This window comes from Salminus brasiliensis, chromosome 12 (genome assembly GCF_030463535.1).
Source record: "Salminus brasiliensis chromosome 12, fSalBra1.hap2, whole genome shotgun sequence".
Classification (NCBI taxonomy): Eukaryota; Metazoa; Chordata; class Actinopteri; order Characiformes; family Bryconidae; genus Salminus; species Salminus brasiliensis.
In genome coordinates, this window is record NC_132889.1 from 11,180,679 (window position 1) to 11,324,857 (window position 144,179).

Genomic DNA, 144,179 nt, shown 5'->3' on the forward strand with positions numbered 1-144,179 from the left:
CAAGCACTACAGGTGGCTCGAGGCAAACAAGCAAAGATGACTGACAAAAAAGCAAACGTCACCAAACTGTACACAACCAGGCTTTATTTGCTTATTCTACTGAAACAGTGACGTAGAACATTATATAGTGTATATTCGTGAGAAGTCTTCTGTTCAGGACAATGGTGACTAATTGGCGGTTTAGTTTGAGAGAATGAGCACTGATTGTCATGGCCTGCCTCTCTGCATAATGGTTAAATAAACAGTGTGCATCTGTACATCAGTTAGACAGGGTCATACTTTTTTTGTCCACTGGAACACAGCATCATAACTATTTGTTTACATATACAGTGTCTAGGAACATAAAGTAGCTTTATCATTGTAGTGAACAATAATGAATCTTCTAAAAGTCTAAAACATCACTTTTTGGGCACGGTTTGCTGACAGTTGTGCAATCTCTATGCTTAACTAGTGACAGGTAGTAGACATCACCTGTTAATAATTACAACTAAAATAGTGTCTAAACAATAATAAAAATGGATGTTTGGCTACAGTTACGTATACTTTTTGCCAGGCCGTAGGTCATATTTTTTTTCCAGAAAAAAAATTTCAACTGGTAGAGCAAGCCAATCATTTACAAATGAAGGTGATTATTTTATGGGCTATTTCTTTTCCCACACAGCTGAGTAGGCCATCCAGCAGTAGACTCACTGACTCCTCATTGTTGAAACATGTATGCACAAGAGTATCAAAGAAGGTCATGCAATATAAGTGGTGCCATTTTGGTGAACAACAGAATCAACAATACAGTTTTGTTTGCAGTTCTGCAAAAAAAAAAAAAAAGAACAAATATTTACATACTGAATACAGGAAGAAGAAATAGAGTTTCACTAAACACATAATCATAGACAAGTAGTTATGAAGATAGATCACATTCAAGGATTGGGTCTGAACGCAATACGTTGACTCTATTAATGATAGGGTTGGCTACATTACCTTAACAAAAGTGTTTTGTTGGCTAATGCAGCCATAATCAAATCATTGCAAATCATAAACAAAATCTGCTCATTCCCTGCTTCTGAGTGTGGTTCTGTGCTAACTGGGTACTCAAGTGACCACCATTGCACTAATTCAGGATTTAATCAGCATGTAGGAAGAAAAATATCAGTAGATTAGAACAATTGCACATTTAGCTAATAAAATGCAAGTCAGTTTATTTTTAAAATTTTAAAATGCAGGTCAATTTACTCAAATTGAGAGTTTGTGTTTAGCTAACTCAAAATGTTCAATTAAAATCTTAAAACTGAAGTCTTAAGAGTTATTCCAACCTAATGCATTTACATTTTTAGGACATTTAAACATGACATTACATTTTGACCTAAAATTGTATCCTTTTTTCAAAATCCTTAATGTAGAACAATGGATTACCTAAAAAATTAAGTTATGGTAACTTATCTAGGTTAACAGTGCATTCATTTACTAAGTCTACCCATCACACAAGGGGCCGCAACAAAAGGAGTGGAATGGCTAGCACATGCTTGCACATACCGAACAGCTGAATGCACTTGGAAAACAACACAAACATAGCATGAGCTAACAGACGACTAATATTTTACTGAATAGTGAAGGGACTAGGATGACCATCCTGTCTACCTTCAGAGACTGAGGTCAATTGTGCTCTTTTGGACTTCCAGCTACAGACAGTCTGTGGCATCAGTGGGGAGGTATAGACAGTTGTATCACACTTGAACAACATCTGACCTCAAAGAACCTCACTGCCACACAAGTGACAGGGCCCTGTGAGCCCTAACTCTAAGGCCCAACACCTCAATTTCTCATCCTCAAATAACATAAGTTGCACACTGTTTCATAGCTGCTTATAGTAGCAAGATCATTTCACCCTTTTTAATAGCTAAAATCTTACTAAATAGTTTTAGTTTTTAATTTTAAAAGTGAAACTACAAAAAGCCTAGGGTTCAAGGCTTTAAGATATTTTTGATATTTAAGATATTAAATGTAAGGAGGAGAAAACATTGCAGAAATAAACTCAGGCTAACATTCTGGTACATAGGCTGTCAACAACAAAAAAAAAATAACCTGGAGCCTAACAGAAATCTTAGAAATCTTGCATGAATATGACGTGTATTAAATCCTGTCAGTTTCAGACAAATATTTCAAGCTCTGCCGAAAAAGGCTCTAATGTTGGTTAGCTAATTAGTTAGCTTTATTTGGACAACATAAAACATAAATATATATACACAATATCCTATGTGTTCACTGTGTTATGTGCTATTAGTTCAATGTGCATCAGTCAAGCAATTTCAGTAGCTTTGTTTCACATGAGCTAAAAGATGCTCCAAGGAAGAAAATGATGTAAGATAGCAGATTCTCAGGAGAGGCTGGGTGTTACCAATGGTGGAGCTAACCTGCTTATCCACTTTGAATTGAATTGCAATGCTAATTTTCAGTGCTGGGTGCTTAAAGCACACATGTGCACCATTGTTTTGTTCACCATCCATTAGCATAGTGAAGTGGGGCTTCAAGTGCATAGTCGTGGCTGAGGGAACGCATGCAATCAGAGAGTGGTGCGACGGTGCTGGAGAGTGGCCTTGTGGAATGGTGTAGGCAGCACGCCAGAAACAAAAGGTGGGCTTGTTAACCCATAATAACAGCAATATAAGCTGCTTTCAACTGAAATGAGACTGCTGTGGCGTGCAGTAGCAAGCTATATTCAGCAAACATATACATGTGTATCCTAACTTAGTCTTTATTGTTGAGTTGGATTTTGCCCTGTGGAAATGCTGCCACGTGTTTATTCTTACAAAATGTGCCAAGTTCCATTTGACTGCACAGCATCCGCTTTGAGAAGAGAACACGATTTTAACTGGCTTTGTAAAAAAAAAAATTGCTGTTCCGGTCCTCCTCTGCTAATGGTTAGCTGGCACAGGAAGTGAGCGTGTAGCGTATGTTCCATGCTGACAGGGCACCGTGTAATGTTTAAGCCACAAGTGACTGCGCAGTTACTCAGTTACATAACCAAAAAATGTTTTCATTCAGGTTTACCAGTACCAGATACAGGAGCTGACAGCAGGAACATTTTGAGGTGGATTGTCAAATCATTTTGAGATAAAGAGAATGCTTGTGAGGCAGGGTTCTAAAAGAGCCATGTCACTGCAGAAAGGTGCTATTAGGGTTCTTTTGAGTAATACTGAACAGGGATTATTAGCCTCATCCGCAAAGGTCTGAACAGTTGATCAGTAGATCTTGTGCGCCTGCATGGTTGGAGGGGAAAACATGCAGCCACATCAGCCTTTGGTGTCCCCTGCCTTAGAAAAAGCATGTTGGTTCCTTAAAGAACCTAAAGAAAACAGATTTGATTTTATGCAGTTCAAATAAGAAACACACTGAAATATTCTTTTAAAGAACAAACCAGATTGTTTAGGGAACAAAACCATTTATCTAAGGTTCTGTTCCTTTTTACTAATGTCAGATGTCAGAATAATAGCAGGCATAACCACAGAATGTACAGTACTGCTAACAGTCTTGTATTCTTTATTGTCCAAAAAGTAAACCATGTAGTGTGTAAAGGATGCATTTTGACCTGTGGTTTAATGATGAATGAGTTTTGAGTTCTTGTCCTAGAAGGTCAATGAACTGCAGTATTTAGTGATCGCCATGCTCTAATAAGCTCAAATCAACCCTGATTTCCATTACATCAACTACAATACTATAACCACTTTTATATCTGCTAATAAATTTGTCATACAAAAACAAATTAGTTCATAAAAAAAAGCAAATCATCAGAATCAGGCAATCTTAAAATCAGGCAAAATCAGGCAAACTCAAAGTTTAAGTGCAGCCTTAGTGCAGTCTTTGATATGACAGACCACACTATTCTCTTAGAAACATTAGAGAGCTTCTCACTTGTTCACAAAATTTAGAAAGACTCAGCAGGGGAAAAAAAACTTTTCTTAAAAAGCCCCCCAACTCTGGAATAACCTTCCAGAAAAAGTTAGGGACTCAGTTTCAATCTTCAAATCTAGGCTGAAACACCAGCATCGAATCAGACAATAGGGTGGTTCAGCTTGGAAAAAAGAAAAGCACATGTCTGCAAATGTAAGACAGTATCAGAGAACATCCTGGCAATTGAAACTTTCTTTATTTGGCAATTGCTTACTCTTATTGTATGTAATACTGGATGGTTAGACAAAAGACTAACCTGCCTAAGAGCAGCAAGAGGGTGATTCTATTATGCACTCAGTTATCAGGCTAAACAAACATGACCGAGCAAATTGGCCAGAGGAACAGTGACATAGAAAACACAGTTAAATACATGGTAAACAATAACACAGGCCAATTACTGTTAAAACAACAGCTTTTAGATCATTACAGAGCTATGCAAAGGGTCACTCAAAGATACATTGTTGTTTAATTACAATTTAATAAGGTCCAGTAAGAGAACATTTCCTCAAGCCAGTATCCAAAACATCATAATTGCTTGTATTATGATCATCATAACTTGCATTATGATTCAATGCCATAGTCTGAATATTAGCCTAGTAGTTATATCAACATTTCTTGTAGTCGATAATTGAATGTCAAATCAAATTAAATTAAACTACAAACAGTGCTTGCAAATTTATCTATGCTGATGGGCGTGGTGGTCTTGAAATAAGGTGTGTTCAGGTACGTTTCTGGCATATTGCTATCTTGGTAACTAAAACAACCTAGGCAGACATCAACAATCAGACATTGTGCTCAGCGTGCATAAACCCCCAGCATTGAAATAGCAAATAACAATCTGCCAAAGTCAGAAAGCAAACACACCCATGATTAATTAAGAGACTTACATGCCTTTTGTGCATTACGTTGTTACAAGAGCAAAAACAATAAAATCAAAATTTTCTTTTTTACATTTTTAAATTTAAATCAAGCTGCATGGTGCACAGTTGACGGCTTGCCTAAGATCACTAAAATAGGGCACATACTGGTTTAGAACTGCTTACTGGAAGAACAAAACATGTACAAGTCTAGAATAAACAAGTTGAGCTTCGTTTTTTGAGATCCACTTTTCTCTTTTTAGAGCATGGCATTTGAATTAAACAGTGAAATAAATTAAATAGTGAAGCACTTTTATAAGTCTCGTCTGCTAAATGCCTTAAATGTAAATGTAAATGTAACTTTCCTCAGACTTGCTTTCTTGTCTGACCGCTTGTCTGTCAATTGTGTCACTTACTTGAGTTGCAGCACTCATCATGATGAACAAATCCGATTGGCTAAGTCACATGTGATATGTATAACTCATGCGATTGAACTTTCCTGGGACGCTTAACCTGTACTGTAGGCTAAAAAGATTAGAAAAGTTACAATTCACATGAAATACCTTTAAATACTTTATCGTTTACAGGTCCAAGTCTGGTACTGTGGCCTGCCTATTAGACGCTATAGGAGGTTCATGGACACGAATGAGAAAAGCATGAGATGTCCTTCTGCATCGATAGACTGCTGAAAGATTTCTGAGATATAAAAGAAAGCTGTAATAGGAAGATCATACACCTTTGTATGGATGTTATTTAGTCTAAATTAATTTAGCAATATTATTTGACCAAAATGAGTTAACCCATCACAGTGGGGTTTTTTTTCTTAGGAGCTGAATTTTAGAAACAAGGGCAATTGCTTAGGTCTCACTCTGATTTCAAACTGTGTGCAGGAGAACTGAATAGGTTCTAACTGAATAACACCTATGACTTTATGTCATTACAACAGTATAAAATTACAAAATGAGGGACAAACAGAAAAGCGAAGGTACTACAAAAGGAAACAGATGGGGATAATAACCATATAGTTATGAGTAGAGAGACACGCTAGCCACGTTAGCATGACAGTATAGGTATAGATAGGAAAAGGACATAGTAAAGGGGTTACTTAGGGTAGTGTACTGTTTTCAAATCTGAGATAGGAGTAAGATGTACTTCACAGAGAATGGGTGCAATGTGAGCCATGTTTTCAATAAACTGTATTTTAGGGTGGATGTATCAGAAAAAGGTTGTAGTAGTCAGTTGCAGTAGTGGAACTGATTAAGGAATGATGTAGCATTTCAGCATCTGTATTCCATTAACATTGGTATCAGAGATGTAACCAAATTATAATACATTAATTTAAAATTAAAAACGTATATATCCTAAACAGATACAAATAGGATATGCACTATTTTCACTACCACAGGTCCTGCATGGCTGGTTTGCTCCAGTAGCCTGACATCAAAACAGCCGTGCTGAGCAAAAGAAGCCCATTTCTGCTGGGGATTTACAATAAAAAAAACATTTTAAATATATATATATACTTGCATGTTCAATGTGCATTGTTATCATTGCTTTTCATTGTTCATGACCTTCATTGTAGGTCATGCATTTTCTTCACAACAGCAGAGCTGCAACTCTGACAGACACATCATATTTTCATGCACCAACCACACAGAGAGCCTTGTAGGCCATCTCTTGCATCTGTCTTTATTAACTAAAAAAATTGGAAAAAAAATTCTATTATTATCTAAAAATATTAATTCAGTGAGAATTAACATTGAGGACCACTAAAAATCAGAGTAAAAAATAACATAGCCAGTGATGCTACAGACATTGAATCAATAACGATAAATTCCTAACTATCAATGTCAATAACCCAAGACATGTTTCATTGTAGGGAGAGGTGGATTTGCTGTTGTGTCGTCACACCTTAGCTGTGACTCACCAGTATACAAACCTGCCTGTATACGTCAGAGATCAAATTAATCCAACAGCAGATGGTACCCAGCAGGCACAGAAAGGGCAAAGGCCGCCTATAATAAGGCTGCAGAAAGCTGTTTTTTTTAAAACCCTGAAATTCACACCTTGCACTTACGTTTTCTCACACTGACTCACTCTCATCACACCCATTGCTTTTGCACCAGTACAGGCGAAAGCATGTTCTTTAAGTAAATGGTAATGTTTTATTGCCTTTTGCTGGGTTTGTGGTAAAGAAGTTCATACTCAAGATCGGTTTCTTTTGAGTCATTTCTTTGATTTGTTATCTGACCATTATTAGAAGTCAAATTTCCATTCAACAACATCTGTCTTTAAATTCTATTTATAATTTATACATAATTGTAAGAATTCACATTTCTGCACAGTGAAAGACATTTCTTGAAACTTCTATCACTGTATTATACATTTTTTCATTGAAGGCAATTGAGTGTTCAAGGAAAGCCAAAGTGTGCCGGAATGAGCTCATTGATATGAACAGCTGGAGTGCAATCTGGAATCAAATCAATCTAAATCTGTCTGAGACAGTTTAGTGATTAGTTCTAGCGTCTCTTTTTATTGAATGTCTCAAATTTTGATGGATTCAGCTTTACAACTCCACTTGTCTTTAGATTCGGAGAAAGGACACAGGAAGACGGTATTCTGAGAAAAGGAAATATGCAAATGCAAATAAGAATACTTACAAGAATACAGATAATAAGAAGGAGACTTTTTTGTAATGTCATGCCTCCTCCTTTTATTTGCTGGGGCCTGTGCCATTAAGGGTCAAATCTAAGGTGAAGGGTGAACTTGCTATCCTATTTTCCTCTCATTTCTAGGCACTATTCTCAGGGGATACATTTAGATTTTGGAGGTAGGAGAACCCTGTGGGTACCAACAATGGAGGACACAAAGTTTTATGTTATTATTATTTCATGTAATAAGAGGTGTTCTCAGCATTGGTATCATTGAATTGTGGTTCAAACTAGCTGATAATGCAAACAAAGCCATTGTTTGAGGTGAACTTGTGCATTGTAAAAAATAAACAAGAACACTAAGTCAGTGTGATATTAACGCCTCTAAAAACTAAATTCCAGGAAGCTATTACAAGACATAGTCACAAATATTGCAGCTTGATGCCTGAGACATTGTAGACGTTGTTGAAGTTTTTAGGGGGGGATTTTTTTAAATACATTTGTGGTGGCCGGGTACTAACGGAGGGTTATTTGTTTGAATTTGTACCAATATTTTATTATTACCAGCATTACATATAAAACTGTAAAATTACATAGTATTTTTGTAAGTATTTGTGTTCTATGTGCCTATTACCAGTGCATTTCAGAATTTTTTACTAAAACTTTTACATCAAACCACTTCAAATGTTTTTTTACATCTCAACCATTGAATTCTGCAAAAATTTAGAACATTTGTGGACACTATTTATTTCAATTTACAATAAAGCATTTTGTAATTTTGAAACATTGAATTTTGAAACATTTAGATTTGCAGTGTTGCCCACGCCTAGCACGCCTGTGTGTTTGGGCTTGCAGTCAGACAGCTGCCTTAATAAACCCATCTGCTCTCGTTCTAAAACCTTGCACCCAAGTTTTAGTGCAACCAGAGGGGCTAGGAGGGTGTCTAGACTGATGATGTTGAGACTATAGCAGTATGGTCTATTGGCCAATTTAGTATCTAGAGTATTAGACCTTTAACAAGTGATTTTGCCATATGCCTTGGTGTTTTTCTAATGCTACTGAAGAAAAGGTGGATGATAATGTTCAGTGGAAAATAAAAAGGCAGGGACACAATATTTTCAACAGTTCAAGTCAGTGACATCACTTTGGCCAGGTGGTTGAGCAATCTTAATGGTTCCTTTCCAGTAAACTACTAGGAATTAATTATCCAAGGAGCAGGAGATGATATCATGACACAATAGCATGAGAGTTTGTATTTAAGATCACATAATGTTCTTTAGAGTGGACTAACCATAATCTTTTCCAGTATCACGCAATATTTCTGATTGCTTTCCGCTTCTAATCACCTTTATGTTAATAGAATACGGCAGCAATTTTTAACCTAATTACCTGCTGTATCTGTATTGTATCATCGGCTATCACGGATAATACATTTGTATCATATTGTATCAACAATATATTTATATTTAAGAACAGAAAAATCCACTTATAGAGATACAGAGAGCCACTATATGTAGTGGCTGCATGCACAGTCCCTGTGACCTCTATAACAATACAGTTTTATAGACCCAGCTAGATCTGTCTGGTTCATACTTGTTATGAATGATATTACGCTGCTTGTTGCAAGATGCAAGGGTGTTACGTATGATAAGAGCTTAGCAAGCCTTTGAACAGTGTGTGCATTCAGCTATGTTCCTGGAAAAGAAGAGAGTGATAACTTACGGCTCTCACCAGGAGTTTGACTGTAATTGAGCGGGTCTGATGCTGCTCCTCTGACGTCTAAGCCTGATCTGAACACAGTGTGTCTAACAGTATCTGGAGTTTGAACAGGTGTGGGTGCCCAGGATCACATGATCTTAGAATAGATGAGACAGAGGGAGAGAGATGTGTGTGTACAGGAAAGGAATCGCACCATTGTTTGTCTAATATTCTGTCTCTTGCAGGAATCTGTTTCGTGGAACGGAATTGACCATGCCTTTTACTAGGAACAAAAACAAAGCCCAAAACATTATGTGCACATGTTAAAAATGTTAGCTGTACATCTTGCTTATCCATTGATCTGTGTGTCAAACACACTTCCTGGTAGCATCTAGTAAAATGCTATACTATATTTTATATATTCAAACTCTCTATTCTTAACAAGCACTTATACACTTTTAATGAACTTTGAATTGCATCACATTAGTGATACAAAAACACAAACTGAAAATGGCAATGTTGGGACAGGACCTTAGCCAGTCAACTGTAGTAGTACCTTTTGTGACCAAAATGTAAGACTCTTTATTGCTTTCTGGTGGAGTTGAGCCACCTCTTTGGTTTTCTAAAGAGAATGTACCACCTAATAAAGAAGCTAATATGCATATTGGATTTTTTTTAAATAAAGCTATTTTATTATATTGGGTCTATATACAACTGAATTTTGTAGGTTTTAAAGTTTTGTTTCAAATGAGGGTCATTATATTGGTGTTGGAGCTTAAGAACTCAATTTAAAATATTATTTTTATGCTAACTTTTTTTATTTGTTTAAATGCAGTTTCTGAGCCCTGACCTCTTGTACCAGTTGTGATTACAGAAAACATCACTTTCATCCTCATTCATAATGTTACCTTTTTAATACATGCATCCACAATGGCCCCACATTCAAGGCATTAAATGCACTGATGACCTGGAACATGTTCTGCAGACACATTTGGAAATTTGTTACACAAGAGCCAACATTTTGTCCTCTCATTCTGGACAGCCATTATACGTCAGCATGCATTTAAAAAAATCCACATGCATCCACTTCAGCTGGTGACCTCAGGCATGAACCACTGTAGCGGTTTTGACAGAATCACATGGGAATAAAGGAAGTCACTCTAGCTTAGAGTTCACATGCAAGGACCACACCAAAGTTCTAAATAAGCATATATTTGTACTGCTGCAGAGAGACTTAATGGGTGTATTTAAAAGAACACATAACTACAATCGACTTCTCCATTCTTCACCAACAAATATTTATAGCAGCTGTTTTAAAAACACACAGCACATTTAACATTTCAGTGGATGAGCTACTACAGAAGACACTTTGTGTTTAACTTTTGTCAGCCATGAACAGAAAGCTGAGGCTTCAGTGGGCACAGGGCCACCAAAACTGGTACAGTACACAGTGTGACTAAAAGACAACTTCAGAATTTGTACTAAATACCATGTGCATGTGCACAAATTAGAAACCGGATTCCAAAAAAGTTGGGACACTAAACAAATTGTGAATAAAAACTGAATGCAATGATGTGGAGATGGCAAATGTCAATATTTTATTCGTAATAGAACATAGATGACAGATCAAAAGTTTAATCTGAGTAAATGTAACATTTTAAAGGAGAAATATGGAATCCGGTTTGTACTGACGCAACCCAGACACACAGAAATTAAACGATCAGAACAAACAATTTTATTACCTGAAAGTACATCTGAGCCTAAACTTAACCTAGCTCTTACTTTAATCCTAAACCTACCCTCAACCATAATCTGACCTTATCATTACCCTAACCCATAACCTAGAAAAGCACAAAGTGTGACTTTTTTCTCAATCCTTCTTCAAGTATATGACAGGCTGGATTGTGTGAATCACAATTAATTTAAATGTTACATGTTTCTTGGAGAACACTTTAACCTATATACTTTATGTATGATTTTGTTGGCCTGGTATGATGAGTCTTTGCAGAAGCACACAAATAGGGTCAGAAATTGCCACCAGCATAAACAAACAAACAACAAACAATCAACAAACCTGCTTTGTGTCAGTCACTGAATATGAAGTCAACAGAACGAGAGATTCAGAGAATGAAGGTGAAATAGCTACAGAAATTGCTTAATGCAGTCATGCCAACATGGACTGAAGTCTTAAGTGGATGTTTTTAACATCTTGTGGATCCATGCCACAATGAATTTAGGCTGCTTTGCTGTCCTACAGCCATACTGGCCCTATGTAGATAAGATGACTTTTATAATAGCAAAATTGGTCCCAACCACTGAACCACAACCAATCCCAACACATTATTGGTTGATTCCATTGTCAGTTCCTAATTATGTTGGTGGGTAATCTGATGTGTAAGGAATTCAGACCAGCTCTTAAAGGAAAGATAACATGAGAAACAAAATCCTGATTAGGAAAATATTTCTTAGGTCTTTAAAAATGCAACCCTTTGGAATGTAATCAGTGTGTTCATGACATTTAAAGTAGCTGCATCTGTACAAATCAACCATCCCTTAACATCCCATTCCCCTTATAACTCCACCCATGTAGTGCCAGGAGAAAATAAATGCTCATACAGTATAGAGACAAGAAATCAACACATTAACAAATGTATTAAATAAATGTAATAAAAATGTATTGCTTATGTAGTCCTGGATTTAAGGTAGACAAAAATATCTATGTTGACTCTATTCATTAAAAATGACTATAAAGAAGCTTGCTTCCTAAAAAAGATTTGGCATTCTGCAAAGGTCAATTGATTATGTGTACCTGGGTTTGTTCTATAAAACTTATTTAACCCAATAGTAGTTGCTACAAAAGATGATTTGTGGGTAGACCATAGATTGGTTTGGACACATAAGAAAACAATTGTATATATTGTATATAGTTTTTTAATCAAAAACTTGCACCTAATTAGCAAAAATGTTTTTTCAGTACCATCCAGTGAAATAATCTTTGCAGAACCAAGTGAACCTTTTTTGTCATCATTATTTTCAAGAAGGTACATATAAAAAGTAAAGATTCAGTTATTGCTTGGGAAAGCTGTTGGATTGATGACAATGAGTTGGTGACAATCATTTTCCTGTTTGAATATTTTGTGAATAAATTGACTCTAATGGACTAAGTACCTCCTGCCTCAGTAAAACAAATGACAGCAGTGGTCTAAAATTTAAACAATTACTGTCAACTTCCGGCAATTCCCCTAGAGAATACAAAGCCATGAAATATGATGAATTAGGAAACAAAGCTGCTGGGATTCAGAGATTAGATTTTTGATGTATTGTCTTTTTTACTTTACCATCCCTTACATCCCTTAAGAAGGTAAGACTTTTGAATTGGCAAACTGTTTTAGAATTGTACCTAACCCTAACATTAACCCTAAATGGTCCTTTAGGGTCAAGGGGCAAAAAACAATATTTGGTACAGAACGTATTACATTATTATAAGCATTATGACAAAGTTCTGAAAACTTTAAAAGGGTTTCTCAAACCTTATTTGAATCTTTAGATAAGCAAAGTGCATTGCATTGCTGATAAAATGATTCCTTTAATTTTAAGGCTTGTTCTGTCTCATATTGATTGTTTAAGTTATCTGTATTAGTAGAATACAGACGTTCCCCATCAATTACTTTGAAGTACAATTTTGGTCATACCAAGAGCTGCATTCCAGCTGCAGTTAAATCTAAACACACTCCCAGGGACCCTGGGAATAGTGGCGTGTGAGGGTATGGGTGACCTTGCTCTGTATCTCTGTTAAGCCCCCACGCAACAGTCCCTGAGTGGATTCCCTTTCTCTGCCTAGAGACCCTGGTGACGCACATAAAGGTCTGGACTTATAATTTATTTCGTCATATTTGGCATCTTCAACAGTGTACTTTTTTATAAATATGTCTAAACAACAACAAACATTCATGTGATCTCAGTGTAATGTGTCTGTGATAATACATATAGGTTTAACATTTTAGTGAACTGCAAGTTTTATTGATAATTATGCATATTTTAAACAAACTGGTATCTCTCCAACAGTATCAGACAGAGTGTGAAAAACCCATTCAGTTAGATTGATTTAACCACAGAGTGAAGTCTCTTAAACGTCCTATAGTTGATGTTCTTTTCTCCAATGGTGTATTATCTGCATTGTCTCCACTGTTGCTGAGTTTTGAGATTCTGAATTTCATAGGTGCCAAAATGTTTGCACAGGCAATAGCATCCTATATATATATATAGGTGTGTGTGTGTGTATGGAGAGAGAGAGAGAGAGAGAGAGAGAGAGAGAGAGAGAGAGAGAGAGAGGATGCTAAAGGCTCAGTAGGTAATACTGGTTTAAATCTTACTGGTTTGCAGCTTTGTGTCTGTAAATGTTTATGTGATCCATGTGAAAATGAAAATCATCCCTTCTACACAGAGCCCCCACCGGTTTGTTGCTTTGAGCAGTATGTGCCACCTTAGGGTCACTTTACTTAAACATAGGCTGATAAAAACATGGCCTTGAAACATGCACACTCTCAGCTCTCTTAAGGTCATGCATCATTAATACACACACACACACAGACGCACACGGTTGCGGACTGGCATCATGGCAGCACAAAGTGTGAGTCAGACATGTTTACAGACGGACTGTCCTGTAATGAAAGTGCTTGTGCAGGGGATAGGTAGGGCTTCTACACTTGCTGTGCACTGTTGTCTTACGTGGCTGGGAGCAGTCTGTATCTGCCCCACTTTCTATGACTCACTTTTACTTTCATCTCTCCACCTCACTCAGTGGATAGAATGGAGGGAACTGAAGATGCTGATTGGTTCAGGGGTTCCTCAGTTAACACTTTAACACTTTCTTTGCATTTCTTAATCCCAACATTTTTCACAGGACACCACCATAATAGTTGTCTTTCCTGCATTCCACAACAGTTGCAGCTTTAAAGCAGTATTATGTGAGAATTTGTGTTTTTTACTCAGGGGCTCACCCTTCAGTTGGGAAGAGTTATTTGAGCTTTGATACACCCCTCAAGAAGGACACACTTACATGCATTTCTGGACTTCTGAGAGATACAGAAACAGCACTAAAAGTTAACGAATATGACTGTTTGATATTACACAGAATTACACAATTCTCACCAGCATTATCCTGCCCGCTTCTCCAAAGTTAGTCGCATGACAAGCCTGGAATAGTAACGTTATAAATGCCACTATTTTAAGGTAAAAAAAAGATGTTAAGAAAAATGTTAAGACACTTGCCACTCTGTGGATTTGTGCTGAGTATGCATCTCTTGTGTGCAATCCCACTAAAAATTGCACTTTTGTGCGTTACTCTTGTGGCAGCTATGGTATAAAGGATTAATAATTGTGGCAAGTGCAGATTTCAATGAGATCCAGATTGACAAACAGAAAAACTTATCACAGGAATTGAATGTTTAAGGACTGACATTGGATTTCAATGGCTTTGATAAAATAATTACTATGTACTTTAGGAGAAAAGGATTCATGTTGTTTACAAGCATTGGTGCAAGTTACAGTAGATAAAGGATGTAGACCATTAATTCTAAGAAGATTTTAGAAAAATCTAATGATTCTACAATACACATTGTTTCTATCTAATTGTTTGTCTAATATCTAATGTCTTTGCACTGATGTGTTTGCAAAACTAAACAGACATTCTGTTTACTATTTTTTACATTCTCCTGATTATGAGGCATTGTCATGAAGATAGTCAAATCAAGTCAAGTCAGATTTATTTGTATAGCGCTTTTTACAACTGTTATCATCACAAAGCAGCTTTACATAATTAGTAATTAATAAAAGACAGAGACAAAGAAGAAAGAAGAAACAACGTAAGACATGATAGCACTGTATATTAAAGCAATAAGCCAGCAGAGGTTATGCATACCAGGATTTTCCATGGATGTTTTGTTTGGCATGGGATGAAGTGCAATAATAATTGCAATAAAACAATTCTTTCGCCAAGCAATATGGTTTGCTAACAGGAGGATATGGTTGCCTAGAAACACAACAGTCGAAGATGGTTTCATGAACAGCGCAATGATTTTTAATAACTTGGTGCATTAATATAGATGTCTGTTGCTGTGTGTGGTCATATATGCGCATATATCAAGTATATGACTTTGAACTTGACTGAGCTGGTCAGATTAATAGATACCATGCTATTAAAACAAACAAACACAATTAGAAATCATATATGTAAATGTCTGAAGGCTTACTTGTGGTCACTATGATGAAATTTTAAACCAAAGGCAGGAGCGAGCTTGGCATGATATTTAGCATTACATTGAAAACCTGTATATCTTGTTTTTTCTGCATTTCCATTTGCTAACTATAACATGTCAGGAAAGGTAGAATTTGGTTTTAGTGCTATAGTGCCTTTAGTGATTGTGGCTACGTTTCCATCCAAACATTTTTTAAGAGAGATGTCGGCATTATGGCTTCAAAATGTTTGACATAAATAATATTCAAGGAATGTTGACAAAACTTTTTTGTTTAGCTTTGAAGAAGAAATGGTTTGTCAGTACCAGAAATAGTGCAAAATCCTACACTTTTCCCAGGAAAAATAACTTTCACAAATGAGTGCACCATTAAAGATGATGTGAAATTAATCATATTGTTATTATACCAATAAAGCAAAACAATCTAAAACATGAAATGGCATAATTTCATGAAGCATTTTTGCACAAAATAAAACAATCGATTGCACATCAAAAGACATATACTGTTTTTTTTATATACCCTTATTTTATTGCTTGTAATTTGCATACAGTGTGAATGGAAATTTAGTCAATATAGATAATTGCTGTCAAGTTCTCTCAAACTGCACACTGATTACCCAAAATCAAAGGAAGCTTCAAAATATATGTGCCAAAATATGATACAGTGATTATGATCTGGTAAATTACACTAGGCCTCATTCACCAATATCTACCAAAGAATTTTCTAAAATTTGTTTTTGAGAAAAAATCCTAACAAAAATTCTATCATCGCTTGGACAGCCAGGTTTGTGTGTGCTGTATTGGAACAGACACAAAATGTGGAGGCTCTACCTCCTAACTTTCAAGACTTCTTCTGCTTATGCCTTGATATTAGACACACACACACACACAGTCTTTCAGACTGAGCTGTTTTGATGACACATGGTATATGCTACCAACAGCATATTAGGCAGATGATCATGATGTTTTAGCTCATTGATGTCTTTGGAAACTGTTATGAGTTAGGGCTGTTCTTGTGTGTAACAGATCATTGTGCGTATCAGATATTTTTTTAAGGTGGTGTGTAGGAGCCAAATTAAATTTAGGCCATGAACCATAGGCTATTACAGATTGAATCAGGAGTGACTACCCCTCTATTAAGTTGCTCACTGACTTTCACTTGGTCACATTGTCGTGTTACAGATGGTTCCACTGCAGAGAGCGAGAGGCGCACAGAGAGCAAACAATAGTCACTGGCTGCTCAGATAAATCAAAGCTGTCATGTTGACAGAGAAGAAGGGCTGTTTGCTCTCCCAGAGCCTCTGTGTGTGTGTGTGAGATTGAGTGTATGTGCACCAAATGTCCCCCTAAAAAATGAAATAAATAAATAAATAAATAAAACACTTCTGTTTTTTTTTTTTTTTGTAGAAAAGTGCAAAGATATTTGTGGTTCCCTAAAAGCCTTTCAGTAGATGATTGAACAGTAGATGATTCATAAATGAACATTTATGAAATTTAAAGAACCCCCACATAATGAAAAAAAAAATTATTTCTTTTTTATTTTGGGTCTGCACAATGACAGACATGTGTGTGAAAAAATAACCACTGTATGTGGGGGATGGGTGTATTTATGAGTCTGCACAGACCCATCTGCTTGGGTACTGATGTGGAAAAAACGTGGAGTCGTGAGTCGCACTCCATAATTCCTCCGTTAGGACTGCTTACTGGAGATTTACTCACCAATGTAGGAAAACTCATCAGTCTTCTAAGTGTTGGATTTTAGATTTCAGAGAAGAATTAGAAGAATAGGTCCAACCAGGATGACACACTATTAATAATTAACTAAAAATAAAGACAAATGTTCTACAAATTGAGAGCACAAAGCAAAAACACAGAATGTACTGAAAAACATTAACTGGTGCACAATGGAATCAGCACCTAGACCTACAGCATCTCTGAAGTTTGGTTACATTACATTGGTTACATGCATCATACTTGAGCGTTCAGATAAGCAGAAGTGACTCACCTAATGTCCTCCAGTATCTCTGGAACAATTAAAGCTTTTCCTTTGAAAACACAGTGACATAATGTGTGTTTGGATTCAGGCTACGGACATCAAGTGCAAAAGTGCTGCAGGCTTTATGGATAGAACGTTATTGTTTTATCTGTCATAGCACAACTTTTAGAATTTAGAAAAAGGAATATTTTCTTGAGACGAGATTTCTTTCTTTCTTCTGTCAACCTGCCTGTCTACAGTAGTTTTTAAAACACAAAAATTACGTACACATGGTGTTTACATAAGGATTGAATCTGAATTTAAATGATTACTTTCATTTAATTAGGAAAATTACAAATTGTTTGTGCTTCTGAATTTTCCATCATTAGTGTTATTATATTAAGATATTCCAAGGTCCTATACCTACTTTATTATTGGAAACCCTCTGCTCTGAGTGGGTAGCTATTCTTTGCAGTTCAGGTAAAGTAAAGCTATACATAGCTCCCAATTTCCGTGTAAACACACTACTACTAACTAAGGCATGAGTGGGTGGAGTTGTGACTGCTGTCTCATAAAACAGGTACAGGTGTGTGTGTGTGTGTGTGTGTGTGTGTGTGTGTGTGTGTGTGTGTGTGTGTGTGTTTCTTCTTTACTTTTGAAGGTCACAATTATAATCAGAACACAGGCATTAATGATTTTCCTCTTCACTCCCACATTGCCTTTCTTGGAAAAAAACAGGACTGTACGTACTGACTGTACTTATATAACCACAGTGTTTATGATGTTTAATATATATGCACTTTTTGCTGGACCCTAGACTCTGCACCTCTACACTTTGCACATTTGCACAAATACCTGTGTGTTTATTTTACATATTGAGAATTGACATGTGGAATACTTCTGTGCTTATGTACATTTTGCAATGATATACTTTTCCATTGCAGGTTTTCACTTACAGTCATATGCAATGATCTGACGTGCTTTCTTGTTTTTCTAGTTGAAAAAAGTGACCAAAATCTGCTACAGGAAACAAGCTTAAATATGCCTTTAAAACAATTTAAAGTAGCATTCTCTGAAAATGTCACAGGACTTTACCTAAATATGACTTGAGTTATGCAGTTGTCGCGAGCACTGTCCTGCCTGTTTTAAGTTACATAGTGCAGTTAGAAGCGTGCAGAGCCTTAAGGCCCAATAAATGAGCTGCTGTTCTCCATATTACAAGTTAGTGAAGCATCAACATCAAAAATCCTCAAAAGTTTTTCTACCTATGTGAAGACCCCTTTAACCAGGGATAGAAGATTTAAGCATCCAAATGGTTCTTTACACTGTCATGGTTTGGTATATAATTGTCTATAATTGTCTTTAGTAAACAAGCCTTAAAGAATCCTTTTTAAGTGTATGTATTTAGTTACACCCATTGTTATACACATACTCATATAATGTATCTATATTTATTTGTATTACTAGTCAATTTACATTACAATGTATGTATCCAATGTATATATACAGGTTCTAATGCATGCGACTGTACTTGGCTAGTGAACTGATTTTGATTCTGATGATTATCCTGCAGAGTAAAACAAAAGGTCCGTAAAACAGCATTGCTAAGCAGTACTATGGACTTTCAGTCTTTCAGAGTCTCAGAACACTATTGGCACAGTTTGAAAGGACATCTCCTTCTGCACTTCATAGAAGGGTTCTATATGATGCAAAAAGGGGTCTTTTGACCAAACAGTAGTGAGGCCCTGTGATTGGAACTGTAAGGCATTAAAAAAGTATACAATACACATCTGGTAAAAGAGAGGAACTATTTGATCAGGCAAACAACCATAAAAGCATTGTTATTGAATTGTTGTGTCGCTTTATACACAGAGGAGCCAAAACACTGAAGTAAGTAATGTTGATTCTCTTGAAACAGTGTTAAGTGAGTGTATAGTCAATTCTCGTATTCAAGTGCTGTTTTGCTTGATGTATTAATCTTATTGATTATATGTAAGTTACTGTAAATAATCCTGCCCTATTGCATAATACTCTTAAAAAATACTTTAAGTTTTCTTTAGGGCAAATGCATTAATTCTATATAGAACCATTAAAACTGAAATAACTATTTGAATGCTTAAATTGTTATTGAATACAAATTTGAGTCAACAAACCTTTTAAAAGTGAGAAGAAAATGTATTTTATAATGGGTTCCTGTGGGTCCAATATAACCCAACCCCTCAAAGAACCCTTAATTAAGTTTAAATAGTGTATCACCAAATTGTACAGTTCTTTTCTGTGATAGAAAACTTGGTTTGTTACAGAACCTTTAAAACATGGTTTTATAAAATACCAAAAATACCTTTCATATCTTTCAGTGCTATATAGAACACTTTTTACCTCTTTAGTTAAGGTAATGGTTCTATATAGAGGAACTACAACTCAAACACTTTGTGGATAGTTCTTTGTGGTTAGTTCTATTTTATTCTATATAGCACGACAAAGGGCTTCCACTACCATAATGATCTAAAGGACCTTTTTACTAGCATATATAATTGTTTTGTGAAAAAATTACTCAAGACGTTCCCAAAAAACTAAATTTTTACTAACAGAAATATGCTAGTGGGGAGGAATCTAAAGAAATGCAGCTTGTTAGTGTTTTTACAAATTCCAACATGCAACAAAGGTAACAAAAATACACCAAAGGTGTAATGAACAAGCATCTGTCTCCCTCTAGTGCAAGAATACACAATTACATCCATGGAGGAATAATTTCCCCTGCTCCTACACAACTGTGATCTTAAAGTATGTTCTGATTACTAAAATGGCTCGCTGCAAAGTGGACATTTTAAGCGAAATTCAAAACTATAGGGAATGAAAATATTCAATCCAAAAGGAATGTTTTACATCATTGCTGGTCAAAGCAAAACACATATCTCCATTTTTGTCCATTTTTAGTTTTGGACAAAAATAGAGATGTAATTATCCATTTTTATGATCTAAAGGACCTTTTTATTAGCATATATAATTGTTTTGTGAAAAAATTACTCAAGACGTTCCCAAAAAACTAAATTTTTACTAACAGAAATATGCTAGTGGAGAGGAATCTAAAGAAATGCAGCTTGTTAGTGTTTTTACAAATTCCAACATGCAACAAAGGTAACAAAAATACACCAAAGGTGTAATGAACAAGCATCTGTCTCCCTCTAGTGCAAGAATACACAATTACATCCATGGAGGAATAATTTCCCCTGCTCTTACACAACTGTGATCTTAAAGTATGTTCTAATTACTATAATGGCTCGCTGCAAAGTGGACATTTTAAGTGAAATTCAAAAACTACAGGGAATGAAAATATTCAATCCAAAAGGAATGTTTTACATCATTGCTGGCCAATGCAAAACACATATCTCCATTTTTGTCCATTTTAGTCCATGTTTGAACCCTGTAGATGCTCTATACATTATGCAAATTAATCTGGATGAATAGCACAATATAAATGTTCTAAATTACCTGGAATAAACTCTTATTTTCCTTCCATTTCCATTTAAAGTTAAGAACATTTTTGCCTTCCCCTGTAAAGTCATCCTTTTGGAGTTACATGTTTTTCATTGGACAGCAACAATATTAATATCTATATCCCCTCACTGTGAACTTGGGATACTTGATATTGAGTAGAGCTGACCTTTGCACTCAAAATAACCTCAGTTCTTTGTTGCAAAATTTCCACAAGATGTTGGGAAGAATCCTGTGAGATCCAGGGACTGGGAAGGCCACTAAAGAACATGTTGTCATGTAAACCAGTTTGAAACTTTGTTTGAAAGTTTTGCTTTGTTGCATTGTGCACTGTTAACAGTATAAGATCCTTGAGGACATTTTGAAGGTTATTCAGTTTGAAACTGTGGAGGAACCTCTTAAGGTGATTCGAGGAACTTTCAAGGAACCTTTTTCTTCTAAAAACCTTTTCTTGGGGTCCTCATAGCACCTTAAGAGGTTCCTCCACAGTTCCAAACTGAAGAACATCCAAACATTCCTCAAGTGGGCAGTGGTGGCTCAGCGGTTAGAGCTCCGGGCTGTCGATAACAGGGTTGTGGGTTCGATTCCCGGGCTCGGCAAGCTGCCACCGTTGGGCCCTTGAGCAAGGCCCTTTACCCTCTTTGCTCCCCGGGCGCGGGAGTTGGCTGCCCACCGCTCTGGGTGTGTGTGTGTGTGTGTACTCACTGCCCCTAACACGTGTGTGTGTGAGTGTGTGTTCACTACCAGATGGGTTAAATGCGGAGGACACATTTCGCTGTACAGTGACAAATACGTGCACCTTTACCTTTGAAGAATCTTATATATTTAACAGTGTGGTAAATTGTGGCAGTAGTATTCATGCAATGACTGGCCTTAATGTGAACAAAGTGTAGGAAACTTTCCCACTATGACTCCACCTCCACCTGGACAGCTAACAAGGTTTGGGTCCATAGATTTATACTGTTGACAGCAAATTCTGATCCTACTATCTGTGTGCCTCAGCAGAAATTGAAATTCATCAGGTCTTAATTTTTCCAGTCCTTAACTGCCCGGTTTTGGTCAGCCTGTGCCCACTGCAGCCTCAGCTTTCTGTTCTCGGCTGACAAAAGCGGAACCCAAAGTGTCTTCAGCTGTTGTAGCAACATGTTTTAGGATGCTTTTCTGCTCACCAAAGTTGTTCAAAGTGGTTCTCTGATTTATAGTATTCTTTCTGTCATCTGGACGTTCTCTGTTGACCTCTCTCATCAACAAGGTCTCTCATCACTGGATGTTTTTCTCTATTAGAGCAGTAAACCTGAGTAAACATTAGACCTGAGTAAACATAATAGACTGCGGTGCATAAAAATCCTAGGAGATCAGATTCTAGGTTCCTAAAAAGAGTCAAACCAGTTCTGACACCAACAATCATGTCACAGTCAGTATTACTCAGCAGTCAGTATTACCATTTTTTTCTATATTCTGATGGTGATTATTAACTGAAGCTACTGGCTCCCATCTGCATGCTTTTATTTATGTCACATGGTTGGCTTACTAGATAATTGCATGAATAAGTAGGCAAACAGTACAGTAAATATACAGTAAATGTGCAGTGGTGTCCTGTATATTTGACTGTCTATTTAAGGCAGACCAGACAAGTGTGGTTTGAACATGGAGACATTTTGGTGTTTAGACAAAGATAATTATATAAAGGTTAAAATGTTGGGATGTTGTTGTTATTGGTGAGTAGCTAGCACTTCTTATGAAGAATGTTTTAGAATGACCACCAACATAACTACAACTGACAGTGCAATCAACCAATCCCATTTTGATGTAAAGTGTCTGGGCTAGGTTTAATCTTTAAACAAGAGTTGCCTTCATGTGTGTTCTGAAGATGTGTTGTCCTTGTATTACACTTACAGCTCTTTTTTATTACAGAGCAGTACTATAGAATTTGCATTTAGTGACTTGGGTTATTTAGCTCATCTGTGACAGTACAGACCCCTCATGAATTATTGCTGTCTGTTGAAACCATACTCAAAAACCAACTCGTTCTAAGTATGCAATGTGTACATTTCAGTATACTCAACTTTGACACTTTTATCTATACTATATACAATCCAAAATTATTTAATGTTCAGAAATCATAATGTCATGCACACAGTCAAGGCAAGGGCCAAAAGCAACAAAACAACCCTAAAACATATTTGAACCATAGGGCCTGTGTTATTTTTTCTGACCTCATTTCATGTTGTACTTTGCCAACTCTTGTTGGCAACGTTTATGTGTCTACTTTATGTGATAACAAGCAATTAAACTTGAATCCAACTTCTAAATACCTTGAATAAAAAAATCAAAAGTAGTTCAAAGTATTTATTTGAGTTGAATAAACCCATTTCAGTTGATTTTTACTACATGAAGTAAATTGTTTTAGGTATGAACGGAATAACTACTTTTTACAGTGTAATTGGCTTTCCAGGTACATCCTGGTTTCTATATGTGTCTGTGTCAACAATGCGGTCCTCACAGACTGTTGATACTTGTCCACCACTTTGGTTCTTACATCCTGAGAAAATTATTTGCTCTTTCTTTTCTTAATGCTCAGTGTGGACAACAATTATCAGACACAACAATTGAGTGAACTTTTCTCCATTTAAACTGATTGAATGAGTGATTTGCCAGCACCTGTTGCCACAGATACAAATTTAACAATTGTAATCCAATTGTTTCTTGCAATTTTTATAAGGTCCCAATAACTCTGTCCAGTCCATTTCTAGAATGTGGAATTATATGAGATTTTTTTCTGCTTTTATGTTGTCCCAATGCAAACATGTGAATGCCAAAGCATTTGTAACGGCAAGAAATGATAATGTATTGACATGATTAAAAAACACACATTTCAGTTTTGGTATTTGCATACTGTTTTGTAGAAATTAGAATGATTACTCAGGTGTGTTACTTTGCTTTATTAGTGCAGGCATAAAATAACTAGGCTTGCGTCTAAGCTTTCAAACACTTTTGGAGTCTATATTTGCCACTGTTCAACATGAGGACAAGAGCTATGCCAAAGAAAGTCTAAGAAGCTGCTATGGGACTGCATGACTGTACAATTGCCTGTGATATGGGGAAAGATAATGCCTGCCCAATTCTGGGGGAAATTCTTTGGAGATGAAACCAAAATTAACTTGAGTATGGAGGTGGAAAGGAAGGGTTAATGATCGGAAGCAGTACCTCATCATCTGTCAAACATTGTGGATGCACTGTTATTGCAAGGGCATGAATGGCTGCCTAGAACTGGGTCACTGGTGTTTATTGATGACATGGCTGCTGATAGAAGTGGCAGGATGACTTCTGTGTGTATAGAGCTATGTGTTCTGCTCAGATTCAGCCAAATTGACAAAGTAATGTGATATGTGATTCAAAAGTGATATGATAGTATTTTTACAGAACAGATGGATAATGATGCAAAACATACTATGAAAGCAATCCAAGAGCATCTCAAATCAAACATAATACTCCTGATACTCCTTCCTTAATGTCCAATGTGCAGTTTATCCTATTTCACCTTTTTTTAAACAAGGAAGTGGCTAAAGATTATGGACATGGTTTAAAGATTATGAACAGAAAAGCAATATTAAAAGTGGAAGTGTTCTGGTGAAAATGTCTTTTTCCATTTAAAAGCAAGTTTGCTCATTTCAAGCAATAATGAAGATCATTTTTGCTTATTTCAAGAAATACTGCTGATCATTTTGCTTACTTTAATAAATAAAATAAAACTGCTCAAAATCATCCAACAATGGACAGTTTAACTGGATAAAATCAAAACTAAACTAAAACTAAAACTGTTTAAAAATAGGTTACATCAACTAGTAATATTTTACACCAAATTTAAAAAGAGACAAGAAATAGTATATTAATATTTGAAATTAATATTTGAATTAATATTTTATATATTTTAAAATGTAGTTGTGTCTGCTCCAAAATAACTCCAATGTCTTATTTCTCCAGATCTGATTAAAATATTTATTGCAGTACACCCACATTTGAATGTAGTGTTCTACCTAATGTTATCCGATCCAAATTTTGGGATCGATTGAGCAGACACAATTAGATGTGATGGTTCTCAATATTTACAGCACTCAGTGTTCCATTTCTCCTATTTAAATACACAAATGTCTTGTTAATTAGATTAAACAAACTGAAAACTGAGAACCAGTAGTATTATCAATTAAAGCTAAACCAATGACAAAGCTTAAAAATCAATCAAAGGAAATCCAATTCAATGCAATCTAATGCTTTTATCTGCCATGAAAACAGCTAAATAAAAAAACTGTGACGCAAATCATTTATTTAAAAAAGTATTTGGGGAAAAAAACGTCACACTGAACACTCAACACTAAGACGCTTCTTGGAAACTGGGCCCTGTGCCTTTTTCTTTTTTTTTTTTTTGTGAATCTGTGATTTTACGGACTTAAGAAAAGCTCATCTGATTGGCGACAGTGGACCGGTAAGACTACCCACTTGCTCGAAAAAGGCACTTCTCTCGACCAATCGTGTTTGTACTGTAACTCGCATGGGCGTGGCATCAAAGGGAAATAGTATAGTCACTGACCAACGGGTTGTAAAGATCATCTATGTCAACCAATCAGACGCCGCAGTGGGCGGGCGCAGTAGAGCTCATGGTGTACTCTTCAAATCCGTATTGCTGTTGCCGACCATAAAAAAAAATCTGTTGAGTGTAAGTGGAAGTACTGGAACTAGCAAATGTTAAGGCTAACGCGATAGAGAGGCAGACAGAAACGGGAGTGTATGTACAGTAGCTAATGGAATAAAAAAGTAAAGAAAACGAGGAGCACTTTTAGTAAGCATATGCCCGATTTTCGACATGGACCTTTGAGTAGTTGTTCCGTTTACATTCGGAAACCACTCTGGACTGCTAGCTTGCTAGTTTTGGCTAGTAACGTGCATTCTAATCGGACACGTTTCCTCACTCAAACCTCAAACAAAACCTGCATGTCGTTCTGTCATGTGTCCGGCCGGGTGCTCCCATGTGAACGGTTTTAAAGTGGACAATTGGAAGCAAAACCTACGAGTCATATATCAATGCTTTGTGTGGAGCGGCACTGCTGAAACCAGGAGACGTAAGGTAAAAAAGAACCAGAAACAAAGCGCAAAATGTGACATGGTGAATCTAGCTGAGTGACTGAATCTTTAAGTGAAACGGAATAATGTTAACAGACCTTAACATAACCTTAAGTGTGTTGCATACGACGCCCCGCACACAGTGGGAAGCACATCAGCCACACACACCATGTAATGTAGTCTGTCATCTAGGTAGCTAGTGCTAGCTAACTTGTGCTCAGGTCGTATCTACGGTTAACTGTAGTTAGAGCCCTCCAAAAACAGCATCTGCATCTTTAGACAACAGCGGGGCACTGAAGTGCAGGGGTGTGTGTCGGGAGGGATGCTTGTCTTGCATATTGCATAGCCAGCAGCTAGCATGCTAGCCTTTGCTGTGGTCCAGTCAGTGCGTGGAGAAGGCGATGCGATACGACATGTGCCGAAGGTGTGGTGGTCAAAAATACGTTGGAGATAAATCGCTAGCTCGCCTAAGGTGGTCTCGTTTTACACATCTACCGTCGGTTTTCTGTCAGAGAGTCGTTAATGGTCGAAGTTTGGTCCGGCTAACTGGGCGTGTGTGGGGTAGACTGGAACAACACCCACTGCGTGGATGGGAGCTGGCTATAGCTAGCATGCTGCCTACAGATCCCTGTTGCTCTACACGAGTTGACTAGCTAGACTAGCTAGCAATGCGTTTGCAGAGGCATTCGTCCCTTCCAAGAAATGTAGGCTTAAACGTGTGTTGACTACTCATGTAACTCGCCATGTGTCTTTGCTAGGCTCGTTTATGCCCTCACAGGTCCTTTGCGGCATGGCTTACAACTGGACACAGCCTACCAGTCTCCGAGGCTTATCGTTACTTTTCTGTGAAGGAGATGGAAATGCTGCTTTGCTGTTAAACCGTGTTCTCTGTGTTCTCCACCCCCTCCTATTCTCCCATTTACTATGAATGAAGAGCGAAGCTCCACACGCTTTACTTTGTTCCACCATCTGGGCTCGGGCCACCCCCCCAATCACCACCACCTCAGCAGTATGACACAATCGGTGGTTAGCTGACTCTGCCCCCTCCCTCCCTTCCTTGCATTTCCTACCACTTCTTTAGAGCTCCCGAATGCTCCCTTGACATCTGTTGGGCACAGTTTGAGTGCTCGTTTAAATGTTTTAGGCGACGTTAGCCTTGCTGTGCGTCACCACACTATTTTGGACTCTACTCGGTCATTGTAGGTCAGCTGGCCATCCCTTGGAATCCTGGTCCATCGTAATAGGTGCTAGAAGGTAATGCAGCAACCAGGACCTGGTGATCTGAATATGTTTGTGATCAGAACCAATGTTCTCTTGGAGAGAATGAATGAGAGATGCTTTCTTTATGTCACATGGATTTAGACCCACAGTCCAGTAGATGTTTGGCAACATGGAACACGTGGGCAGACCAGGTCACAATTGGCACACAGGTGAAGAGAAATGATGTCTGCTTCCTCATTATCCTGCTGATAACAGTTGTAGACATTGACTCATAAGTTTCATCTGAACTTGCAAGCCTCACAGAAAGCAGAGCTTGTGCCCCCTCATCCTGTGCCCTGTAATAATGCGTCTTACCTTATGTCTTGCATATAATTGACAGCTCACACATTTCACAAACACTCCTTTGCACCCTTGCTGTTTAACCTATCTCTGTATTTAAATGGAGGTGCTCACCCTTAAACAGAACAGCCACCCTCTTCCTATAGGTTTCTTTGCAGGGGTTACAGTGTGAGCTGAATTATTTGGACTGCTCCTGTGGTGAAGATCAGACCATGAGTGTTTTGGCAGCGGATAGCTAAATTAGGCAGTGAGCTCCTCTCTGGCTGCTTGTATTGTGTTGCTTGTTACTGGAATTAAGGTCTGCTGTCACATGGCACTTGTGTTCCCAGGCCCTTGTTCTGCAAGCCACACTGCCCCTCTGTCTCGGCCATGCTCCGCCAAATGCGTGTTCGCAACTCCCACGTCGCTGCTGTGCGAAGTAGCCAAGGCAGCGAGGGTCGAGATGATGCGTCAGCCATAGACATGAGCTCAGCACGCAGGATTCTTTCTCACCAAGGTCAATGCTGAAAGGCTGCGTTCCGAAATGAATTGGACTTTTTTTGCCGTAGCATACCTTAGCAGCTTGGCTTATTTGTTGAGTCTGTAGCTGTTAAGGTGAATTGAATTGATCTTCATCGGGATAATCCACATGTCCTATAGGGGTGGCTAAGTCACTGTTCAGTGTCCACCCTCACAAGCTGATACAGCTCATAAACTAATTGCATTTGTTCTTAAATAGAAGAGTTTTCTTTAATAAGCCAATGAGTGTGTAAATATACTAAAGAGTACAAGGTTTCCTGGAATATGAAGAATATATAGTCTTCATTTTTGTGGGGCAGTGGTGGCTCAGCGGTTAGAGCTCTGGGCTATTGATGACAGGGTTGTGGGATCAAAACCTGGGCTCGAGGAGCTGGAGTTGGCTGCCCACCACTCTGGGTGTGTGTGCTCACTGCCCCTAGTTTACGTGTGTGTGTCTGTGTGTGTGTATGTGTGTATGTGTGTGAGTGAGAGTGAGAGAGGGAGAGAGAGACAAAGTCGTTATGATACTGCCTTTTAATTGTGATGTTTCTACGGCATAATTTGCACAAGACTGTACTCTGTCGAGTATGATGCCTCCGGCCAATGATCTGGTAATTGGCAAAATACTGGAGCTAATGATATGTTCATATTTTTGTGTGGTATCGATAGAAGAGCTTGGACACCAGCATCTCTGGGTGGTGTTTGTTTTTCTTTTTCAGGCTCATTTGGCAAGCCTGCCAGAGATGTAGATGATGGCTCTAATGGTGTATGACTGGCATTCACATTTTTAACTCTATTGCAGGTGTCTGTGTTGTCTCAGAGCTGTGATCCGGGTGAAGTTTGTTAAACAGATGTCGGACACCTGTTGGAGACGATGGTTGATTTGCTTCTGATTTAGAGCAGTTTCCCCAAATGGGAAATGGATTAAAGGGGCAGGATGAGCAGTGGCACTGATGCTCTCTGCACAGGTGTATGCCTTGGCTAGCATACTGAAAAGGGACTTGTGTCCAGGAGGAACATACACTATATTGCCAAAAGTATTCACTCACCCATCCACATCATTGAATTCAGGTTTTCCAATCAATTCCATGGCCACATGAGTATAAAACCAAGCACTTAGTCATGCAGACTGCTTCTACAAACATTTGTGAAAGAATGGGTCGCTTTTAGGAGCTCAGTGAATTCCAGCGTGGTACCTGGATAGGTTGCCACATGTGTTACAAGTCCAGTTGTGAAATTTCCTCGCTACTAAATATTCCACAGTCAACTGTCAGTGGTATTATAACGTGGAAGCGGAAGCGATTGGGAACCACAGCAACTTCAGTCATAGGCATTGTAACATGACAGAGTGGGCTCAACAGATACTGAGGTGCATTGTGCGCAGAGGTCGCCAACTTTCTTAAGAGTCAATCATTACAAACCTTCAGATTAGTTTAAGAACTGTACGTAGAGAGCTACATGGAATGGGTTTCCATGGCCGGGCAGCTGAATCCAAGCGTTGGATGCAGTGGTGTTAAGCACGTCACCACTCGACTCTAGAGCAGTGGAGATATGTTTTCTGGAGTGATGTATCAGGCTTCTCCGTTTGGCAGTCTGATGGACGAGTCTGGGTTAGGCGGTTGCCAGAAGAACGGTACTTGTCTGACTGCATTGTGCCAAGTGTTTGGCCCCTTAGTTCCAGTGAAAGGAAATCTTAAAGCTTCACCACACCAAAAGATTTTGGCCCATTTCATGCTCACAACTTTGCAGGAACAGTTTGGGGACGGCCCCTTCCTGTTCCAACATGACTGCACACCAGTGCACAAAGCAAGGTCCAGAAAGACATGGATGAGCAGGTTTGGTGTAGAAACACCTGACTGGGCTGCACAGAGTCCTGACCTTAAACCAATAGGACACCTTTGAATGAATTAGAGTGGACACTGCGAGCCAGACCTTCTTGTCCAACAAATGTGCTTCTGGAGGAATGGTCAAAAATTCCCAAAAATTCCCATAAACACACTTCTAAACCTTGTGGAAAACCTTTCCAGAAGAGTTGAAGATGTTATAGCTGCAAAGGGTGTCCCTCAAGTTCAAATACATGCAATGACAGGCGAATACTTTTGGCAATATAGTGTAGGTTTACATCTTTCAGCTGTCATGACGGCAGAGGAATCGCCTGTTCCAACATCGAGGTGCCGGAGATATCTGACAGGTGGAGGTGTAATATTTTTTTAGGCTTGATATGATTTTCAAATTTGAGCTTAAGTTTAATTTATTTTTTTTAAAATACTTTGTGTTCAAATGTGTAAAGATCTGTATATACTACACAGATTAGGCTCTTTGTGTCGGTCCAATAAACCTCAATACTTCCACATCATTTCCCTAGTCATTTGAGCATGGGGGTTTGCAGAACATGGCAGAAAACACACAGAAAAACCCAGGTGTCTAGTTTTGATTACTGAAATGAATATGAGACCATCAGAAGAGACGGCTTTTCACACCTTGAATTAACATGCGTTTCCGTACAGTATTTGAATGTGCTGTGGCTGGATTCTGTTTTTTTTATTGAAATGTATTCCCAGTGTGTCCAGATGAGATCAGATTTTACTCTCCCGCATAAAAAAAAACAAAACAAAACAAATTTGTGTGTATGTAATTTATTTTTTTCCCTCCTGTAACTTGTTGTAGACATTCTTTATCACATGCTACTACTGTTTTACAGGTTATTAAACCTTAGAAGAGAAACATTTCAGTGAGGTACTAAACTGTTTGCATTGGAGAATTTCACCTAGGCCTGTGTTTTAACATATACTATTTAAGTCAGTCCGTGTTTTCACCTGTCAGTGTCTCAAAAGAGTGAGCTAGAAACAAGGCTGAACAGCGAACAATATGGGTTAATCAGGGCAGTTTCTTTCTACATACATAAATAGTGTTAATTAGTGTGAAATGTTGTTCCTTCTTGACTTTTCCTCTTTCATGTTTAACATATTTGTCTGTTTGACCTAAGCATCATTCTTTCATGTGCACGTCCTGAGGAATAAATCATTCCTTGAGTATTTAAACTCGAGTTCAAGTTGTTTTTAGTGAAACAATGGCTGAGTTTAGGTTTTGTGAAGCTGTATTTAGGTCAGTGCCTGTTTTAAAGCCCTGTTTGAAAGGTATTGAATTTACGTGGGGGTCCTGGGGTAATTCTCTCTTTCACAGGGGCTCCTCTGTAATTTTTGCCATGACGGGGTTTTTCTCCCCTCTACTTAGAAAATTACAGGCTGAAATGCCTGTTGTTTTGTACTTAACTCAGTGGTGGTCTCATAGTTTTAGTTCTGTCAGGATTCACGTCTGTGTTTTCCTTGCATTGGAAAAGAATTATTTTGACCGCCGCTATGCGGCATGTTTATTAGTCTCTGAGAGCATGCATCTGAGATTCTATAGTAGATACTAAACAATGTGCAGATACTGAAAAGAAAATCATTGTTGTTACTTGTTAGCAATAGACTTTTTGCAGATGTGTCCAGTAACAAATGAATACAATTCAACTAGGGCTCCGTTACATTCATGCCCCACCTCCTTCATCATGTCCACTCTTCCTTGATTTGCACATTTAGGTAGGCACATCCTTACCGTGAAGGGGGCTTACCATGATGAGGTCTATTCCAAGATGAATCCTCCAAAAGTTAGTGTGCACCACTGAGACTTGCCGCAATTTCACACTTCATGAAAACGCGGCATGTTTAGCAGAATGGAAGAAACAGTTAGATTTAGATATTTATTTTCAGTTATGCTTTCAAGAAAATCACAGAGTGTTCTGAATTTAAAACACAAACAGCAAATATTTTTTCCTCAACACAACTTATTTATAAGGATGTCCTGATTCAATCCAGGCATATTTCAGTAGATCATAATTAGCTATCCTTTGTGTTTACTACTTTATCAGAGTGCCCTCTGACATACATAGGCAGAAGCACAACTGCAGTCCATTTGTACTGGATGCATGGTCCTGTATCTGTTCATAATTTATAGTCCTGAATGTTTGGGAAGGCTAGATGTGACTGGAATATTCATGAAGGTCATGGTTATTTATGTAGTGTGCTTCCTCATTTTTATTTATTATGGCTTAGTTTTACACAATATTTGATAAGAGCTAATGGAGAAGATAAGACTGAGTTGCAGTTGGAATCTTGTGTAAAGCCACAGCTTTTCTGATCAGAGGAACAGGATAAAGTGTTGAAGGATGGGTGCATTTTAGAGCTGTGCTCAGGAATGTTCTGAGAAGATGGTGGGTAAAATGTCATGAAAAAACTATTGATGAGTCATTATCATTATTATTAAATGCCTTTCTTTGATTAACCGAGCCTAAATGGGGGGTCTAGCTTTTTCTGTAAATGTTGCGGAATTTGTAAGAAAGATTATGCATTAGAGAATAGTTTTTGTTCTATTTTTTTAGTACTGTTATAATGTTTTAGATACCTTTGGTACCTCATTGTTTTGTTTTGATTTCTGATTAAGCTTTTTGGGGTTTACAATATTTTAAAATGAATCATGATATCAAGCTAAGGGGCACTGCTTGCTTTTCTTCATTCAGATACATTAGCATTGTTTTGCTTTAATTTCTTTAATTATATACCTTACTGTATGTAATAACATATCATCACCATGAGCCTTTTGACTCTATGCCTGCTTATCTATTCCATGCCTGCCCCCTTTACCCTCTTCCACCAACTCGTCTGGCAGACGGGGTTGGCCCAACAGCTTCCAGCATCCAAAACTAAGTGACTGTTTTGGCTCTGGTTCACCTCCTCCACGTCTCTTGGCCCATGCCCAAGTTGGAGACTTAGCCCACCCAGACATGCCTTGACTCCCAGGGTCGAACGCATCTGTCAGCACGGCGGTGGCCGGGTGCTTCAGACCAGACAAAGACCACAGGGCCCCCAGTCTGGCCTGCTGCTCCTGCCCCTCCGTCTTATGCAGAAAGACGAGCTGGCCTTTGTCTGACAGCCAAGCATGCCCAACACAATCAGTGGGCCTGCTTGGAAAGCACACACAGCTGCCGCCGCTATCCAAGCTAACGTGCATCGGATGTAGGCTAGCATTAAACTCCTAGTTGTTTCCTGTGGAGACTGGGAGCAAGGAAATAGCATATCCTGATGGATTCTATAATGTTAGCCTATGTTGCTGTGGTACAGTTTGGTTTGTTCTGACTATTTGAGGCAGGCATGAACTCAAATTGCGGTCTGAACTCTTGAGTTATGGCCTTGCTTTGGGAGGTGAACTACATTAAATATGAATGGTCGAGGCTGACGGGACAAGCTTTTGCTTTTTTAGGTCACAGGTTTTAAGTTCTTTTCTTGGATACAGATACATTCCTTTGTAGCTGACCTTGCTTTGGAGTGGTGCTTGTTGGCTGTAGTGCAACATTGTTTGTCTCCATGGTCACGTTCTAGTTGTAACATGATGCAGAGCACATGCTGGGGGTGCAAAATGATAACAGAATGTATCTATTTTAGTAGATTTTTAGTAGATAGAAGTCATTGGACAGGTTTGTTTGTTGTTCGTGTCAGTCTCATACTTGACCAATTTTCATGTTCTGGAAAGGTAGAAAGTTTGGACCTTAACCTTCTAATATTTGCAGTAACTCCCTCATAAAATCTGATGTTAAACTGTTAGCACTAATTATAAAAAAAGTGACTCCACACGACAAGGAAGCAATGTCAGACACTGATCCAGTTGAGCAACTCTATTAGCTTATATAATCATTAATTTTTATTTTTATTGTGCACCTTAATGAGGGAAGTATTTTAGATATGCTTGATAAAAGTGCATCAAGACCTGAAACCGACCCATATGGCTGACGATGAGTCATTTGTTCTGTCATTTTTATTTTACCCTTAGGTTTTATTTGTCGTCTTTCCTCTCCTCTTCACTGCTCTGTGACTCAGGGTAAGTCCTACATAAGTGATTGATGGTGACTGTTCGTGACATGCTATAGAGAAATCTTAGCAGGTAGGCCTGCTTCTTACAGAATATTATGGCCATGCATCTTAAAAAATGAAAACGTTTTTTCAAAAAACAACTTTTTGAAACAGGTGTACTGGAACAGGGTGCGCCTACAATGCATGTATCCGCATTAGTTTGAGTGTATCTTCTGAGACACACACCTTGCCACATTTTTTTTTTTCAATCCACACTGTAACATATATACAATGGTTTTACCCAATGGTCCTCAGTCTTTAGGTCCAGTTCTGTCTTGTGACTTGTTAGGCTTGGCCTGGTTTTTGTTAAAAGAACCATAGCCTTGGGTTTCCTGTCTGCGGTTGTGGTCAACTGGGTTTTTTTCCCTCTCAGTTTTTATTGGATAAGTCTGACCGGGCCTGTTCCTGGATCTGGTTTGTGCAAGAGTGTGTAGTGTTGTGTGTCTGTTTCAGAGCTCTGCGTGTATTCCTCTGTGTTGTGGAGAGGAGGCCAGAGAGGTCCTCCGGCCCATACGTTTCTGCCGCAGAGTTTGCCCCGCCCAGCTGGTTACAGCCGCTTTTCTTTATACATGTACTTATCGATTACTCACGTTGGCTCTCTGCATTTTGAGGCATCTTTGCTTTAGCATGGTCTTTTCTGTTGTCTCGCACTGATTTTTCTGTTCTTGTTTTTCTGCCATGCACCCAACTGCATAGGCGTAGACTTTCATCCTGACACAAGCAGAGCATGTTTGTGCAGCTTGCAGTGCCTCTAAACGAAGGGGTGGGAGGAGCACAGGGTGCACAGAACCGTCAACACTCATCAGTGCGTCCTTAATCTTGTCACAAACACGCGTGCGCTTTAATTTAAAAGCATTCATCTTAGCCATGTTTGATAGCAGGTTCTATGAGCTGTAGTGGGGTCTGTTTTGCTTGTGACTTTAAGATGCAGAACACACACGATGTGGTTGTTGATTATTCTAATCCCCACATGTCAAATGGTGCATATGTTAAGCTAGCCATGCATTAAAAACTATAATAAATTGGCAAGTCTACATGCACCCCTCTGGGCTTGCAGATTCAATGGATGATGCTGGTGGTGACCAACGCTTTATCCACCATCACAGTGTTTCTGTGTATGTGTGAGTGAGCGCTAGGCCAGCATGCTCACTCAAGCGCTAGTGTGAGTCACCGCTCGCAAACACTACTCTTGTCCTCTGTCCTTCACTGCGAGCATGCTCGCGGCCACATGCCTGTCGCCGTGGATACGCTCCCGCGTGCCCTCCCTGTGCAGCCTCTGCGGACACGTTGGACATAACAGTGCAGAAAATCCTACACTGAAACTTCTTTCAAAGAGACCCCCTCCGACAATGCAGTGGTGCCCTTGTGTAAATACATTGGCACAGTTGACACCAGACAAGTCAATCATCTCTCAGAAGCTCAGTTTCACAAGTTCTCCAGCTTCTTAAAGTCATAAGGAATTGTTATTTGGCCACATATTGCCCACCTGACTAGGACTGTATATTATGATATGTCAAAATACATTGGTTATGATACATTGCGATATATTGTAATGCTGGAAGCAAGGCTATGTGTTGTAATTTAAATACAAAAAAATTTTGGAACCCTGTCATGGTATAGTGTGAAACACACAATCATACACACAAAATCTGAGTAAAAGGAAGGTTTACTCTTAATGCAATTGCAACATTAAAATTTTAAGTGCAACACTGCCTCTGCCAGTGTTGTACTGGTTCTACCCGTACCTCCAAGGTTTAAACACAACACAAAATAATCTGGCTAATCTGTTTGAGTGCTAGAAAGAAAAGAACAGTATATAATAATTATAATTATGTGGGTCTATAAGCGTACTCACTGTTATTACTCATGCAAAAATACAGCATCATAAAAATGAATATTATAAAAATAACATGTAGTAATAAAGGGTTCCAATGCAGTTACATTGCGGTAAAACACAGGATGTAAACTGGATCAAGCTTAAAATAGCAGATACCCAATCCATTATTCCATGCCTGGATCAGCTCTGATCCCAATCCACTGGATTGGAATGGAGATCTCTACTAATAGCTAAAGAGCTATTAGTAAAGATCTCCATTCCAATCCAGTGGATTGGATTGGAATGGAGATCTCTACTAATGGAGATCTCTACTAATAGCTAAAGAGCTGTTAGTAGAGATCTCCATTCCAATCCAGTGGATTGGGATCAGAGCTGATCCAGGCATGGATAATGGATTGGGTATCTGCTATTTTAAGCTTGATCCAGTTCACATCCTGTGTTTTACCGCAATGTAACTGTGTTCTAACACTGTAACTGCTGGAATTCTCCAGGTGCCATAAATGGACACTACTCACAGCATGCAGCCTGAGGAGAGCTCTCAGAAGATAACAAAGTAGTTTAGCTGTCTGCAGAGTGGAATTAACTTGCAGTAGAAACTTGTAATACATGCTGTTTTACTGCAGCAGCAGTGCAAACCTGGTTCTGGGGTTTTTAAATGGTGCTAAACGGTTTAAATGGTGCTTGTTTTGATTTAAAGTCGCATATGTTCACAAGAAGACCTTCGTAGATGAGACTAGTCCATTCTCTGGTTTATAACCACAATCTGAAAGTATGTGGTGTTTTATTCTGGGTGAATCTTATATTGTGGGTGCTTTAAATTAGGCTTAGTAATACATATGTTAAAATGTTGATGGTATCTTAAAATCAAGACGTTAGTTCAAAATTACGACGTGGCTGAGGTGTCAAATTTGTTTTGTGTCTATCTGGTACATGTCTTAAAAAGCTAATTCCCCCATATTTTGCGTTGGTAGTAAAGCAGTAAGTCAACAGCAGCAGCACTGGGCTGTCTGATACTCAGTAGAGCTCTACCTGAGCTAGTTAAGCCAAGGCTAGCTGAGTGAGTGGGCCACAGATCCAAAAAAAAAAACAAAAAACAGCTTTCTGTCTCTCGATCATTAGTCACCAGTTGCTTGAGTCATTATCGTCTAGACGTTTGCTAGTGGGCTTCTGTCAGCCAGACTTTAGTTTGTTCTGTGGTGAGCAGACTGTTATCCTGCTAACTAAGCTAATTCTAACCAGCTTCTCTCTCCTAATGCAGAGCAGTTTAACATTGTAACACACATGCAATTATTAAAGAGGTAGGGGCAGTGCAGGAAGTTTACTTGTGTCTGTTTAAAATGAAGAGAAAATGCACACTGATGTATTATTCTTTGCTAAACAAGTGTTGGTTACCTTCCTGCTTAAGCACTGCCACAAGAGACAGAATAGCATCAAAGTTGACTTCTTGTTTTAATATTTGGTTCCACTTTTAAATGGTAGAGGGGCAAGAATGTTGTAAATGAACTGCTTAAGGTATATATTTACAGTAGAACACAGTTTACAGAAGTTCTGTGCATGAGAAACCATCTTTAGTCAGCAAAGTTAAGCATCAGAGAAGGGAAAGCAGAGCACCAGAAACTGAAAGTGAAAACAAGTACAGCACTCTTCTTTCCTGCTAACGTCATGTGTCCTTGCTCTATGACTGATGGCTTGTAATTCAAACTGTATGAAAACTTAAAAACGTCAGTGTAGTCAGCTAAGTGCTTGTTAAGCAGATGTTATGTGAGCAGTAGAAGACCCAACTCACAGAAGTCTTTGTTGTTTATAATATTGTATTTATGCATTTATATTTATATATGTGTATGTATGTATGTATGTATATGGGTGTATGTGTGTATGTGTGTATGTATGTATATATATATATATATATATATATATATATATATATATATATATATATATAAAAATATAGTGCCCTCCATAATTATTGGCACCCCTGGTTAAAATGTGTTCTTTAGCTTCTAATAAATTGAGTTTTTTTTTTTTTAAATAATATAGGACCACGATGGAAAAAAGAGTAAAATCCAACCTTTAACTCAAGTGAATTTTAAGGGTAAAAAAAAATCCCTGACTAAAATAATTATTCTTCATAAAATCACCTGTTCCACAATTATTGGCACCCCTAACATTTCTTAGGAAATAAATGGAGTTAAAGTATTTCTGTCAATTCTACAGTAGTTTACGAAGTTGATCAGAGTATGTAGGAACATTTAATTAGTAATTCACAACTTCCTGTTTCCCTGGGGTATAAATATGACGTGACACAGAGGCCATTTCTCTTCAACATGGGAAAGACAAAGGAACATACCATTCAAGTAAGGCAGATGTGTGTTGACCTCCACAAGTCAGGCAATGGCTACAAAAAAATAGCCACTCACCTACACCTGTCCATATCTACTGTCAGAGGAATTATTAAGAAGTTTAAAACAACTGGAACAGTGAACAAGCCTGGACGAGGATGCAAGTTTATTTTGCCACCACGCACAGTGAGGAGGATGATGAGAGAAATAAAAAGGTCTCCAAAGCTCACTGTTACAGAATTGCAACAAATGGTAGCTTCTTGGGGTCAACAAAGTCTCCAAAACAACCATCAGGCGCTATCTGCATGCCAACAAGCTGTTTGGGAGGCATGCACGGAAAAAACCTTTTCTCACTCACAATCATAAACGCAAACGTTTGGAATTTGCTAAGCAGTACTGGAACTTCAACTGGGACCGTGTGCTTTGGTCAGATGAAACTAAGAACAAGCTTTTTGGCAACAAATGCTCTAAGTGGGTCTGGCGTGACACAAGAGCTGAGTATGCAGAAAAGCACCTCATGCCCACTGTGAAATATGGTCAATATCAGTGATGCTGTGGGCCTGTTTCTCTTCCAAAGGCCCTGGGAACCTTGTTAGGGTGCATGGCATCATGAATGCTTTGAAATACCAGGACATTTTAAAACAAAATCTGGTGGCTTCTGCCCAAAAGCTGAAGATGGGTCGTCACTGGGTCTTTCAGCAAGATAATGACCCAAAACATATGGCCAAATCTACACAGAAATGGTTCACCACAGGAGGAGAGGACCCAGGTCGCTGGATGATTTAGAGAGATTGTGCAAAGAGGAATGGTCAAAGATCTCTCTATCTGTATTCTCCCATCTTGTGAAACATTATAAGAGAAGATTAGGTGCTGTTTTGTTGGCAAAAGGGGGTTGTACAAAATATTAACATCAGGGGTGCCAATAATTGTGGCACACATGATGTGATGTTAAACAATTATTTCTTAATGTGGGATTTTTTTCAATCGTGGTCCTATATTATTTAGAAAAAAACTCAATTTATTAGAAGCTAAAGAACACATCTTAACCAGGGATGCCAATAATTATGGAGGGCACTGTATATATATATATATATATATATATATATATATATATATATATATATATATATATATATATATAATCTATATATAATATATGTATAAATATAAATATAATCTACCATTTAATTAATATTTTTTTCAATACACCCAACTGACCCCTTCATTTTTCCAAACCACTCCATAGTCAAAACTAATATTAGATCAGTATTAGGGGTGTAAGAAAGTAATACTTGAGTATTGCGAGATGTTTTGCAGTACTGTGTTGTTTCTAGGGCTGAACAAACATTGAATAATGTATCAATTTTTGAAACTAATTGATTATTCAGATTATGTATCGCTCAGCTAAAAAATAGAATGTATGTAGCTATGAGCTTTTTTTTGTTGTTGTTGTTTAAAAAAGAAACAAATCTGTTAAAACCAACCATGTGCACATCATAAGCAGCAATAGAAGATACTACAACTAGAATATTTGTTTTAGTATTTTTTTTTGGACAGTTTGTCCGGAGCTCATGGCGTAACCAGCAAACTGAGTAGCTCTTTATTGTAGTTTGCTTTTTTGTTTGATTATTGCTTGACTTTATCCACAAACAGACTCCAGGTTTGGCGTCCTCCTTATTTATAACGTCTCGGAGTTGAATTGGTTGAAGATGTCTTTTGTTAACACTCCGCCCGTGTCTATGTGAGACTCAATTATCGATTCGTTGTGTTGCTCGATTTATGTGTTATTCACCTTGTCACATGCGCTTATGTGCCGCTTCGTCTATGCTGGAAAAAAATAAATAAATAAGAGCGAGTTGAATGAAGAGAGCCAGAGCGGTGGCGTAATCTTCAAAATAAATAAAATAAAATTAGTATCTTGTCGCCAACTAATCCACTACTAAAGTAGTACCAACTAATTTGAGCATTGATTTTAGTCAACTAAATCTATTAGTCGTTTGTGTTGTTTTTAAACCCTGACTGCTGGATAGCAGTGTTGCGCTCTGTCCTCAGATCCCACTGTGTAAACTTTTATTTTGCTCATATTTTATGCATATGGTTTTCATTGTACTGTGACAAATCTGTTCAGTCAGTACATCCCTTTGCTTACAGTATCACAATATATTGGAATATATTGAATTGTAACCCCTGTTTCGTGATGCATGTTTTTGCCAGTACACAGCCCTAATTGGTTATGGTATCTGTGTCTGCATCAAGACAAAGTTATTGCTCAGTATTTTTCACAGTACATCATGCATTTATATACTTTAACCATTATTTTGCATTAACACACCAACTTAATTTAGCAATAGCAAGTAAATAAGAAAATGGTCTTGTTTTTCATTTATTAAAATCCTATTTTTGCTACTGAATTGATTTTTGACTCAGAGAAAAGATTTTTGATAGCAGAGAAAGACTGAAGCCAGTGAGAGTTGTTTCAGTGGATTATGGCGGTCATAGGTGGATGCTTGGGCTTGCAGCTGCGGCACAAGCAGGGTCTTTCGGTGTTTTGGACTGCAGGTTTGGTGCATTGCAGGAGAGGCTGCATGGCACTTGAGGCGAACTGATGGAGAGAAGCTGACTGCAGCTTAAGCTCAGAGTTCTTGCCTATGTACTGAAAGCTTGTCACCATGTAGGTCTTCTGAGACCTCAGCCTTGCTTTCTGTTCTCCTCCAGAGGAATAGCTTTTTTTCTGTTCTGTATGCTGCGTATCATGCCTTTTGCTGCATCTTCTGCTTGTTGTCTCAGGGTAACTACTAGGATGCTGCCGCTGTGTGTATGAATCACACTCTCATTCGCACACTTACCTTATCACACACAGCAGAGGCACCCCTGTGCGAATGAGGAGGACAGACAGGTGATGTGTACGTGTCTGGCCCTGCCTGTGTGTTAACTGGTCAAGGGACAAGCAAGCCTCAGTGGCCTGAATGAAAACAGAGCTTAGTATCTGAGCCTGTGAATGTGTACTTTACTGCAACCTCATCACTATTCTTCTCAGGGCCGCTTTGCCCTGTTAAACACGCACACTTACACTCTTGGGCGCATAGCAGAGTCCATGCCAGTCTCCCTAACACAGCATTTAGAGTCAATTTCATTTCATGTTGAAAATGACCTTGATTGCACTGGTTTACTTTTGTTTTGTTTGATTTATTCATTTATTCATTCATTTTTACTTATTTTATATGATCATCTGGGTGTTTATTATTGACTATTAAAGACTGCAGATCTTTTTATTTTCTAAATATGTGTTCATCGATATGAGAATTCTGAGCTTTTGATTGATATTTTTCATGGAAATACAGTGAGGGGAAAAAAGTATTTAGTCAGTCACCAATTGTGCAAGTTCTCCCACTTAAAAAGATGAGTGGCCTGTAATTGACATCACAGGTAGGCCTCAACTATGAGAGACAAAATGAGAAAAAAAAAATCAGAAAATCACATTGTCTGATTTTTAAAGAATTTATTTGCAAATAATGGTGGAAAATAAGTATTTGGTCAATAACAAAAGTTCATCTCAATACTTTGTTATATATCCTTTGTTGGCAATGACAGAGGTCAAACGTTTTCTGTAAGTCTTCACAAGGTTGGCACACACCGTTGCTGGTATGTTGGCCCATTCCTCCATGCAGATCTCTTCTAGAGTGATGTTTTGGGGCTGTCGGCGGGCAACACAGACTTTCAACTCCCTCCAAAGGTTTTCTATGGGGTTGAGATCTGGAGACTGGCTAGGCCACTCCAGGACCTTGAAATGCTTCTTACGAAGCCACTCCTTTGTTGCCCTGGCAATGTGCTTTGGATCATTGTGATGCTGAAAGACCCAGCCACGTTTCATCTTCAATGCCCTTGCTGATGGAAGGTTTGCACTCAAAATCTCACAATACATGGCCCCATTCATTCTTTCATGTACACGGACCAGTCGTCCTAGTCCCTTTGCAGAGAAACAGCCCCAAAGCATGATGTTGCCACCCCCATGCTTCACAGTTAGTATGGTGTTATTTGGATGCAACTCAGCGTTCACTCTTCCAAACACAACGAGTTGTGTTTGTACCAAACAGTTCTACTTTGGTTTCATCTGACCATAAGACATTCTCCCAATACTCTTTCGGAACATCCAAATGCTCTCTAGCAAACTTCAGATGCGCCCGGATATGTGCTGGCTTAAGCAGGGGAACACGTCTGGCAGTGCAAGAGTCCTTGGCGCCGTAGTGTGTTACTGACGATAGCCTTTGTAACGTTGGTCCCAGCTTTCTGCAGGTCATTCACTAGGTCCCCAGTGTGGTTCTGGGATTTTTGCTCACCGTTTTTGTGATCATTTTGACCCCATGGGCTGAGCTCTTGCGTGGAGCCCCTGATTGAGGGAGATTAGCAGTGGTCTTATAGGTCTCCCATTTTCTGATTATTGCTCCCACAGTAGATTTCTTCACACCAAGCTGCTTGCCTATTGCACATTCAGTCTTCCCAGCCTGGTGCAGGTCTACAATTTTGTTTCTGGTGTCCTTTGACAGCTCTTTGGTCTTCACCATAGTGGAGTTTGGAGTGTGACTGTTTGAGGTTGTGGGCAGGTGTCTTTTATACTGTTAACGAGTTCAAACAGGTGCCATTAATACAGGTAATGAGTGGAGGACGGAGAAGCCTCTTAAAGAAGAAGTTACAGGTCTGTGACAGCCAGAAATCTTGCTTGTTTGTAGGTGACCAAATACTTATTTTTCACCATTATTTGCAAATAAATTCTTTAAAAATCAGACAATGTGATTTTCAGAATTTTGTTTCTCATTTTGTCCCCACTGTATCTGCCCATACTGATATGTAAACAGAGAAACATCACTGCAGTCAAATGAATAAAATTCCGATATGGCAGCACAATAGACTACTCGACTGAATCGACTGAAATCTAAGAATGTTGTGGCATTTTTTTTTTTTTTTTTTTTTTTTTTTTTTTTCTGCCATACGATTGTTCCGCAATGGACAATAAAATGAGCAGTTCTTGAAAACTTCTTGAAAATGTGTCATCAAAACCTATGTGGATACATAATTTTGACACACCTTTCAGTTCTTTTTGGAATCAACCACATTTAAAACATTTGTCGAACTGCAAACACAAGCTGCGAGAGTCTGTAAATTCGGGTGCAGAACTGCCATTAAAGAGTTGCTCAGAATCTCACCAAAATTCTGAGCGTGCGGCTCTGTAACCATGCATTTCCATCTAGTGGTTTACAGAGGAACCACAGTGCCCTGCGACCACGGGACCTTAAACAGAGCTGCTGTAATGCTTTGTTAGAAATCCGGCATACAGGAGACAGATTTAGGAGTCAGGAGACTGGATCTTTAGCGTTGGAGTTTATTCACGTGCAGACAGAAAATCATACACGAGCACAGCTTAGTTGATCACGGCCAGTCTAGTCTAGTCCGACCATGTCTAGTCTGAACCGATTCCAGTCTGAACCGATTCCAGTCTGAACCGATTCCAGTCTGAACCAAATCCAGTCTGGTTAGGAATGTTTTGAGAGAACCTTATATACATATATATGGGAACTGTGGGAGGGGAAAGAATGATGAAGAGGAATTTAAGGAGGGGGATGAAGGTGAGGGCACTTGGGGTATCAACATTAGGGGGGGTGATGGTTATCACACAACAGCTGGTTATCGGTATGACCATTTGATTGTTGTCACTATTTGGAGGGTTATTTGAATTACCATATACAAAGAAAGAGAGTGACCACTTCAGGCCGACAGACGAAGGGTAACCGTTTGAAAACCACATGAAAGTAATGTTAGAAAGAGCCATATTTTCTCTCAGCTTAAAGCAGCATTATGTGAGAATTGTTTTTTCTTGCTCCTGGGCTCCCCTACAGTCAGAAAGTGCAGTTGACTGCAGTAAAGACAGGATGTGCTTGAATTCTTCCTCCCCTTGTGGCACTCTGAATTTGGCTAAATTTTACATGCTAATAGATAATGAACCGTGAAAGAAGCATGTGGCCCGACAATAGAGATGCTATTCCCTCTATTACAGAAGCTCATATTGTAAGGTTAATACTACAGAATGTTGCTTTAACTTATATGGATCATTTGAATATAGATCATTTGATCTGATCAGCTCTTAGGACCAGCTACCAATATATAGCAAATTGGTTCTTCCATTCCATACAATTACCTACTGAGGAGATCCATGATATTCTCAGGAAAGTGTTTTGAAACATTTTCATGATTATTATTAATATTGTAATCTCTAGTTTATAGTCTGAACTAATATAGTTTGTGTTTTTTGTGCTGGTCATCAATTCACATCAGTCCTTGTGTGTGAATGTGTAGCAATAATAATGAAATTAATAGTATTTTACACTTCATGATATCATAACTTTATTGTTGAGACAATGGGATTTTATATATTCAAGCCCTAAGTACATATACACTAACACTACAAAATTAGGGACTGTTTCAGGGGCTCCATCCTGTACTGCCACAGGAAGGCCTACTTCCTCTGCTAAATGATCCGTTCTGCTTCTTCTTCCTTGGTTCCATTCTTTGCTTCCTGCCGGGCCGACTTCTCAGTTTTTGACGCCGCTTTCCAAAGTGATGGGGCACTTTGCCCTTCTTTCCCATTACTCTCACACGCTTACCTTCTCCTCATCAGAGCATTGTTGAGAATACTGCAGTGAGGGAATGTGCACTGTTTCTTAAGCTCCTTTTGGCTCTCTTTCACTCCGGCTCTCTGTCTCTCTGTCTTCTTCCTCCCCCTCGTATTAGCCAGTGATTCATGGTGAGGAAAGCAGATCCTGACAAGCTTGGTCAGAGTCTTTCTCTCTCTCTCCATCTCACTCGTGTACTCACTCTCGCTTGCTCTCATGTGGTTTTTTTTTTATTTATTTATTTTTTTTTAAACTCAGTAAATGCTCAGATGGGGTGTAGAATATATGTACAATGTAATTGGCTCTTTCTCTCACTCTCATGTAATCAAAATTTGAATGTTGAACACATTTGAATCATTATACTCCTCTGTGGATCGCTGTTTTGCGTCTGAGAATTGCATCAAGGTTTTGTCTACATTGATGCACATTCAGATTCCCATGTACCTCCTACACCTTAGCCTGCTTGCTAGCATTTTGATCAAAATGGATTGGTTGAAATAAACCAAATTGTTGCTGAGAATTGCTTGAGAATTTGTCAGTAATCTGATTCTCTACTCAAATAAGTAATATTTGAATGGAAGGCTACTGTGTGCACCAACAATAACCACTAGGAGTAGGGCAATTGTGTCCTTTATTGTCCATTATTGTGTCCTGGTTTATGTGGCATTACATATCTTTCTCTAGTGCTCTCTCACGGTCTTGCTCTTTTTTTTTTTTTTTGGACAGAATAGCAACAGATACTTTGGAGAGTAACTGAATAATTGCCCTTTTAATCGCAAAATCTCTGTTGGTACACACAATAGCCATTCATTCAAATGCTATCCATTCATCCACTCTCTAATGCTATGTATAGTAGGCAAATGTGTAGGTGGAAATGGAAATGGCTCATCATTCTCTGTTGGTTCATTTTTTATGTCCATACCCTGGTCATTCTTTCTTCTCTATACTGTTAAGTAATGATGATGACTCCTGCAAGACATTGTCTCTGTAGGCCTAGAAGTCCTCTCTGAGCTCTCTCCATAGCAGTGTAAACCCTTTCTCTCTCGCTCTCTAATTGATGTCTTTGTTTGTCCTTCTTTTGGTTCCTTTCAGTAGGCAACAATTGGTTGTTTTACACAGTCTACCAGCAAGCAGGCAAGCAATAACTCTCTAATATCTCTCTCTCTTTCTCTCTTTCTCTCTCTCTCTCTCTCTCTCTCTCTCTCTCTCTCTCTCTCTCTCTCTCTCTCAGGCCAAGTCGTGCATCTGTCATATGTGTGGTGCTCACCTGAACAGGCTCCACTCTTGCCTCTACTGCGTCTTCTTTGGATGCTTCTCCAAGAAACACATTCATGAACATGCCAAAAACAAACGACACAACCTAGGTAAGAGGTACACATGCACACAGCAGTGTAGTCAAAGGGCATGTGTGTAAATTTATCATGACTATTTGGGAGCGGTACTATAATTCAGTTTATTTAGTCCCAACATGAGCTTCATCAGCATTGCTGCATCACAAGAATTTCATTCTTTTCCCAGGAGAGATGCCTGGAGTGCTTTGGCAAATTGCCAGATAAAAATAGGATTATGTTTTCTTAATTTCATGCTTTTTCAATGTTTACAAACTTTTTAAAAACCACTTGACTTTCCTTGGTAGTTCTAAATGTTCTAGCAAAAAAAAGTCACAAGACAGATTTTCATAAAAAGACCAGTAGCTGAAACATGCATCTCTGATTTGGCCTCTTTCTGTTTTCCTATTGTACCTTGCTTTTATCCCCTCAGCTCATGTGGAGACACATGCACACAGAGGCTGTGATTATCTTCACTGCAATAATCAGCATTGTGGGGCAACACACTGATCATGGGCACACGCTCTTGCCATTTCAGCTGCTGTGGGTGTGTGTAAATAGCTGGCTCCCAGACACTCAAAGACACAAACAGTCCCCTCAGCCCCCTGCTGGAGTCCTTTGCTAGTGCTAGATGCTAGTCCTTTGGGAAATGACCAAAAGTACTGTAGAGGTCTTGAACCACCAACCATCTTTTTACATCTGGCCACTCCACCAAACTGAGCAATCAGGAGTGATGGGTCTTCCACCAGTAAATGATTTAACATGGCATTATGTTAATAAAACACTCAGTATATCCATGATTAAAGTAAAATAAATTATACTGGACAAATATAATCTGCAGTCCTAATATGTAAAAGGAATATGAGGGCTAATACTTGCAAACTATGTTAAGTCATATTGCTGAATGGAATCTTCAGATTTCCGCTAATCACCCTAGACTTTGTCTAAGATGTTCATTCCGTTATATGTGCCATGATTGTGAAGAACATACGCATCACACAGCTAACTGCTTCCTCCTCCACCCTTTCTCTACTTTTGCATCAGGAGCCTGGGGGGCTATAAATAGGTTGTCAAGGCAACTGTACATAGGTAGCAGAGCTGAATAGAGCCAGCAAGGTTTGGGGGGGGGGGGTGAGGGGCGACCAGGTGGCCATAGCGACAGACCAGTATTTTAAAATGCTGCTTTACTGCAAATCCTTTATGCTCATTATCTTCAACAAGAGGAAGAGAACACAGGGAGATAGAAACAGGTGGATGAGAGCAATCAATAGGATTTAGAACTCCTATCAGGTGCAGAGTGGAAGTAAAGTGGAGGCAGAGTAAGAAAATGCTGTGATTGAGCATTCAAAATCTGATCTTTTGCTTGTTTTATAAGGTGTGTACATATGTACATAACCTACATTTTCTTGTTAGTTTTGCTTCTTTTTTATATGACTGTTAAACCTGTATCATCTGTGTGTTAAAATGATCTCTGTTCTGATCGCTGTCCTGTATTTTGCGTCACTCAAAAAGAAGAATGGGCTAAAACACCCTTTATACCTGAAACTAAACATAGTCATAATAGATTCTTATTTATTATTATTATTATTATTTTTATTTATTTTTTTTCTTTATTATTTTTTTTATCAGACTTTTTAAATTTGGGGTGAATACCAGGTAGGCATGTGCTGATATATCGGTCACTGGGCATTCTGGGATATTTAACACCATGCTTTGAAATATTGTCACTGCATTTTAGTCAAACAACCTCTAGTTTATTTATTTATTTATTTTAAGAATCACAGCAACTCCCACTACACTGTGGCATTCCATTCTCACTTTACAGTATCTCTCAGAGCTGTGGATGTAATCATAGCAAGAGCTGCTGCTACATCATGGCAGCATGGGCAAGTGTTTCCAGACATTTTAACCCCATGAAAGAACATGAAGACTTCACCTGGCTTGTAAGAGCAAGTGCATTTGCGTCAGCAGAGTTACATAGTACAATTTCTGGTGTGCTGAACCTGGAGTAGTAACGACATAAATGCTATTCTTCCTATTCTAGGTCAGTGGAGAAACAAAAGGATTTTAAAACTGTTAGGAAGCTTCATGTACCACTGGTTTTGAGAACCACTGGTTTAGTACTTTTGATTGCTTAACCATAAGACTACATGCACTGAACCGAGACATCTATAATGTGACTGTTCGGTACAAATACACACATTGTTACGTCCCTATCATACGCCCACTCCCAGTGCATAAGATTGTGTTGTACAGAAACCCATATCAGCCCATCTTTTTTGAATGCTATTTTGAGTGCATGTGTTTATTTTTCTGCCAACAGGCAACAGCATTTTAATGGTCTCATCTTTGTTCTGCAGCTATCGATTTGTTATATGGTGGTATTTATTGCTTTGCCTGTCAAGACTACATATACGACAAAGACTTGGAACAGATTGCTAAAGAAGAACAGAGGAAAGCCTGGAAACTGCAAGGTGCGTGTTTTGGGGAACCCTTTTGTACACCTCTCAGAGTCTACAAGGATTTCTGGATGTCCGTCTCCTTAACGAGTGCGATGTGTGTTGTTTCTTATTTCTAGGTGTGGGAGAAAAGTTTTCAACATGGGAGCCCACCAAGCGGGAGCTGGAGTTGCTACGGCACAATCCAAAACGGAGAAAAATCACTACCAACTGCACTATAGGTAGCTGTGAGCCCTCCTTTTTCTTAATGAACAGCTGTACTCTTCCTTGCAGTTATCTAATCAGCCTATCGCAAGGCCACTGTACAATGCATAAAATCAAGCAGAAATGGGCCAACAACTTACAGATAATGTTACCATCCACCATCTTGATGTGGATTACTGTGAGCATGATCTGATTGTTGACCTGAACGGTTGACCTGGTAGTTTGAGTATTTCTATAAGTGCTGATCTGGAATTGTCATGCACTACTGTCTTTTAAGGCTACAGTAACACATTGTGATGAGCAGAGAAGCATTTTAGAATGCACATCCATCCTTGAGGCAGATGGGCTTCAACAGTCCGTGTTGGTTTCCAATTCTGTCAGCCAAGTACAGAAAGCTGAGGCTGCAGTGGGGACATGTTTGCCAAACTGGGCAGTTGAAGTTGGGAAAATAGATTGGTCTAATGATTATTGATTTCTGTTGAGGCACACAAATAGCAGAGATAGAATATGGTCACTGTCTGCCTCGCGTGAAGAGTCTACAGGGGGTGGAGGTGGTATTCAAGTTCAAAGTTATATTCGTCACATACATAGTTATACACTGTACAACTTGCAGTGAAATGCTTTGATAACTGTCTGCTTACATGAACACTATGGGGAGGAATGTAAGTTGTATGTAAGACCTCTCACTTCCGAGCAGGTACTCTCTATTTCAGCCCAGTAGGGAAGCGATCCTGCATGGTAGAGCAGGACTCAAGTTTTGCTCAGGTGGAGCAACACGGCTGATATGGATGCTTGAGTCTTCCTTAGGCAGGACGTGACCGTTTCATGTAGACTTGCTCAAAGGTCCAATTGTGAACTTTAAGAAATCTAACAAAAGCTTTACAAAGCTTTCTGTGGTAACTAAACAAGCAAAAACTACGCCAATAAAAATGAAATAGAATACTTAATTCTTGAGTAAAGTTTCACAGGCTTAAAGTTGTAAATAACTGTTTTCTTTTCTCAGCTAAGGCCTCTCCCCGTCTTCTTCTGGAGCTCCTCTGACCTTTTATGTTACTCTGTGTCTATCGTTATTCTCCCTCTATTCTATTAAATTCTTGTCTCCTCTCTTTTCGAGGTGTCTATTTATCTGTCTGCTTGGGGTCATCCCTAGCAGAGAAAAGGGGGCGTGGTTGAGTGAAAGGACAGCGTATGTTGCAATATGAAATATCCTAATTTCGAATGCGAGGCATTAATTAACTTACGTTCTCAAATGTCTCACCTTAATACAGTTGTACAGGCAGTGACTGAGTCCCAACTTCAGATAGAGCTTAGATTTACTTGGTATATTCTTTTGTATTACCCACTGAGATGGGGTAATGATTATATTCTTATATACTTATATTTCCTGCGTTTTAGACAATGGATGGACAGACGTGGCGACTCGAGGATATACATCTTATATACAGCTTGTCCTTTAACTTCAGCTAGAACTGTTGCATGAATGCTTAACTTTGTTATCCTGTTGGTATGAGGCACATACATACATGGATAAATATACAACATGTAGAAGTTATAGTGCAGAGACAATCGCACACATTATGCGAAGTAGGACAACAATGCATTATTATCATAGTTATCATCTTGTACAGTGACATAGCAATTTTATTACAGTAAACTTGTCAGGAAAGTTCTGAGATAGATTCTTCTTTGTAAAATGGCTCCATGATTGCACTCTTGGGCATAAAATATGTTGGTTACTTGGGGGTGTTAAAAGGCTACCGTTGGTCAAATAACAGATGTGGCTTTCCTATCAGATCAGCGATGATCTTTGTAGCAAGGGTGAACATCAACTAGGGTTCTCTGGAAAGAGCACTCCTTTTCCCCTTATGTTACATGTACGTCTTGTACAGCACACCAAGGTGACGAAGCCAAAAATTGTCATGGGTAACTTAAAGTAAATTAAAAGTGGAATATCTATTAGCCTGGCACTAACAGGAATTAGCATTGTGTTTTTTTTTTTTTTTGTTTTTTTTAACATAAAATAATTTTTTTAGGATTGTAAGACACTCATAAATTACTGGAATATTCATAGTTTTCTGTTAATACAGATTGTTGGAGATTTGAGAATTACACTTTTGTGACATTTGTATGACCCCCACATGCACCAACATGTGTGTCTCTGTCTCCTCTAGGTTTACGGGGATTGATCAACCTGGGCAACACTTGCTTCATGAACTGCATCGTCCAGGCACTGACCCACACACCGCTGCTGAGAGACTTCTTCCTGTCAGACCGGCACAAATGCGAAATGCAATCCAACTCCTGTCTGGTGTGTGAGATGTCTCAGCTGTTTCAGGAGGTGAGCTGCGTGTGTGTGTGTGTGGGTGGATATTCCAGTTGTCATGGTGAGTGCTGGTGTCTGGGTTTGAAATGGTAGCTTACTCAGCTCTGTACCAGCTGGGGGCCAGAGTTTGAGAGATGGGACGAAGTGTGTGTGTGTGTGTATGTAAGAAAAAAAGATGATGTGGAACAACAATGAATTCAGGGCCGTTTGGAAAGAGTTCAGCAGGACTATGTGTCTGTGTGTCTGTGTGTCTGTGTGTCTGTGTGTGTGTGTGTGTGTGTGTGTGTGTGTGTGTGTGTGTGTGTACACTGTTCACAGTGAGAGAGTGCAATTGCTCCATGCTGCCCACCACACCCCATCTTCGTTTCCTTTCCTTCTGACTCTTTGTCTCTCTTGTGTGTGTCTTTGTGGATGTGGGTACGGGTGTGAAATCTGGGTCACAGAGTCTCTACAGTATTTTGGAGGTGATTGTAATTGGAGATGAGAGATGATTTATTTTTGTTTACCTTTCCAGTTCATCTTTGATACAATTCAGTCTCTTGGAGTTTTGTGCTATACTTTGCAGGCTGAAATTGATCCTCTGCTATCACTGCAACAACCAGCAGGGCAAAAATATGCTTATTAAATGTAGTACAAATAAATATCAATTTGAACTGCAAACAGAACAAAAACAACAGAATTGTGGATATGTTTCAGTACATGAAAGTTCAGACATGGATCCATTTGTCTCTTTGGGTGTCAAAGAATACATGTATTCAGAATATGTAATGTATTAAAACAAACACAGATAGGACTCATGAATAAATTGTCAGGCTTTGCTCTGATTGGCTGGTTTACAGCAACGGCACCACAACAGCTCACTCAGCAGCCACATAGTATAGATTTGTTTTAACACTAATTATTTTGTATAACCTCTTAGTGCTGATGACTGGAAGGGATGGTAGAGCCAGTTGGCTTATCTTTGCTTTTAGCCTAGCACAGATACCCGCTTACTTTCTTGGCTTTTACTTCCTTGGGCTGTTTTTTTAACTTCACCTGCCCTCTGATCTGTCCTGAGGCAAAGCTGCGGTCTTGAGGCCTAGTTTCTATAGCGACCTAGTCTGGTGATTAAATGCCTGTTTGCCAGATGCATGAGGCAAAGATTCTTTATCACTACTTTTGAGTAAGGCTAGAAGTACTTTTGCTTATTGCCTGACTGTTTGTAAATGTATGGTACTGTTACGTGAGGTTTTGGGCATTTTTACAGATTTTGGTTAAGCATTGCTTTTGAATGAGGAGACAACAGTGTTTAACTTTTAACTATACCAAAGTCAATGTAGGTTTTCATTCATGGACACCTTTAAAGAAAGCTTGTGGCTTAGCCGAGCAGAATTTGCTAATTTACCATCTCTGAACAGCAAACCGTACCTGACTAAATCACATGTGTATCTGTTGGCAGTGGTGGTCAAGAGGAAATGCTGAAAGTAACGTCAACCAAAACAAAAATGGCTTTTAGTGGCTTGATAGTAAGTGGCTTGTGATGAGTGATATCTAAACAACACAGGCATGAAAATGTATTTGTATGTGTTTGTAAAGATAGACTGTGTGAGTCTACAGCTTTTTGTCAGTATGCATACAGTTTCTATGGGTGGTTTGGAATTGTCACAATCAGTGGGTATTTTTGTAGTTTACATAGTAATGGTGCATTTTAAACTGATTCTATGACTCTACGACAAAGTATATGTCTCTGATCTTTAAGTTTGATTGAGCAGTCAGACCAATGAGATTCACTTTTGATTTCACACTGTTATGTCTGTCTCCCTCCCTCTCTCCCTCCATCCCTCTCTCTCTCCCTCCCTCTCTCTCTCTCTTACACACACACACACACACACACACACACACACACACACACACACACACACACGCTTTCTTTTGCTCACTCTCTATCTCTACCTCCCTCCCCCTCTGTGCTGTTGCTGTCATTGGGGTGTCCTCTCCTGTGATGTGTTGATATCATCAGTAGGGGGTTCAGATCACAGTCTGTGATTCTGATCTGAAGTCAGCGAGAGCAGCCTTTGATCTGTGCGTTTCTCTGTCTGTCTCATCTCTAGCAGTCTGATCCGGAGTCAGTGAGCACAGTCTTTGATCTTGCTGTTTTGCCGTCTCTTTCTTCTTCTTCTTTTGCTGCAGTCCTCGGAAACAATACGCACCCAACATAGAAAAGCGTGGAACAATGTTCGTTTATGCCGTTGTCTGTGGCCATACCGACAGTGACATTGTCACCGTGGCAACTGTGTGATGGACAGGCAGTCCAGATGGCCAGGCTTCTCTCTCTCTCTCTCTTTCTCTCTCTCACACTCTGCACATGTTTAGCGCCCTAAAGAGCTGTAAAGTGTGTGATGGCTGATGGAAGCCAATAAGAAAAAATGGCACTGTTTGTCTTAACAGGGAAAACAGATAGAGCTGGAGAAAGAGATGTGTATGACTTGGGTGTTGGATTTATTGTTTTCTGCACTTCTAGTCAGGCCTGCTGCCATGGGGACTAAGGCCCCCTCATGCTGAATTTTTAAAATTCCTTTTGTTGTGCATTGTGTGCCTATTTAAATGCCTTTACTGCAATGATGTGGATTTCCTTGCTGAGCAAGCAATTGAGACCTTTCAGACAAAAAGGTCCTTTTATCTGAGAACTCTTGTAAATGTAAATGCGCTTCATAACGTCTATGGGTCATGGGCCGTTTTAAAATATTAATTATTAGATATTATCAGGGTTGGAGGGTAAAGTAAGCAGTACAGAATTTTAAAACTGAAAACCAGACCTATAGCTGGCCATCTGGGATTAGATAAGCCAAGTAGCAGGCTAATCACAAACCATGTTTCAGCTAGCTGATGTTCATATCACACACATTTAACTCCATAATAAAGCCTTATTTCTGGGTGCACAACAACAGTTTCCATAATCAGGCATTCTAAATTGATTTACTTTTTTTGTTTGTTTGTTTTTTTTTTGTTGTTTTTTGTTTTTTTGTTTTTAATATACAGTGATTAATATCTTACAATTCAGGATGACTGACCTACTGGGCCATTCAGCTCTCATTTCCTTTAGAAACATGATTGCTGGTTCAGAGCTGGACTAGAACCAAACAAAAGCAGTGTGTTTGTCTGTAGCAGCATGTCTATAAATGGCACCTAGGGGACGCAAGGTGGCGCTCTGCTACAACCTAAGGATCTGAAGTGGATCTGAACCTTAAAAGCAGATACCCAAGCTATTAAAAATGCCTGGAACCACCCTCGATCCGGAGTAACTGTTACCATTCTGTTGCCCAACCCTAGCTGATTCTCTCTTTAGATTAATGTGGTATTTGCACTCAGGAACCCAAACTACAACACCCAACCGTTATAACAACAAAAACACAAAATAAAATTATCAAAATATGTCCCATTATGTACTAAGATAATGGAACATAATATTTTGATCATTTTATTTTTTGCTTTTGTTTTGTTTTTGTCTGCCAGAATTTCTTTGCTGTCTCTATATGGCTGTGGTCATGTTTTGCTTAAAATATTGGCTAAACCGCCCCACAATTTTCAGCAGTACTGCTCTGTTCCCTCTGTATCCATTAGCTTTCTGAGAATGTGCACAAATACAACTGGACATAGTTCAGATAGAAGGCTCTATCCGTGTCTGTGTCCGTATTTAACATTGCATATAATTAAGCCTTAATGCGTCTGTTTGCACATGAGAACTACTTCCAGTAATTTAAGACCACAGTACTAGGTCTCATACAAGTAAGTAATATCGCCAGGTCATCTTTGGCCACAGTTTGCTGTTTGGCTAGTAGGCTATGATGAAGCAAGGCTGCATAATGTTTTTTTTCCTGCGCTGCGCTGACTGTCGGCTTGTAATGACCGGTTTTAAAAACAGATAGTCCTGCATTTACAGCTGATCATGTTGTGTGGAGAATGGTGTGATAATTTTGCCTTTTTTAATCCTGTTGCCTGGCCTGCCTCTGGTGTAAAAGACGTCTGATGTAAATCTCATTCTCTTTCCAGTTCTACTCGGGTCACCGCTCTCCTCACATCCCCTTCCGGCTGCTGCACCTGGTGTGGACGCATGCACGCCACCTGGCTGGCTATGAACAGCAGGATGCACACGAGTTTCTCATCGCTGCCCTGGATGTCCTGCACCGACACTGCAAAGGTGACATATCCACACACAAAACAAACCTATGTAAATACGTATGCACAGTAAAACACCCAGTTCTGACTGTCTCCCTGTCCGCCCAGGAGGAATTTCCATGTGTAATGATAGCCGGGTATTGCAGCAGAGAGCGTGGACAGCATGCTAATGCAACACACAAGCGCTCAGCAATCTTTATAGGCTTTATAGGCTCCAATAATAGTGGTCTCTCTCTCGCTCTCTCTCTTTTGGTCACACTCTGTTTCTCTCACTCTCTCTCTTTATCTTTATCTTTATCTTTCTTTTTTTTTTTTTTCTTTTTTTTTGTACTCTCCCCCACCCCCAATTCTCTCAGGTGACGACAATGGGAAGAAGGCCAACAACCCGAATCATTGTAACTGCATCATTGACCAAATCTTCACTGGTGGACTGCAGTCAGACGTGACCTGCCAAGTCTGCCAGTAAGGCCAGCTCTCTCTGTGTGTTTGTGGACATGCATTCATGTATCATTACAGTCATAATTACAGTCTAATCAAACCCTTGCTCTTTTATTTATTACACCATTTTATATCATCTGCTACCCTGTACATTTTGTCAAAATCTCATTTACAAAATAGAACAATATACATGGTTTCCAAATAAAGATTTAATTTCTTTTTCTATGTTGCCATTTTAGAGATACAACATTTCTTAATTGCTCCTGCAGGGATGTTTATTTTCTAAAAGACTGGACAGTGTGTGTTGACTCAGGTCTATAGACAGGAGCCTAAAACCTTCCTCCAGTCTCTTACTTGTTTCCCTGTTTAAGTTCTAGCTGTTTTCACTTCATGAATCTGGTTTGGGGATGTTGCTGTGTGCAGAAGCAGGCAAATTGTGAAATAATACATGTAACCCTGTATGGCAGTGCAGACTGAACTATCTGGCCTACCTTCCATTCAGGTTCTTGCCTCTAGCAGCCCTATAAGAGAACAGGAGCTTTGACCTACCTACAAACTTCTGTCTCTTTCTCACACACACACACACACACACACACACACACACACACACACACACACACACACACACACTCTCTCATACATTTTTGTTTCTTACTCATGCACTTGCTTGCATTTTCTTTGTGACTCATTTTCAGAGTCTGCTGCCTCTGCAGCCTGCTCCCTGCTGGCTGTCCATTAAAATTACACCATGACTCATCGGCAGTTGCGATTGTGAAGAACAGCAAAAATGCTTTTGTGTTTTCATTTCATGATCAAGACAAGTGATTTGACACTTAAGAACGCTACGGAAAGAAGACACATTTTTTGGCAAAATTTTTCTGTCTCGGTGACAAATGCTTGCATTGTATCTAGGCTGAGTAGATAAGACTTGAGGAAAGACATGCTTTCACTTAGGAATTGTACACACGGCCGATTTGCTCACATTTAGGTGAAGATGCAGTGATGGTGTGATGCACAAACACCCACAAATGCTTGTGTTTATATTTGCAGTGGTGTTTCCACAACGATAGACCCATTCTGGGACATCAGCCTGGACCTGCCGGGCTCATCCACACCGTTCTGGCCCCTGAGCCCGGGGGGTGACAGCGGTGTGGTCAATGGCGAGGGTCACCTGACTGGCTCCACCACACTCACAGACTGTCTGCGCAGGTATGTCTTGGCCAGTCAATAGACTCCCTGAGTAAACACAAAGGGCGTAATGAGTTATTGTTTGCCTTGCATTGGCCTAGTCTTGCAAACTGTGAGTTGCCTAGATTTGTAGACTATAAATGGCATAAAGTCCACAACAGCAATGTGAAAGACTAGTGTAGAGCCTGCCAAGACATGAAAGCTGTGATTGGCCGTCAAGGTTATTCCACCATAGAGATTTTTGAATGCTTTCAAAGTTCAAATATTAGTACTGTGTTGTTTAAATTTGAATAATAACTTCTTTGCATTATAATTACTACAGTAATTTTTTTCGCATTTTGCATTTGCATTTTGAGCAGTAAATGCAATAAATGCTGTAAATAACAATATTTTATTTGGGGGAATTTTAATTGTCCATGGTTTATGAAATACAATTCAAATGTTAATTTCCCTAAACGCATTGCCTATAAATAGTAAAACCAGAGAAACTGATAATGTAGGGGGGCTTTAATGGGGTACTTACAGACTGTTTGGAAAGATATGCCTTTCTTATTAGGATGGGTTTAACTGTTTTATCATTTTCAAGACACTTATTGATTCACACATGGATTGCCTTTATAAAACTTGTAATGCTCATGCATGCAAGCATGAATACACATAGAAGTTCAGCGTGCTGTAAGATCTCTTATTTTCTCGAATTATCTCGCTTTCTCTCTGCCTTATGTTCCGCAGATTTACTCGGCCTGAGCATCTAGGAAGCAGTGCCAAAATCAAATGTGGTGGTTGCCATAGCTACCAAGAGTCTACTAAACAACTGACAATGAAGAAGCTTCCCATAGTTGCATGTTTTCATCTGAAAGTAAGTTTCATTCGCCTACAGAATAAAGCTTTCTCTTAACCCTTTCTCTGTGAAATCTCTGCTGCTTCCGACTATGTATTCCTTTTTTTTTGCATAACTGTAAGAATATCTGCAGCTTTTACGATAATCGTTTTGCATTAATGACTACTAGACTTGATCTAAATCTGATATTCATTGCATGAACAGTTTACAGAAGTCCCTGTAGTCACTGAATAATACGTCTAGTGTGTAATAAGCCTTTCTGCATTCTGGGGTTTAAAAGGAATGTGAAAGGATAATGACCTCTTGAAAAGAATAAAATTAGGGGTTCAGATCAGTTCAGATGTGGGTTTGATCTTGAAAAAGAAGAATTCTGTTTAAGTTCAAGATATTAGTCTTCTTTGGTTCACACGCAGGCAGATTATTTGGAAGGAATTCAGCACCATTACGCTCACTGTGGGAGTCCCACAGATCAGTTCCAGGTTTTGCCAAGTTGAAATAAAGAAAAATCCCAAGGTGACAGCTAAAGACCTGCGCACATCTCTTGCACTTGAGAACGTTTGTCTACTGTAGTACAGCTAAACAAGAATTTTATTAATGGGAGTATTTCAATCTAAAGTCTTCTGAAGATCATGACTGATCAAACTGTGATGTACAATGTTTGCAGTGGGCCAGGAGCCAAAAAAGAAAAGTAAACATTATACAAATAAATATTTACATACTAGGGTTGTAATAGTACCTCACGGTATAGGGTTCACAGTTTGGTGTGTGTCACGATATGCATAGCTTAATAAATATGATTGAATTATTGCATATTATTGCAAATATTAATGAATGTAATGCAGAAACAAAATTCACACATGCAAATTCCACCAGGAAGAGTGACGTTTCATATAAAGCTTGTTCTACCATTTAACAGCTTTAATTTATGCTAAGAGGGTAATCCAGTCCTGAACAGTACAGATTAGAGCACATTTAAAATGAAACAGACAATTATTTCTGAAATGTATTGTGCTTGTACTGCAGATTACCAACATTGTACCAAACTGTGACTTTAGTGTACAGCTACACCCTTAATATATACACTTAAATTCATGCAAATGCTTGGGCACTTAGTCACTGTAAATACAGGGACTTATTTCCAAAAAGCATAAAGTTGTAGATCAAACATTAAACTTTTGAAGAGCATCATGCTGTTTGGGAACACCACTAGATTTAAGCTCGGAGTTAACAAATATCCAGTCCTTACTTGTTAGGACTATGGTTGCACCTTTCAAAAAGGCTAGGTGATGCGCAAGTTTTGTAAATACTTTGTAAAGACCAAACAGTAAGCATCTGTTGACTCCTCTAAGCAGCTGCTTAGCACTCTAAAATGTAATTTATGCTTACAATGCTTACAGTTGATGCCTACAAAACACAAAAAGGCTTTAAGAACATAGCAAAGTGTTTTCAGGTAGTTGTTTACTCAGTTAGTAATGTAGTTTAAAAAATAGCAGTTAATAAGAAAAAAAAAGACACCAAGGTGAGGATAAAGAACTGCTAGCTAAAAAAAACATTTAAAAAATGCATTTTGATTAAGAAAGGATAATGACCTCTTGGAAAGAAGACAATTAGTGGTTCAGATCAGTTCAGATGTCAGTTTGATCTTGAAAAAGGAAAAGAAATCTGTTTAAGTTCAAGATATTAGCCTCTTTTGGTTCACACGCAGGCAGGATATTCTGATGAAATTTAGCACCATTACACTCACTAGGCATAGGAGTCCCACAGATCAGTGCAAAAGCATTTTGATTAGCATTTTAGAGTAGAGGTGCACTGTTCTACTATGCAGTGACACCTGCACAAATGTGACCCAAGAAGGGTAATCAGAAACAAACCTTTCCTGCGTCCTCACCACAGAATTCAGTGTTGGACCTTGAACCAAGCAAAGAGATGTTTGGAGACAAAAGATTGAGGAATTTCTGACCATGCAAGTTGTCCAAACATTTGCCAAAAACAGTCTTGACCAGATTAAAAAAGTTGGTGAGAGCAACACAGGTATGACATGTAATAAGCACACAGACTGTTAGTGTTACACTAAGAAAGAAAAGTACACTAAACAATAAATGGAACAAAGAATGATAAAGTTAAAAAAACAATGCTAATAGTAATACAGAGCTGAAGGAGCCAAGGGAGATGGAAATATTTGTACTTGTACATGTATGAGTACTACATATGCATATGTAGACAAATACACAAACTATTAGGTACAGACATTTACAGATGATATAAACTTTTACAGAAAATGGATATCTGTGCAAATATAACTGGCACTGGTATTTTCTATATATTCCGCTAATTTGCCTTTCTAGCTAGTAGTTCTTTCTGACCAAGTTTTCATGGTCCAACAGACCTTAATGTAACATCGACTGTTCCTCTTAACTAACATTTGCTACCTGGCAAATGCTTTTCCATTTTCTTGTGGCCGTCTTTTCATCACCTGCCGTTTCATAATGATGAGAACAAGTTAAGTCAGAGCCCTTAATGCACGAGCTATTGGTAAATGTTACATGAGAGCTGAAGTCTTCTTGGGGTGCCCAAATGTTTTGCATGGTGCTCATTTTGTTTTCTTATCCACTCTAAAGGTATTCAAAAATAAAACACTAATTTAGCTCAAAATTTGTGTTTTATAATTAAATGAATGAGACCAGGGGTGTCCAAACTTGTCCCACTACATGGCTCCTGCTGTAAGACATGTCTCTCTCTCCACTTACTCACATTTGTCCTTTTATCTCTATATGTTCATCTCTGCTGTGCAGCGCTTTGAGCATTCAGCCAAGTTGAGGAGAAAGATCACTACATATGTGTCCTTCCCCCTAGAGCTGGACATGACTCCTTTTATGGCCTCCAGGTGAGTTGTGTTGCTACGGACACACTTTTGTAAGCACTTGGCTGAATTCATATTATAATATTGAAAAAAATAACCTTTTGTCTAACTCAGTAGGAACAAATGCATATAATTGTTTAAAATACGTATTATCTTTTGTAAGAAACCTTGTCTCTCCAACTTCATTCTTCAGACTTTGTAATGGTTCACTTTAGGAAAGACAGTGGTTCTGTATAGAACCATAAGAGAAACCCATTTAGGTGCTTAAATAGTTATTTGCTTGTTGATGGTTTCTTTGGTTGAAAGAGTTGTTTTTGTCCACAGTTGTGTGCAAGATTCATGATTTCTGACAGTGGCACAGTCTTTCCTAGAGTTAACTCTGCTTGTTATCAAATTGTCTACACAATACATCATTTCGTTTAATACAGGTTTTTGAGAGGGCTGCGAGCTTAATAATGAAATAGTAATTAAAAATATGTGGAATGCAGTGTTTGGGATAGATTTAATTAGAACAGATCTTTTAAATATTAAACTACAAATGGCTTGACTGATGAACACTGCACTATATTGCATATTTTTTCTTTCTCACAGTAAGGAGAGCAGAGTAAATGGTCAGTACCAGCAGCCAGTAGACGTGTTAAACAACGACAATAAGTAAGTTCCATCTTTCGCTTTCAGTCAAGCACATACAATGCATTCAGAAAGTCTTCAGACTCCTTCATGTTTTTCACATTCTTTCATTTTATGAAAATAAAAAAAAAGCATTCAACGAGTTTTCCCCATTAATTTGCACTCCACAAGGATTCAGACCCTTTGCCATGCCCTCGTATTGCTCTTGATCATTATTGAGATGTTCCTACAAGTTGATTGAAGTCCACGTGTGTGTCTGTGTATATACACACACACACACACACACACACACACACACACACACACACACACACACACACACACACAGATATGATGTGGAAAGGCATGCACCTGTCTCGCGGCTTAAAATGCATATCAGAGCAAACACCAAGCCATAAGGAGAAAAGAGCTCCCTGTAGAGCTCAGAGACAGGATTGTGTGAAGGCACAGATCTGGAGAAGGCTACAAAAAATTCTACTGCACTAAAATGGAACACTCAGGACTCTTCCTAAAGCTGCCTGTCCTACCAACCAAGTAATTGGGGAGAAAGGCCTTCACAAGTATTCTGTGTGCAGATGGGAGACACATCCAGAGGGTCAACAATCACTGCAGCACTCCACCAATCTGGGCTTTCTGGCAGAATGGTTAGACAGAAAGAGACACATGAAAGCCTGCTTGCTTGGACATTTTGCGAAAAATCACCTAAAGGACATTAGGACTGTGAGAAACAAGATTCTCTGGTCTGATAAACCAAGATGGATTTTTTTTGGCCTCAAGTGTCATGTCTGAAGGACACCAGGCACTGCTTAACACCTGCCCAATACCATCCTTACAGTAAAGCATGGTGGTGGCATGGGGTGTTTTTTCATGGCTGGGACAGGGAGACAGGTCAAAGTAGAGGAAAAGCTGAATGGAATAACGTACAGAGATAATCTTAATGAAAACCTGATCCAGAGTGCCTGGGACCTCAGACTGAGCCAAAGATTCACCTTCCAACAAGACAGCGACCCCAAGCCCACAACCATGACAACACAGGATAATTCACAATAAAACGCTGAACTGTTGTATATGAACAGTAGTGCCGTAGGGACAACTCTGTGAATGTCCTTCAGTGGTCCAGCCACTGACTTGAACCTAATCGAACATCCCTTGAAAGACCTGAAAATGGTTGTCCACCAACGGTCACCATGCAACCTGACAGAGCTTGAGAGGATCTGCAGAGAAGAATGGCCTAAAATCCCCAAATTAAGGTGTGCAAACTTTGTTGCATAATACCTAAGAAGACGGGAGGCTTTAATTGGTGCCAAAGGTGCTTAAACATACATAAATTTGTAAAAATGTCAAATTCTTTTCACTTTGTCAAACTTTTGTTTGTTTTTTTTTAGCACAAGGCCGAAACTTGACTTTCCAAAGTCATTGTGTCTTATGTTGATATTGTTATCCACAGTGTATTATGTTGCAAGCACAAAGGTTCAGCCTTCTGTCATATTTAGAAATGTAGTACAAAGCAGAAGCAAAGTATTTTTTGGGTTGTAATATTGATATTTATTTGTAAATGGAATTCTCTTGCTCTGTTTCTTACTCTCTATTCATTTTTTTGTTTTGTTTTAATATTTTTTTCTTTCTCTCTGTCTTTCACCTAGGTATTCCTTGTTTGCAGTGGTAAATCACCAAGGCACTTTGGAAAGCGGCCACTACACCAGCTTCATCCGACAACACAAGGACCAGTGGTTTAAATGTGATGACGCCATCATCACTAAGGCCAGCATTAAAGATGTGCTGGACAGTGAAGGGTGAGAAACATTTTTCAGTTCTGTTAGAAAAAGAGAACAGTGTACAGGTTACAGCATTAGTAGTGTTACTATTTACAGTGCGTCACACCAGAATGATACTGCTGGTAAAACTGATTGGGTTTATTTTATTTTTGTACAAGCCATGGTGCTGGTTCATGCAGTCCAAGTGGGCATTTCCTTTTGCTGATTGCAATAATAATCAGACTGGTTGGGTTACATGTGGACTGAATGGATTTTGCAACTGGGCCTCTTTTTGTAAAGAGACAGGACAAGACGAGCCGTACTGTACACGCTAATGTGTTTTTTCTGTTGGCTCTAATGATGACACCCATACAGGCTTTGCCTTTAGTTGAGGCTGTAAGTGCACCAAGATAGAAAGGTTTCATATAAACAGTTTTAGCTGTGTAACTGTTGTGAGTTCATTAAGAACACCTATGTTCTACCTACACTCATTGGCCATTTATCACCATGTAGACTATATAGATGTACTGACTAGCTGCAAAATCTAAAAGTCAAGGGCTGATAATTAATGATAATTGTTTACAACCATATGTTATATTTATTTATCTACCCCTCTATATCTATGTTTCTATCTGTCTTGCTTAACCTTTATTTTTTTAATGTGTACAATAAGCAAACATTACATTTAATTGTAGGCTACACAAACAGAACATTACCAACTAGTTAATCACACATGTAACAGAACACAGAATTCCACGGTTTGGACATTATGGCTCGGTACGAGTTCAGTACAATAGGGAGAAATTAACAATCTCCCTCCTGAAATGCATAAGGCTTGGTTTCTTTTTAATTACTTTGAACAGAAAGTACTGCAAGCTACAGTTTGTTATTAGTTATCTACATTTACATTAACATCTATGCTTAGACTATAGGTAGGTAGGCTGTTTTTGGGCAGTGGTGGTGGCTTAGTGATTGGAGCATATAGATGGACAGGATTGTTGTTTCGAGACCCAGGATCTGCAGTAGAGGCTCCCTACCGCTCCAGGCATTTGTGCTTACTGTCCACTGTGTGTGTGTGTGTGTGTGTGTGTGTGTTCACTAGTGTGTATGTATGTTCACTGCACAGATAGGTTAAAAGCGGAAGTCAAATTATGATTAGAGTTGACCTTTTTTTTATGCAACTTGTCTTCAACAGTTAATTAACAGTGTGGTTTTATGTAAGCATCCTGTGCAATATGTGTATCTTAGAAGTGGAATAATATATATTAAGTCTGACATTTTAAGTATATGAATGCAGTGGTGACTGATGCTTGTTTTGTTTCCCTAACAGGTATTTGTTATTCTACCATAAACAGTTCCTTGAATACGAGTAGCCTTATACACCGGTCTGCAGTCTGTGGAGTACAGCGATCATCTATAGAGAGAATGAGATAGAGGGGGAGATCCCACCTGCAGTACAGGACAGAATTAACACAAGCCTACCTGAAACTGTGACTACCCATCGCCTCCCTCCCACACGGGGCCAACGAAGTTAAAGACAAAAAAGAAAAACAAAACAAAACAAAAAAAAAAAAACATAAATCATGCAACACATTCAAATCAGCACTGAGCTAACTGTTACTTGACACGAGATAAAGCAGTGGAGGAAAAAAACACACCGACCAGGACAAAATAGGTGTCCTTCCACTCTTCATGAATGAATACAGGAGAAGAGGGTAAAATGAACAGATCTGTGAAGGAGGAGGAGGAGAGGGCACATCTCAACTTTGACTACAGTATTTTGTTTTCCCCTTTTTTGTTTCGTTTTTCTGTTTTTCTGTTTTTTGTCCTGTTTTTTGTTTTACTCCATGGTGCTCTCATTCAAACTGACCAAGCATTCGAAGCCTGGTGGGGGTGGGTGGGTTTCTGTATTGCATATGCATATCGAACTGAATGCAAAAAAAAAAAAAGGAAAAAAAAAAAAAAAAAACACAAGAATAGTGCAACAAAGAAGGTATTGAGTTTGCTTTCAGTTTTTTTTAAGAAATGATTATGAATATTGTTTGTGATATTTGTTATGAAATACTGTATGAATCTAGTATCTATTTTTAAGAGGACTTCTCATCTGAGAGGTAGAGGATCCAGGTGTGAGGCGGCCTATTGCTGTGACCTAGGTCAGCACTGCCATGGAAACGGAGAGCCTGGGCATGCCCCGTGAATGGGATGAGCTTTCGTTTTGTTTATTTTTGTAATTTCAGGGCGGGTGATGTGTTCTGATTTACCTACTCTTGGTCTGTGTCCAACCCCCTCCCTCGTAGTTCTTTTTTTCTTTTAAATTATAAAGATCATCTTTTTACCGGGTTTTGTTCAACTGCATTAAGACTCATTTCTGTCAGTCTGCAGAGTTTTTTTTTGTTGTTTTTTTTTGTTTGTTTGTTTGTTTTTTTTCCCTCCCCCCCATTAATTTCTGAATTCGTACCTTCACTGTGTTGTGAATTTTTGGTAAAAGTATTACAAAGCTGAAGCTGACTCCCTTGACTCTTGGATTAAGAGCAGCAGCAGACCTGAAAGCTTCTGCATCTGTATTAATGGCTTTGCACAGGACCGCTACTGCAGCATATTTTACTGTTTCAATACCTGTGCCTCCATGCATCCACTAGGGGGCCAAGCCTGTAGGCGTATGCAAGACAAGGTGTTAAAGGGAAAGTTCACCTTTTTTTTTTGTTGTTGTTGTTGTAGTTTTTTCCCTTTTTGACATCAACTTTGTGATTCTTGAGGACCATATTAGTAGCTTTGACCTCTGACCTTCAACATCCTTTTTTTTCCCACCCCCTTAAAAATAAAGATTTTTTTCTGTTTATATGTGACAACACCACAGAAACTTAATTAGGGATGTGCACAAGCTCCAGTATTCGAATACTGAATTAAGTAGATGGATATTCATCATTCTTCATCACAGAAAATGAAGAAAATAGCAGGCTAACAGTTATGTAAAATGTGTTAATTTTTGCTCATATTTGTGATTAAGTATGTATTACTCTGAAATACAAGTGGATAGTGATGACGCCTTGCCAGGCATGCGTTGTAATTAGGAAGAAAGCAGAGGTTGTGTAGCTTTATTGCAAACAAATGTTAGCTGAGTAACTACCCATTTTGATGTTAGATGGGTTATCTGTTCATTAATGCTTAGAAACACTTGATCAAAATTAGTTGCAATGTGCATCCCTAGTCCCCTAATAAACATCTGGAAATTACTGGACAGTTCTTTTAAAGGAATGCTTTAGCATTGTTCATCTTCAGCTTCTGTCTTGCAATTAATTACCATAGAGAACCATTTACATGCTTTTCAGTGTGAAAACACACTGCAAATAAGCAGATTCTTTTAAAAATGCTAGTTCATTCCTTTAAAAGAAAAACATAAAGGTTCTTTATGTTCTTTTTTGAGTGTATGTACAGTAAGTAAACACAATTTTGAAAAGCTGGTGAACTTGCCCTTTAATTTGACATTGTCCTGTAGGTGTTTGCTGCATCCCACTCTTAATGGAGCTGCATTCATTACTATCAATGATGCTGTAGATCAGGGCAGACAAACATCTGGTCTTCGAGGGCCGGAGTTCAGCGCAGTTGGTTGATGTCCTTTCTTTTTTAACACTGCTTGTTAAACTTGATGAACTGATGAGTTACATCAGGTGTGCTTAAGCAGAGGGGATGAAAGACTGACTGCTCCACTCCAGCCTTCCAGAAACAGCGTTGGGCCCCAGCTGTATGTGTTTGTGGCAGACAGGTCCCATTGTGCTGCTCTTCAGTCCCATCATGCTGCTGTATTGAATCAGTATGCTGTTCCACATGGAGGTGAAGAGGAAAGAAAAACAAACAAACAAACAAAAAAACATACCAGGGTATGTGTGTGTGCGCGTGCATGTGTATGTATGTTTTTATTTTTATTGTTATTGTTAATCACTGACTCACACAAATGAAATATGTCAATGTAGCCTATTGCTATTCGGCGGTTGCAGTCTGTTTCACAGTAACGCCACATTGCTGCCAAAAAGACCTCGAAAGATACCTGCTCTGCAAGAAACAAGATGATTGTCTGCTGCAGATTTCTTTTTCTTTTCTATGACCGAGTTAAAGGGGGCGGGTTAGACATACACACCAGTCGTACGGAGGCTGTGGGGTGTGCAGTGGCACCACCCACAGCCATTCAGGGACACTGCTGAAACGAGAGAGGAAAGGAGAAAAGGGCATCATCGTCTCTTTCAGTGATTAAAACTCAGAACAAAACTGCTTTTTGTGTCTTGTATTTCTTCTGCTTTTAACTCACATTTGCCACTTTAAGCCACTCCAGTACTTGCAGCATCTATGTGAATTATGTTCTTATATTTTTGATTCATTAGAACTTTTTAGTAGAGACCCATTTCAGAAAGTGTGAATATAAGTGTTTCTTTTTATTTTATTTTATTTTATTTTAAGCTTTAAAAAAATTCTTCATACTGATCATTTTTATTACTGTGGTTCTCAAAGCGGTCCCAAGGGACTCATATATATTACAAATTTTTATTCCAACCCAGGTCATAACACACTGGAAGAGAGCATAAACGTAGACTTTCGGGGGGGGGGGGGGGTCCACATCTTGAGAACCACTACTAGGCAGTGGTCTTCAAACCTGTCCTGTTCTACCACTGCCTTGCATGTTCTTGTGTTTTCCCTGTTTTGACACATCCTGTTCACCTCAGGAGGTCATTGGTTGTGTCAGGTGTGTTGGGAGCAGGGGAAACTCTAAAATGTGCTGGACTTCATTCTCACTCAAAGAATCCCATTTTGAAGTTTGCGGTTGGGCTATTTTAGGTAGGGATGATATGGAATGGTGATAATCCAACATCCTGACCTCAAATGCCGCAGCAGTGCTCCAAATGTTAGTAGAAAGTCTTCACTGGGCAGAAGATACAGTTACTCAGACAAAAATAGCCTAATAAAATAACCTTGATTTTTGGGAAAGACAGTGAACGGGCAGGTGTCACAATACTTTTGTCCACATGGCACAAGGGTAGATTAACACGTTTATCTGAAAGTTAGTAGATTGCAGACTGTAGACTTTGCTTAAAAAAATTGATTAATTCATTTAAAAGGTGTCTACAAACTGATTTTCTTAAGTGGTACAGAAATCTGCTATTTTATTACTTTTCTAAGAACATAAATTATTTGAGTAAATTAGTTCACAAAAAAAACATGCCTAATCAAAGTTTCTAAAGTACGATAGCAATTTAGTGTACATAATTTAGTACTCTCGCCACAATCATCCACCAGATTTGGACATGCACCCACTTTATATCTCACTTTCAGTTTTGCATAGAAAAAAGGAATCAGAACTCACTGCACTATTCACTGCTCGAAATGCACGCATAGGCCAAGCCCTTTCCTATTTAATTCAGTAATTCTGATAAATGAGTCAAAAAAACTAATAGGCTGTAATTGTACCTGACTATTAGTGGCAGGAACATACATTGCTAGCAGCATCAAGCTGGTTAAAAAACAGGGATATTATTCTTCCCAGAGTCGATATGTGCAGTTCTAGCATTTGTCCACACGGGGGTGCTCTCTTGCCATCCTTCATCTTTGATTTGAATTGCATCCCCTCTGATGTTCAGGATGCAGGGGGTGTTATGAGGATACACAGGATAGTTAGGAGGAATTTAATTAATGAACCACATTTTACTTCCAAATAAATGCACTGAGTAAATGAAAACAAAAACATAAGTAATGTTAAACAATCTGCTTTCGTACTCAGTACACCAATGCATCAGAAATGACAACAGTGCTTTAACGTGAATCAGTTTACAGTGGCATACAAAAGCAGTGTGATTCCTGGAAGCTAAAAGCTTTAGTAGGGCTGCACACAAAGCTTCTTACAACATTACGCTTTAGCAAATGGCGAGAGATTAAAAGACATTGTTTCTCTTGGCACAAAGCCGATTCACATAGCCCAACAAAGAGTCTTACTTGGGACATGTTTTCTGCCAGCTCTGCAGATCACTTGTGCAGATCACTTGAGGTTTACATGGTATTCACAGCGAGATGTGGCAATGAACATGAGAGGACATTGAATACCCTAATATAAAGAGCAAATGGCCAAATAGAACAGTATTTCAAATTGTGCTCTGCTTTACTGAATAGGACCTTGGGAGCAGTGCTTTGCAGTTCCTCACACACTCAAAAAATAAAGAGTGCAGAGCCTCTTTTGAGCTCCTTTTGTAAGTGATATGTAGATGTGTGCAAAACATTTGTAGTTTTAAGAACCTCCACAGAAAGTAAAGTTTATATAGTAATTTCCTTACAACCGTAAGTTCATGCCAAGAACCATATAGGAACCTTTATTTTTAGAAGTGTATTTTACTGGTGTTCATGCTTTTAAGCTGCACATGGACCTGCAATAGTGAGGACATCATCAGGGATATTTACAGTTAGTAAATAAAAAGTCACATAAACAAGAGGTACAGCATTGAGGGGTCATACTTTGCATGTGCAACATTTTAGCTTTTAATCCACAGTTCTTGATATTGGAAATTTAACAAAGTAAAATGTTAATAGTAGTAAAAAAATCGGTATGCAAGTATCTTGACTTTAATTTATCCTATATCTAATTAACACATTTATATTTTCTTATTTTACATTATGAATATAATGTAATCTATTTAACCTAACTAGACATTGTTTGCATCAAGCCAGATGTTCTAGTTCTACTGGCAGGTTGAGAATCCTTTGCAAGCTTTAATTCCTAAAACAAGTCTAGAGATGTTACAAAATCATTCAATATATTAAACAAAGTTATGATTTATTTATTTTATACATTTTTAATTTACTAGTATGGATTAAATTTGAGCATGTAAGATTTTTGTGATAGTGACAATTCATTTTAACTGTAGGAAATAGATTACTAGTGTGAAGTTACTAGGGTTTAAGTTCTATTTTTGAAATTCAAATCAAGTTGAAATGTAACTCCTTTTTGTTATATCTTCTTTTGAATGTAGTAATTTAAGATTGAAATAAAAATCTAATGTAAAATTAAAATGTATGTAAAATGTAAGTACTACTTTAGATTATATTGGGAAAAAGCATACATTTTTAACACTGATAACTGAATTTGTTTGTGATAAAAGAAATATTTGAAATTCATATTTGACTTTTTTACATCTCAAGTTTAATTTCTCAATAGCTATATTACCATTCAAATTGAATAGATGAGGTCAAGAAATTATAGTTTAAAAGTTAAGTTTTTTTTTTTTTTGTATAAGCAGGAGTCTGTGTTAGAACCTTCACACACTGACATGTCCAACATGGGAAAAGGCACACTGAACGACAGGCAAACAGTTCCAGCAGGTGAAGGTTACAGCACTAATAACCCTTTATTGGATATTAACTGGGACCAGTCTGATATGCCCATAGCAGGCATGGATTCTGAGGATGAGAGGAGTGAATCAATTTCCAATCAGAAGGAACATGAAGGAACCCAGGAGGGAACATGTTCTAGCCCTTCACAAGTTTGACGTATCCATGAGAACTGGACAGAGCTATCAGACTTCTCCACATTCTGCTGCTCCATCCTCTCATGGCTGCCCTCAGAGATTTGCCACCATGCAGGTTTGTGTGTGTATCACACAATTACCTTTCACATCATAACATACTATAGGGAGTGATACACATGCTAACATGCTTTTATCTATAGGTGTTAGCATGTATTAGAGATTGTGGGAGGAGATAACTTCCCACTACCCACAACCACTTTCTATATCACTTTGTTTTATATACAAGAAATATACATGAGATTTGAATGACTCTGAAAATAATCCATTCTGTCTTAATTAACAATATTCTGATCATTTGATAATACATGTACTACATGATAAATTAACAAAAATATTTAGAGAAACATTCTGCTCTGTGAATATTTAAAGACACTAAGGCCTGGTCAAAGTTGGAACATTTTAAATACAATCACTACAAGAACAAGACAGTAACATCTGGACTCACAAATCTATACAGTCTAGCAGCATTTTGGTTAGTTTTAAGCCAGCAGTTATTCCATTAAATACTAAAGGCAGGCTACATAAGGATAAAAGAGAGGGAGAGTTCACTTTAACAATATGCTTCAATATACTTCGTAGAGGTCTTACCAAATACAGTGTACAATTCTACATTACATTATGTGTGTAAATAAATCATTTAATCATCAAAATACAAAACTGTACATTCTGGGTGAAAGAAGGAGCACATAAAATAGACATTCAGTCCCATTCTGTAGATAATAAACATTTAAAACTGGTACCATGCTTGTAGGCACCTTCATTTTCCAGTAGTCCAAATGTCTGACTACTATGGATGGCACTTAGAATAGTAACAGTTTTAGGGTTGTCAGTCAGAAGAACAGTACTTTCTTCAGTACTTCCATCTTTCATCCATCAAGTAGATAGACGAGTGCAGCGTGCAGTTAATGGTGTGCATTGAATTTGTGAGCATTCTCCATACATGGGTGTCCCAGCGATTCCCCTGTTTTTCAGGGACAACTCCTTATATGGAGGTACACATGAGTATCTACTGTCAGCATGACCTTATGTTATCTGTAGAACTGCCTGGTCTTTGTGCTCCCCCATCTGAAGTTACTTCATCAGAACACTTTAATATGCACAGGTCCATAAAAATACAATAGTTTTAAGTAGTCACTAACATATGCTTTAATATCTGAAAAGAGTTCAGGATGTAGAGTCCTAAATGTTCCTGAAAGATTAGGAAACACAACTTTGGTAAGTTTTCTCTTACTTTTTAAAAAGGAAAAGTTCAAGATGACCTGCCACTGGAGAAAAAGGGTAGTCGGTGAAACTTCCCAACCCTGTGATTGAGAACGCCTGTTGAGTGGTACTTGACCATCTGTTGGGTTTAGAAATCTTCTTCTCTCTCATTTTCTCTATGATCGTCCTTCTCCATCTGTCTCTTGCACAAGTGAATCTAATATTTGTATATGTGTGCTTGGAGGTTTAGGAGTGATCAGCTTCTCTTTCAGATGCTGGTCTGCAGGTCTCCGTTCAGCAGTGTGCTCTGAGTCTCCGTGGGATCGTTCATCATGCGTGACTTGTCCTGCCTACTGTCACTACGCTCAATCTCATCAAGTCCAACTACCTTCTTCAGGCATAGGACATTCTGGAAGCTCTTCTTGAAGTTCTCAGACAAGAAGGCATACAAAATGGGGTTGGCACAACTGTTGGCATATCCCAGCACAACCACAAAGGCGAAGGTGCTCCTCAACACAGGTGTGGTGCTGATGGAGCCCGTCACTGATGTCACGTTGAAGACGTAAAAAGGCAGCCAACAGAAGACAAATACAGCCACCACAATGGAAACCATGCGTGTCACCTTCCGCTCTGAGCGCTTCCTCTTGGAGGAGCCAACACGTATCCCTGAAGACTTCACTTTGACAATGATGAGCAGGTAGCACAGGCAAATGACCATCAGTGGCAGGAAGAAGCCCAGGAAGAAGGTGTAGAACATAAAGGCTGTGTAATAAGCCTCCTCCGGCTCGGGCCACACGATGGTGCAGAAACAGCCTTCTGGCTTTGTTATCAAGCCACTGTAAATGACAATGGGCATATTGACCAGTAGGGAGACAACCCACACTGCCAGGTTGATAGTCTTGGCCACCCGAGGTTTTCTCCATTTGGTGGACTTGATGGGGTGCACCACAGCCAAGTAGCGGTCAATACTCATCACCATCAGGCAGAAAATGCTGGTGAACTGATTTAGAGAATCAACGGTCATGACCACACGGCACAGCGCTGCTCCGAAGGGCCAGTGAACCAGGGCTAGTTGAATGGCAATGAAAGGCAGGCTCAACATAAAGAGGACATCGGCCACAGCCAGGTTGAGGATATAGATGTTAGTGACTGTCTTCATCTTGGCATAACGTAAAATAACATAGATGACCAGGGCGTTGCCACTGAGCCCTACAGCACAAACCACAAAATAGATAAAAGTGATGACCACAGTACCGGTCTTGGTGAAGCTGTTGTCTGTGCCATTCCTCAAGGTTATGTCTGACTCATTGCCGAAGCTGTCATACATGAGGGGCTCAGACAAGTTTGGGGGAGAGGATGGAAATATCCAAGGATCCATGGTGCTGCTCTGTCAGATTCCTGACATCCTTGAATATGGCACGTCGTCTGAATGGAGAGGAAAGGTCAAAGTTAGTGAATCATCTAAACCACATATCCACATAATGTGTTAAACTTTGTGATAGTTGATGTTAATTTGTATTAGGCTGAGTGTATTTTTTTACCCTTCTGTTTGTCGGGCAGCTGAAAGCTGAATTAGGAATAGCCTTCACAGCAGATGGCAATGGACATATTACCTGCTCCCTTATGCTACAATAATGTTAAATAATGGCCGCAAAAAAGAAAATGAACATACAGAGAAAATACATATCAACTGAGAATGCCATGGAACTACATTGACACAAGTTTCATTTGTGTTACCCCTATTGATTCCTGAGGATCAATTTGTCTAGGCACAATGTCCAACAAAATGGCCAGGATGGCCAGAGCAGTATGACTGTTACACTGCACTGAATGGGATTTGGCATGATAACCCCTCCAGTTAAATAAGCACTGGAAATGGCTCTTTATGCAACCCTGCTCCCAGTCTACTGTCAGTGACCTGGGAAAGCGTTGCCCTTTGCTTTATGATATCCTCTGTTAAGCAAACAGTCTCACTAAGCAAAGGTCCCTGGTGCTGTCACACCCGGTAACTTTTATTTATTAGGTGAGGTGTGTTTGCAGTTAATTAATCTTTTTAAGTAATTAAAATGGGCACTGGGACAAAACGGAAAATTCTCTTAGCTGCAGCTGGGTGAAATTGAAATAACTTGAGAAGGAGGGGCTCTGAGACAGGCAATAATGTTAATACCAGGTGTTTTATTAGGGTAATTTATAAAAAGGATAAAGGTGCACGTATTCGTCACTGTACAGTGTGGACTGTACAGCGAAATGTGTCCTCCGCATTTAACCCATCTGGTAGTGAACACACACTCACACACACACACGTGTTAGGGGCAGTGAGTACACACACACACACACCCAGAGCGGTGGGCAGCCAACTCCAGCGCCCGGGGAGCAGAGAGGGTAAAGGGCCTTGCTCAAGGGCCCAACAGTGGCAGCTTGCCGAGCCCGGGAATCGAACCCACAACCCTGTTATCGATATCCCGGCGCTCTAACCGCTGAGCCACCACTGCCCCAGTGCATTATATCTACAGGAGAAAACTCATCAATTTAAACACTGAATTGTTTTGTTGAACTGGAATGGAGATGGCAGAGACAAGTTTTATTTCCATGGGTGGTGTGCAAGGAGGAAGACTAAATCTTAAAGCAAAACTAAAGTTTTCCAGAGAGCATCCAGACGAAGACCCGTACTTTTAGAAGACTTACAATGTGCTTTGGACACATAAATCCAAGTAGAATATTTGAGACAGTAACCGAAGACATGTTTGTTGCAAACCACACGTAGCATATGAGCACATTAACTCATACCAACTGTAAAGAATGAAGGTGGAAATGTCATGATTTTGGGCCATATTGGTGTCCTTACAGAAAAAAATATTTTCATTACATTTTACAGATGATTATTAAAGACATTTCTTTAGTTGTATGTGTCTGATATATAAACTCCATTCTATTGAAGTTGAAATGTCCAAATATGCATGTCCATATGTTTAAATATGCCAAAAAAAAGCTTTCATGGTGTGTTCTAACATTTTCACATGACTGTAGGTTAAAAAAATAACAGAATAGCAAAAATGAAGAAAAACAGTGACCATGGGCTCTTATTAACTGTCAAAAGATCTGAGTAATTAATGCCTACAAGGCAGGGAAAGGTTATGAAAAAGAATATTAATGAATACTTATGCCTGATGACATCAAAAACTGCATGTAATAAAAGGTAAACCTTGCCAGCAGCATCAATGCCGATGTTGCACAGATGACAAATAACTAATCCTGTATGCAATTAAACAATAAAAAGACTGAAACCGAAAAGAGGATGGCTTCAAAAACAGAATAATGATCCAAAACATACAAATGGACAAAAATATTGGAACACACCTAATTGAATTAAAGTGTTTCATTCTGCCATGAAAAAAATGGTGGTTCTAAAGAGATTTTTTTTAATTTGGCATTGTAAAAGGATGCCACTGTTGTAATGAAATAGAAAATGAACCATAAAAATGATTCCTTTCATAGATATTCTATCAATTGTGATATTCTATATTATATTAATTGTGAGTGTTATTGAAAAGTGGAAGCTATTAGGCACAGCAACTCAGCCACAAAGTGTTACAGAGCATATAGCTAACTTACAGTAAGTGCTACAAAAAGTAGTTCGCCTTAGTGCTCTGGACCACTCAGGGCCCTAAAATAGTTTTTAGTTTGTATGTATGTATGTATATTTATAGAAATGTATTTGTGCTCCTTGCTGTACATGAAGCAGGGTTTATTTAACATTTTATTGCGGTAAACAGATTTTAAAAGTTTTAAAGTTGATAGAAGTATTGTTGGTTTTCTGTTTTTTTTTGTGTGTGTGTGTTTTAATATTGATTCAAGGTGCAAAGATTATAAGGAATAAACATCAGATTGGAATGTTGATTTCATGAAGTTACAATTGACAATTTAACATTGATTTAACATGTGTATGTGTATTTGTCCCAAACATTATGGAGGGCACTGTATGAACTACTTCTTAAAAAAGGATCCAATTGTTGCATAAAACTCTACTCTGGTTATGATACTCTGATATGACTGTGTACATAAATGCAAAAACATAGTTCATCATCCATTTTTGATTCAATGTGATTCATTTTGAATTGAACAATGACACAATAGAGACAGTGACAGTATATTGTTGGTGTAAAAAAACAAAAAAAAACATCTCCATCTCCAAAATGGTAGTTTTACAATACTTAATACTACGTTTATATTAATGTAAAGTGATTGTCATCATTTTATCATCAGTTATTTTGGGACATTCTAGGGTATGTATATATTTGTCAAGAGACTACTATCCAAAAAAACATGGCTGACACAGGTACTGCTATATTTATCTTAATGATACTACTGATGATATTAAAATGTAGCACAATGAATTTTGAGTTGTATAATAACACCTTATGTGTTCAAGTGGGGTTCCACATTGAGTGGTGCTATAGCCTACAGCAAGATAATGATCCCAAACATACTGCTAAGGTAACACTGGTGTTGTTTAAAGTAATAAAATGGAAAGGTCATGCCAGTCACATGATTTAAATTCAATTAAACATGTGCTCCATATGCTGAAGAGAAAACCTATGGGAACAAGGCCACAAAAGTGATGGCTGCATTACAGTTGACAAGGCATTATCAAGGATGATACTCAGCATCTAATAATGTCTATGAATCACAGATTTCAAGCAGTTATTGAATGCTAAACATGACTTGATATTACATGTAGCTGCCATTGCCATGTCCCAAACATGGTGCCCTGAAATGAGGAACACTGTGTAAAAAAGTATTGTAATATCAAACAGAAATGTATCCTTAAATGAATAATTAAAAATAATAATAATTGTGAAGCAGAGGGGCATATCAAGGAAAAATGCCAAACATTATTGAGGCAACAACATATATATTATGTTATGTTATGTTTTTTAATGTAGATGACCACTGCCAGATTCAAATTATGTCCAAATATGATACATTTTGGAGACAAATTGGAGACAAACAATTGTTTCTGTGACAGTGACTTTAAAGTGATTTGGGGGCATTCCTACTGCCAATTTTATCACAATATTATCACAAAATGTAAAAAAAAGGGTATGTCTATTATTCAGAAGCAGATCTGTTAATAAAAGTCCACAATATCCAATTCAGTTACATAAATCTCACCCTGTCTTAAGCCACTGTGAAAAATTGCATTGTCTACAGGTGCTAAAGATTAATGTCCCTTCAACCCTACACATTTATGTTAAATCAGTTAGTAGGGATGTTATTCTGTCAACACACAAAAGAAAGACAGCTACATAAGCTTATAAGTGATTCAAAGAATAGAGCAGTGGGGGATAAAGGATCCAGGAAAGCTGCAAGCAACACTTGAATTAATTTCTCATTTTTTGTCTTTTAAAACCAAACCTAAATGTATTCGTCTTGCCTCTTTCAAACTATTCACTGGAAGTAAATTTCACTGCGCTGGGTTCCAATCATTTTTCTTCTGAAAAGTTGAACAAGTGCAAATCCTCATACCATTAACATAGTGTCAGTAAAAGATTTCTTCAGTCGGGATTTGTCAGCTGAGCTTAAATACGCATGATAGCAATAGTTACTGAACTGGGAAAGTGAGGGAAAGTGAAATGTGTTAAATGAAAGAAAATTCTCTGTTAAAATGTAAGAAAATATTACTTGGTTTCTTACCTTCAGAGAGACAGTGGAAAAACGATGGTGCAGTCCATGTCATTGTGGAAATGAATATTTATCGTTACATGTTATTTCCTCTGCTCTGGAAGGTGGACGATCCTGTGGGCTGAGATGTTCAGGCCAGTCCAGTTGGAAATGCGGAGAACGAGGCGCTGAATGCTCTGCAATCACACCGAGAAAAAGAGCAGAGATCCGCAACAGCGATGTGGAGAGAGCGCGCGACCACTGAGAGGGAGGGAGAGAGAGAGAGGCAGGCAGGCAGGCAGTGGCGCACAGATGGAGCACTGTTGCTAGCTCTCTCTCTCTTGCTGTAATGTGATTAGCCCAGTCTGTCTCTATTAGAAGTGAACACAGCGGGAGCGGAGGAAGAAATGCCCTGCCGCTATTCTTTGCACCTCGTTTTTTGTCTTCCTTGAAGTTTAAAATTGCGCGAATATTGCAAGTTACATTTAGTGAATAAAGAAGCAGACAAATGCACAAACAGAAAGAGAACACTTGAACACTAGAAATCACAGAATGTAGCAATACACAAAACCCAACTCAATGCAATGTGGTGGCCTCTCGGGGTGATGCTATCTGAAACACAGCAAAAACGTCTAAAAATGTGTTAACATCCTAAGTGTCCTATTATCTGGTTGCACTTGAACCATACACACAGAGGGAACAATGCACATACTTTCAGTCAAGGTTCAGTTTGATTTCATATGATAGAAAACAAACCAATGTACAGAGCTCAAATTATATTCTACAGAGATTGGTTTAATGTCTCCAGTGGAACATTTTAACTGTCTGCTGCACTGGCCTCTAACAAAGAAACCCCTAAAATCGCAATCCTTCCTTTTTTTATTGATTTATAAAAAGCCAGTTCATTTAAGCATGGATAACATGCCCCACCTTTCCCTGCCCACTCTGATCAGATGTGCCCAGTTGACAGTGGTTTCCATGAAAATTAGTGATTAAGCAACTCATGGGTGATACAAATTCAAATGTCAATCAATCCAATCAACAGTTTTAAGTTAGATTTTTCAGGCCTACTCACTTAAAGCATTACACCCTTTTACAACATTTTACAAAATTCAACCAAGAATGATTCATCAATGGCATTATTCAAACAAGAGTGTAGCTTAGACATAATGCTGCCCATTTTATGATATTTGTCCGGTGTATATTAGCGATAATGTTATCTGCACAAGCTTTTTTGTTATTGTCTAACATTAGTCTACCTATTGAGTTAACTTAGCTAGCACTAGTTAACCAAACTTGAATAGACTACACTTATATAATTCTCTGAATATATAATACATTATTTTGGATAAGTAGAATGCCTAAGCAGAAAATGTGTCTGGGTTGTTTTTAATGCAGCATTTTCCCAGTAGTAGGCAATACTAAAGAATCGTCTCTTCTCTCTCTCTCTCAAGACATTCTTTTATAACAACATTCTTGCATACTCTCTCTCTCTCTCTCTTGCTCTCTGTCTCAGTCTCTCTCTTTAGCACTGCACATGAAAACAACTCATCAAATGTGGCTGAGACTCAACATCACTGCCTCCCACATCATGTTTTGCCGCTCAAGGCCATGTGTCATGTCCCCATATGACAGCATTTAAGGAATGTTTAAAAGAACGATGTAGTCACGTTTATAGAAATACTACGGTGTATGCAACTTAATTATGCTAGATAATAAGCTTAAAGCCTAATTAGAATTAACCTAATTATAGGTTATGTCAAATAATTATGTCAAATGTATTAGGCTCCTTCTGAACCATTGGCCTTTTAGTTAGCATGCTCTTTTTACTTCTAGCAGTGTCTAAAGAAAGTGTTGAAAAGGATTTGGTTGTTTGATGGACATTTTTTTTTTTAATTTTAGATACTTTCTCTCAGTCCACATGTACAATACTGATAAAAGTGGCTGATGACTTTTGCATAGTAAAAAATAATACAGACTATAGTCTTATATTTTTTATTGATTTATTTTTTAACATTTTCCACATCTCCAAAGTGCCAGAGTCTTAGAAATACAAATATTCTTCTTACCATCCAAGTAATCCCAAATGCATTCACTGATGTTGAGGTCTGGACTCTTCCATTTTTATAAAAACAGCAGCAGCTTCAGCAGTTTGATGTGCAAATGTTATTTTTTGTTCTTTTGTTTACTTGTCAGGTTTTTTAGAGCCACAGAGTTTAGTTGCCTGCCTTCTCACAGTGGAATGACAGACAGAAACACCTGTGGATTTCTTCAGACTTGAAGTGAGAGTGGGGGTTGATTTATTCCTCTCTCTCCAAAATGAAAGCTTTGCTGTTATTTATGTGAAATAACCATTTTGACTGAAAATTAAATACACGAAGGGTGGCTCCAGACATTTGCACAGTACTCTAAACATAAGCAAGTGAAAAAATAAAGAACACATAATAATTCTCTGTTATAAAATGATGTTTGTCAGAAGCTTTGATCTCAGTTGCCCTTTGAGTGTGTATATCTGTTACTGTATAGTCAAAATATGTTAAAGTGTTAATATTCCTGAGAAATGAGACATCAACCAGATATTGTCAGACATTAACCTGGATAATTTCATATTTACATTTCATTTTTCATATTTAATGATTTCATGATAATGATTAACTAAGGCATTTCTAACACTTCATTTATTTTAGTTTATTGTTTTAATGCTGTCAGAAAAATGTAATTATATCATATCACGTGTATTGTCACATCACATATAAAATAAATAGAAAAACTGAATGTATCCATTTACACAAACTTAAACTATACATTTACTATACACACATTATACACACAGTATACATACACTGTACAATGTTTACATTACTATTTACAAAAGACACTGGATAGGTGTGAATTCAAGCGTAGTGTGAATGGAGAGAAGTCTTTCCAATAAGTTCCAATAAGTAAGTACAGGATGCAGAGTGTTTGTATGGGGTGGAGGTGTGATGAGACAGGTAAGATAACTATATACACATACAAAAGCATAATATATAATAAAATATTGTAGTGACATTCTGTGCTAAGTGAGCACAGAATGACAGCTAATCATTGAACCACACAGTCAAACATTAGCAACAACTTGACAGGAAAAAACTAAAGTAACAGAAAGAGCACAAGAGGAAGAAAGAGAATGGGAGAGCTGAACTCCATGCACAGTCAATTTTTCAAGGGCAGGTCATTTAGTAAACTGACAGATAGCACAGAAATGGCGCAAGCTTTAAATGACCTTTGTGCAGACATTTCCAAATTACCCAGAATGTGGACATCAGCACAGCATTGCCCTCTGAGGATAATGCCATCAGTATTATATCAACAAATCCTTTAATACAAAGACCCTGAACTTCTTTTGATTTTGATGTCATTTGAAACTGCAGGCTGTTATAAAAGATCCCATATCATGCTTTAAACAAGTTTGATGTAGTATGCTGTTTAAGTGTCAAAACTTACCAATTTTCCCTCAGTCTATTCTGCAAATGTAGAAAAACTCAAATCCAAAAACGTTTTGAATTTATTGCTCATGCACCAATCAGCATTCAAATAAAATACTAATATTGAATAGGCACCCTCGTGTCGCCAAAACAGCTCTTACCAGTAGATTCATGGACTCTAAAAGACCTCTGAAGATGCGGCACCAAGCGATTTGCAGTAGACCCTTCAGCAGTGGGGTCTCCACGGATCACATTAATGAGCCTTCGGTGGCCATGACCAGGTCCTTCCTTGGGCCACTTTTGGTAGGTACTTACCACTGCATACTGGGAACACCCCATGAGACCAGCTGTTTTAGGGATGCTCCAACCCAGTCATCTAGACATTAAAATTCAGCCCTTGTCAAAGTTGCTTAGATCCTCAGACTAGCCCAATTGTCCTGCTTCTAACTAATCAACTTCAAATACTGACAGGTCACTTGGTGCCTAATGTTTCCCACCCCTTTGACAGGTGCCATTGTGCTGAGATCAACCTTATGCATTTCACCTGTCAATGGTACCTACAACAGTTTAGTTCTGCACATTCATACTAAAGCCAATTAGAACAATTGTCATTTAAATATATCACTCTTAAAAGCACAGTGACAAAATCAGAGTGTTTCATCTTAAGATATTAAGAAAGAGAGAGCATTGACATTGGCCTTTCTGACCATATGTGGATTTATGTGTAGCTTATGAACACTTTCTCTACCCTGATACGTTCCAGATGTTTTATGGCATATCAGCTGCATGCTTTTTATGACCTTTCTTTGATTAAGTTGTACCGTGCACCCAGTTCTGATATGCATTTGGATCATTTTAATGTCTAACATTCATACTGTGACTCTATTATGACTCTCTTCTCTTTATTGTCTCACCATCTAATAGTTTGCTCTGTTGCTGTGAGTAATGGCTCATTTGTCATGCCCCTATCGTCCTGTATGAACTAAGTACCAAGTGAGTGTCATTACAGAACTAGTGCTTTTAGCCCTATTCAGATGGGATTAAATTTGCACTGTGTCCGGCAGTAATTTCCTGTTTCACAGGTGCCCCTCTGTAATTTTATTTCCATCTGTTGTTTCTGTTTGTGTTTTTCTCCCTTCTTCTCTGGAGAAAAAAATAAAACAGATGAAATTATCTGCTGGTTTTTACTGGTTTTAGGTAAGTTTATTGCCACCCAGATGCAAGATTTTTATCAGTAAGGGGATGGACTAGAATTTTTATTACAGTCATGCCCTGATAAACTGCTTCAATCCAAATAGGGCTTTTGTTCTCTATTAAGTTTTATTTTTACATGACACCTTATTGTAGTATTGGTCAATGCATACTCTGGCCACAAATGCTTTCTTTTGACAACCACTTTTCTCAACCATTGCCAGGTTGGACATACCTTCAAACTACTGATTTTAGTATTTTGAATATCAAATGATATTCATTTTATCTATATTTGAAATGTCTCACTGTTTTTTTGTGTAATCAAGCTAACACCAGCAAGTGGAAAACATGTTGTTTCAAGCCTGGCTTGATTAGCTACATCATTATAGTCTAGCTTGGTACTGTCAGATTTTAAACTGGAATCTCATTACACTGTCAGTGGACTCTATTACACTCAATGGACTCTATTCTTTGAAATCTTGTCTAACCTGGCAACAGTTGCCATAAAAAACATAGATAGGAGCATGGATAAATCACATTAGAGGAGAACTTAATAGACTAATTATCAATTTCAAAATCCTATATAGCCTATTAATCCACAATAATTAAAGTTATTGGTGAACACAATACTAAAACACTGTCTATATTTATTTTTGGTCATATTCAGTTTTTAGTGTGTCATTTTATTCTATTTTATATGTAAAGGTCACACTGTTAGAGTAGTTTGGGTACATTTTGTGTTGCATAATTAAGCTGCAGTTAACACTGGGCAATCCTGTTGTTGTTTCTTGGCTGACCAGTTTTGATTAGCTACATCAACAAAGTGCACAGCAATGTAGCATTAGTAAAATTGCACTCCCTTTCAAAACCCTGTACAGCCTACCCACTACCATGATAAAAGCAAGATAAATCATTACATAGCACTGAATGTGCATCTGAAGCTCACTTACAATGCTACATTACACAATTGATGAAAACATGTTTGTGTTTGAGTTCATGGTGAGTGCACTGTTACTGTCCCTGCCTGTCTACTTTCGCTTGCTAAAAACTACATCTCACCTTACCCATAACACATAAATTAAGCTTCAAACTTTAAGGACTTATCTTCTATCATACATTTTACATCCTTTGAAACTCTGTTACATTATTTACTTTCTCCATCCTGTAACCAGAAAGAAAAAGACCAGTTGAACCAAAAAGACACACAGACAGGATGATATGGTTATGAAGATGTATATCATACCATAACTCAAAATGAAGAATTTAAAGCAACAAAGTCAGAGAGAGAGAGAGAGAGAGAGAGAGAGAGAGAGAGAGAGAGAGAGAGAGATAAAAAAAACTGTGAGTCGGGTTAGAGAGTGTACCTAGTGTCAGGCGCACTTCCCTAAATGGTAACCTCCAGTTGGCCCACAGGCAAGGAAAAATCCATAACGGCCTGGCTGGTGGTTAGATCAGCCTTTTATGGACCGTTATCTCTGTTCAAGCAGCTCGATAAACAAGATGTGTGTTGTCCAGCTAATGCACAACCACAGCCTAAGTAGAATCTATGTGTAGCTTCAATATGATAACACTTTTAAGCCTTGTTGAAAATGGACCACTGGAAATTTCTCTTCTCTTGTGTTTTTAGTGTGGACGAGGAGTTTTTCTGTTTTAAAGTTGTAAAACAGCCTCACTCATACTCTCACACTCTCACAATATGACTACTGCTATAACACTATTAACACTTCTAAATATAAAAGTAAACCCAAGAAGGTTCTTTGAGACAAGAGAAGAATGAAATAATGCATTAATATATCACGAATCACAATGCAAAACTTATATGACAATCTGTATTATTGAGAGTAATTTTATTTGTTATGATCTAATACAACTGCATTGTTTGAACAGAAAAGTTTACGAACAGCCAGTATCACTCAACACCCCATTAGTGGACTAAGTATATAGTAGATAGTAGATAAGATTATAGTGGACATATATGTTCATTCGTACTAAGCACTATTCTAGTACTGGGCAGCGCCTCAGTTCTGATCCATGCTGATATAATTTCATCAGGGTTTTTGCTGTAACTTATTGTGTCTTATTGTATTCAGATCCAGTAAATGGGAAGGCCACTGTAGAATACCAAACATATTGTCATGTTCATGAAACCAGCTTGTGATGACTTTTGCTTTGTGACATGAAGCATTATCATGCTGGAAGTAGCCATTAGAAAAGGAGTAAATTGTGGTTATGAAGGGATTGGTCAGCAACAATATTCCCGTATACAACAGTTCCATTCAAGCAACGATTGATTTTAATAAATCAGAGTGTGTTAAAAAAAACAAAAAACTCATCATTCCCACCTACCCTACCTCCACTAGCCCTCCACCAGCCTGATCTGTGTACCTCAAGGCAGGTTGGGTCCAACAAATTCTGACCCTACCATCTGTGTGTTGTGCTTTCTAGTCTTCATCTTTCCAGTTTTGTGAGCATGTGCTTGCTGTGGCCTCAACTTTCTGTTTCTGGATGACAGAAGTGGAACCTGACATGGTAATCTATCATAGTCGAATCTGGTGTTGTGCATTCAGTAATGTAAAAAAAACGTAGGGTATTGATCAGTCTTTTGTTTTTTTTCTACTACCACAGAATAGTGGAAATATAATTCTTTGATTTCTATTTCAACCTAAAGCTCATACACCCCATTCAGGCAAAAAGGAGGAAAGGAGGAATTGTTTGGATCAAATGTGGCAGAGTAGGGTTGTATGCAAAATCTGTGAATAGGTACATGGTTGGAGATGATCTACTGCTCTATTGGATAAATGTGCTACCATTTAACCTCCAAGTTTGGCTGATGAATAATAATAAACTATTTGGGTATAGAAACTACACTTCACAGGGAGTTTACTTTTTATTTTTCATTTGTGGCATTAATGTTTTAATGAATAGTTTTGAAAACACTGGTTTACAACAGTAGACTCTATTATCTCTTATCCAGACTTTCTTAATCAAAAAAATAATACGGTAAATAAAGGTGGCACTTGGAGCCGAAGGACATGGTGTGGTGGGTTTGCTAGGGCGGCGAAGCAAACTCTAGTCTGCTGTATATGGAGGTCAGCAGTATTACCCTCTATGCTTTATCAATCATACAATCTGATGTTCTGCAGCAAGGAAAGCAGTGGTTCTTGTGGACAGGGTTTTTTGACCAGCCCATTCCAAAACATTCTACACATTTCCATGTTCTTCCTGTTAATACTGATTCTAGTGATAACATAGAGACTGGAGAAAGATATTGTCTCAAATGTAACATAAACATGACTTTTAATATACTATAAACTAGTACAAGTTCAGTAAATTGTTAAGTTAAATTTCTGTCATTACCATTTGGTTGCAATGCTTAATCTTTTTGAGTGCTCTTGGGCTTATTTTGTATATTCATGAGTTCAAAATAAACTTCCTAAAACATTACTGGCCCACCAGGAATTCTCCTAACTCTCCTTACTGGGGCAGTGGTGGCTCAGCGGTTAGAGCGCCGGGATATTGATAACAGGGTTGTGGGTTCGATTCCCGGGCTCGGCAAGCTGCCACTGTTGGGCCCTTGAGCAAGGCCCTTTACCTTCTCTGCTCCCCGGGCGCTGGAGTTGGCTGCCCACCGCTCTGGGTGTGTGTGTACTCACTGCCCCTAACACGTGTGTGTGTGTGAGTGTGTGTTCACTACCAGATGGGTTAAATGCGGAGGACACATTTCGCTGTACAGTCCACACTGTACAGTGACGAATACATGCACCTTTATCCTTTAAAGCTTTAGGGTAAAATAGGTTGTGAAGCATAAAACAATGTATGAGTTTAAGAAATTTAAGAGTCTGTGACTGATACAATCTCGAACTAGATTTTTGGTAAGTTACTAAAGAGCAAGCAAAAGCAAGGCAGACACTGCACAGAGCACCCAGAAAGAAATAAGCTCAGTTTCATGTTGTTTGTGCACATAGAGATCCTGTGGTTCAGCTACTTGCATGGACCACCTGGCACACAAAGTGGTCTGCTTCTTACCCAGATAATCTCAGTTAGGTTCCAAAGTACCTGCGTGCTCCCAACCTAGGGTTCAATTTGGTATCCTCACACAGACTCGGCCGCTTCCCTGCTAAGCCACTTCACTTTGAGCGCCAGATGGTGTCTGTGTGGTGTCGAGTCTTGGGTTGTCTTCTGGTTCCGCTCTGCGGCGCTGCTAATTAGACGATTTGCTGCTGGAGAGTGGCCCGTGGAGAAAATTCCGTTCAGTAGTGGAATTCCAGCAGAGAGAGAGGGAGAGAAAGAGAGAGAGAGAGACAGAGAGAGAGAGAGAGAGAGAGAGAGAGAGAGAGATTTTGGATACTGGCAAAGCTGGTTAGTAGCAGCAGGACAAAAAAAAAGCTAAAACCGAAAAATTTATAAGTCTTTATTTGACGTGCAAGTCTTCAGAGGCATTTCAAGTGGGAAATTGAAATGTTCTTACTTGACGTGTTAAAAGCCTTGCAATCTTTTTTTGAAGCTCTGAAATTGAAGGGGTAGATTGTGGTCCTAGAGACCACCCCCTCTTTCTCTTTCGCTCTCTCTCTCATTCTCTTTGTCTCTCTGTCTCTCTCTCTCTCTCTTCCTCTGAAGAAATCATCCTCTTGGTATCATGGTATCATGACATCATTCTATAGGTCTAAGATAGATTATATTTGCATATGTCTTTCGGCTTGATGAAATCATAGGACTGATTTTTTCTTTCAACATGTAAGAACACCTTTCCCATTTCAATAATTGGATAAGGCATGGTGTTTCATTATGCATCAGTAGAGGTTTAAATTTGCTCTGAATAAGGGGGAGGGCCCAGTGTCAAGAATCCTATATATAGCAGTATACAGGGTTCTATCCATGCTATACTGGGTTCTGGGTTCTGCATAGTACGGATAAAAAAATACTATTCAACTGAATTGTCTGAACCATTCTTCCAAATGCTATTCTTTAAAACATTTTTTTGAAATAATCAAAAAAGGGTAAAGGCAACTTTTTTGTTCTGACTCTCAGGCAAAGTGAGCGTTTTACTAAGCTAGTTCTTGTGTTTACTAGACTTCAGACCTACAGTTGTCCCAATTTTACTCTTTTGACTTCCTGGAAAGTTGTTACCTCTTGTACATAGTGTAAGTCAAAGTATATAATCAAGGGCAGATTATGGGACAGTGCTGTTTGTTTTGCGAAAAACAGATTCTCTGTGGCTCTGTTTCAGTAAGCATGATGCATGCTGTGTAAGCATGATTATTAGTATTATTAGTTATTTTTCTGCCAGCTTGCTATTAATTAAACTTCTGACTTGATGATGTCAAATAGGTTTTAATCAAGAGAAAATGTTACTGCTTAATCATGCAAATTAAATTTTAAAAAGTGTTTTTTTTCTGTCTCATTATTTTGTCAACAGGCTTACAGTGTTTGTTGTCAAAAACACTTGCAAACCAATCAGGGCTAATTACACAATTACAAAGTATTTTAATAAGTTCATGTTGCTGATGCTGTTGTCCTGCTAATTGCCTACATAAACAAGTTGTATCTTTATTGTTTCCAAAGATCCCAATTGTTGTTAAGCAATTCAACTCACTGAATTGGATGTGCATGAGTTGTTTGTTTTAAGTTCCAATTGAAGGGATAGTCTGATATTTTGGCAAAACTAAAAATAATAAAAATAAAAATAAACATTTATTCTTCTAAACAGTGATAAACTGAGGTTTTCCTTTTGGGTCCAAAAGCCGTAAGAAGTAACTATCAGACTTATGTTATCAGACTATGTTAAACTTCTGTTTATCAGCCAAAAATATTGGTGACATAATTGATTTAGATCTATCGTTTGAGCAACATATAGCTGATATTACTAGGACAGCTTTTCTACATCTTCGGAACATCTTCGCAAGCTAAGAAATGCCTCTCTACTTGATGCAGAAAAACTGGTATCCGGTGAATCCTGACCATGCGCGAGCCTTGCAGATAACGTGGATATTAGGGTGACCTGCTCCTAAATGAGGACACCTCAACACACCTCTAATAGTACGGGGAACCTCTTGGGTGACCTCAAGGTCCCAAACGATACAATTCTCGGCGTCGAACCATGGAGTACCCTCGGCCCCAGGTGAAACACATGAACCAAACAATAAACGACTAATGAACATTAACCAACTCAACTGAACCAAACACACATTAACAGGAACATGACGTAACTAAGGCGGAAGTCCTTGTTCGAGCCTGTGGGCGGTGGCTCGGGATCAGCCCGGGGGGGTGCAATAATGAAGGCCTGACAGTACCTCCCCATTGGACTGGGGGTTGTACCCGGAGATGAGACTAACACTCATCCCCAGGTGTTCACAAACCCCCAGACCCATGATGTGAACTGGGCCCCACAATCTGATACTATGTCTTCCGGAATCCCAAAATTCCGAAGGACTGGTCTACCAAGGCCTGAGCGGTCTGCATTGCTGTCTGGAATGAACCTAACCCCCCGAGAGAACCAATCAATCATGGTCATCACGGTGGACTCTCCCTCATCCGCCAATTGGTGGATGCAAGAGAGTGTTACGTGAGCCCAGCCAGTATGTAATCGAGAACTGGAACCTGGCAAAGAACAGGAACTAGCCTGTCGGGGGTTCAGACTTACGCAAGTACTCGAGGTTCTTGTGATCAGTTATGACAAGGAATGGGTAAGCAGCGCCCTCCAGCCAATGGCACCATTCCCCCAAGGCCATCTTGAAGGCGAGGAGCTCCCTATCCCCCACCCCGTAATTGCGTTCGGCCCCCGTGAGCTTCTTAGTGTAGAAGGCTACCGTGGCGCTGGGAGAGGACAGCCCCCACACCGGCATTGGAGGCATTCATCTCGACAACGAACGCCCTTAGGGGGTCGGGGTAGCGCAACAACGGGGCCGACGTGCACGCGTGCTTTAGCGCCTGGAAGGACTCCTCTGTGTGCGGAATCCATGTGATGCGCCGGGGAGACCCCTTGAGTAATGACGTGATGGCCGCTGCTAGGTCTTTGATGAATCTGTGATAGAAGAAACCCAAAGAATGCTAGACCTCTTTGACAGAACCCGGAGACGTTCAATCCACAAGGGGGATAAGATTGGTGGCTCTGGCCTTGCTGAACACATCCTGCATGTCGGCGTACTTGGGGGGCAGGACAACCTGGGTCTCAGGTTCGGGGCTCTCTACAGATGTAGACATGACTCGGAGGGGGACTAGGCTAAGACAGTGATCGCTGCAATATGGGGACCAGGATACTATTTCCCGACCCGAGTCTCAGAGCATGCTGGGAGACTGGGAGAAACAACAGGGATGCCTCCTCCTGTTGGAGGAAGCTGGCGGCTAACTTCACCCTGGCAGTGACTTGGGTGATAGGTCGGAGTGGGCTGCCTCTCCAGGGCAGTGAAGCGGAGAGGCATCGGCGAGCTGCTTGACTGGGATGTTGAGTTGCTTGATGACGTCCGCTCGCAGAAAGTTGCCCTCCTCTGATGCCCTGCATACCCGCAGTAACAGCAGAGCCCCTCAGGCCTGTCGGCCGAGAATTCTGTCGAGTCAAAGCAAGCTGTTTATTAACAAGAACCAAGGATAAACAAAAGGGCAAAATGTCAAACAAGAGGGTGAAACAAAACAAACCTGGGACTGGGAGCTGAGCTGGCACAAGCGGCTAGCGCTGGGGGGAAACCCAAAAGGGAACCAGAAAGGAATCCTGCAGACAGAGCCTGGGCTAAACAGGGGATAACGTAAACTGCGCCCGAACGGCACTATAATGACAAAGGAGGGAGAGCTGAAGGACCAGCTACTGAGCAAAACGGCTAGGCCGACCAAACCTGGAACCGCATTGTGCTGCTGTGAGCGAGAGTTGCCTAACTGGGACGTGGGTAGCCGGTGAATCCTGACCGTGAGTGAGCGAGCCTCACAGATAACATGGATAGCAGGGTGACCTGCTCCTGAATGAAGACACAGAGCAGAAGCTGGCCTCAACACACCTCTAATAGTACGGGGAACATCCCGGCGACCTCAAGGGCCCAAGCGATACAATGAGCGATAACGAGGGTCTGACAAATACAGCTATAATTTTTACCATTATCTAGAAATGTTTAGGCCAGGAGATACACATTAAATTTCTTAACTTCTTTAATGCTTACTTGCATTAAAGTTAACAGAAGTACAATGACCAACACACATCAGATTTTCAGTTTGGTTAAAATAAAATTCATATATTTCACATATTCCTTAAATGCAATTGATTGGATATGTTTTCTTTTTAAAATTTGCTTTTTTAGTTTAGAATGCTAACATTGCTAAAAAAAATAAATTGGACTGTATTTTTATTTGGTTTGTCAGGACAGTATGGTTTAGCACATTGGTGTAGGAAAATGTAACTTGCTTTAGTCTATAAATCGGACATATATAGCACTTGGCTGATGGACTAAATCTGGGGTAAGAAGTAAATTAAACTTTAATAATATTTATATTTAATAATATAATACAGTATGAGATGAAGAAAATACAATATTGTAAGCTAAGGTGACAAAGTATTAATATTTGTTATCTTTTAGACTTGATACAGTTTCCAAAGTCACATGTTTTATGCCTATAAATATTTATTTTTATTCTTTTGCTATTTCAAACAGGTTCCTAACAGGTTTAAAATTGAATACTGCTGTAGTGGCCTTGAGATTATTTGATCAATTGCAGTGACACTCCCATGTCGGCACTGCTATGTTATCATGCAAGCAGTGAAAGCAGCATGAATGAATGTGCACCCATTAGTTAAATAGATTTTAGCAGTTACAGACAAATAATTGGTATTTTACTAAACTTAGTTTTTACTATTTGCTAGGAGAAAAGAAAGATATATATATTGTTATAATATATATACATATTGTTCACCCCTGAGAAAAAAACAATGAAGATGTTACTGCTTATCATCCACTGAAAAGAAAGAAGTTATATAGAAGTCAACACCATCTGTCGCTGCACTGATTCTAATGTTAATTGTTCATTACCTCATATGAAAAAGGCAGTATTCTTTACTTCCACCTTTACTTCAAAACAAGAAAAAAAATGAAAAACAGTTTTATCAGTTTTACAGTTTTTTCCCTACAAATTAGTTTGCATGTGTTTTTACAATATGTTTAATATTAGATACTCTAGATACTCGAATATCTACATTTGTCAGAGTGAACAACTAAGGTTTTTTAGGCATGTTATGTTGAAACCTCTCAATAAACAGAATTAGTTTACCTAGATAAAAAGTTCAATGAGGCTAACCAAATAGCTCAGTCTGCTTCACCTTGTCCCCTCCTACCCTTGTGCTGCAAGTGCCCACTTGTGTAATGTGTCCAAACATTTACACATAGTGAGACAAGGACTATAGTTTACAAAGCCGGATTTCTCAGTTAGCCCCAAAGCTGGGGACTGACCAATCAGAATATTCTTCAGCTCACCAATATTAAAATGAATGGTGTGGGGATGTTAAATCCCAGTGTTTTGTCCTGTTGAGTAACTCAATCATATTATATAGCTTTTTGCCCAATAGATCACTTTTGATCTCTTCAGATCACAGAATCCTACACCAAATTGTTGAGTTTTTTTGCACATGCCTTTCAGCAAATGTTATTCAGATTTATGATATGCCTGCTATTGTTGTATTATGCCCAAATTCCTATCTCTGTGAAGGACAATTGTGTAATGGTCTTTCTTACTACAGCTTTTCTTGCCTAGACATCCAGTTCTGGAAGATGGCCAGTTCTGGGCAGATTGTTCTCACAATTCTTCTTACATTTTTAATAATGGGCTTCACTGTGCTACTTGGTATATTCAGTGCCTGTTATATCCTTGTCCTAATTATTTTATGAACCTTATCCCAGCAACATTTTCAATGTTTAGGTCTTTTTAAAGGTTCCATATAAAACCATCTATGAACTAGTTCCACCATGCCCATGAACTCTTTAACAACTAGATGGGTTTATTTTTGCCTTTCCTTTGTAACTACTTGACCAGAACACACAGACAGAAAAGTAATGGAAATTATTTATGACTGGTTTTAAAACCAATGGAATTATGTCAACCCTAAGAAGTGAAAGTAAAACTGTCCTGTCCGTTTTTTCCTACTCCTCTTGTAGCACTAAAAGACCTGAAGCAGAACAGTGCATCATTATCCACATGGTAGCTCATTCTTGGTATAGTGGGTGCAATGTTTTTAGTTTGAATGTAGGACAATGGGAAAGAAGAGCAGTCAAATTGAGTGCGGTAAAGAGGATCTCTTGCCTGAATGATCTGATGTTATGGGCAATGTCACACACACTCTTTTCTGTTTTGATTGCCTTTCTGTGGCTGGTACTCAGTCGTCACACACAGTTATAGCAGCTATTTTCAAATCACTGGGCACCTTTTAGCTGTTCCACATTCATGCACCAAAGGCACCACTGAGTCTGCTACCAAAATGTGCTCCATTAGTCTGTCATTCCAGCAAATGTTTAGAGAAAGGTTTGCTCCCCCAAGGAAATAAAGTGGCATTATGAACCCTTAGAGTTCCATGAGGTGCCAGTGACCTTGGACATAAATTTGCATCAGAGTTAAATAGTTTCTCTAAAACCTGTGAGTAAGTATTAATAGTCAGTGCAAACCATTGACAACATGGGCTCCATAAAGGTATGCATATGTCCATTGATTTTTGCTTAATTAGTCACTTACTTGAATGAGTGAATGGAAACTTGTATTTCATTACATCAGTGACACGGCTTTGGATTCATCAACTAATGGAAAGGATGGATGGATGGATAGATGCTTTATTGATCCCAATTTAGGCAGCTACTATGGTGCTACAACACAGTTAACTTATATTTAAATGCAGCCAGCCTCCTCAGGAAGAAGAGGCGGCTTTGTAGAAAACCTCTTTCTCCAACTAATCCAGTTTGTCATCCAGCTGCAGCCCAAGCTATAGATTCTGAGCACCTCCACAAAAAACACCCCCAATAAAGACTGCCTTTGGGGGTATAGACCAGACCTGCAAAAAAACGTGGTCTTTGATGTATTCAACTGCTGTTTGTTCAACCTGCACCATGTAACATATTCTTCCATCAGGCTCCTCCCCCCTCTACCACCTCTAACACACCCCACAATGGAAGTATTATCCAAGAACATTTGCATGTGGCAAAGTAATTGAAGTCTGATGTGTAGAGTGTGAAGAGGAAAGGATAGCCTCCTGTGGCGCTAATATGCTGCTAATCACTGTGTCTGATGTACTGTCCCTCAGTTTAACATACTGTGGTCTGCCAGTGAAGTAATCTGCAATCCAGGTCACCAAGTGTGGGTCCACTTGCTGCCTGAAAAGCTTATCTTTAAGTAACAGGGGCTATATGGTGTTAAGGCACTGTATAAAAAAAAAAAAAGAAGAGCAGCTTCCCTTGTCCAGATGGGAGTGGGCCCGCTCAAGGAACTAGAGAATTAAATCCTGTACCCCCTGAACCTGAGGTCTGACAAGATGGAGGAGCAGTTGCTCCAGGGTGATGATATGTGATATTAGTGCAATGAGCCTAAGGATATTTAGCCCTTCAGCAGTATATCTTCATTTGTAATCTGCCTAATCCTACTGAATATACTGCAACTTTTTAAACCCACTACTGGCAGTCAAAAATGGAAGCCTACAGGCATGTGTGCCCCCCACCCCCCAGACCTTTATAAGACCTGAAGGCACTTAAACATGATGTGTTTTAAGATACTTCCATCTTTGATATGTTCGTGTGAAACAAACAAAAAAAAAACTATATGATGTATATGTGTTACACTGAATCCAAGGGTGGAATTAACCTCCTAAGCTAAACATTTACTTGTCAGAAGACTCATCAACTTGTCATCAACCCACAGCCAATATTAAATGTAGCTACAAAGTTTTTTCAATGTTGTCTCAGATATTGGTATGGTGGCTTTATTCCAGATACTTTAATGCAATAGAACACAGTTTTTGTCTCTCGAGAGTGTTCTTGAGGGTTCATGTTGCCTAGTTATTTGTGATGAAAGACAGAAGGAAACTGATGGGTATTCACTATAGGATTAAATAATCATATAACAGCATCACAGAACAAGTGCTTAGATAATCATATAACAACAAGTGCTTAGATAACACTAGAGTTTGACCAGTTATGTCTTGTCATATATTTCTATATGTCTTGTCAGATATTCTAATGCATTATTGACATAGTCAGTTGTATTGGTATAGAATAAAATATCTATGTAAGTATTCATTTTTCCCTAAATTCTTCTGCAATTCATTCTTTGTCTGGATATAGTGGATAATATGACCATATCTGTATGAAGTATAGAAAAAAAAAGTCAGATTTTACAGTATTTTTATGCACAGCAGAGGTCCAATTAAAGTGAAGACAGGTTGCATTAATAAGTGAGAAACTGAAAAAGCAGGCCACTGTGGTGGTGTTTTAGATGAAAATCAAAACAGGATGGATTGGAGTGGGTTGGAGGAATTGTGTGCCAAGTCGTGACTAAACACTTGACCGAAAAAACGACAGTCATGATAGAACTACTGATCCTTTGCCTTGCAGTTACTTACCATTTGTACTCTTTGCTTCCTCTGCCCTTGTGCCTGTACTCATTCAGTGTTAGCCATACAAATGAGGTAAAAATGGGGAGATTTGCAGGCTATAAGAACATGTTGACTTCTGCTCTTACATATCTGACTGTGCCTGCTTAAATGACCCAACAGGGGGACTGGAACACATGGCAGAATTAATGAGCTAGCATCAGCTATTCAGCTACAGAGAATATCAGAATATTTGTTTTTTGTTTTTACTTGTACTTTTACAACATGCTGCACTAATGCAGCCCCAGACCATGGCATTCCCACTCCTCACCTAATTGTCGCCACACATGCTTGAGACCATCTGAACCAAACAAATTAATCTTGGTCTCATTAGACCATAGGACATGGTTCCAGTAATTCATGTCCTTTGTTGACATGTCTTCAGCAAACTGTTTGCGGGCTTTCTTGTGCACAGACTTCAGAAGAGGCTTCCTTCTGGGGTGACAGCTATGCAGACCAATTTGATGTAGTGTGCGGCATATGGTCTGAGCACTGACAGGCTGACCCCCCACCTCTTCAATCTCTGCAGCAAAGACAGCATTTCGATGTGATGCTGAGCACGTGCACTCAACTTCTTTGGACGACCAACGCGAGGTCTGTTCTGAGTGGACCCTGCCCTTTTAAAATGCTGGATGATCTTGGCCACTGTGCTGCAGTTCAGTTTCAGGGTGTTGGCAATCTTCTTGTAGCTCAACAATTCGTCTTGTAAGATCCTCAGAGAGTTCTTTGCCATGTGGTGCCATGTTGGAACTTTCAGTGACCAGTATGCTTGGTGTTACCAGTAAAATGGTAACACCAAGCATCTTTCAACAAAAAATGAATAATACTATTTACCCAATGTTAGGTTTGACCAGGGTGGACCAGAATGTGAAAGGGTGGGCAAGAAGTGATTTTGTGCAAATATTATTTTATTATTTTATTGCTTGAGAATTTCTTAAGGTTTGCACAAATGTCCAGCAGGTTCTGAATGCTACCTTTAACCATGGCAAACAGAAACAAAGTCTGCTACAACCATACTGAGTGCTGATACATAAAGTGAACACATATTAAAGATACAAAGATTTTTGATTGATTTAATGACACGAGTTTTAGATATGTATGTAATAATGTTTTCATGTAATTATGCTGCGGACACAAAAGGTACATTATATTGATATTGATTCTGCAAAAGAATGTCGAAAGCAACCTTTGAATAGCTATGTGTCATGTTCAGACCATCATTTCTCCAATCACCGGCCACCCATGCCAAGTGATAAGAGAATCAAGCTATTTTTGGCTTTATATGTAAACATTTATTCTAAAAACCTTTTTCCATTGCTCTTTTTAAAATGTTGGCCTAAGTGATAGACTATCTTTGGCATAAAACTCTTTTTGCTATATTTGGGTGTATTTCTGAATTTTGGACTTTTGACAGTCATTTTTTTTTTCCTAAAATTGTACTAACATTGGAAACACATGGCAGATAGAAAACCATCAGTGAAGTAGAAAATACAGTACTTGTGTAAAATACAGTACTTCTGTAGCACATCTTAGCAGCAATGTTAGCAAATAAAATGTGTAGGCAGTACAAGGTGGCAGCATCAGATAGAGCTGTCCGTATGTGTGGGGGTTTGTTGGTGAGTGTGCGTGTGAGTGAGTGGGTTTCAGTTCAATGCTTGTGTGTTGAGGAGTCAGATACTGTTGCAGCTGTTGTCTGGCAGTGATGGTATCAATGCTCCAGTACCTTTTAAAAAAAAGCAAGAGTGAAGAGTCTGTATGAGGTATGGGTGGGGTCTTCTACAATGCTGGTGGTGTAAATGTCCATGATGAAAAAAAGAGAAATCTTGATGATCTTCTCAGCTGTCCTCACTACCTACTGTAGTGTCCCAAACCAGACAGTGACACTAATGCTCAGAATGCTCTCTACAGTCCTTCTGTAGAACATGATGACAAGCTTTTCTCAGTCTCTGCAGGAAGTAGACTCACTGCTGGGATCTCTTGGCCACAGAGCTGGTGCTGGACCAGATGAGGTTCTTTGCAAAATTAACCTGAAGGAACTTGGTGTTTCTGACTATTTCTACAGCAGAGCTGTTGATGTCCAGTGGAGGGTGGTCACCTCATACTTTCCTGAAGTCAATAAGCACGTCTTTATTTTTGTCCTCTATGTTTGCTGACTTGGTGTTCTTGTTGATGAGACCCACCATGGTCAAGTAATCAGAGAACTTGATAATATTGTTTGCATTGACTCTGTGTATATTTCTCTGCACATCAGCTGTGGACAAGCAAAGTATCTGGTCATTAGGAGGAAGTGTGGTTTTCCTCACCGCTGCCAGGAAAGCTTGGCCCTTGCTGTTCTGAGACCCGCCTTATCCCCTGACTAGAAGGCCACTGGTTCTCAGCAGCATTTGATGCACTTGGAGATAGTAACATGTAGCTAATTGTTGATTTATTGATTATAAAATAGCATCATTCGACTTAATATAATGTGAAGAAATTGAATAAATTCAAATTAAAAAGCGGGGTTGGATTTTGTTAATATAAAAAGTAGAATTAAAATATTCTAAAAAAGTAGTGTATGACTACTTAAAATAGGTCTTCTGCAGACAATTTAACTCAAACAAGAACTCTTTAGAGCGGCATAACTAAAAGCAAGTGATCGCATGCTTTGAATTTGACAAAGCTCTTTGTTAATTACATATCAATACTGATGTTGATTGATAAACAGAAAATAAATTTTGCATTAATAAGTTCAAAAAAGTAATTTTGTCCTATCACCTTAATTGCACAAGCCAAATTACAATATTATTATTTAGAATATGTAAGAAAATTCAAAGTATAAGCATTGATGTATTACACACACACATACTGTATTGTATAGAAACAAAAACACCAAAGGCCATTACTTTAACTATGCAGAAGAACTACGAGAAGATTAAGCAACACTGTGATCACCTTAAACCAGAAGTCATTTAATTCGGTGACCCCTTAGGTCGGCCTAACTGAAAGCAAGTGATAACATGCACATTAAATAATTAAATAAGAATTAAATAACAGAATCTGGGATAAGACTTCAATTTGCTCCTTTTTATCAAGTGCTTCTTTTCATTCTTTGCCAAATTGAGATCATTGATTATTTTCACTCTATGAAAAATTGGCATGGCAGTGGCCATGAGGCAGCCAAATGCAATTTGCATGTTGGTGCTTACGCCTTAGGGTGTTCGTTTGTTTAATGACCAGTTAAAACAAATTAAACATGGTTCTACTTTTCATGCTGACATGATTAGTGCAGTGCTTTCTGTTTTTTTTTCTGTTTTTATTTCTTTGCTTCTTATACCTTGAGCTCAGTTACAGTTGTTTAGAAAAAAAATTGAATTAGTACACAATAATGTTCTATATAGCACTGAAAATGGGTTCTTTGACTTTTCCCAATAGTAAGACTTTTGGGTACTGTATAAAACCAATTCTTTTAAACATTGTAGTGTACAGGAGGTAGTTGTTTTTACTAGTCAAGGAACTATTTAAGCCAACAGGATCCTGTAATTATCATTTTGTTCAGTGCTGCTGGAAGCATTGTGTGACAATTGTATGGCAAATCTGGATCATTTCAGATGAGTAACCAAGCAATCGTTTTCTGTTATGGTCATTTGTGAGCTAATCCATTGGCTAAGACAAGAGTCAGAGATAGATCAGAGCTGCGGGTGATTGTGTGGCCCTGTGATGTAGGTTCTGTATTCGCTATAGACAGGTGTTCATGCCAGCTCATGTGTTTTCATCATGGCATGCCTTTGCTATTACAGTCTCATCTGGCTTAGACCAAGATTTGCTTTAGTCTTCTAGAAAGTTCAGATCGATAGATAGATAGATAGATAGATAGATAGATTTCCAATCTCAATTGTATGTCTTTCTTTTTCATTGGGAACACAAATTTGATAAAGATCCATGGGTTCGTGGACATAGAGAATTGTAGTATACTGAGATGCTGGAGCTGTCATCTCGCTGCTAGCATGCGATCACTCAGGTTTGTGGACGGTGGAGCAGATGGATGCTAGCATTTCAGGGTGCTCCCATTTCTGTGTTCTGGCTTTCTCCTTAAAGCTGTTATAGTCAGATCTGCTGGAGTCGCCCTCTGATACTGCCCAACATTCTCTTCTCTCCATAAATCCTTTCGGAACTAACTCTGTCTCTTTACCTTCTCCAAGTAAATGGCCACCAAGCCAGACCTGCTGGAAGATTGCCCGCTGAGGTCCCCTCTACCTGCGTCAGACCAGCTGCCACCTACCAGTCCAACCAGCAGGCCCTGCCCCTGACCCCACTACCACCCATGCAAGACCAGCAGCACACCCTCCTACCACTGCTACCTGTCTAATGACCATTTTAAAACCTAAATGGACTTAATTATCTGGCACTATTAATATTACCACTATTAGCCATCATTGCTCTCATTACTCTTGCCATCACTACCATGACTATATTGAGTTCTACTACACCATGATTATTGTATTATGATTATGATCAGAGCAGTTCAACAGTATAGATGGTTTGGTGACTTAAATTCTGACCAGAATAATTCTGACCAGAGGAGGATGGTTGCCCCTTGTGAATCTTGGTTTCTCCCAAGGTTTCTTCCTCCAGCTCTGAGGGAGTTTTTCCTTGCCACTGTCGCCATTGGTTTGCTCACTAGGGGGTCTTGGATCTTTCATGTCTTCTTATGTTTTTTTTTTCTGTCTTTTACTAATTACTTATTATGTAAAGCTGCTTTGTGACAGTTGTAAAACGAGCTATACAAATAAATTTGAAATATTAAATTTGACAAATTATTACTCTAACATAAAACATATAACATCTAACAGGCAGACTTGTTTATATTTTTCACATTTTCTTTAACATTTTTGCTTATTATATCCATATTATTATCTTTCCTTTCTTCGTGCTCAGTGTAGTACACAGACACAGAATGAAGACTTATTTGGGAGCTAAAAGAGTTGTGTCTTATTGTGGAGATAAGCTGTCTGATTAGACTTCCTAAAAAAAAAACGCAATGGCCAACATTTGCTGTGCCCAACTTCTCAATCAAATTGAATGCCTCATTTACATTTTTCTGTTTGACCATTGAAATGACAGCACATGAAATCAACATACTAACATTAATTTAATGGTGTCATTTTGCCTAATAAGACTGGAATATATGTTTTCTGGGTGGCATGTTGGCACAGCAAGTGGTGTGTGTGCTGCACACCACCAGGGGCTCGGGGTTGGGAGTTTGATCCTTGCACAGGTCACTGTCTGTGAAGAGTTTGGTGTGTTCTCCCTCTAAGCCAAATCCCCCCTAATTATAAGTGAAAGGATATGTGTTTGGTACCCTGTGATGAACTTGCACCCCGTAAGGGCTCTGCACCCACTACAACCCTGACCAGAAAAAAGCAGAAAATGAGGATAAATGGATAGATGGAATATGTTTCACATAACGCCATGTGCAGTCAAACCCACATTTTGAGCAGCAGTAAGACTTATGTTCCCTGTCATAAGACAGAAGCAAAGGCAAAACATGCAGGTCTTTAACTAAAAGGTCTTAAATAAACCATGAGACTGCACAGCTATTCAATTTGTTATTTAGCAGGTTAGGCTTGTGGCATGTGCAATGAACCAAGCAGACTCATTTTCTCACCATGTCCATGTCAAAATAGCAGCATTATATTTTTTCAGTGGCATTATGCATAATGAAGTGATTGATTCCACTGGCCAAAATGTTTTCTTGCACTCATGCTCCAAAATCAAAATCATGCTTGTATTGACAAAAAGAATGTACACTGCAAATTTCTGGAGTTAGACAAAATTGTGTGAAGATGTTAGATTGTTTGAGTTTATTCTCTAATTTAGATTACTAATATTTCAGAGTTTATTCGCAAGGGTGTTGAGGAGGGTTACTGAACTCTCTTGGAGTTGATTCACCTTTACTGCTTAGTGCCCCGCCCAGTTATGGTTCACTTGAACTTTGTTGTGAGCAAGAGAGAGCACCATTTTACTTTTGCACACTTCATGCATTTAATTAATACATTATCTGCATTACTTCTGGTTTTGTGTTTATTAACAAATTTCTAGTTAGAGCTATATGAACATGTATTGAACGTGCATTGTGAACAGGCAGGACATGATTTGTGCATTGAATTAATGTTGATAATGTAGCATCTCATATATTTTCCTCCAGTCTTGGTTACAGCGACAGCCTACAGAGTAAATAATGTGACTTGTCTCTCATTGTGGATAGAATTATTTTTCAAATAAATGGTGGAGATACGTCGTCTCAGTTGCTAAAGCTAATGTTACCTTAGCTAACAAGCTAACAGCTGAGTTGGATAAGCTAGGCAGGCTAACACTTTTTATAAAAAAAACCCCAAAAAACTATTGTATAAAATTGTTGAATACAAATAGTAAAAAGCACTAATGGTCTCTTTTGTAGTCATTTATCCTAAATGTTCCAGTGTTTTGAAATATTAGTTTAATAATTAAAACTTTTTTGCATTTATTTTTTGTGTGTGAAGGAGTTAAAATAAACTCCAGTTGAGAACTGTAATTTTAGTCTAGATAGGATAGATATTTTTACTCCCACAGTTTTAACTCCTGTACAGAGTTAAAAGATCAACTCCCAGAAGAGAGTTACTTTAACTCTGCCATTGAGTGTATTCAATGGTCATGTATGTACACTCAAAATGAGTTGATTTGAACAGACAGGGAGTTTATTCCAAAAAAACACAATTTGCTGTGTAGAATCCTAGTAGACCACAAACACAAGACAGTCCACATTGACTACCCTGGTTTGGTGCACAATGCTTGGAGAACTCTTCTTAAAATGCCAGGGTTATAGTCCTTTTAAGATCTACTGAGGCCTTGAGTGAAGTGGATGTGCCATTAGTAATATTGGAGAGAAGCTGCTTGTTCTAGCTGTAGCTTTTGAAGCCATGTGTGGAAGCTATAGTAACAGACTGTGATGTTAGTTTAAGCTACTCTCTTACTCATACACAGCCATTAAAGTAAACATAAAAAAACAGAATAACAATGTTAGATAACGCATGGTGCAAAGTCATGTTACCATAACAGCAGCGGTGCAGAAATCACTCTTAACATGGCACAATAAAAATACAGTTAGACAGTGAAGTGATTACCACTAATAGAAACATGTTACATGTGTTAACAATCCTAATATATCATGCTAGGGTGGGAAAAACAAGTAAACAGGACTTGTGTATGGTGCTGTCTTGTTGCCATCTTGACAAGGCATTGCACTGCTATGATGTGATAAGTCATCTCTACTTTGCAAAGCTTACAGAACACCACATTGTTGGGTCTCTGTCCAAAATACTCCCACACTTTAGATGCCTGTAGTCATGTTTTTTTTAGCAACAGCTTGCTTTCTGGAGATCTTTTTTTCCAGTGGGGGCAGCCATCTTTGCAATGAACTGAGGCACATTATACACATCAATGTATTCCCATAATTGATTCCTTTGATTATGTTGACAAGTCCAACATGGTTAGTAGTTACCAAAACTGCTTAGCAACCACCTTTAACACTACACCAATCACCTTGCAAAACTAGCAACAATATAGGAACACTATAGTAACAACCTGAGGTACCATTACAAACACTTATCAATGTCAAAGCCACCACCTAGCAATCACTTAGCAACACCATAGTATAAACGTGGAATACCACTGCATAGCAACTACATAGCAAAAGCCTAGCAACTGCTTGGAAATCGGAACCACTTAAGCTATGCAACCATTTTGCGTTTCCTTCAGAAAATGTAGGTTTCTATTTCATTTTGCTCTTCATTGTAACCCTTTGTCACAAATCACTGCTGGCTGCCTTTGAAATTCTTTTATAGCCCCTTTTTTACATCTGCAGATTGTCTACACATTTCCACATTTAATCAGTCTTGTTCAATTACGACATCGAGGGAGTGTTGAAGTGGTCAACACCAGCTTGTGTGCTGCGTGCAGGTGAATCTGATTCAGAGGCAAAGCAGGCAGCCCATGATGAGTCATTCATCTCTTCCATTAGCTACTTGCATGGTTTCCTGAAAACACCTTGTGACAATGGAATTGCTCTAATAAGTTGGCACAGCACTATGTGTATGCGTGCGTGGACATATGGTGACATCTGCCTGCTGTTTGGTGCTGCTGGGCTGTCCGTAGCAAGGGTCTTGGCGGACTGTGTGTGCACTTACAGCTACTGGAATTCCAATAGTGTGTATGTGGGAAATGAGTTGATGTCCATTTATCAAATGCTGCAATAACAGACCTCAGCGTGGTGGGAATTATCAGTCTAATAATGTTACAGTACATGTTTGTTTGTCTGCCTATTTCTCTCTCTCTAAAATGTGTGTTCATAAGTGTGTATCTCTGACATGATGTGGCCATTCACTGTCCCGCAGGCTGTGGCAGGCATGAACTGTCCTTACATTTACTTTAAGGCTAGGCAACATACATTCCTTTCTCTTCTCCTTTGCAGGATATGTTTTGCATTGTCCTCAAGGTGACATTAGCTGACATTACTTCCAGCCTGGAGCACAGTTGAACATGAGAACCGTGTGTAATATCTGAATCTGTATATAAAACTACTGTTTGACCAGTAGGAGAACCGTACACAGCCCTGAACAGAGCATTTTAAACAAAAGGGGAGGCTAGCACTAATGCATTCATGCATACAGCACTAATGCATACATGAAAAACTAAATTTTCACCACACATTTACCACACTATAAAATGTTTCACATAAGTAGTCGACAGACAACAAGAGACACCAGTTCATTCAGTAATTTTTTTTACGATGAAGTTGAGAAATGCAGTATGTCCACTTTTTGAGTTGACATCAATAAGGTCAGTGGATGCTTATTAGCCTGCCTAAAAATCATATTCTACACTAATTAGACATGACCAAAAAAACTGACTACATTATAGCGTAACTTTAAATGAACTGGGGGAAAATTGCTAGTTTTAGTTCCCGACCCCTGACCTAGAACATGGGGCAGTTTCATCATGTTAAGAAAGTTTTTAAAGCAGCATTATGTAAGAATTGGTATTTCTTGCTCCCAGGGTCCCTCTACAAGCGGGGAATATAATTGACTAGTTTTACTCTACTTTAGAAAAACAAATTGCCCTTTCAGTGCCCCCCTCATGATGCATGTGCATTTGTTGACAAGCTGGGAGATACAGAATGGCCATTGACAGTAAAAGAGCCATGTGGACTGACGCAGCTTTTACACAAAATTACTTAGACAGGTTTATCCACATTATGTTCTTACTCTCTCAAAAAAAGGCATGATAACATTTCTACATACAGTTACTTTAAATACAGGTAACCCAATTTAAATGCAACTAATTTCAGTAAATTTTGAGCATATAGTGAAAGTGAAGCTCTGTCTCAGTCTTTTTTTTTTTTTGGGACTGCTGTCATGTCTGCCAGGACTTCTTCAGTCTGTCCCTGTCATTACTTTTACCCTCTCCTTTCTCTCCTTCTCCCTGTTTTCACTTCTCACATTATTTTCTCTTGTTTTTTTCCTTATTTCATCTCTCTCTCTCTCTCTCTCTCTCTCTCTCTCTCTCTCTCTCTCTCTCTCTCTCTCTCCTCTCTCTCTCTCTCTCTCTCTCTCTCTCTCTCTCCCTCTCTCTCTCTCTCTCTCTCTCTCTCTCTCTCTCTCTCTCTCTTGTTTTCTCTTCCGCCCTCTGCATGTGTGCTCTTTCCAAGGAAATGAAAAGATCAATCTCTTGTTTGTGTTAATGGCTGTGTCTGTGCAATGCCACATTAAAGGTAATGAGTAAATCTATTTTATTATGTAAGTGTCTTTTTGTATTACAGCCTTGCTGACAGACAGAAAAAAAATTTGTTTGATTGCAGTAGCATGAAAACGTCACTAGCATTGTTATGTCTGTGTATCCCTATCAACTTGATTCAGTTTGTGATTCGTAGTTTATACTGCTTAATGTTTGCATGTGTGTTTCTTTGGCATTATAATACCCATAGAAAACATCCTTGCATCATCATACATTGTTATTTTAAGTTCCTTCTCATCTATTCCTGGCCCTATTATCTTGCCTCCTGCTTTGTCTGTGTTTCTCAATGCTCCTTGTGTACGCCCTGACGATTATGTAAATTCGAGCTTGTTACAGCCGAAATAATCAAAATGGAAATTAGACATTTGAATATGCATCTATTCTCAGACTGCAATTTAAATGCTGTGTCTGGACTTGGCAGGGACAGGCCAACCTTTGGCTGCTCAGAAGGCTGCGTGGGAGGACTCATTCCACAATCCATCACCCTGTCGCTGTAACAAATAAAGAACATCAGGAACGGGAACATACCTGGCTCCTTTTTCTGAGGTTGAAGTTTAAAGGTTTTGTCACCCAATAACCGGGGTGAATTTTTTTTTGGATTCACACGCAAGGGAATAATGTTTCAGCCCATGGAAAACAGAACACATTGCCAAATATCTTTCAAACCATGTCGAAAACATTAGTGTCACTGAATAACAGATCATTCAAAATGTTTTACCCCGCAAGGAAGAAAAATGTTCAAATAAAACAAAAGCCAGCCATGCCACACAATATTAAATGAAGAAAAAAACATTTAATATGCCCCATTTAATAGCAAATGAATGCACTCACTCATTTCTGTCAGTTCGCTAAGCACACTGGAAGACTGGTGCTAATAACATAGTGTCCTTAACAGTGTGAATTCGTTCATGATATTGCCCAAGGTCCAAGGTCACCTGTGGTCTGCACATACAGTGGCCTGTGTGCCTTTCCTTACCAAATGAAAACACATAAACACACACAGAGGGAAAAAGAGAAAGTAATGAACCTCTGGATTTTTTTCTCTCACAGTTTCATCACTCCAGGGCATGGAGCAAGCAGTGTGCTTTTGTTTATCTGCAGTTTAGAATGGGTGTGTTACAGCCTAATGTGTCAGGCCCTCTGTCTGTGCAACAGTACATAGCCTTCCAACATATATGCGAGATAATTACAGAAGGATTGTACATTCTCAGGGCATTTGTTCCCTCTCAGATGACAACCATGCTTCTGCTCTATGCTGAAGATCACCATTGGCCTCTAGATTAAAATTGAGGATGCTAGTTAGGATTGCATGCAGATCTAGGCCATAAAAAATATTTTTTTCATCTTCCTGTTATAATAATTTTTGGAATGGCCCTCATAGACCTTGTGTGCACATATATCATTCATGAGAACACAATTCCACTGCTCCACAGCTCTTTGGGGGAGTTTATATCCCACTTGCCCCTGTGTGTGTGTGTGTGTGTGTGTGTGTGTGTGTGTGTGTGTGTGTGTGTTGTTCAAAGGGTGCTGGCATCCAAAAATATCCATCTAAAGGTCCTTCTATGGAAGGAAGGTGTTTCTAGTAAAGTGACCAGGGGGTGTGTTTGTATAAGTGCTTAAAACATGTTTGGATGTGTGTATGTGCATTTGGGAGTGTGCCCAACAAGCTTTTGTTTGTCTTCCATCTCTGTGTGTATTCTTTTGAAGCATACTCCCATCGCTGTGGTCTTTCATGGGCTGCTATAGCCACGCATGCATGTGGACAAATAGCACAGCTTAGACTGAAATGTGTCTCTGCCATGAGCATTACATTCTCTTCTTGTTGCTTCCTTATAGCCTTTTATGCTAAAACAGGGAGCTGTTAACGGCTGATTGCAGTGTTGATCAGGAAGAGTAATACAGAAGCTTTGAGGGAGGATAGAATAATGTCCATTATTGCACCAAGGCAACGTGAGGGCGTACTCTTTGCAGAGTCGTCCTTCATGCAGATCCACTGAAGCAAGGCTTGATACACATGCTACTTCAGAGCAAAAAACAGAAGACCATGTCTGAAGTAAGCTGTTCAAAAGACCTATCATTGCCTTTGTTTTTTTGAACAAATGTACATTGATGTGCTTGTTTAGAACTCCCTTCCTCAATGTCCTTTAATATACATTGAAAAAACTATTTATTAAATGGCCCATGTAACATCTCACTTTTTTGATGTAGTTCTTAACATTATCATCACAGTTCACTGCCCAGTCCATACAGTGTCTAGATAAAAACCAGGCTGCAAAAGTGACCCATTCACATTGAGGTTATATGGATTGTTTTAACCTGTGCTAAAAAGTAAAAAATACAGGACAGACAATCAACCATCACTGGTATGATGACCAGTACTGTGCCAGAGACACAGACATTTTATTGATACCAGCTTTGTATATTCACAACACATTAATGAATTGTGCTTTGTCTTTGTTTTCTGCACAGGAACAAATGTGGGTTATTTACTTATATGAATATCAATTCAAAGAAACATGAAATTATCTAATGCAGTTGTCCCTAGGAAAAATATTGTTGTATGTTGTATGATGTCATAATTATGTTGCCTCCATACCTGGATGTTTGGGCCACAAAGTACTGCCCTTCATAAATGTGTTTTCTATCATTTCTCAGACAATTTGATTCTAAATTCTAAACTACTTTTTGATTTCTCTGGCTCCCTTCTCAGTTTTTCCCCTGAGCAGAAATGCATTTCTTTGTGTGTATATGCTTGCACATCTTTTTAAATCCTGTTTAGTGTAGTCATTTGACTGGGTGTATCACTGTCAATCACAGTAATGATGTTTATCTGTAAACTGAACATGAAGACCCATGAGACCAAGCGGGGCATTCTGTTGGGGTGCTGGTCAAGAGGTTCATTTGAAATGCAGAGAACCATCCAGCTCCTGCCTCACCTGATTGAGGTCAGGCTCTTCCTGTGAATACGCTCTGCTACCCATTTTGCGTATTAAATGATCAGAAATCTGTTTAATCTGGACAATCTGGTACAATCTAGGACAATCTTGGTACAGTTAGAATTATATTCAGCAAAATATCTTCTAGAAAAAAAGCACCCTCTTTAAGCCCTGTTAAAGGATTGGCTATGCAACAGTATAAAATGAGAATGGTCTTGTGTTTTTTATGGCTAGATCATATTGTTTTGTTTGCTTTGGGCCAAAGGGGATCTGAAAACTGCTGCTCTGTCTTAGATCTCATAAAATGGGTCATAGCAGCAATCTTAAGGCCTTTTGACATCTGTTCATGCTTTTGTAGTGCTGACATGATACATCCAGCCCTTTAGTTCTGCTCTTCTCTTTCATATAGCAAGTCTCGTACACTTTATCCAAATGCCCCAACTATGTGTGTATATTTGTATGTACCCAATTTAATAAATGAATTATTTAACATGTTTGTTATACAATAGTACCCTCTCTTTTTAATATCAGTAGAGTGGTACTGCAACTATCCAAGTGGAAAAAATTACATTTCATGCTTGGCTCAAATTAACATCACATATTACAAGCCTGCCATGGTTGAATATTCAGGGGTTCCCTAATGAGTACTATCCATACTTTCCCATCTTATAATTATCTGAAAATGTAACCCATTGCAAATCAGTTCCAAATTGGACCTTCAAAATGTCCATATCCTACATATTGTACCTTATTTTTACTGCAATTGGATAACAACCAACCCGCCATATGTTTTATGGTTGTTGCCATCTTACTACCCAAATGGCAATAGCATCATAGGTAATTTGTGGCAGCTCTCTCATATGCACAAAATGCACTCAGTTTTTTGTTATTATTAAAACTGTAAAGTTCTTTACATCTAAAAGTGTGAAACTCAGGATCTTTTTTTCATGGGATAGTCCTTCATGTGCTTTCATCTCACCTGGTAACCATTCTGTTTTGAAGTATAAATCTCACTTAAATCTGATCCAAAAGAGCTTTATTGGAAATGGAACAAGTGAAAGAGGATTTTTTTTTATTCTCTGAAGGATTAATTTCTTAGCCCATAGTTATAAATAGAACCATGTTTCTCAAAGTATATTTTAGTGCCAGTTCTCCTGCAGCTGACTGCTCCTTGTGCTAAATCCTCCTGGTGGCCACAGCATACAATAATGTGTCAGTGAAAGCCAGTCTTATTGACCGTGACAGAAAATCTTATGAGCTCCTCCCTCTGACCTTCAAAGAACCGACCAAGGCTCATAATGAAAGTTTTTGAGCTGAATGATTAATGGGGAAGGATGATTAAAGGCTGATTCTAATGTGTTTACACTGTATTAAGAAGTGTGTTTAGAGGCACATGCTAAAATGGCAATTTCTCTTTGTGGGGACACACAGTGAGACAGCTCTCTAATGGCACAAAGGCTTTGATTATCTTCAGACTGGCATAATAATAATGATGATTAAAGTGAAACACCAAGAAAGGGAACTTTTATTCATTTCAAGAGAAACCTTTTCAAATGCACCTTAACATGATGTGACAAACAGCTTACTGTGCCTGTTTTTACTAATAAGTAAAGATATAATAATCAGTCACGATTATTGCATATTGAGTAAATGTGTAGTGGTCTGTATATAGTTTCTATATTTGTATTCATCCCAACTTCATTTCGAATTATTAATGATGTATGTTAATATGTTGAAAATTGTGCTAGTGCAACTGCATGAGCAATTTGTATTTCAGTGTACATTAATCAACATCCTCTAAAACAAATCTGACACCTGTATATACATATGATTAATAAATACATACGAATAAACTCATTGGACCTGATGTGAAAATGATGGTGCATTACAACTCTTTTTTCTATTTTTGTTATGTATACTGTGGCACATTAGTGTCACTGCCTAGGGCAACACTTCCGTGTGTGTAAATAAGTAAAAACCAGGGATAACGATTTAATACACAGTCCATGTCACACCCCCAATTTTATTTAATTTTTTTCCAGTGACCAACCTAAAATGGTACAAATGACACAACAGTAAGCACTGAACTGATAAGTTCAGAGTGCTAGATTACCCCTGTTCTGTATTATGCAGGAAAACTGCAAGGGCTTTTGAGAAAATTAAAAAAAAAAAATATATATATACAGTGAGTCCAAGAAGTATTTGATCCCTTGCTGATTTTCTTTGTTGGCCCACTAATAAAGACATGATCATTCTATACTTTTAATGGTAGATGTATTCTTACATGGAGAGACAGAATATTAAAAAGAAAATCCAGAAAATAAATCTAAGGAATATATATTAATTGATTTGTATTTCATGGAGTGAAATAAGTATTTGATCCCTTAGTATTCATTAGCAGTTCTGGCTTTTACAGACCAGTTAGACACTCCCAATCAACTTGTTACCTGACCTGAAGCCACCTGTTCTCACTAATCACTTGTGTGAAAAACACCTGTCCACAGAATCAGACAGATCACACAGATTTCAAGTCTCCAACATGGGTAAAACCAAAGAGCTGTCACAGGACCTCAGAGTCAGAATTGTTGACCTTCACAAAGCTGGAATGGGCTACAAAAAGATTAGTAAGGTGTTGGATGTGAAAGTAACAACTATTGGTGCAATTATCAGAAAGTTTAAAGAGTATAACATGACAATCAACAGACCTCGGCCCGGTGCTCCAAAGAAGATTTCGCCTCGTGGGGTGGCAATGATGCTGAGAACAGTCAGAAATCGTCCTGCAACCACTCGGCAGGAGTTAGCAAATGACCTGAAGGCAGCTGGGACCACAGTTTGCAAGGAAACAATTGGCAACACTTTGCGCAACAATGGATTCACATCCTGCAGTGCCCGAAAGGTACCCCTGCTGAAGAGAGCACATGTGGAGGCGCGCCTCAAGTATGCCAATGATCATTTGAAAGATGAACCAAGTTATTGGGAGAAGGTTTTGTGGTCAGACGAGACCAAAATTGAACTTTTTGGCCTCAACTCCACCCGCCATGTGTGGAGGAAGAAAAATGCTGCCTATGACCCCAAGAACACTGTGCCCACCGTCAAGCATGGAGGTGGAAGCATAATGTTTTAGGGTACAGGGCTACTTCACCGCATCACTGGGAAGATGGATGGAGCCATGTACCGCACAATCCTGAGGGACAACCTCCTCCCCTCTGCCAGGGATCTGAAAATGGGCCGTGGTTGGGTCTTCCAACATGATAACGACCCTAAACATACAGCAAAGGCAACAAAGGATTGGCTCAAGAAAAATCACATTAAGGTCATGGAGTGGCCCAGCCAGTCGCCAGACCTCAATCCGATCGAAAATCTATGGAGGGAGCTGAAGGTCAGAGTTGCCAAGCGACAGCCCACCAACCTTCATGATTTAGAGAGGATCTGCAAAGAAGAGTGGGCCAAAATTCCCCCTGGTGTGTGTGCTAAACTTGTGGTTAACTACAACAAACGTCTCACCGCTGTGCTTGCAAACAAAGGCTTTGCCACTAAGTATTGAGTGTGTTTGGCAAGAGGGATCAAATACTTATTTTCCTCATTGAAATACAAATTAATTAAAATATATTCTTTAAAATTATATTCTGGATTTTTGTCTTGATATTCTGTCTCTCCATGTTAGAATATATCTACCATTAAAAGTGCAGAAGGATAGTGTCTTTATTAGTGAGCAAACAAAGAAAATCAGCAAGGGATCAAATACTTCTTGGACTCACTGTATATATATATATATATATAAATCCTTTTTGTGTATTTTTGCAATTTTTACAGACTGTTACTGCACTCTCTGCCACAGTATAAAGATAACATTGCATGTCTGGAGTGCTATCATAATGTCTAGCAAAAGACACTTAACAAACCTGTGCAAAGATAGACCATTATAACTCTTAAAAGTGTAGCTATTTCCTTTAGAGAAATTACAAAGAAAGCCTGAGTGGTATGAGTACAATTTCCGACACCATCAAAATACTCTTGAGAAACAACTGGTGGAAACTGAAGAGGTCTGATACAGGAGAAAACTACACAACAGTTTCAGAAGGCAAGTTTGAGAGTCAATAGCTTTTTGATAGGTGGCTTTCATGACAACAGCTTGTAGCACAGCTTAACGCTGGACCAAGTCTCAGTTAAACCAAATACTTTCAACTGAACTGATTAGCCAAATCATTCACTAAAACTTGAATATAAATAAATGCATAAATTAAATACATATAAATTGTGTGCCTATTGGTGCTGGCCCATGTGTCTTGCACCAGTGGGAAAAAATATATATTTATGTAGTTTTTTGTTTGATGTTTTTTTGCCCATCACTGTGGAGGTGTTGAGTGCTGTAATAGGGTAACATTAACACATTAACAGAGCACATGACAGGCATTTTCTCATTTACCAGCATAGTGAATCATAAAAGGTTTTGAATTGTAACTAAACATGCTGTTTTTTTATGACAAGTTATCACAGCATGGCATAGTTTGAATGACAGCAGATCTTACATAATAAACACAAATTAAATACATGTTGTCTTCTAACCCTGGGCACTATCCTGTTGTCATGCTTAAATTAAATGATATCTTTCTTTTCATTTGATCATTCATTTTTCCTAGATAGTGAATTAGGTATAGTGTGTCTATTCTATATATATGGGACATGCTGATCATAAGTGTATGAGTGGTGTATGGTGTGTTTGCTGTGATATTGCTAAGTGGTTGCTATATTATCTTAGGTGGTTATTATATCAGATGCAATATATCTGGTGGTGTTCCTAGGCAATTGCTATGTTAAAACACTTGGATGAGAAGATACCAACTGCAGTGGAAAAATTGATTGTTCCTAAATTGCTGCTAGGTTGTGAGGAGTGTCCAAAAACGTTTGGCTACAGTGGATAATTACTGTGTACTGTGTGGAGTGTGCGCATGGGTTTGTGTGTGAGTGCATGTATGTGTGCATAAGCATCAGAGTGTATCTTAGCGTGTTAGTGTGTATAATCCTTTTTGGATGGGATTAAATGGGGTTCTGGGGTAATTTCCTTCTTCATGGCAGCTCCTCTGTGATTTTGTCTGTCAGGATTGACCATGTCTGTGTTTCTCTTTCCTCTCCTTAGAGAAAATTACAGACAAAAATGCTTGCTGTTTTGCACTGAACTCAGCAGTGGTCTGATAATTTTAGTCCTTTTCAGATTGCAGATCCAATCTAAATAATTAGTTTTTTAGCTTGTGTTTCAGTGTTTACTGTAAGAAAATCCTTAGTCCGAGCAGTACTAAAAAAGTTGAAGATGAAGAAAAAAGCGACAAAGAAGAAGAGAAAGAAACAGGAAGCTTAGACAAGTCAACTTGAAGCTGTCAGAAAGGGGTTGTTGGAGTGATCATACAAGAACCACTTTTACTTCCCTCCATAGAATTGTGGCAGCTAAAATAACACCTAGCACTAACATTTAAATGCAACTAAGAGATCTTGCCCAGGTGGACTGTGTGATTTACACTATTTTTCTAAATTGCACAAGACTTTATTTTTAGGATCGCATTGTCCCTACATATAAATATTGTAAACATGGATTCACTGTGCTATGCGAGCAGTGTCTTTTTCAGTGTTTTTTTGCTTTAACTAGCTGTCACAATATCCCTGTGCGGCACTTAAATGAGCTCATAGTGCCATGCATGGATAACTTCATATTCCATATTCCCTCTAGCTGTTTTGCACTGCTAATTAGATGTTCTAGGGAATGACAAATATGGTTTAGTTTGAGTGTTTGACCCATGATGTGTTTATAATTGATGTGACATGCGGTGAAAAACACATTCTCATTTCTCATTTAATGTGGGTACTACTGTACATACTGAGCATTTGTTTAATCATATATTAACCTGAAAATGGATATATAAGCACATTCATATACACTTTCCCCAAAGAATTATTGAATAAATACATTTAAATTCTGCATTAAAATGTATCAAATTAAGATAATAGTGTATTATATTGAATCAAATCATGAATTTCGTGAATTGTCATACAGCTCATTTATATTGCTTTATAAGCAATACAATAATCACAGTCTATGTGATGGAGGTGTAATCATGCTGGGATCATGCACACTCATGCATCATATGGGATGCTATTGATAGATGATATTTTATACTGAATGTTTTGCTCTACTAATGGTAATAGAAGTGTCTGTATGCTAAAATGCTGTCAGAAAAAAAAAGCTACCATGGTTATTAAAATAGAAAGAAAATGTTTGATTTTTGTAGATGTTAAAGAGACTCTTAAGTATATTCATTACTTACAAGTTGATTATTTTTGTTATTATTCACTACTTCAAGTTGTTAAATTAAGATTAATGTTTTGTAGCTTACAACATACAGCATCAATGCAGAACAACTGCATGGCAAAAGGAGAGACAATTGTTTGCAAAATTGCTTTTCTTACAGATTATACCTCTGCCTTTTCTCTTTTTCTTCTACAGAAACACAACATGACAGTTCCCTTTTCTGCAGCAAGATTGCTCATCATCTCTCTTGGGTCATTAAGAGCAGCTCAAAAGCCCTTACAAGCAGCTGAATATTAGTGCAGCAGTCACTGCAGTGATTCAGGATTCAGGTCTGCAGTCAGCGACTTGGCATATGATGCTCAGTTGCATATTTGACTTGGGCTACCCTATTTGTAGTTTTAATAAAGCTTAAATAATGTTTTTAGTAATTCCAATGTGGCTAATAATCATTTAGGTATCACTTTACTTGGATGGTCCATTGTAGATGCATTGTAGATGCTCACCTGACATTCAACTAAATGTTTCTTAAATGCAGCTGAATTCTACATTGAACGTAACCCTACACCTAACCTTAACACATTTTCCTTTTAGAGGTAGGTTTAGAGTTAGATTTAAGGTTTCAGGGTTAAGGTTAGGGTTAGGTGCAGGGTTACATTCAATAGACAATCATTTACATTCACATTACAACTTAGAGTTCAGTTTTACTACTCACGTAAGATCACTTTAGCTTTGTTTTCAAGGTAACTCCTTAATTCAAAATAGATTCCATTATACAGTCTTTATTTCAGAATATTTTTCTTCAAAACATTTCCTTGAATGACCAATTTGCTTTCCTAGTGGCAAGATTTTCACTTTATCTGGTGGAAGCTGGTTTTTAGCAAAGTCAAATGCTTTCAGAGCAGTTAAATTTTTTTTTTCCCCTCAATTTGCAGTTAGCATGAAAGTAGTTTTAGAGCCACACACAGGTGTTCAAGTGGATGCTATATGTGGAGCATCCCTGACTGAACTTTTAGTCCTACCCGATCAAGTCTTTCACTGCACAAAATTGTTGGACATTAGAAAATGTTGATTTGTTTTATGCTTTTCTCTATGATTTTATTTCTTTCTGGATTGGCCATGTCTGTGTCTGTGTCTATCTCTGTGATTTACCAGGCAGATACTGCTTGTGTTGGAGTTGGTGGGACAGTGGTGGTTCTGGGGACAAGGCAGAGTGCAAAGGAAACAGTATTAAGAGTATAAGGAGCCATAATGACACCGTTTAAAAGCAAGGGGACGGTGGATGTGTATGTGAATGAACATATACTTGTTTTCTTTGGAATAATATTTATGAGTAAACTTTTTTATGCCAATCCTGTGAGGTATTTGGTTTAGTTTGGTTAAAAAAGGGTACATTGGTCATTATGTTCCTTAGGTGCCAAATAATGTAAGGTACCTTCATTAGAATTGTTGATTTAATTTAAAAATATGTGAGTTAATTTCAAAAAGTTTGATTATATTATATTTGATTTTATATATTTATATATAGTGTTGTTGTACGGTGGTGCTATAATCTTATGCAGTTCAATTCTCTTGCAGAAGAACTGCCAAAAAAGACTTCTTGGCTTTTTTTTTCTTTTTCATTTCTCCCCAGTAGAGTTTATCATTTATCCTGTAAACCTTTTGAACATTTATCATGCTTGTGGGGTCTTAGATGTAGCTCTTGTGTTTTTGCAATCTCTTTGAGCATTGGTCTGACCTAGGGGTGAATTTGCTGGGAGGTCCACTTCTGGGAAGATTGGCAACTGTCTTGACTGGTTTCCATGTGTAAAAAATCTCTCTCACTGTAGAATGATAGTCTTCACATTGTTTTAAAATGGCCTTATAAACCGTTTTTAGATTGATGTGCAGCAACAATTGCTTCTCCAAGATCACTGCTGGTGTATTTCCTCCTTGACATTGTGTTAACACACACTTGAAGGCTCCAGACTAGCAAACTGCCAAAACCTCTGGTTTTATAGAGGTGGTCACCCTTGCTGATGATCAATTTATTAAGGACTTTTGATTAGCAGCTCCTGGCTGGTACTTACCCTCTTAATTAGAAGCAGTAAAGGTGTATGTAGTTTTTCCCACACACAGCAGTCTGGCCTAGTTTTTGTTAAATAATAAATGCCAGTGTAATTTGTTGTGTTGTTGTTCATCAAAGGTTGTATTTATCTCATTTTAAGAGAACATGGTTTGATGTCCTGATACATAAATAGGTTAGTATTTTATTATGTGTATATTGTGTATTACGACAATGAGGGACTATGTATCTGAAATTTTCACTCAGTGTTAAAAGGCTGTAACAATAAAACAGATTTGATTTGATCTGATTTTTGATTAGAAACTTATTTGTCACTGACACAATTATAGTTTTTATTTTGGTCAAATAAAGAAAGAGCTGCTTTCTTTTTATATTAACACTGTCAAAATGTTCAAACTTGTGGTCAGTGAGTTTCCACAAGGCAAGATGAATATCACTAGTTTACCTTATAGAACATGTCCCACACTGGATGGTCGTTAATTATACTGGCTATGTACCCAGTGTCCCTTTTTAGTTTAAACATAAGAGTAGCTGAGAGCTTCCGTACCACACACACACACACACACACACACATTCCTCCATAAATATTTATTGTTCCGAAATGTCATGGCTTAGCCACAACAAATCGGCAGTCAGAGCCAGTCAGCCTTCTGTTCCTTGTCAAAGACAGTAGGCTAAGGAATAAGCAGAACAACAGTTACATTAGCAGTAACTGCTGAAATACTGTGCATCTCATCTACGAGTGTTAAACTTCTCTGGGATTCAACCTGACCTGCTAAGGTGTGGAGGCCAAGGAACACCTGAAAATGTCCATCATGTTTCTCAACCTAGTCCCAAACATTATGTAATGTAACTTTACAGGAGAAGGAAAAACTTAATTTTCAAAAGAGTTCACTGTAAAAACATTTTATTTCAGGTAATTTTAAGACAAGTTCTATTGGTCCATTCATCACAAAAAAATCTTTAAAAAAAAGATCAACTGCCAGATTCTATATATGTCAATTGTATGCATGTATGTAGTACAGTTATTGCATTTGAATATTCATGCTCTACTCTGGCTTTCAAGCTGGTTTGACCTCTAACTCAAAGGGAAGCTGGGGTCACAGTTTGACCTGTCAGAGGATATTAACACATGCTAATATTGGATTGATTGGTTTGACCGTCACTAGTGGACAGAGGGGGCTCTTCGGAAAGCCCTCTTTTTTTCATTTGCGTCTTCCAGGTACTTAACCTACTGAATAGTGTAATTAAATGCATAATGTCATGCAACTTTTAATAATCATTTCCCACATATTATTATATGAATATAATTATATCAACAGCTGCCCTTCTGCTTATTGTTAATGCTGTTGCATTAGCAGTTTTATTTGCCAGAATTATCTCCCAGAAACAACCACAAACACACACATACATGAGTTACAGGAAATTGCACATCAAGTCTTTATTCACTGTTCTGGACTACAACTGGACTACAATCTTGCACCATTTTGTATAGTCTTAACTATTACATTATAGTTCTTTATTACAAAGAAATGCAACTATACCATGTTGTAGCACAGTACTGCATCAGAATTGATGCTTAAAGTACTGATGCTGAAACAATAAATCTGCAAAGAAAATAGACAAATAGACAGGTTGATGTATCTGATGTTGCTGTGTGAATGCTCCATGACAATGCCTGTTTACTGCTTGTTGAAAGCAATGTCATCATTGTCCATTAGTAAAACGTATAGATGTAGAATAGATGTGCACATTTTTATGACTGATTTTAAAAAATAAGTTTTTATGTTGAGGATCCAACTCCAGACCTAGTTCAGCTGAACATTCTTGTGAAACACTGACTGTAACTTATTGGCACTTTGGTTCAGGTGATGGAAAAAGAAATACACCATTATATGCAGTCTGGAACTGAGAACCACAGAAGTGAATAAAATGGCTTAGATATTATTTGTGAAATCTGAAACATAGAAATTAAATCTGCTGCACAAAAGCAGTCAGGTTGATTTTGAAAGCACATTCACACCCGAATGATTTCCCCTTATTCTTTGCTGTTCAGCATAGACATAAGTTGATCAGAGACACCACCTGCGGTGGTTAAAACCTGGCTCTGTATGCTATCCAATAATCACACTCAAAACAGACAAATGAGGCACTTCCATTTTCCACCTGGCATGAACATGCAAACTATGCACACACAATATTCAGAAAGCAAGAGGTGTATTTCCGAGAATACATTAACACATGCCTATATAAAAGGTGTCTATAATGACATGCAAGTGGATCTCCTATTTTCCCATTAGTATGAGAACAAGCCTTTGCTAAGTACATCAACCATCAAGTCTCTCTGGGAGGTGGACATGTTTTTGCTAATGTTCATCACTGACAGTCTGACAGTCTGACAGTGTTTGCATTTAGACCAATCTGCTGACCACAAAAAAAACATCTTATCTGTCAGATCACATTCCAAACCACATGGGCTTTGCATGCATTTGAACCCCACGTAAAACATACACATGCTATCTCAACAACAAGGCTTATAGAGTTTATATTAATTTATATATATATATATATTTATTTTTTTTATATAAAATAAATATTAATTGACACATTGGTTAAAATGTCTTTTGAATACCTTTTCCCATAAAGCAAAAATAAGGAAACTACACCAAAAATCCATCAACACATACTGAAGAAAAAATCAGTCTTAAAAAAATGTGTATGGTGGACATTCTAAATGTATTCTACGTCTATACATTCTACTAATGGACAATGATGACATTTATTTAATTTTCATTTTACCTGTAAACGACAGTTTCTTATGTGATCGTCATAAATGGTTTTCACACTCACCTAACACCTCAATGAGAACATGCAACAGACTGTTAGCCCACAAGGGAACAAACTATGCAATACTGCCATCAACTACTGGTAAATAATCACACACGCAAAAATACACACACAGAGCAAGGGAGATAGAGAAAGTTAGAAACAGAGAAGGCAAGACCACATTAGTAATTATTATTTATATTAATGTTTTTTTTGCGTATTTTTGCTTGCCCAAATGGATCTGTCAACAGAAAAAAAAACATTTTGTTTACACTTGTTGTTGAAATGTGGATCAGAGCTGTTTCTGACCACCTCCAAATAATCATATTATCATTTGGATTCCTTAGTTTTACACCATACACCTAATAACTCGTAACATATATACGTATCACACCATATTAGATGAATACAGAGTAAAGTTGCTTCCTAGGTCTGAGTCTTGTGGTGTAGTGTAATGTAGTTGGAGAAAGGTGTGTTCTTATGCCCCTTTTGGTGACATATTGTACATTGGAACTGTTGTTGGTGCATACCATGCACCTAAAATCTTTTTGTGCCCATTTGCCGTCTATGTGATAAGGCTAAGCTTAGTGAGTCACTATTCTGTGAATCAGTTGAGCCCTTTTGATGTATCGACACCAGTGAGGTATTCTGCCCAGCTTCACAATAAAGACCTTCTCTCATAGGATGCAATCAGATTATTGATAGTGGTTGGCAGTGATCCATCTATATAATATTTTAGGTGAACTAAAAAGTTGCAAAAAAACAGCCGATCTGAATAGTTCATAAAGCTAGTTCTTGAGTCCCTTGTTATTTAAAATAAGTGTAAAAGCAGGAAAAGCATGAAAGCACACATGGAATACACTGATTGTAAATTTAAGAGCACAACAGTGTGAGAATGTACTGAGTCCAAGTACCAGGCAATTGGATATGTATGTTTGTGTACCGCCCTTGTGAAGCTCTGTTGGTGCTGGTACAGTAATGAGGTATTAAAATGGACCAGGCTGTGGGCGTCCTGCTAAGCTTCCCACCAAGCCTTTTGAGTGCTAAACACACACATGTACACACTCTGAGAGCTAGCCAGCTGTTTTTCCCAGTCCATCTCCCCCTAATGAGCCTCTCAATGCATAATCAAAGATGAATGGACTCCATTAATTACAGAAATAACCCTACAAATTATGGAGGAAAGAAAAAAAAACACAGGAATAAAAGCGGTGTGAACTTGGAAAATGAAATCAAAGAGAAATGGGGGATGGGGGTTCATAGCTGAATGGAGATGGTGTCAATGAGTTGCAGTTTGTGGCTGATGCAGATGCACTGGCATTTCACCATAGGTCTGGTTGGACATGACTTTTGACAAGTTGTACCAGTATAGTTACGAAAACAGAAACACACATCAATAAAGAATCTTTTCCAAATTTTTTTTACTAGCCATGCTATTGATATTTCAGAATCAGAAATACTTTATTGATCCCAGGATGGAAATTGCAGTTGCAGTCATTTAAGAATAAGCACTCTACAAAATAAACACTCTATAAAATAAAGTAAAATATAAAACAAAAAAGAGGAAAAATGGAAATATGTACATAAATTATAAATTAAATGAATATAATGACGTAGCAAGTGACAGTAATTGTTATAATACATATATAATATTTATATATTTAATGTTCTAATACATATATACATATATTTTATACATAATACATACTGTATAAAGCAGTTTAAATGATTACACCTCTGAGTTATTGCACCGATGAGCAGTATAATTTAAGTATTGCACAGATGAACCATAGCGTCACACATTGAGGGAGGAGTTACAGAATTTGATGGCCACAAGTAGGGGTGACCTCCTGTGGCACTCTGTGGTGCATTTCGGTGGAATGAATCTTGCACTGAATGTGCTCCCATGTCTAATCACCGTGTTGTCTCTCCTGATGGACACAGGGGTCAGCGGTGCCTTGTCCCTCCTCAGATCCACCACCATTTCTTTTGTCTTTGTCACATTGAGCTGCAGATTGTTCAGCTCACACCATGCAACAAAGTCCTTCATCGTTGTCCTGTACTCGTCCTCATCACCCCAGCTGATATTTCCAACTATTGCAAAGTTCACTTGGTCGCAGCATCTTTGGAACAGAAACAATACAGGATGTCTTCCACCTCACAGGCTCCCTCTGGTGACCCAGGCTCATGTTGAAGACATGGTACAGTACTCCACAAAGCACAAGCATAGGGTGGCACAGGCTTTAAGCACCCTGGGGTGGACCCCATCTGGGCCTGTAGTTCTTGTTTGTGTGGAGTCTTATCAGTTGTCTCCTCACCTGGTCTGCAGTGAGACTCACTGTAGATGTGATGGGGGAGGGGTGGAGGTGTAAGGTGGGATTAGGTGGGAGTGGAGTGGGCTTCTGAGAACAGGGGAGGACAGAACCTGCAGCACTAAGGGAGTTGGCTTGCTCACTGGGGGGTCTTGGATCCTTCATGTCTTCTTATGTTATTTCTTTTTCTTTTCTGTCTTTTACTAATGACTAATTATGTAAAGCTGCTTTGTGAAAACAACACTTGTAAAAAGTGCTATACAAATAATTTTGACTTGACTTAACTTGACTTGATAGTTGTCTTCAGTTCCCACTGGATCATTTTCACCTCCTCGCTGTCTCCAGCTCTGAAGGCCCTTTTTCTGTTGTTAAGGAGAGTGTTAATGTTCTGTGTTACCCACAGCTTGTTGTTTAGGTAACATTTAACAGTCTTGGTTGGGATTGTGGAGTCTTTACAGAAGTTAATGTTGTCTGTGATGCACTCTGTGAGCCACACGGAGAGAACATTGACAGGCTCACAGAGTGCATCACAGACAACATTAACTTCTTTACCAGTCTGACCAGTCTGTAGCTTCAAAGCCATCCTACAGTGCCTCGTAAGTCTCCTAAGATCATCTCCTCACTGTCCACGTGGTCACAGGCTGACTCTTCATCAGCATATGACCTACCCAGAAGAGGGAAGGGGGAGCAGCTGTATGCTTCCTTAACATTAGCATAAAGCAGGTCCATTGTTCTTTTATTTCTGGTGGGACAGTCCACATACTGCGTAAAATTTGGTATTACCTTGGCCAATGTGACGTTGTTGAAGTCCACTGATATGGCAATGAAGGCACTTGGAGTGAGTTTGGAGACGTGCTATGGTTGAATGAATGATTTCACATGCCGATGTTGGTATGCAGTGGGAGGCGTAAACAGCCATGACAATAACATGAGAGAACTTCCAACAGCTAACAGCTCAATGTCTGGGTAATACATACGTTACTTAATGGTAATGTGACCAGAGTTACACCAGCAGTTATTAACGAGCACAGCAAGCCCTCCTCCTGTATGCTTACCACTCTTGGTGCAGCGCTGGTCAGTCCGAATAGTCTGAAAGCCATGTATGGAAACGATTTCAACTGGAATGTCCTGGTGTAGCCATGTATCCAAAAAGCACATTAAACTACACTCCCAGTACTCCTCCTGATTCCTGGCTATGAACACCCCTATGCTTGCTTTAAATTAGTCAATTTTGGAGGTCAGTCTTTGTATACAATACAAGTTGTGCAATAAAGTTGACCATGGTATAGATAACAAAGTTTAATTCCCCGACATAGAAGAGTCTGTCAGACTGTTCAATCAGGTAATGCTCTGAACACAAATGTCAATTTTCATAGCAACTAAAGCAGGGTCAAAGAAGATTAACAAAATGTTGACAATAACAGAACTTATATAAAATATAACCTATAATAAATTATTCTGGCAATTTAGATAGATTGTGTGTGGTTTTTGTATGTAATTGAGCTATGATTAACATGACTTAAGCATTGGTATGAATTGGTATGAATTCTATTGAATTTGACACTTCCTCTCTAAAGAGACCACCCATGTGCTTGTTCAGTCTCTTGTCACTTTAAGACTTCAACTCCCTTCTGGCTGGTCTCTCTTTGCACACCATCAGACCCCTGCAACTTATCTAGAATGCAGTGGCACAGGTCGTCTTTAATGTTTCTAAGTTCAGCCATGTCACTCCACTGCTGCGTTCTCTTCACTGGCTTCCTGTAGCTGTTTCTTCCGAGAATACTTAGGTGAAGAGTAGAGTACTAAGGTCTTCATATTGACTTGTGTTTAGTAGTGTCTAAGCTTGGAGGTATCTTTGAATCTTTGTTTTTTAGTCTGTTCAAACTAACTAAGGTTATTCTTGGGTAAATAGCGAAGCACTTTTGTAAGTCGCATTGCTAACGCAATGAACAGTTTAACGCACTTGGAGAAGAATTGCTGGTTAGGGGATTTTATCCAATAAGGTATTGTGTTTAACAGAGGTTGTTCAACAGTATTTAGAAAACCATACATTTATGGTTGAAGCATAGATATAACTTTACATGAACTTGCATGTTATGCAAGTTCAAGCAGCATTATGTTAGAATTTGTATTTCTTACTCTTCCTGCCATAATTTGCATTCAAAGTTTGTTTGTTTGAAATTAATAGTAGTTGTTGAATCATATTTTACCGGAATTTGTAGGACACAGCAAATATTTCTGTTGGTCATTTGTGAATGTATATATTTAATTTCTCTATGGAAGTGGAGAAATGCAAATAAAAAGCAAAGGCAAATGGTCTCTCAGCCACAAGTTCTGCCCCTAGTGGTTATAATTTTAAATGTTGCTGTCAGGGGTAAACTTCCTCATGAAATGGCTGGTCACTGTTAGTCTATGGTAAAGACTAGTGCTTGACAAATCCTTGTCAATCAGTCACTGGTGCTACAACATCATTTGGTTTTGTTAAATGTGAGGGTTCTTCTGTAGTTAGTTTCTGTCAATCAGTTGTTCTCTCAGTTGTTCATATCTCGTCAGCATTGTGCAAGCCCACAAAAAATACTTTGTGCAGACACAAATGACATCTCCTTTATCATTGACATCCATGACTGTAACATCTAACAAAAGAGATTTTTACCCAGACCATGTGCAGATTGAAATGTTCAATCTAATTTGTTGGTAAAATGTAGGCCTTGCCAAGCAGAACTAATTCTATGTAGGCTAATGGTGAGAAATGTTGTTTTAGGACAACAACAATAGGCAGAAACAGATGCCATATGGCCTTGTTACAAGCGATCCAGGACAGACATAGGAAATCTTTACCTTTTGTGCATCTCTGTATAAATGGCCACAACTACAGATAATGAAGATGCATTGTCTAAGCAACAAGTTGAACTGTGTCTTCCAGTAAGGAAACAGGTCATGGAGGTAGCATCTTATGTTTAGCTTGTTTTCTTTTTATGCATCCTTCAAGGATCCTTCCTGAAAAAAAAAAAACAAAAATGGTAACTTGAGGTGCTGTGCTGGAACAAGCAGTAATAAAATATGACAGATATTTTACCCTGCCATTTATTAACCTAAAATAGAGAAATAGCATACTACATACACATATATTATGCTATAGCACACATACTATATTCTACAGTGAAAGATGTACTTCAGTAGTTTTTAGTTGCACTTACTTTTTGTCAACTGCAAATGTTCTCAAGGCCCATATCTTAAAAGAACAAATACTTTTTACATACAATTTTAATTAAGGCAACAGTGATCCATGTACAGTGAAAATTAAATCAACTGCAAATGTTCTCAAGGCTTTTAAATGTTACATTACAACTTTCCAGATGGGTTAATGGCAAACAAATTCAAACAACAATCTTTCAAACTTTTAAGCAGTATCGCTTAAAAAAAAGGAAAGTTATTTATTCAAAGTGTACAATCGTCATACATTTACTATATAAAGCATGAATTCCTGGTTCACAGCGAATTGTATATTTTAATAAATTGTATTTTCTGAAAGAACAGATGTTTAGATGTGTAATCTTTGTGATAGCCATTGGCCTGTTTACCTCATCAGAGGCTGTTAATCACTTTCCAAATTCCTTATGTCTATAATTTCTGACTAACAACTAACCATTGTCGCTTTTCTGTCCCTGCACTAAGGAAAAGTGTGAACGCCAAGTAAGGTCCTCTCCAGGCCCTGTGCAAGGAGCTGAACCAGCTGGACTGGCAGAATCAGGCCGTTCTGGAGAAATAGGCCGAGTTCCACTGGCAGACAACATGACTGGAAACCACCCAAGATGCCTCCTATGCTGCAGTCTAATCTCCATCACCTCTGGTGTCACAAAGCAGTGTACTTTTTTGCTCATCTTAGTTTATTGTCCTCCTTGCACTCTGAGAAGACGAATGACCTGCTTTTTTTTTTTTAACAAGCATACTATTACATACTGATAATCTCCCAAATACACCTATTACCTCTTTTTATCCCACCCTGAATATCTTTAGCACATGTACAATTTGTGCTCTGTTGAAACTTAGACAGATGTGACCATACACATATTTAAATGACCACATACCCCAAACCAGGGTGCTCAAAGCTATTAGTGTAACTGATAATAAAGCAAAATCAAGGTCTGTTTATTCTCTAATAGAAAACAACAGTGTAATTGAACCACTAATTACCATAATCAATTAATTCCCCAGCTTGGATATATCTCCACTAAAACTAGCAATCGTTAAACCTATTATCATAAGAAATAATCTTGACCTCAACAAGCTCGCTAATTAGAGGGCTGTATAAAATCTGAATTTTATCACCAAGATCCAAGAGAAAAAAAAGTGTCACTTCAGCTGTGCACTTCCCTCCAAAAAAAAATTCATTTATGAAGTTCCTGAATTTAGTCTGAATTTAGACCCCAAGCACTAAAACAGCATTAAGGGACTAATTATCTACTTTTGTCACATGACAGTGCTGTATCACTGGTTTTATACTACTTGATCTCATTCATCTCACTGCTGCCTTATTCCTATAGGAAATTATGCTTTCCTGGTTTAAATTCTATTGACTGATATCAATTTATGTATTTAAATAGTGAATGTTTTAATCATAAAATAGTAAAATGTGGTGTCCTGCAAGGGTCAGGATTGGTTCCTCATTATTCCCTCTTTATATGTGTTGCAGCTGGGTTGAGTAATTTATAAGCACAAAAGTGAGCATAAAAGTGAATGTTGATACTTTATCAACATTCACTTTTATGCTCACTTTTGTGCCTAGGCCTAGACTTCAAGCTCTTCCATGCCACGTTGATTGGATTAACAGACACTTATCACCATTACTGATTGCTTGCTGTTGCTTGTTAAAAGCTTTTTCATCCATCAGGCTGAATGAATACACACTGAATGAGTGTCACACAGAGCAGATGTTACATATGTTACATTATAGCTTATCATACATCTATGCACTTAATGTATTAACATGAATTAATTGGTTGCTGTCATTCAGGAGCATTCACCAAGTATTAAATGCTAAGATTCATTTCCAAGAGTAACATGGTTTGTTTTCAACCATGTAGCTGCTTTATTTTTTTTTTATCTCTTTAACCCCTAATATATTGCTGTCTGACATGATTAGTCTAATTTGATAAGCTACAGGGCAGATATAAATGAGACACATTTACATTTGGCAAAGTCCATGTTAAAGTCTAGCTTGAAAATGTAAAAACTGGGCTGCAACCAGAAACCTTAAATTACTGTTTTTTTATGATAATCCTCCTTTCCCTTGTGATTTGAATATTGATTTAACATTGATCCAAACACTGTTTTTTTTTGTGTGTCTGTTTCTTTAATTTTGTGTATATTTTCTCTATTTTGTGTGTTTTGTACTAGAGGTAAAATAGAATAAACAACACAGAAAATGCTGCTTGTTCACCTCATCCTCCTCCTACTCCTGGGGAATGAGCGGTAAGGAGGAAGACGGGGGGCAGAAGCTATAGCAAAAGATGCCATCCAGGACAATGACTGAGAACCACTGATTATGACTAATTACAGAAGGCAGAAGCCTACAAAAAACATTAGGTGCAGTATAGTAATTATGTACACTGCACGGTGACAAGTAGATGATTGAACATCAACCCCTCTGCAATTATAAAATTTTTAATAGGTTTAAAATTATTCAATTGAAATTTGTTAATTATTTTCTTGTTGGTTTTTTTTATTTCTAAAATGTGCAAACACTAAATAAATCAAAGAAATCAATGTAGGACTTTTGCTACTTCATTTGTACTCAGTTTTCCATAGCCCTTTAACCTTGTGTAATTTGTTAGCAAACCACAGAAAAAAATTATGATGCATTAAATGTCATGCTAAATACAATGTACCTATACAAGGATGTGCGTATGTTAGATTTTTAGAAGGATCTGCAAAATATGACCATTCAGTTATTATTGTTTGACATGTGTCCCTCTTCCTCCTCCTCTGCATCACTGCATCCAAATTCCAGCTGTTTCTTTGACCTCAATACTTATTCATGACCTGGAGAGTTGCATTATGGGGCAGACTGGATGTGATTGAATATGATAACACTCTGGCCTCAGGAGGATTAGGAGATTGAGCACAGCCTGGTTGCATAGGTTCATGTAGTTATGGGGTTGTACTGTTGAAAGCAGAAAACAAATCTCTACACTCTTGAAAAATACAGGTGGTTCTCTGGATGATACTATAGAAGAGCCATGTTTGGTCCCATAAAGAACCACATTTGTAAGAGAATTTAAAAGGTGTGTCATACGATTAACAATAGACTTTGTTTCACCAGTATAATTTCATCTAAATAGTAAGGTCTTTTGCCAGAGTGTTTTGATGAGATGGGCAGCATTAATTAAAAACAAAAAGTTCCTGAAAGGACAAAATTCATGTATTACCTAAAACACCTTAAAACAACCATAAGCAGCTTTGCCAACCTAGCAAAATATATGTCAGGGATGTGTCAGTGTGTCAATGACACCAACGTCTTAGGATCTCCTACTTAAATATTTCCTATTTATAAACTACAGTTGCTAAATGACTAATTACTTAATGCCTAATAAATTACTTAAATAGGACGGTCATGTTCAGATTTCTAAAGAATAGCGATGAGTAAGTCTACATGTTGTCAATGAAGGCCAGGTTGCTCTTTCATAAGGAAAACAGTGGTGAGTAATGCCCCTATAATTGTGAATTATTATTTACACTTGGAGAGGTCAATGATTGTGTTATTGTCCTTCTGCTTCTGGACAATATACTTCTACTTTTGTACTTCCTTCTACTACTTCTACTTCTATCCCTGGCATTTGAACAGATTGAGTAGTCTTGCTTTGGCTTATGATCCTTCCTATAGCAAATGTTGTCTTGGCTTGAAGTGGTTATCCTGATAAAAAAATAGAGGCCTCCTGGGTCCACTTGTGTCATGGTCAAGACAACGACAATAAACTCTGCTTGACCTTTATGAATGGTTAAATACAAATCGGTAAAAGTTGTATTCTGATAGTCCTCTGCAGTTACTAAAAAAATTCCAGGAGTAAGTTTAACTTACTGTAACACAGGCTTTTGTGTGTTTGACTGATGAAAGGGACAAAAAAACAATAAGCTATTCTAGTAGGTGGTGGGGTGAATCCCTCCACATCAAAATACACTCTATAAATATAATAATAATAATAAGAAGAAGAATGACATAGACCATAGACATGTCTCCATGAATGTAAATTACTACTCTAAAAATACTATTCTAAAAAAATTTAAAAAAATTACTATACTATCCACCTAAAGGAATCTTCAATAGAATCGATGACAATGTTATGATTACAGCTATTGAATTGTTTGCTTGAATATTTTGTTTGCAGATCTGAGATAAGTCATTCAGCAAATCCATTTCACAAACCATAAATTAATAAAAAATGGATGGAAAGGCGAGTGAGTGGGATGAATGTATGGATGGCTTTTACACTTGTTACAAGAACATGACCAACCCTTCTTTATAATAATTCTGTAGTGGCCCAAGCAGGGCTTTGAACTGGTTTGAGAAATTCAATCAAAAACAGAAATTTGCTAAGAACAAGAACACAACTAAATGATTCAGTACCCAATTCCACAATCCTCCCAGACAGCAATTCCCAGACATTAAACTTTAACTGTAGCTTCAGATTTGCCCTTTTTTTTATTTGTTCTAGTTAACTGTCTGAATAGCCAAAGGACAATTGATCTCTAGAGAAAGCATCCCAGTAATCCCTGCATGTCTGCAATATTAATCTAAACTCTGGTTCATTTCTGGAATGTTAACTGATATTTTGCTCCCTGCAACTGCCATAAAAGAACATTAACACATTTAAGTAATCACACGTTGTGACAGTAATGCCACATGCTCTGGAGAGCACATCCAAGCAGCCATGGGGTGCTGCAGAGAGCACCCCTCCGCCTGGTGACAAACCACTCCGCCTGGTGACACTGCCTCAATTATCCTGCTCCTCAGTGGTATGCCAGACACTGGGTCATGAGGACAACATGATAATAAAAAGAACAAAATGGTAAAGCCATTGAAATAATAATAAAAAAAAACGGTGTGCTTTGTGCACTCTGTCACTGCTCATTACTGACATATTTCGAATACCTATAATACATATTTTAATAATAACTTACTAACACAATTTATTTATTTTTATCCTCTTATATGCAACCTCCTGGCCAAGGTCGCAATATGTCCAGAGCCTACCCAGAATCATTGGACACAAGGCAGTAAGACCCCCTGGGCAGGGGGGGTCATATCCCCTGCCCAATGTGAGGTACCACATTCAATTACTCAAACTTTCTCACCTTGAGGCAATTAAGAGTAGCCAATTCAACTAACATTTGTTATTGAAAAGTAGAAGGACACCTGAGTACTCTGAAGACACCAGGATTAAATTCACAACCCAAGGCCTCTGGAGCCGAGCAGAAAATCTTTAGTAGTTGTTCCCTTAAAGAATACTGTTAATTTCTGAGGAAACAATGAATGAAGCATTTACTACACATTCTGGCACTAAATACAAAAATGTAAAAATTGTTTGACTAATACATATCCATATGCCCTTGACAAGTCCATATGCCAATGTCCCACATAATTATGATGACTTTAAAGACTGTGTAACTGCACTGGTTTAAACTGTACAAAAACTTTTTTTCCCAATGGAAATACAAATTTATTATTATTTACATTTATTAGATTCTATGAGATCTGTAAGAAGAAAACCTTTTCTATTGTGAAGGATATTAGCGGCAACTCAAAGTACAGCCTTGCACAAGACAACAGTAATAGACATGAGAATCCATGGAGTATTTTTAAAATAATAGGGTGATCAAAGCATATTTTTTGTCACAGTCTTTTTTTAATGCAATCCTGAAGCTTGTTCTCTGGGTGGTCAAATTGTCATTTGCCACTGATTAAAGAACAGCTTTAATATCTATTCCTCTCCACACACGCTCTGTTTCCTGCCCTTAGGGATAAGTAGGTAGGATTGGAAACACTGCTTTTTTACATTTGGACATCTATGATTAATCTGGCCTTACTCATGTTGCCCTGGTCTTTTCTGGCCTAGCTTGTGATGACATTCCCTCAGGTCACTTCATCCATCCACAAATTAGATTTTGAATTTGGTCAGCTTTTTGGTGCTCTCTAATATATCTTGATGCTCTCTTCAGCAAGATTTAAGAAGTAAGTGTATTAATGTAATGTGTTGGTGTGATATCATATTGAACTGTGCCAAGAACTGAATATATAACTTGCAGGAAATACATTTAATCTATACCATTGTCCTGCCCGCTTGACCATACATTTTGCAGTTAGTAGCATTCCATGCCTGGAGTGGCAACAATAGAGACACTGTTCTCTATCATAAGTCAGTGGAGCATCCCAATAATTTTGAAGCTGTTATTTTAAGGTACAAATGCTGAACAATGTTGCTGTACTATTCCTAGGTCATGTAACTTTAATGGCTGTCATCAGCAAAAAAAGCTAAATCTGATGTCTTATTTTTTAAGCTTTGTAGATTACAGAACCACTATCAGCCACGACTGAAGAGTTCAATATTGAAATAAAAAAGGGTATCACTTTACTTGGATTGTTCATTATAATTGCTTATAGATTTTAAACTCTAAACTCTCCAAACATTACCTTTAAACCAACCCTAAATCATAACCCTAACCCTAACCTTAACACAAACCTTCAATGTAACCCCAAAGCTAAACTCTGTTAGGGTTGGGGTTAGGTGTAATGTTACATAAAATAAATAATCATTTACATTCAGCAAGAAGATCATTTGCTTTAAAGAGACATTTAGTTCAATGTCAGGTGACATCTACGAGGGATGTTCAATGGACCATTCAAGTAAAGTAAGTGCTCTCCTCCTAGTATCTTCAGCTGTTTAATGACATTCAAAGAGATTGGGTGGCTGGCGTCATGTGACTTGATAGCTGACTTGATAGCTTGATAGCTGTCACTCTCCCAACCCTACTGGCAATGCGTGATTGGGAGTCCTAGCTACTGTGTAGAGAAAACACATACCTGGTTCTACAGGCCAGTAATTGGTGATGGAGTTGTTTTCACAAGCATTTGTTTTATTCTGAGATGTTGATGGTCTTGTTTGAGTCTGCAACAGCTTGTATCTCGTTAGCCAGGGCCTCGTGAGACAGGTAGCCATGATTTGTGGTAAATTGTACCAAGGGTGCTGTGACTTCATGAAGCCTCCATAAAATGCTACTCATGCTTTCCTTCTTCTCTTCTGCCACTCTCTCTTCGCCTTGCTAAGGTAGAGCCATGTACTGCCCATGGCCGTGAAGGGTTTGTTTCCATGGTGATCGAGCCTTGTAGGGACATTTGAAGAAGGAGAGGGAAAAAAAACAGTAGTATGATACTTGGTGTAATGTTTCTTCATGTCAGATGGGAATTCATACAGGCTGTACACTGAGGAAGACAATGGAACCTGTGAGGACAGGACTTGTGTCAAGGTGTCAAGAGTCTAATCTCTGACTAGTGACACCCTCCTTCTGTTTCTTAGACAATGATGGCACAAGCCCTTATTCTATCCCCACTCCCCAGTCTGAGCACATATCTGGCACAGCATTGCTGGAGCCAAGTGCTTTACTGGGATTATGTGGCCTGTTTCGAAATAGCCACAGCAACTGGTTGCTCACTTTGCTGACAATGCTCAATAGTACTGTTGCTGTACTATTAGTGTTAAATCAATACTGTTTATGTTAAATTAATTAGTGAGTTGTTCAGTAAACACTAGCACATTTGCTGTGCACATTTATTTGTCATTTTCTAGTTGCGTTGGTTGACATGTAACATGCACCTAGACTGTCACGTCTTTTTCCATGCACAACTTGTGTTGATCCCACAGGACCATTATTAGTTTGTAAGTCGTATGGGTGGTTAACATTGCACATAGTAAAAGATACTAAATCTATAGCTACAATCATCTGTAAAATGGACTACATTTTAAAGGGAATTACACACTCCTTGAAGCTAACTATCAAGTTATATCAAGGCTCTTTTGCCAGGGACATTGATGGACATTTATAAAAGGTCACCAGGAAGCCCTCAAAGTAGCAGTTCCAGTGGTGGACAGGTGACCTTTAACAGTGCTAGAATTAGGCAAAAGTGAAAGTTTGAATCATTGACCAAAAGGCAGCATTTTCCATCTTTAATTTGGTAATGTGCATGTAAATGAGGCTCGGGCAGACTCATTTCTCTCCCTCTTCTTTTCTCTGCTCTGTTTTTAAGCATGCTAGAGCTGCAGTGGTGAGAAGAGTTGCCAATCATTTCCAGAAAGGCTAATGATTTCAACTCATCTCTGTTAATCTCACAATGCTTGTGTAGGCATAATTCTTCATAATTCATCTCACTCTCTGATCATTGTCTCTGCCCCCACAATCACTTGAAGATTCTTAATTGCTTGCATTTACATTTTATTTGAGCTTCTATGTAGGTTTAAGTGGCTGAAGTTGAAGTTGTTTCAGGCGTTAAAGTTTCAGGGCATTAAAGGTTCAGGGTATTCTGCAGAAAGCACTAGTCTGCATTACTTTTAAAAGCAGCCTGAGACTTCATTAGTTCAGTCTAAAGCACTCCCCTCAATAATTAAAAGTGTGTTCATTCAGATTCAACAGCTTCTGAAGCATTGTCCATCATTTCAGATAGCTCATGATTAAAAGGCAGTCAGTTTACTGTGTGCCTCTGTGAATTCATCTGTGTACTTATTAGCTCTCTGAAGTGCAAGGCAGCGAACATGTCTTGAACGTGAATTACAGGGGGTGCCTCATCATCTACCAAAACACTCGGGAGACTATTAATTCAGTTCGGTGCTAAATCCACTGGAATAGGAGCATTTTGCCAGTTACACTAATTTATTTGCAAAAGAGTGTCAAATGATTGTTCATGACTTTAACTTGCTACTGCACTCTGATTAAAAACAAATATCTGATGATTTAATGAATTACACAAGTTCACTGCAATGTAAAGTTTTATAGTTTTTAGTCACATTTGTTTTTTCCTCTGAGCCTGTTCTGTCACTGTTATGTCATGGTCAGTCTGCTTGTCCCTTGGGTGCAGTGAGGATAAAAAAATGTCCTGGGAGTTAGGAAGGTTAGGAGGTGAAGAAAGAAGCATAAAAGAGAAAGAAAAAGAGATGAAATGGACGTAGAGTAGCCAAAATAATAATAAAAAAAGACCTTGTATTGTTTTGTTGACTGCTCCACAACATATAGCATGACCAATGAAGAGGTCCATGGAAATAAAATCATGTAAAACAAGTTAGACTACATTGGGAAATACATTCACAGTATGTTCACATTTAAAGACTGGATGGTATGAGCTATCTGTGGTAATGATACTGCACATGTATTGCCGTTCTCTGCACCACAGGCAAAGTGTTATCTTTGGGGACCTTGCAAGCTTGGCCATACTCATCTGCTATATCGGCTGACAGAAAAGTGGCACTAGATTTAAAAAGGACCGAAATAATGGGATGCTGATCATATTTGATAAGCTTTTTAGAATGGTTTAAAACATGCCAGATTGAATGAATCTTGCCTCAGGGTGTGAATAGGACCTGCAATCTGCTGAAGGCTAATTAAATTCTCTGACCTGAAATTGGATCTTGTTTCTGAGAGTGCTTTTGTGTATACTACCTCAAGCTCACATTGGAACAAATGTAAGTAAACATAAATACAGTAAAAAGTAACAAGAATTGCTTGTTTTGTTACTTATTTTATATTTTAACAAATACACCACTGATGCAAGTGGAAAATATTCACTAATAGGAATATTTCATTCTAATTCCGAAAAAAAAAACATGTTTTTTAAAACAGCCAATTGCTTCTTAAAACTGGAATCAGTATAAGTCATTAGTTGATGAACTAAGATTATAAAGAGGGATTGGAGCTAGGGTTGAGTCAGAGCAAGAAAGAACCAGTAGGGAACGGAGGTACCTGGCAGCAGAGGGTGGTAAGGACAGGGATGTGACAAGGTGCTTGTATCTAATCTCACATGGTTTTTCACTGCAGCAATCAATAGTCATTAGTAGTGTTTTGCTGTTTTTTGTTAAGATAGCACACAGAAGGATATAGTTGAAGTTTCTTTTTATGTAAAAGGGAGGGAATAAATTGAATCATCTGGGATTACAGACAGAAAATGGAATAAAAAAAATGGATAGGACCAGTTTTGCTATTAAAACTATCCCTTTGTGTAAAGTAATGTCAAAAACAGTCAACAGTGTTAAAACAGTGTTAAAACAAAAATGTTTAGCAGGAAATATTTCCAGGTGGAGAAAGACCTAGTGTTGTGACTTTTCAACAATGTGGGCTCCCAAAAATGAAATTCAAATAATTTATGTTGATAGATTTTGGCATTAAGGCTAGTATATGTTACACACCAAGTGTAAGTCATTTTGTATGACAATAAATCTGTTCTGCAATTTTCCAATGAAAACGATCAACCCATGATTGTTCATGTGTTGAGCAACGCATGACTTTGCATGTAGATCTAACCAGAACATTGTGTGAAATGTCAATGACTTAAAGATCCTGCACAAGATCCTGCAATTAGTCACTTTCTTGTTTTGGAAGAATATAAAGCTATTCTGAAGTGTACATTGACTTTAAGGCATATGTGTGGCATTGATTGTGCAAAAAAATGATTTGTCAAACCCTTTTTAAAACGAACAAACTCATTTGGGTCACAGATCATCTTGAAGACAATCTACCTCTTGACCTGGATATTGCTCCTGATCAATTGCTTGTTTTTTATTTGCTTTATATTCACAATCTGTGTTTATATAGCTACCATTGTATAAGTATTTATTTCTTCTAATTCTTAGAGCTTTGTTGTGTTTGCCTGTTTCTCGAGTTATTGACACTTGCATGTTAGTTCCGTGGATAGTAAAGGATATCCATGTGTTAAGGCTGTATTTTAACCACTGCTTGTGGAAATGCATAACCTTTTAAAGTCAAACACAAATAGCAGCAACAACAACAAAAAAACATATAACATATTGCTTAATAACTAAGGAAATGTTTACAACCCTTGCTGTAAATGTTCTATCACAAATAACCAGGGCACTTCAGAAATTAAAAGCCATGATTCAAAATACATTAATACATTTGGTTGTTTGATCACTGCTCAATTTTAGAAGATAGCAGGACTGTTTATTTTGAACAGTAGCTAGCTTGTCAGACCTCTGCACCAATCATAGGTTTCATTATCTAGGTTTTACACTGATCAAAAGTCATTCAACAATACAGTTGTGTGAGTCACCAATGTTTAAAAAACTTGTGAATGTGTCTCATGTCCACCTCAGTGATAGCCACAAACCAACCAGGTAGTTTTATTATCATTGTAGAACTTGTTAAGCATAATTTTACATAACAAGCACATGTGGAACAGCATGCATATAACTTTGCACCATGTGCATATTCTGAAAAATACTCTATAATTTTTTATAATATGGTTTTTGTTGTTAAATCTAGGTATTGCATGAACAGGCAGAATTAGGTTTAGGTTGAGAAATAGAAATTGGTTGAGTCTCCTTATTATCCAGCTTCAAGTGGTTATTGATTTTCCCACCTATACCTGAGTTACCGACTTGCTTCCCCCAGCAAATACAATAGACCCTCTGCACCAGAGATAGTAGCCTATAAAATGTCTCTGAGCTTCAAAGAGATTAGTGGATAACTTATTTGCCATGTTGTCGGCCAGCCAATGGGAGATATCAACAGTTCCCATTCTGGAGAAAGACCATCCTGTCTTAGTTGGGGCAGTGGTGGCTCAGCGGTTAGAGTGCCAGGTTATCAATAACAGAGTTATTCCCGGGCTTGGCAAGCTGCCACTGTTGGGCCCTTGAGCAAGGCCCTTTACCCTCTCTGCTCCCCGGGCGCTGGAGTTGGCTGCCCACCGCTCTGGGTGTGTGTGTGTGTACTCACTGCCCCTAGCTCACTAGTGTGTGAGTGTGTGTTCACTACCACAGATGGGTTAAATGCGGAGGACCCATTTTGCTGTACAGTGCACACTGTACAGTGACAAATACGTGCACCTTTACCTTTTTAGTTGCTCTAGCTCTACTTTATGTAAATATAAACTGCTTCATTTTGTCTGCTTATACTCCTAAAACAATATTTTGGAAGTCCTGCCTCCAAAGTAAGTTCCTCCTCTAAAGCATCACAGCTTGTGTTGCAGCTTGTGTCTGCTTTGGTTTCTGTATCTGCTTTAATTTGAGTCCACATACTCAACAACATCCTCCTCTTCAGTTTTAAAAGCAAGTATTATGTTCTATTCTCAAAAGCATCTCTCTCTCTCCTATGAGTTAATTTCTGAAAAAACAAAAATGTCCTAACACTTCTACTCAGGGATACGTACAGTGAACTACATATGAATGCAAACACATTTAATTTTTTACCATACTGCTGTTATATCATAAGTGATTTGATATATTTTATTTAGTTGATGATCACTCAGCAGAAACACAGCAGAAGATTAGTATCTGCAAGAAGAGTAATTTGGGTATTTTTGTGCCATTTGTCTATTTGTGTTTCTTGTAGATACAAATACACATTTTACTTTGGAAGGCAGAGCAGATGTGTTGCTCAGATTGTATCTTTTACACTATTCAGAAAAATAGCTGTAAGAGCAGAATAGATTATTAGAAATTAACCTTACATGCATTTTATGATGGAACCCTTCATAATGAGATGTGACAGCTAGACTGAAGTCAATCTGTGGGTCAAAACTGATGGATATGCTAATTATTTACCATCTGTGCTGGCTTATGAATGCAAAGCAGAAAAGAAATCTATTCATTTCAAAAGTCTAAAGTTTCTTCATAGAAGTTTTTACATTTTAGCACTACAGAAATGCTGAAATTGAGTTCTCTGAAGTTTTAGAGTTTCCCTTTAAATAGAAATATATGTGTGCTGCATGTCTTTTTACCAATCTATAACACATTTGAGAATGTGTTCACTTTATCTGATTTTAGGTATTAGATTAATTAGATGAAAATCTGCAGTTAAAATATACACAGAAATAAAGTTCAAAGGGTTCTATTGATTCTAGTGCAGCTAATTCACTGCAGAAATGTGTTGTTACTTGTTAGTATAAAGATATCTTGAATAAAATTATCCCCTTGTTATTTGAAGCATTTCAATCATGCAACCTGTCTCCTAAATACTGATTCTATAGCTTTCAGAACTTGACAACATGCTATAGTTTTGGTTACTGGATAACTGATTTACATTTTTAAACATTGGATAAAGGATCCTTTTTTACCTGTTGTGTCCAAGCTAAAAATAAAGTAGCCATGCAGCTACAGTTTTAGGCATAAGACAAGTGTCAGTTATGTCTAGCACTGCACTGCCTGGGCATGCTGGAGCTCTCCACACATGTGTATGTGTGTATTGTGTATGTGCCAGCTGTTTTTTAGTGTGTGTTTGCGTGTGTGTAACTTTGTCCTGAAAAGAAGCTTTGCTGTGAATTAAACAATGTGTCTTCCCCAGCACGACAGTAGAAAGTGGTGTATTTTTTTTAGAATTACCATGACTAAACTCATGGCATTTGAGTAATTTCACAAAATTCCTGAATTAAACTAAAACCAAAAATAGTTGAAAATAAGATGATGGGTGATGACTCTCAGAAATTTGTCTTCTGATGATTATGTGGATGTGAATTTCTCAAAGGACAGAGCGACACTTTTAGGAGGTCAATATGCATTCCTTTATTCAGTGTCTTCTTCGAGACATTACAATAAGAATCTGAATGCGCAATGACCTCAAAATACTGCGATGTAGAGTGCCGTAACACAGTTCCTACACTGATTTTATGTAGATAAAGGGTACTGGGTTACAAAATTGTTGCCAAACAAAATTGTTATAGATTTTATATTTATTTATTGAGCAGAATATTCTACAACATATATTTTTCAAAGGATATCCAGCAAATCATCAACTCCAGTACCCAGTTGTATATTCAGCTGAAAGTGAAGTGGAGTAATTGTGGAGTGTGTGGCACAAGATGCCTTTTTGTACATTTGGTATAGCAATATTGTTTCTCTTATTTCTTAGCATGATATACTTTATATGTTGTCTTTATAATGACATTTTGTTATTAAATGTCTAAGGGTGACAAACCTTTTTTATATTTTGAATTTGCTGGTGATCTAAATGTGCCATAAAAGAGATTTTTAAGTGTTTCACACAGTGAATATTAAGCATTTAGAACCCACATAAATTCATTTTTGCAAAATTGCATTATTAATTTAAAACAAAAAACAAGCAAACAAAAAAGTGCAGGGGTTCAGGTGTATAAATGGATATATTTATCTTTTTTAGACTTACATGTTTGTTTTTAGTCTTCACACAGGCCCAGATCCAACTGAAAAGTGTTATTTTTGTTTTCTTCTTTGTTGTCAGGCTTTCAATAGGTACTTCTCAGTGTCACAGTAGAGCAGTAGGAGGGAGGGTCATTTCTTGTTGTTCTTCACAGCACAGCTGGTCACATGCAAGCATCTTCCTCCCACAGCCACTTAAACTCTCCAGTTGACAGTCACACATTTGTATTTTTTTTATTTGTTTATTTATTTATAGCTAGTGAATAGACAGGAGGAGACATTGGATAATCTATACACAAATCCTCTTCTCCCCCCGGAGAATAGTCTAATCTCTGAATGGAGATTAATCCTTGGGTATACTTTCACTCTCTGTAAACTACTGTTACCTCACAATGCAATAAGTGACCCTGCTCTTGTGAATGCCTTGTGATAACACACTTGACTTATCTAATCAAGTCATTCAGAAGTATATGGTACACTTGTGCTAGGAGTGATATATGAGGAATTAAAAGGGATGGTAAAAGTATTCAAAACTGTAGTGATCATTTACATAAGTTAGTTATAAATGAATGAAGACGATGAATAAAATAAAGTAACACACATAGTTATCTTTGTCCTGTACTAATTGGTCACTTTACTAATTGGTCACATTGCAAAACGTAGGCCAAGTTTAAAGTTAATGAGCACTGAAAATTTAATTACACATGTATACAAAATACAATATATAAGCAACAAAGTCATGTACAGTAAATAAACATTATTGTAACTGTTAGACAACAACAACAACGAACAACTAAAGAACACAAGAAACAAGAACTATTTACAATCATGTAAAAAAAAAGGAAACCTGTGAAACCCATTGTTGTTGTTTTAAAGATATGAATATTTGATCTCCATTTTACCAAAATCGAGAGATGGAAGTAAAATAAAAATATGCAATTAATAGAAATGCAATTTTCGTGTGAGGAACAAGTTAGGACAGCCACACATTTATTACTACTTAAAATACCTAAAATAGGATCAGGTACACCACATCAACTGCAAATTTTAGAACATTGTTAGATAGGATTTTGTCTTAGTAAGTTCAGCCCAAGAGCAGATCACAAGAGGCGTGAAAGTCACCAACAATCCTAAAATATCATCTTGAGAATGAACATGCATGTTTTTAAATATGGTAAAAAAAAGTTTTGCATATGACTGCAGCCGAAAAATGACAACTGAATTGGCTATTTGTTTTTTTTTTTGTTGTTGTTATTTTTTGTTTTTTTTAAAAACCTACTATGATTTTAATCTAAAATGACAAAAAAACAAACACAACTATTTATCCTAAGATTAGTTATCTTGCTATTAGCTACCCGTTTTCTTTGGGCTGCAAATTGAGTTGAGAAAAATAGAGATGTTTTTTAGCACCTAATGGTGAACAGTTTTGAAGACGTGAGGCCTGAGATACCTTGTAAATATAATCAAATGTGGAGGCAATGTTTGCAATCCTGCTGTACATTTTCTTTTGTTAAATACAGAAAATAATATGATAATTCCTCTCTGACAATGAAGTACCAAGCAAGCTTTGTTCTGCACTATCCTTAGGATTAGGGGTGGAAGATCATCAATCCTACTCTGGTCTTAGATGGATTAATGATGCCCTTGAAAAACTCCAGAATCAATCTGCATGAAGTGCACAAAGTAAGCGTCACATGAAACGGTTAAAATCTGCACAGTCTGACATAGACTGTAGAACTGCAGATTTCTCTCTTCTGTGATAATGCAGACATCAGCATTTTTGCATTAAACGACTTTGGGGGGGGGGGGGGGGTGTTGTCATGTAGGCCAGATACTCACAAGCTCACAGGTTGGTACTGCGACAAGAGGTGCTGCATAAGTGTGCTCTATTCTCCAAGTCCTGCCAAGCACTTTACATAAGGGCTTTTGCCTTTACACCCGCCATCCTAGATTCGCAGAATGCACTGCCGCGCCTGCCGTTGCCTGGTAACTGTGACTGGTGTGAATTGAATGAGGTGGACAGGAAGATACACACAAGGAACAATGTTTACCAAGAATGGGCAAAGCATGGCCCACCCTTTTTTACTTTACCAACATAAACATACCTGTGTGGCTTTGGTCTCATTACTCTCTCTATACACCTACTATAAAGGCACACTTTGTAGATCAACTGACTGTAACCCATCTGTTTCTACGCAATTTCTCAGCCATCCTCTATCCCATTAATGTTAAGGGTCCATCAGAGGACCACCACAGGCCAGATGTTTTTCAAATGGCACACCTGTCTTAGGACAGCGCTGATGCACCTCCTTCTATTGCTTCTGCAATATAATCATGCCTGGTAGTATTGTTGTAAAAAAGACATTATTAGTTAAGTACTATTTTGCACTGTATACATTCATTAGCTCCTGTATCTTAGTTTAGATTTTATTTAACTAGGCATATATTTAGGAAGGTGGAACACACTTGCTGTCTTCTGGCCTTGAGTCCATTTGATGCACTGTTAACAGGAATTAAACCAAATGTGTGCCTAACACCACCAGGGTACATAGAGTGTCTTTAAGTCATTTTTGGCCCTTAGCACAAGGAGGATAAAAAACCTTTGTACTTGTAAACCAAAGATTGCGTTTTTTAAGAATTTCAGCAAGAATGGGCTGTGTTCTCTGTGTTAATGTCAGATCCCAGTATGTAATATGATCATATTATTTTTCATAAAACTGCAAATTCACACCATGACATAAATGCGTGGGTCCCTGACAGTATCCAGCAGGATGAGTTATTTATTCGCAACACACATCCTCTGGTGTGAATTCACACCAAACCCCTTCCCTTGGTTATATACAGGGTCTGTTTGTCTGTGCAGTTAAATAAACCAATAAGTTATGAGAGGCTTGCAGTGATTTTACTACAATTAAAGGGAAAGCTTTTGTAAAATGGCAGAAAAATGCAAAGCAAACACTAGTAATCATTCCATAAATAATTCAACATACCATTAAGAACTGCAATGTACAGATTCTCTACCTAACAGTATAGCTTGTTGACATAAGGCTGTAGATTACCAAGCAACATAATGGTGAAATATTCCACAAATAGCACAATTGGTTTCAATATCTTATCAATAAACAAATGTAACTTTTGTACTCAGTCAATATTTTACAACAGCCTGGCTCAACTAATCGAACTTAACAATTTTAGAATGGGGCCATCCCTTTTTCATAATGTTTTTTACTCCATATATATTGAATGTAATCTAAAAGCTTAAAGCAACTAACTGCTTATCTATACTTTACTTGTAGAAAGGTGACATACCGTGGTATCTGTTTCTTTATCTAGATTGTGGCACTATTTCAGTGTTTTCAATGGCTGTAGCAAATTATTAGCCGATTTTAGTTGGTTGAAAATGCAATGCCCATTACAATGTTGTTTTCAGCTAGCAGAGAACATACAACAAGGCCTCATTTGATCAATAATATTGATTTTAAGCTTTCTTTGCTTCACTCAGTGAAATATGTAGGACTAGTAGTAGTGTGTGTGTGTGTGTGTGTGTGTGTGTGTGTGTATAACTGAGCAAACTGACTTGTTTGTTTCTGACAATTCAAAGGAAGTATTAGCAAAGCAATGGAAAATCAAAACAAATGCTTACCAATTGCCAGCCGGCCCAGTGCGGTGACAATTAAATGACATCCATATACATTTAATTAGCTCGATAATACAGTGATTACAAAAGGGTTTTAGATAGAAGTATCAAATAAACTCAAGGATAAGACAATAAAAAGTTAATATTATATTATTTCTATACTTTTTTATATGTATTATATAAGTATGAAGCCTATATTAAAACATTTTAAAATAAGTCATTTTTAGTAACCTCAGGAAGGGAACTTCACAATTAAGGTGCTCTACAAGTGAAAGCTTACTCACCCATTGATATAAGGCTTCACTAGGTCACAAAGATTCACATAGACTTTACAATGAATTATCAATGGTAAAAATGTTTTAAAATCAGGACATGCATAGAAGTTCTACACAGTTTTAAAGTCATTGTGTTCTTGCTGCTTTTTTAAATGCCCTAGTTTAAAAAAATACATAACCCACTGTTAATTAATTGTTCAATCAGGGATAACAATTGCAGATACATCGCATCCCAGAATGGTTGTGTTTAGATGTTAAGTGCCTCAAGTACCTGGTTTCTACCTCACTTACACACTATTTCCTTATTGACACTAACCTTACATGTCACATGTGTATAGCCCAATGAATTTAGTAGTTTTGGGATAAGGTTTGTTTTTTCATATAATTCTGAACAGTTTTACACCAATGAGTGTAATTACAACAACTGACCAATGTAAAAAGTAAAAAATTAAAAATTAAATGGCAAGTATCCAAAAATAATGAAATTACAGTAATTGGATTTTATTACTATTACATTTGAACAAATAATCAGTAATGTGTAATGGAATACATTTTTAAGTAATACTCCTAACCCTGTAAGTAAGAATATAAACAGTAGTAGTAGTAGTAGTAGTAGTAGTAGTAGTAGTAGTAGTAGCTGTAGTTATGGTGTTACTGTATGTTCTAAAGGACATTTTGGTTTGATTTGTTGGGTGTTGGTGTTTTTGAGTTTTGAGTAACTGCAGTCATAATGTCAACTAACACACCTTTACACAGCCTCTGTCTTAAGTCATATGCTACTGTTGATGTCATTGACATGAAAGGTTTATTTTGCTGTGCCTGTATTGTGGAATAGGTGCCCCGTGCCACCTCTGGCAACATGCCACCCTCTGCCTATGTCTTTCTTAAATCCACCACTGTTGTGGCACATTCCTAATATCTGGAGTTCAGTAGGTGAGTGATAGTTAGAAAATATACGATAATATATGCTACACTAAATGTTCTTCCATACACACTGCAATATGTCCTAGTTTAGTCAGTAGTTTACATTCATAGTGCCGTCACATTGTCTTGATTGGGTGCCCTTTGTGCCTCACTCAAAAAGTTCAGCCTAAAACATATCTTCTTTTGCATTGTGTGGTGGATCTACTGTAGGTTTACATACAATAGCATATTTTAGTGAGGAGAATTTGGATTTCTGTAATGTGGGCCTTTTAGACATAAGTAGGCCTGAGTAAAGTAGAGGTAATAACCACATGGTTGTTTTTGACTGTAATTGACAATGTCTGGCTCCTTCTATATGAATAACACACCAGGACATGGTGTCAGGGTGAATATTCACAACAGTCATTGCATTTGTCCAGTGATACACCATCTGCTACATTCAGCTGTTCAGTGGGGTTGTCTAAAACGGGATTTTAGGGCAAAAGGCAAGACTGAATATTTGTTTTTTTGGTCAAAGTGTGCAATAAGCTTGCCGGGAGCTGTACTGAGAAACTGTTTATGATTTCCAGAAGCACTTGAAATGTCAAAATAACTAGCACTCCTACCCTGACAATCTTTCTAGGTGGAACTCTTAGTGAAACTTTTTTTGAGAGCAATAGATGTTAATAAGATGTTATATATATATATATATATATATATATATATATATATATATATATATATAGTCTGGTGGGGCAAAAAATCTATTTCTTCACAAATGAGAAGCTGTGAAATCCTCCAGGGCTGATTTCATCACTCCGAAGCTGAAAGTTACCACTCTGGGGCAGCTTTATTGCAGATGTTCCACACTTTGTAGTGCTTTCTCAAAAATGCTCTGACACAGCTCAAGCTTTTTCTAAAGTATATCACTGAGTAATAATAATGATATTACTGAGCAGTTAATAACAACAACAACAAAAAAAAAACATTCTCTTTGGTTTTAAGTATTTAAAACCAGACATTTTCAGCACCACCAT

The 144,179-nt window shown here is 38.2% G+C and overlaps 2 protein-coding genes across 3 annotated transcripts; one reads left to right on the forward strand and one right to left on the reverse strand.

Annotated features, from left to right (window-relative positions):
* The first annotated feature begins 25,566 nt into the window (after positions 1-25,566).
* Positions 25,567-67,280, forward strand: usp22 (ubiquitin specific peptidase 22). 2 transcript variants are annotated; one of them, XM_072694291.1, is made up of 13 exons: positions 25,567-25,994; positions 46,066-46,198; positions 48,523-48,636; positions 48,741-48,842; positions 50,997-51,163; positions 55,178-55,325; positions 55,660-55,765; positions 56,792-56,950; positions 57,662-57,788; positions 60,563-60,654; positions 61,222-61,284; positions 62,904-63,053; positions 64,345-67,280. In XM_072694291.1, the coding sequence occupies exons 1-13, from the start codon at positions 25,875-25,877 to the stop codon at positions 64,385-64,387; spliced, it is 1,524 nt and encodes a 507-aa protein (XP_072550392.1). In that variant the 5' UTR covers positions 25,567-25,874; the 3' UTR covers positions 64,388-67,280. The 2 variants fall into 2 exon arrangements, 1 of the variants encoding a protein (XP_072550392.1); XR_011980737.1 differs by lacking the exon at positions 64,345-67,280 and having other exon boundaries at positions 61,222-62,510; positions 62,904-62,985.
* A 2,057-nt stretch (positions 67,281-69,337) lies between these two features.
* Positions 69,338-78,254, reverse strand: LOC140574456 (somatostatin receptor type 2-like). The gene is made up of 2 exons (XM_072694293.1): positions 77,471-78,254; positions 69,338-73,201 (listed from the first exon to the last, which is right to left on the reverse strand). The coding sequence occupies exon 2, from the start codon at positions 73,152-73,154 to the stop codon at positions 72,045-72,047; it is 1,110 nt and encodes a 369-aa protein (XP_072550394.1). The 5' UTR covers positions 73,155-73,201; positions 77,471-78,254; the 3' UTR covers positions 69,338-72,044.
* Between the last annotated feature and the right edge of the window lie 65,925 nt (positions 78,255-144,179).

Coding starts and splice junctions, on each gene's coding strand:
- usp22 (XM_072694291.1), top strand. CDS start 25,875: ATGTGTCCGGCCGGGTGCTCCCATGTGAACGGTTTTAAAGTGGACAAT. Junction 25,995..46,065: donor CTGAAACCAGGAGACGTAAG/GTAAAAAAGAAC, acceptor TCTCTCTCTCAG/GCCAAGTCGTGCATCTGTCA. Junction 48,843..50,996: donor CACTACCAACTGCACTATAG/GTAGCTGTGAGC, acceptor TGTCTCCTCTAG/GTTTACGGGGATTGATCAAC.
- LOC140574456 (XM_072694293.1), bottom strand. CDS start 73,154: ATGGATCCTTGGATATTTCCATCCTCTCCCCCAAACTTGTCTGAGCCC.